Here is a 144,179-nt window from a genome sequence, read left to right on the forward strand (position 1 = left end):
TCTTCTCTTACTTCCTTTGCTTCCTCACTCAGCTGTTCTTCCCTCTCATTTGGCTGTTTTTCCTTCTCACTCGGCTGTTCTTCCTTCTCACTCGGCTGTTCTTCCTTCTCACTCGGCTGTTCTTCCTTCTCACTCTCGTCTTCCTTCTCACTCTCGTCTTCCTTCTCACTCGGCTGTTCTTCCTTCTCACTCTCGTCTTCCTTCTCACTCTCGTCTTCCTTCTCACTCTCATCTTCATCTTGCACATCTCCCCATTCACATTCATGGGTGCAGTAACAAGCGTACTATGGAAAAGAAAAGAAAAAGATTAGTAGACGATCTAACACAGGATTATCACCTTTCAGCTACATCAGAGACAGCCTGTCAGTTTAGGACTTTATGTCATTTATGATAAATGTGTTTCCCCAAAAATGCCAATTGTTAGAAGGCAGTTTTCTCCACAGAGGAGGTTGGCCTGTTAGGTGTCTGAAGATTTGGTGTACAGTATAGGAACCCTTTCTATATGGTCAGCCAGTGTCATGACTAGTACTTTTAGGGACAATACTGGGGACCCTGAATGAAGTTGGAGGGGCCCTTAATGGGACAACCTTACCAGGCTGAATGACCACCATTGAGAGAGCCAGAAAACATTTCCTAATCACTATTCATCCCCCTGTAATAAGTGATGGTAGCAGATTCTGCCATCTCCAATGACCTTCCCCCACCAATTCACTAGGAAAGGAACATTTAGTAAAGCTGTAATTTATCATTGGACAATTTCTTGTTAACTGAAATGATGCCCCCCCCCCCTCCCCATGAGGAAGAATGGTCTCCAGCTATCCAGAGGACTTCATTCTTCCTTCCTCTAGTCCTAAACTACTTGTTTGTGAGAGGCTGCTAGTTATCTATGGAACTACCTAAGAAGTAGAATTTTATATGATACTTACTCTTTTTATCACCTTCCACAGAGGTTCTAAGAGGAAACCCACAATTCGAAGTGGGCTTAAATATTCAAAACGAAAGTTCTGCCAACATCCGCCTGCTGTCCACTCGGTCTCTTCGCCGTTGTCTTTCTCTTCTGTCTTCTCGATGTTTTTGTCCTGGTTTTCCTTTGATTTTGTAGGAGTCCAGAAGAAGTGGACTTTCAACTTATTACGATCACGTTCCTGTTCTCCATTCTCTTCAACTTTTTCTTCCTCTCTCCATGTTTCTTTCTTCTCAGTCTGGTCTACATCTTCTGCTACATTTCTCCATCTTAATTCTTGGGTACATTGGCAGGCGTACTGTGGAAAAGAGAAAAAAAAAAAAAAAAGGATTAGTAGACGGTCTAACAGAGGAGTATCACCTTTCAGCTACATCAGAGACAGCCGGTCACTTCTGCAATATTTATCAGTTTAGGACTTTATGTCATTTATGTTAAATGTGTTTCCCCAAAAATGCCAATTATTAGAAGGTAGTTTTCTCCACAGAGGAGGTCGGCCTGATAGGTGGCTGAAGGATTCGGTGTACTGTATAGGAACCCTTTCTATATGGTCAGCCAGTGCCAGGACTGTACTACTTTTAGGAGTATAAATACTAAAGGGGAGGACATTACTAGGAACCCCGAGGGAAGTTGGAGGGGCCCTTAATGAGACGATCTGGCCAGGCTGAATGACCACTATTGAGAAAGCTAAAAAAACATTTTCTAATCACTATTCATCCCCAGGAATAAGTAATAGTAGCAGATTCTGCCATTGCAAATCACCCCTCCCCCCTACCAATTCACTAGGAAAGGAACATTCATTAAAGCTCAGTAATTTAATACTAGAAAATTTCTTATTAACTGTAATTGTGCCCCCCCCCCCATGAGGAAGAATGGCCTCCAGCTACCCAGAGGGCTTCATTCTTCCTCTAGTCCTAAACTGCTTGTTTGTGAGAGACTTCTAGTTATTTATGGAACCACCTAAGTAGTAGAATTGTATATGATACTTACCCTTTTTAGCAGCTTCCAGAGAGGTTTTAAGAGGAATCTAAGGAGACCAATCACACTTTCAGATGGGTTTAAATATTTCCAATAAGGGCAGCAACTAGAGCAGCAATCACAGCAGTGACAACACTGACAGCTTCTGTCTTCTGTCTGCTCATCACGGTCTGCCGATGAGGCTGGACTCCAATAGCCCCTCATTCTTATGTTATTCCAGTTCTTTCCCTGGTCACCATTCTCTTCTTCAGCTTTTTCTTCTTTTTTGCTGTTTTCTTCCTCTTCACTCGGCCATTCTTCATTCTCACTGTGGTCTTCATGCACATCTCTGCATTTACAGTCACAGGTGTATTGGCAAGCGTACTATGGAAAAGAAAAAAAAAAATTAGTAAACAAAATTAGTAGACGATCTAACACAGGAGTATCCTCTTTCAGCTCCATCAGATACAGCCGGTCACTTCTGCAATATTTATGATTTTAGGACTTTTATGTCAGTTATGATATCTATGTGTTTCCCCAAAAATGCCAATTATTAGAAGGCAGTTTTCTCCACAGAGGAGATCGGCCTGATGGGTAGCCGGTAATTCAGTGTACTGTATAGGAACCCTCATTAAAGGAACATTCATTAAAGCTCTGTAATTTGACAATGGACAATTTCTTATTAACTGTGACCCCCCCCCCATGAGGAAGAATGGCCTCCAGCTACCCAGAGGGCTTCATTCGTCCTCTAGTCCTAAATTGCTTGTTTGTGAGAGACTTCTAGTTTATGTAACTACCTAAGCGGTATAATTTTATATGATACTTACTCTTTTTAGCAGCTTCCACACAGGTACTAAGAGGCAATCAAGGAGACCAACCGCACATTCAACTGGGTTGAAATAAATCCAACACCGACCACATTGGCAACAATCACAGCAGTGACAACCCTGGCAGCATGCGCAGCAGTGACAACCTTGGCAACCCTGGCAGCATCCAGATTCAGGCTCTTCATCATTGTCTGTCTGTGGTCCTGGACTCCAGAGGCATTGGATTCCCATGTGATGCCAATTCTTTTCCTGATGTTGAACTTCTTTATTGCTTTTTTCTCCTCTACTCAATTTCTTGCCTTCGTTTTCTTCCTTCTTATCCTCACTTGGTGATGCTTCCTCTATCTTCCCTGGTGCACTTGGCTGGAAGGTTTCCTCTTCCATTACCTCCTTTTCTGCCTCTCTTTCCATGTCCCCACAGGACCATGTTATGTTGATCTTCCCTCGCTCACGTGTCATGATCTCCAGCTCTCCTTTTGTGTTTTCGGTGATCTATAAGAAAAAAAAAAACAAAAGTTAGATATAAGGACAGATTGTAAAGTGGAACTCTACTCTTTCTTTTAGATTTGGATGGAGTAGGGGAAGGGTTCAGACTTTTCTGAGGTTTTTATTCTCGATGTTGTAACTGGGAAGTTTCCCTTTACTTCATATCATCTCAGGAGAAGCAAGCAGAATCCTCCCATCAGGATTGCAGACAGTAATAAAAATCCAACTGAGGTTCTAACCCTTCCCCCATTCCATCTGAAATCCATGAAATGCCTTGCTTGATGTTCTGCTTTAAAAAATTATTGGATTTTTTAAGGCATGTTTACAAAGAGTTACTAATCATAAATTATTTAAAGAAGTAAAGATGTAAAAGTCCCAAATACAGCAGGGGGGAGAAATTCAGGGGCAGGCCTACTATTTGTGCCAACTCTGCAGCTGCACAAGAGCCCCCTGGGACTTGGGGGCTCATCTATACTATCTATACATAGTACATTAAAGATTGTGCTTGGGAAGCAGCTAAATGGGGTGCAGAGAGCCCACGTCCTGATCACTATTCACCCCCCTGGAATAAGTCCCAGCACCAGATTCTGCCATCACTGCTACGGTTTCCACCTCATCCCTTTACCCGTGTTTTTAATATGTGTTCGGGTTTAAAGGGGTGAGGTGGCAACCTTACTGACCGCTCATCCCCAATTCTCCAGGAACGTAACATTCATTAAAGATCTGTAGGTTAACAATGACCAATTATAATTTTGCTTCCCCCCCCCCCATGAAAAAACATGGCTTCTATTCAGAGGGTTTTGCTCTCCCTTCCTCTGCTGCAATTAGTGAAAGCCTGAACCCTATAGACATGGGATTTACTTCAACCTGGATAACTACAACTATATAATATTACAGGATACTTACCAAGAGGACGTTTAGGGTGAGCTCATTGATTATAGCTGCCAATTCCTGTGGGGTATATGGAGAAGATTCAGCCATCGCTTGACCATTCTCTTCTCCCCCCATAGGCTCTCTTGCCCTCTCGTCTGCTCTCGCCTGCTCTTCTCTTCCTCTTTCTTCTTCTCTCACGCTCTGCTCCTCCTCTCTTTCTGTCTCTGCTTTTAACTCTCTGTACATCTTCCTGGCACTTTCTATTTCTTCAAATGCCGTGATAGACTCTCTTCCCTTGTCCATCTCTCTGATCTCTTCTCTCTCCTTTCTCTGTTCCATTTTTCTTTCCTCGTCTCTCTCTGTAAATGTTCTCTGTACCTCTTCTTCTTTCTTCCTGTACATCTCTGCCTCTCTCTCCTCTCTCTGTCTTAGTGTCTCTCTATCTCTCGCCTGTCTCTTTACTATCTCCTCTCTCTTTCTGTCGTAGCTCATTCTCCTCTCTCTCTCTTCTTTTTCCAATAGTTTTCCTCTCAGATATTTATTGTGATCTATAAAGAAAAAAAAAAATGGTAAGTTTTTAAGTACAAATTTCAAAGTGGGACACCGCTCAAAATGTTTTCATTTATATTTGGATGGATTGGGTAAAGGGTTCAAATGCTTCAAAGGTTTCATTAGCTTCTACATCTTGACTGGGAAAGTTTCTCCTCACTTCCTGTCATCTTAGCAAGAGAGGAAGTGAGCAGAATGCTCCCAGTGGAGTCGCTGACATCAGTAGCCCAACTGAGGTGTTAACCCTTCCCCATTCCATCTCAAAGAGTCTTACTCAGAGTTCCACTTTAATATTACATTATTAAACTTTTTGAAAGCATTTTCTCCTGAACCCTGTTTTCTGTAAATAACGCACTCCAGGAACCCTGCACTCTGTGTGTAATGCGGTTCAGGAACCCTGTGTGTAACGCACTCCAGGAACCCTGCATGTAATGCACTCCAGGAACCCTGCATGTAATGCACTCCAGGAACCCTGCATGTAACGCACTCCAGGAACCCTGCATGTAATGCACTCCAGGAACCCTTCACCCTGCGTGTAATGCGGCTCAGGAACCCTGGGTGTAACGCACTCCAGGAACCCTGCATGTAATGCACTCCAGGAACCCTGCATGTAACACACTCCAGGAACCCTGCATGTAACACACTCTAGGAACCCTACATGTAACGCACTCCAGGAACCCTGCGTGTAACGCACTCCAGGAACCCTGTATGTAATGCACTCCAGGAACCCTACATGTAACGCACTCCAGCAACCCTGCACCCTGCCTGTAACGCACTCCAGGAACTCTGCACCCTGCGTGTAATGCGGCTCAGGAACCCTGCATGTAACGCACTCCAGGAACCCTGCATGTAATGCACTCCAGGAACCCTGCATGTAACGCACTCCAGCAACTCTGCACCCTGCCTGTAACACACTCCAGGAACCCTGCATGTAACGCACTCCAGGAACCCTGCATGTAACGCACTCCAGGAACCCTGCATGTAACACACTCCAGCAACCCTGCATGTAACGCACTCCAGGAACTCTGCACCCTGCGTGTAATGCGGCTCAGGAACCCTGCGTGTATTGCGGCTCAGGAACCCTGCGTGTAATGCGGCTCAGGAACCCTGCGTGCAATGCGGCTCAGGAACCCTGCGTGTAACGCGGCTCAGGAACCCTGCATGTAATGCACTCCAGGAACCCTGCGTGTAATGCACTCCAGGAACCCTGCATTCTGCGTGTAACACACTCCAGGAACCCTGCACTCTGCGTGTAACACTCTCCAGGAACCCTGCACCCTGCGTGTAACGCACTCCTGAACCATGTATTCTCTACATATTGGATGTACCTATTTTCGCTGTATTTGCCTTTTTATCTATCTTAGGGCCGGTTCACACCAGGGCACAGTATGGGAAAGGCACATTTTGTACATGTTTCCCGCACTGCAGGTGACCACCTTGACTATGTGATCTGCATGCAGGTGCAACTGATTGTTAATGGTACCCAAAATGCAGATCACATCACAGAGCGTTTGCAGGCACCAAAACACTTGGTCCTGAAGTACCATGCAGCTTGATGCTGTGCGTTTTTAAAAGTAGTGCTGTGCGTGTGTCTCTTCTTCTGCCCCCAAGCAGGCACACATTGGTAAGCACCAGCTTTGCTTCTGCCCTCCATTTCAATGACAGAGGTCTGTCCACACTCAGAAAACTACCAACAAAGAGGAAGAGGAGGTGCCAGAGGTATAACATTCCCCCCGAGAATGGGTACTGAGAAAAAAACAAACAAACATAAAAATGCAGCTAAATACAGCTAGACTCATTTATAAACCACAACTACCTGCAGGTAATATTTAAACTTTTTCTAATGCAGATCCCAGCATGTAACTAGGGCAGGAGTGGGCAACTGTGGCCCTCCAGCTGTTGTAGAACTACAAGTCCCATGAGGCATTGCAACACTGACAGTTACAAGCATGACTCCCAAAGGCAGAGGCATGATGGGACTTGTAGTTCACCAACAGCTGGAGGGCCACAGTTGCCCACCCCTGAACTAGGGGATAGTCTGTCCTGATGTATGAGGAAATCACAACCTCTCCGCATACATTTTAGGCCTCACAGACAGTTTTGGCGCAGCTCTTACGGGCTTCTGGCGTTTTTTTCTCTCTCTCTAAATGCCCCTCTATGTTAGCTTATGGGGGAGATTTACTAAAACTAGAGCACTCAGAATCTGGCCCGGGGGTGCATGGTAGCCAATCAGCTTCCAACTTCAGCTTGTTCAATCAAGCTTTGACAATAAAACTTGAAAGCTGATTGGTGTCTATGCAGAGCTGCAGCAGATTTTGCACTCTCCAGTTGTAGTAGATCTTCCCCTATGTGTCCATACACACACATTGGTGTTTACAGGAGTTTACAGGCAGAAAAAAAACACTTCCAGCGTGTCCAGGCGCAGCGACATTTTGCAAAAAAAAAGAAAAAAAATCAAAAACCGCTTGACGTGTGTAAAACGCGTCTAAATACGCATTAATGCTAGGTACGTTTAGTGCTTGAGCATTAATGCTTGTCAATGGCCGGAATACATTATTATTGTGGCTAATGAAATGAATTAATGTCCGGTCTTCAGGAGGTTGCAGCTGCTGCCATCATCCCGGTACCATTATTTACAGCAGGCGGTCGGCTTTGTTGTAATAGCAATCAAAGCGGTTAACTAGCTGCTCGATTGCTATTACAAGCAGCAGGAGGGTACGCCCCCCCGGAGATGCCTCCCCCTCCCCTTCCGCCGCTTTCACAGGATCTCCAGTCCCAAAGGAAGTCACAATCGACCAGCCGGTGCTCTGGCTAGTCATGGAGGTGAACATAGACCGGATCGGCTTTACTTGGCTCCATTACATAGTAAAGCGGAAGCGATGACCTGACACCACTTCTGGTTTCCTCCGGATGTTAACAGCGTCATTTAAAAAAAAAAAAAAAAAAACATTCAGCCACAGCGGTCTTGGTGGGATTGAATGCTGTAAAGGGCAGAGGAGGGATTCGGGGTCCTATAGACCGCAGATCCCTCCATAAAGAGGACCTGTCACTGGCCTATTGCTGTCACAAGGGATGTTTACATTTCTTCTGACAGCAATAAAAGTGATCATTTTTGTTTTTGAGAAAATGACAGTGTAAAAAAAATAATAATAATAATAATCCCCCCCCCCCCCCCCATATTTACACGCAAAGGCAAATGCACGCATGCAAACAGCGACTGTCCCACACATGTATCAGAGCGATCGTCAGATCATGGGCAGTAATTTCATCCCCAAACCTCCTCTGGAAATCTAAAGCGGTCACCTGTAAAGGCTTTTAAAGCGTTGCCTATGGATGGTAAAATGTACGCCGTTTGTCGCGGTTCCACGGGCGGGAGCAATTTTAAAGCATCACGCGGTTTGTTTCTATTTCTTCAGCATAATGTCTTTTCTATTCTACCCCCCAAAAAATGTTGGATTGCGTGTTGTGTTTTTGTGCATTAAAAGGGTATTTTCTTGTTTCCCCTAAAAATTGCGTTTAAAAAACCGCTGCACAAATCCGGTGCAAACCGCTGCACAAATCCGGTGTAAACCGCTGCACAAGTCCGCTGCAAACCGCTGCACAAATCCGGTGCAAACCGCTGCACAAATCCGGTGCAAACCGCTGCACAAATCCGGTGCAAACTGCTGCACAAATCCGGTGCAAACCGCTGCACAAATCCGGTGTGAGCTCACGGTGATTGTAGCCGTATTAGTACATTTGTGACAGGAACAATTGAGTCCTGTCCGGGATACTTTTTTTATTTGCACTAACATACAATTTTGAGGACAAGCTTTCGGGGTGTGTCCCCTTCTTCAAGGTCCGAGCAGAGTGTTTAGACCTGAAGAATGGGAAAATTCCCCGAAAGCTTGTCCTCAAAATTGTATGTTAGTGCAAATAAAAAAAGTATCCCGGACAGGACTCAATTGTTCCTGGTGTGAGCTAAAAAATGGGAAAACAAATCCCCAGTTTATTCTCTATGGTCTCTGCTTTACAAATCTATCCTGTCTGGGGGGTTCTAAGACATTTTGTAGCAAATTAAAAAAAAAAAAAAATTGTGAAGAAAAAAAAAAAAAAGTCAGAAAATGTGTGTATGTGTGTGTACATGATGGGGGTGTAAGGGTCATGGTCTCCTATCACATGAATGCCAAAATAGGAGATGTGTGAGGAGAGCTAAAAAATATTTTACCTTGTCACTCAGAAATCTTCTTGGAATGACCGACTGGGCAGACACACTGTGACATCACAGCCTTGGCTCCGCCCACTCCCACTGTGTACTAACAAAAGTAGGCTCCGCCCACTCCCACTGTTAACCAATAGGAGGCTCTGCAAACTCCTACTGTCAACCAACAAAAGGAGGCCCCGCCCACTCCCGTCTACTAATAGGAGGCTCCGCCCACTCCTACTGTGAAACAATGAAAGGAGGCTCCGCACACTCCTACCATGAACCTCAGGGGTTCTCAAACTATGGCCGGCGGTCCGGATATGGCCTGATAAAGTGATTTCAAAACCCGCCGGGCCAGTCGGAAATGTACATTAAAAAAAAAAAAAAATTGTGAAGAAAAAAAAAAAGTCAGAAAATGTGTGTATGTGTGTGTACATGATGGGGGTGTAAGGGTCATGGTCTCCTATCACATGAATGCCAAAATAGGAGATGTGTGAGGAGAGCTAAAAAACATCTTACCTTGTCACTCGGAAATCTTCTTGGAATGATCGACTGGGCAGACAAACTGTGACATCACAGACTTGGCTCCGCCCACTCCCACTGTGTACTAACAAAATCAGGCTCCGCCCACTCCCACTGTTAACCAATAGGAGGCTCCGCAAACTCCTACTGTCAACCAACAAAAGGAGGACCCGCCCACTCCCATCTACCAATAGGAGGCTCCGCCTACTCCTGTCTACCAATAGGAGGCTCTGCCCACTCCTACTGTGAAACAAATAAAGGAGGCTCCGCCCACTCCTATAATGGACCTCAGGGGTTTTCAAACTACGGCCGGCTATGGCCTGATAAAGTTATTTCAAAACCCGCCGGGCCAGCTGGAAATGTAAATTAAAAAAAGAAAGAAAGAAAACCGGGAAAAAGAAAACAAAATCGGACCGGCAAATAGCTAGGCTGCTCACAGGGTCCTCGGTCGCTAGGAGACAGCGAGAGGCAGCCTGGAAGTTCCTGATATCACCTCCTGCAGCCAGAGGAGGAACAGGAGAGCGTACCAGGTACAGTGCATGTGGCGTCCGGGGGCCTGTGCATGTGGCGTTTTGGTGTACGGTGTATGAGGCGTCCAGCGTATGCTGCATGCGGCGTCCAGCGGGTCGGTGTACGCTGCACGCGGCGTCGGGGGGCCTGTGCATGTGGTGTCCTGTGCATTTGGTGTCTGGCGTGTCGGTGTACGGTACATGTGGTGTCCGGCGCGTCGGTGCTCGCTGCATGTGGCGTCCGGTGCGTCGGTGCATGTGGCGTCCGGTGCGTCGGTGCATGTGGCGTCCTGTGCACTTGGTGTCCGGTGCGTCGGTGTACGCTGCACGAGGTGTGCGGTGCGTTGGTGCACGCGGTGTGCGGCGCGTCGGTGTACGCTGCACGCGGTGTGCGGTGTGGCGATGTAAAGTGCATTTTAACCGCTTCCCTGTCTCCCTGTAGCAGATTTACTGCTACAGGGTGGCAGAGGTGCACAAAATCACGTGTATATATTTTGCATTTCTGGCCCCTAGTAAATCACTCCCAGCACACAGTTAACCCTTTGATTGCCCCTCATGTTACCCCCTTCCTGCCCAGTGCCATTAGTACAGTGTCAGTTCTTTTCTATTAGCACTGATCACTGTATTGGTGTCACTGAGGATGTCAGTCCCGCTATAAGTCGCTGATCGCCGCCATTACTAGTAGAAAAAAAAAAACCTCTTATACCGCCATTTGTAGACGATATAACTTTCATGTAAACCAATGAATTTACTCGTATTGGGATTTTTTTTTTTTTTTAGTGAAGACATGGAGCAGAATACATTTTGGCCGAAATTTGATTTTTAAGAACGATGTCCCCAGAATTATTGCTCTCTCTCTGACATTCGCAGCAATACCTCACATGTGTGGCACAGTCTGTAGTTACATACACACGCTCGCACTGCGCTAGTTTTTATGTGGGGTGTGTACAGGGGTGGCAGGAGTGTTGTGTTTTTTTTTTTTTAATAAACCTTTTTAAAATAATTTTTATTCATTTGATTTTTTTTTACACTTCTTTTTTTTTTAATTTTTTTGTTTAACTTTATTGCCATCATAATGGGACTAACAAGTCCCCTGTGTGATTGCATTGGATGGTGACAGGTCCTCTTTATGGAGACATTGGATGTATTAGACCCTCGATGTCTATCATGCCCTCCAATGCAGCTAATCAAACACATATCGTGCTCAAATAGCTGCATCCTCGGCTAAACTGCCTGAGAAATGAAAGCTGTGACCCCAGAAATGACAGAATACATTTCTCTTCTCAGGTTGGTTGCAGGAGGAATCGGTGAACAAATGTTACCTGGGCTCCTCCTGCTTTCGCTGGGGAAGTTGCAAGAACCACCGCAGTTGCTGCCAGTAAGGTACGCAGGCGCTGACATGGACACCACAAGAAGGACCCAAAACCAGGAAGTAAACAAAAGAGGTGGCTTGGGGCCTGGATTACTAAGTAACCATGGAAACCAGTAAGTAAAAGGCTCTCCCCCCTTTGGTGGTGCACATGTGTGTTACGTGGGCAGCGAGAGGTATAACTAATGGCAAAATTATTTTATTTTTTAAGTTTTGGGTGGAGTGGACAGGGGATAGAACCCGTCAGGTTTCTGTTGCTGTTTGTGTCCCCATTAGGGAGAATCACCCTCTCTGGTTCTGGTGATCGTTATCGTATTCATTGAAAGTAAAAAAAAAAAAAAAAAGGGAGCAACATCCCAAATTTTGGGTTGTCACCAGAACAGGGATAGAGGGGGAATCTTCCAACGGGGACTCTAGTTCTGGTGACAAGGGCTTTTCTCTCACTTACTGTTTTGGCTATGGGACAGGAAGTGAAGGAAAATTTCCCCAATGGGACATAGATGACGAAAAAACCTGACGGGTTACAACCCTCCCTTGCTCCATCCAAAATAAATAAAAACAGTTCAATACTTTGTCATCACCCAAAATCCTGGTTCAGGGATGGGGGGGACATTTACTGCCATGACCACCAATGCAGAGGGGTGAGCCCTGTGATGGTGAGGGGTTGGTGTAATTTCACTGCCACTGATCACCTGTGTCATGGTAGTACTGATACCAATGTTGGGGGTTATTATTCATTCCACGGACACCCAAATGCAAAGTCAGTTTCTCCTATACTTAAATCTATATCCTCAGCGCTAAAAGTACATAGGACTAGAAAATAAGGGGGAATACTATCAAAAAATAGGAGTACAAAAATTAAGTAATATTACTCCAAATCAGTATATTAATTAAAACCATACTAAAGTGAAGATTACCTTTACAAATGAAAGTGAGCCATCTAGTGGATGGAATTAATAGAGCATATAAACTAGAATTCCTCATATAAGAACTACTAAACATCCTAAAAATTACTTCTACATAAAACATCTTACAAAATATATTTTTTATTAAAATACTACAATTATTTAAAATTACTCTGACCCACATTTAATAAACCCTAATAAGATAAATGCCATAAAAACTATTAGGGAGGGGACCTATCAGCCATGCAGACACCCATAGCATAGGTTCACAATATAAACACAATCACTAACAATTAATGCTAATATCTACCAGGATACTAAAATATATTGTGTATTTAAAATCCCATATATTACACAAATAAACAAAAATCATTGTCAACCATCACTTAGAAAACAATTCAAGTCGAAATCCATGTTTAAACCCCTCGGGGTTTGCGTTCGCATCTCATAAATAAACTTGGACTCAACTTGGCTAAGGGAACGCACTTTATTGAGTCCCCTCCAGTGACCTTTAAACTTTTTAATACCCCAAAATTTTAATGTGGAGGGATCTTTATTATGATGCATCAAGAAATGCCTAGACACGTTGTGCTTAGGAAAACCTTTTTTTATGTTCTGCACATGTTCACGTAATCGCTTCCAAAGTGGTCTCTTAGTCCTGCCCACATATTGGAGGCCACATGCGCACTCCAGACCATAAATAACTCCCTCCGTCCTACACAAAATAAAGTCACAAATTGGGAATTCACGTCCCATGGACTGGGCTATAAACGAGGATATCCTTTTATTACGCCCTTTGGTCTCTCTACATGCAAAACAATTCCTACAGGGAAAAAAACCTTTCTGGTCTAGGAATGTTACTCCTTTTTTGTTTCCTGGCGGGTCCACCACATTCTTTACCACTTTATTCCTAATCGTAGGTGCCTTCCGATAAATAAAAGCGGGACGTTCCAATAAAATCTTATTTAAAATAGGATCCGCTTACAACACTGGCCAATGTTTTTTAAAAATTCTTTCAACTTTCTTATAATGAATATTAAAATCTAAAATTATGGCTACTTGGTCCTTCATGTTTATATCCTTCACTTTATCAGTCAGCATCAATGATCTATCCATTTCTCCAATGTTCTTTATCGCATTCTTAATATGTATTGATGTGTAACATTTTTTCTCAAACCTTACACCAATTATTTTAACCTGTTCTTCATAATCTGCTTCCAACGTGCAATTTCTCCGTAGACGCACAAACTGGCCCCTAGGGATGTTTAAAAGCCAGGGAGGATAATGGCAGCTATCCAGAGGAATATACCCATTCCGGTCCACCTCCTTGAAAAAGGTTTTAGTAGTAAGTCCCAATTCCTCAATCCTAATATTTATTTATTTATTTTTTTTATGTTCAAATATTTTTATTGAAACACTTTCAAGACAATTACAAACTGTTTAGACATATATGAGCATTCACATAGAGAGATAGCAGAGTATTACATTTGTCATAAGAGGTCTATTCACCCCTCTATAGGGTAATACGTGTGTATATTCCAGAAAAAAAAACGGTAGAAAAAATAGTTAATGAAGGTATCTTACGAGGTATTCTCATTCTATGTGAATCAGTTGATTGAACAAGTAAATTGGAGGGTAGTAGGGTATTGAAAGTATGAGGGGGAGGGGAGGAGGGGAAAGGAAGGAAAATGCCAGTCTCGCTTTGTAAGAATAATGTGGGGTTATCTTGTCAGCAAGATATTGAGCAGTTAGGATTTTTGAGCCATCTGGACCAATGATTTTGAAATTTATAGGGTGAAAAATTTTGGATCGATGTTCTTTTTTCCATCTCTCCGTGCCAGTTAAGTTCAGTGATGAGGTTTGAAAAAGAGGGAGCTGTGGTAGATTTCCATAGTTTGGTGATGTTAGTTTTAGCTATTGTGAGGATATGGATGATAATGGTATGTGAATTGTATGGGAGGCTATCAATTCCTAAATGGAGGAGAGCCAAAGAGGGAACTGGTGTCACTGGGTATTCTGCTATTGTGGATATAAGTTTGAAAACTTTGATCCAATAGGATCTGAGAGATTTGCATGACCATAACACATGAAAAGTGGTACCAAGTTCCCCGCATTGTCTCCAGCATAAGGGAGAGCTTTGGGGGCAATAGAGGGCTAATTTGGTAGGCGTTAAATACCATTGATGTAGTACTTTTAAATATGTCTCCCAATGAGTACTGCATTTGGAAGCTTTATATGTAATAACAAACGTTTTCAACCATGTAGACTGTGATGTAGATTGTTGTAAAATGTTTTCCCAGTTATGAAGAGAGGAAGTAGACGGAGTGAACTGTGAATTGGTAAGGGCCTCATAGAACAGTGAGATTCCTTTTTTAGGATAGGCTTGTTTATCGTAAAAAAGGTATATAGGGATTGGTAGTCTAATCTTCAGAGGGAGTGTTGTCTTTTGCAGAAGGTGTGTAATTCTGATATACAGTCAGGTCCATAAATAATGGGACATCGACACAATTCTAACATTTTTGGCTCTATACACCACCACAATGGATTTGAAATGAAACAAACAAGATGTGGTTTAACTGCAGACTGTCAGCTTTAATTTGAGGGTATTTACATCCAAATCAGGTGAACGGTGTAGGAATTACAACAGTTTGCATATGTGCTTCCCACTTCTTAAGGGACCAAAAGTAATGGGACAATTGGCTTCTTAGCTGTTCCATAGCCAGGTGTGTGTTATTCCCTCATTATCCCAATTACAATGACAAGATAAAAGGTCCAGAGTTCATTTCAAGTGTGCTATTTGCATTTGGAATCTGTTGCTGTCAACTTTCAAGATGAGATCCAAAGAGCTGTCACTATCAGTGAAGCAAGCCATCATCAGGCTGAAAAAACAAAACAAACCCATCAGAGAGATAGCAAAAACATTAGGCGTGGCCAAAACAACTGTTTGGAACATTCTTAAAAAGAAGGAATGCACTGGTGAGCTCAGCAACACCAAAAGACCCGGAAGACCACAGAAAACAACTGTGGTGGATGACCGAAGAATTATTTCCCTGGTGAAGAAAACACCCTTCACAACAGTTGATCAGATCAAGAACACTCTCCAGGAGGTAGGTGTATGTGTGTCAAAGTCAACAATCAAGAGAAGACTTCACCAGAGTGAATACAGAGGGTTGACCACAAGATGGAAACCATTGGTGAGCCTCAAAAACAGGAAGGCCAGATTAGAGTTTGCCAAACGACATCTAAAAAAACCTTCACAGTTCTGGAACAACATCCTATGGACAGATGAGACCGAGATCAACTTGTACCAGAGTGATGGGAAGAGAAGAGTATGGAGAAGGAAAGGAACTGCTCATGATCCTAAGCATACCACCTCATCAGTGAAGCATGGTGGTGGTAGTGTCATGGCGTGGGCATGTATGGCTGCCAATGGAACTGCTTCTCTTGTATTTATTGATGATGTGACTGCTGACAAAAGCAGCAGGATGAATTCTGAAGTGTTTCGGGAATATTATCTGCTCATATTCAGCCAAATGCTTCAGAACTCATTGGACGCTTCACAGTGCAGATGGACAATGACCCAAAGCATACTGCAAAAGCAACCAAAGAGTTTTTTAAGGGAAAGAAGTGGAATGTTATGCAATGGCCAAGTCAATCACCTGACCTGAATCTGATTGAGCATGCATTTCACTTGCTGAAGACAAAACTGAAGGGAAAATGCCCCAAGAACAAGCAGGAACTGAAGACAGTTGCAGTAGAGGCCTGGCAGAGCATCACCAGGGATGAAACCCAGCGTCTGGTGATGTCTATGCGTTCCACACTTCAGGCTGTAATTGACTGCAAAGGATTTGCAACCAAGTATTAAAAAGTGAAAGTTTGATTTATGATTATTATTCTGTCCCATTACTTTTGGTCCCTTAAGATGTGGGAGGCACATATGCAAACTGTTGTAATTCCTACACCGTTCACCTGATTTGGATGTAAATACCCTCAAATTAAAGCTGACAGTCTGCAGTTAAAGCACATCTTGTTCGTTTCATTTCAAATCCATTGTGGTGGTGTATAGAGCCAAAAATGTTAGAATTGTGTCGATTTCCCAATATTTATGGACCTGACTGTAGGTGTATATTTCATTGTCAGGGATAGAGAACTGTCTTTGAAGAGTGGAAAAGTGGTGTAGTGTTAGGTTCGTATATAATTGGTGTATATGTGTGATGTGTTGGTCTGTCCATGGTTTCAGGTTTAAATCAGGGATGAGGAGTTGTAGTATGGAGATAGGTGTAGATATTGTGTTAGTTTCATTGTTGGGGTATTCGTAGGATAGGAGAGTAGACCAGGCTTGTAAAGAAGCTTTAATGCCAGGGTGGTTAGATTCTGTATGTGGTCGGATTTTATTAGGTAAGAAAAGGAACGTGCTAAATGAGTATGGTGGGTGTGTGAGAGTTTCCATGTTGGACCATATTTTTTCGCTCGTGGAATGCCACCAGAAAAAAGTTTGGTCTAGAAGCGTTGCGTGGTAGTAAGATTTTAGGTGTGGGAGGCCTGCTCCTCCTTTAGATGGGGGTCTGATTAGAAGGTTTGTTGTGCATCTTGGTTTTTTGGAGTTCCATGTGAATTTTGTGAATATGGATTGGAGTTTAGAGAGGAAGGAATCAGGAATTGGGATGGGGAGAGTCCGGAATAGGTATAGTATTTTAGGGAGAATGCACATTTTTAACGACGCTATTCTTCCTAGCGTTGATAAGGTGGAGGTACGTAGGTGTTTTAGTTCTTGAGGAATTGATTCCAATAATGGGGTGTAATTAGCTTCAAATAGGTGTGAGGTGGTAGATGTGAGTTTTATGCCTAGGTAAGGAATGTTGTGGTCTTCCCATATAAAGGGGTATTGTTCGGTTATCTTTTTTTTGTTCTGTGGAGATGAATAAAGATTTAAAATGGAGGATTTGTTTGCATTGAGTTTATAGTAGGAGACTTTTGAAAATTCGTTGAGGTGGTTATATATTGTTTGAAGTGATGAAAGAGGGTTAGTGATCATCAGTATGATATCGTCTGCGTAAAGGCTGATTTTGTGTTCTGTACTTAGATGGGTGATCCCAGTAAACCTTTTGTCATCTCTTAGTTTAGATGCTAGGGGTTCTATGGTTAATATAAAGATAATGGGGGATAATGGGCATCCTTGTCTAGTGCCATTAGATATTGAGAAAGGGGGAAGATAATATACCATTAGTTAATACTTTGGCAGAAGGGTTGGAGTATAAGGAAAGAATTGCAGATAATATCCAGCCTGTGATCCCAAATTTTTGGAGGGCTAATTTCATAAATAACCAATGAATGCGGTCGAATGCTTTTTCTGCGTCTAATGAAAGTAGAAGTGATGGCTGTGTATTTAACTTGAGATTATGAAGCAGGGATATTAAGCGTCTTGTTGCGTCTGGTGCTTGTCTATTAGGGACGAAACCTACTTGATCAGGGTTGATCAGTATGGGGATGTATGGTAATAATCTTTGGGCAAGTATTTTAGCATAGAGTTTAATGTCTATATTTAATAGAGAGATTGGTCTATAATTTTGGACCAGCTGAGTGTCTTTTTGTGGTTTAGGTATTGTTGTGATAATTGATTGTAACATTTCATCAGGGAATGATCCTGTTAAGGCAGCCTGGTTGTATATGTTAGATAGATGAGGTGAAAGGCTTGTGGCAAATGTTCTATAAAATTCATTAGTGAAACCGTCCGAGCCTGGTGATTTATTTAACGGAAGTGTTTTAATGGTCTTTTCTATTTCTGTGTGGCAAATTGGCATTGATAATGCAGTAAGTTGAGTTTCATTTAGACGTGGTAAATTAGTAGAGTCTAGAAACTGTTGGATTGTTTCTATTGTGGGTTGTGTAATCTTGGAGTCGTCTTTAAGATTATATAAGGATTGGTAGTATGACGCAAAGGCGTTAGCCATATCTTGTGGGTTTGTAAGGCGTGTGTGTGTGGGTGCTGGAGTGTGGGGATCTTATTTTTGAGTCTTTTTTGTTTAATTGTTTTAGATAGTAGTGAGCTCGCTTTGTTACTAGATGCATAAAATTTGGCTTTTGATCGCTGTAGGTTTAGATCGTAGTGGTGGAGTAAAATTGTACGGAGCTTACCTCTGTCTGATGATATTTTATCGGTTACGGAGGGTGTCGGGTTTTTTTTGTTTATCTCCTCATTTCTTTTGATGGATGTGAGTAGTTGGTCAATTTGTTGTGATCTCTGCTTTTTAATTCGGGAATTTAATTGAATGAGAATACCTCTCATATAAGCTTTGTATGCTAACCAAATTGTGGTCATAGATACATCTGGGGTATTATTGGTGTCAAAAAATACTTTGTGTGCATCTAATAAACATTTTTGGTGTTCTGGGGTCTTTAGTATCATCGAGTTCAGCCACCATATGGGTGGGAGTATCGATCGTTGATTGTCGTCTAGTGATATGGTGACAGGAGCATGGTCAGACCAGGTTATAGTTCCAATACTTGAGAAGGTTACGTGCTGCAGTGACCATTTATCTGTCAGGAAGTAGTCGATCCGAGAGTATGATCGGTGGGCTGGGGAGTAGTATGAGTAGTCCTTTTCCATGCTGTGTTGGCACCGCCATATGTCATAAAGGTCATTGTTGTGTAGAAATTGGTTGAAGGCTGGTTTGAGAGATTTATTGGAAGATGAAGAGTCTAATTTCGGGTTTCCAAGTATATTGAAGTCTCCTCCCATTATGAGTCTTCCTTTCTTTACACAGTTGATGTTCTTTATTATTTTGTTGAAGAAATTAATCTGGCGTTTGTTAGGACCGTATACATTCACCAAGGTGTAGTAAAGGTCATTAAGTTGGCAAACAAGTATGTGGAAACGGCCCAGGGGGTCCACAGATTCTGAGATAAAACAAAATTGGATAGAGTCTTTTATAGCCGTAATTACTCCATTTTTTTTTTTTTTTTGGGTTGGTGGCCATAAAAATATGTGGAAAGTGAGTAAGTTGAAGCTTGGGGGCCTTATTTGTAGTGAAGTGGGATTCTTGAACAAATATGATATCTGGATGAAGTTTTTTGAGTTCTTTGTGGAGCATCGATCGTTTGAATGGAGAGTTCAGACCGTGGGCATTTAAAGATGTAATGTTAATCATGGTGGTAGGTCATTTGGGTTGTCATTCTTGATCTGTGTGATGTTTAAAGTTGTAAAGGTATTTGTAATAGATCCAGGATATATTCTTGAAGCTGTATTAGCAGGCGGAGATTGTTTGTGCTTTGGAGGTTGTTGTATGTCGACTGGTGACATGGAGGAGGAAAGAGGATGTGGGGTGGAAAGGTAAAAAATAGCCTTGCAAGGAAAGCAAGGAACCTGAGTAGCCGGACCGGCTACTGCCGAACTAGAGGACTTATTCAGATTTAGACCGGAACATAGGCCAAACCTGGAGAACGTATGAAAGCACAATCTTCTCATCTATGGTCGAATGCCAGATTATTGAAGAATAGATTCACAACTTAGGTTTGGAGTTGTGATTTGGTGTTTGCTGTGTATTTTGAATATTCATGTTTGTTCCATAGGTTGAGCATGAGTTGGTTGATATTGTTGTGAAACCTCGGGAATTATTTTCCAGCTTTTGAGTAGTTCTAGGCCTTCTTCCATATTTTTAATTGTATGGATTTTGCCATGTTGTCTTACGGTCAGTTTTGTTGGGAATCCCCACTGATACGCTATGCCATGGTTTCTTAGGGCTTTGGTTATATTGATCAATTTTTTGCGATTACAGTGTAAGCTTGGAGAGATCTGCATATAGACGAAGGTTGGCATGAGATGGCGGGAGATTAGACGTGCTCCTGGACTGCATCATGACTTTCTCCTTAACGTGGTAAAAATGTATTCGAGCTAGGACGTCTCGTGGGACCGAGGCGGGTAGAAAGGAGGGTTTGGGGAGTCGGTGTGCTCTGTCAGTAGCCAATTCTCCTTCAGATATTGTGGGTATCGCGATTCTCATATATTGGTGTATATATGGTATTAGTTCCTCATTACTGACGTTTTCGGGAATGCCTCTAAATTTGATATTATTCCGCCTCGAGCGGTCCTCTAGATCAGCGAGTTTCAGTTTAATTTGATCAATTTCTGTGGAATGTTCTGTATGAACGTCAATCAGATCATTATGGGCTGAAATGATATCACTAATATTGGTTTCAATATGTTGTATTCTATTTTCTTGCTGGTGCATTGCAGTGGAAATTTGTGCTAATGAGGATGCCATATCATTATGAAGGGTCTGGCGGAGTGACATTAGCATACTCTTCATGCATAGCTCTGTTAGCGGTTGGTCTGTAGCCGGGAAGGCCTCTATCACAGGCACCTCAGGGCTTATGAAGACCCCTGTTTGTATATGGGTCTGGGAGCTAGGAGACTGGTGGCCTGAGTCTAGCCTAGGCTTAGATTTTGCTGGGCTGCTGGTTGTGGGTGATAGAGGGGGAGATTGCTCACCAGGGTCCCCTGGGTATAAGGGATACTGCAGCCTCGGATCCTTATAAGCCTGTGCTGTCTCCTGTCCCTCTGTGTCTGCTGCTGAGGTACTGCCGCCGGCGCCATCTTGGATCCCTGCATTCACTGCAGGGAAGAAGTGGGTGAGTTTTCCCGGTATTCCCGGGGTTTTGCGACGCCGGGTCATCGTGCTGGAGGATCGGGTGCCCTTCATGAGTACACTGGTACTCTTTGAATCTCCCGGGGTTTGTGTGTGCCGGTGTGTAATCTGGCGGCAGGACGGAGCAGGGCTAGTGCGTATCCGTCACTGAAGCCGGCCGCGCATGCGCCCCTCAATCCTAATATTTAAATCCAAAAAATGTATGGACTCATTACTTGTTTCCCAGGAAAATACAATGTTCCTATCATTATTATTCAATGATTGAAGGAATATCTTTAAGGATTCCTTACTCCCCTTCCATATTACTAACACATCATCAATAAATCTTTTAAACAGTATAAGTTGTTCAGGGTAGTGTTGATAAATTGTTTCTTCCTCCCAGTTCGCCATAAATAAATTTGCCACACTGGGAGCATACCTTGCTCCCATGGCTACTCCCTTTATCTGTTGAAAGAACTCTTTTGCATGCCAGAAATAATTGTGGGACAAACTATAGTCAAGACATTCCATAAGGTACTTCCTTTGTGTCCAGGACAATTCACTATATTCCCTCAAACCCCAGCCTACTGCATTCATAGCATCTTTGTGTCCTATAATCGTATATAGAGACGCAACATCAGCACTTGCCAAGTAAATGCTGGCGTCTCCTTTATTGTTATTCAGCAACTGGATTAGATGCTTAGTGTCCCATGGGTAGGACCTTGTCTTCTTTACCAACGGTTGCAGAAATATATCTATATAATGTCCTAGCCTCGCCAGCACAGATTCAATACCATTTACTATTGGCCTACCCGGGGGATTCACTAAGTCTTTATGTATTTTAGGGATCCTACATGTTTCTGGCACTAAAAATTTAGCCTCCTTCTTGTTAAGTTTTAGTTCCCTTCCCCTTTTAACCAATTTTGTCAGGTCCTTTTTATACTGTAATGTCGGGTCCTTCGGGAGAACTTGATAGGTAGTTGTATCCCCCAATTGAGTTTCAAGTTCTTTTAAATAATAATCTTTGGCCAATACAACAATGCCTCCTCCCTTATCCGCTGGACGAATAACAATATCTTCTCTTTTACTCAATCTCTTAACCTCCCTGGCGGTATGATTATTTCAGATTTTTGGTGCTGAAAGCGGTACCATTATTTTGCATGGAAATATGTAGTTTTTTTATTGTAGGCTGTAATTTTTAGGAATAACTCACTGAAATCTGTCCGAACAAGAGTCTAGTAAACATCCCGGGTATGATAAAATTTGAAACACAAAATCATAAATTATAATTGAATAAATAATCATAAAAAATAATAATATAATAATAATACATTTAATTCAGTAATGTAATCAAACCAAAAACACTGAAATTTGAAATATAGCGCCATAATAAGTTCGCACATTGCTGAGCAAAGTCGCAGAATCGTTTTCAGTGTCTGATAACGAATTTCTCCACAAATCATTATCACTCAATTCTGCAAGTGGTTCTGATTTACTATCGCTGTTCTCTAGCTGACCTAAACCGCTTTTGACCTAAAGGGACACTTTTTGGATGCCATGGACGTTTCTCAGTTTCCAGGCAGAAAGAACAGACAAAATGCAGGCAGGGCGCCGGACAAAGCACTCGGGACAAAATGTATGTGAAATGGGTTGAGACAGCAATGTTTTACTATGGAAAATGCAAAAAAAAAAAAGACATTTTTTAAAATTTTTAAATTTCCCGCCGCCGGCGGCGCCCGTACGTCCCGACGTCACAGGGACAGGACACAGAAGCCAGATGCCGGCATCCGCCGAAGGAGATGGCCGGGGACGCTGCAGGGGACACATCGTGGGAGCGCAGGGTAAGTTAAGTGAAGCACAAATGCCGGAGCAGCGCCGCATGGTATTCCCGAGTGTAGCTCGGGGTTACCGCTCTTGGTACTGAAATGTTACCCCGAGCTACACTCGGGAATACCGCCAAGGAGGTTAATTCCCGCTTGTAGGCCCCTATTGTGATAACCTTTGGGAACAGTCAAGTTTTCAATATCTAAATTTACCATTTTTTTTAAAATCCTCTACATGACAATTATTCAAAATCTGTGGGTTAAAAAGTGATCTGTTCTTTAATTTTGAATGTACAATCTCACTACTAAAAGCATTATCGATAATTTTATTAGCACCTGGTAGACTCATAAAATGTTTTTTGATATTCAATTTACGAATTAACTTCTGGGAGTCTACAAATACATCAAACTTATTTACAGGTTTGGGTGGGGCAAACTTAAGTCCCTTATCCAAGATTGACAATTCTTCTTTGGTTAAATGGGACCCACTCAAGTTAAACACCCCTTCACCTACTGCTCTCTTTTTCTCTTGTAACCTGCGCCCTGCTCTACATCCCCTCCTCTTCTGGAGCTTCTTCCTCCGTTGGGTCCTGGACTCCTGTCCCTCTCTAAAAAATCCCTCTCATATCTCAGGGGTTCAAATCTATTAGCCATCTGGATGGGACTCCTCCCTCCAGCGTGATGGTAATTCCAACCTTCCGGTGGGTAATATCTGGGACTTCTTGCATAATAATGCCTCTGATCCCCTCTGTCATGATAATAGGAAGGTTGTGGAGCATAATAATCTCCAGGGTGGTATGGTGGTCTGAACGATGGATGCTGAGACCTACAATTATTACCTTTCCCCTTTCCTTTTGTCTTTTTGTTATTATGAAACCCCCCTTTATTGTAATTCCCCCCATTTCTCTGCGTATACTGTGTATTGTGTATAATACGTATTGGGGTTCCCATAAGGTGCACCCTGTTGTTTATTAGGTATTCTGGGTGTGGCCACCCTAACCTCCTTCACTGGAGTAGTATTTACTGATCCTATCTCGGTTGCATTGGGTGCCGTTTGCCATTTAAAAATGGCATCTTTCTTAAAGTCATTCAGGTCTCCCTGGTATTTCTTACTTTTCTTGTATTTCATCTCCTGATCTAGTTTCTCTAGATCCTTATTCAATCTCTTAGTCAGTCCTATCATTTCCTGTGATTCTTTAAATGGTTCCAATTTCTCCTTGATCTCACCGATCAAAGACTCAACATTCCTCATTTTTTTCTGCTTTCTTTTTAACAAAAATTTCAGAAATTCTAAACCTTTCTCATTAAAGAAGTTAAACCACTCCTCCGTTGACTCATCGTCAAGAAGGCCATCACAGATTGCTACATCCCACCTTAACCTTCTAGGTACCAACCGGTCCTTCAAGTATTTATCATAGGTGATCATGTCCCACCAAATAGCCATTTTTTTTTCCATGAGGTGCCCAAGCCTTCTGTATTGAGTCTCTAAATCACCATTCGGTCCACTGACTACTGGTTTGATTGTGTTTATATTGTGAACCTATGCTATGGGTGTCTGCATGGCTGATAGGTCCCCTCCCTAATAGTTTTTATGGCATTTATCTTATTAGGGTTTAATAAATGTGGGTCAGAGTAATTTTAAATAATTGTAGTATTTTAATAAAAAATATATTTTGTAAGATGTTTTATGTAGAAGTAATTTTTAGGATGTTTAGTAGTTCTTATATGAGGAATTCTAGTTTATATGCTCTATTAATTCCATCCACTAGATGGCTCACTTTCATTTGTAAAGGTAATCTTCACTTTAGTATGGTTTTAATTAATATACTGATTTGGAGTAATAGTACTTAATTTTTGTACTCCTATTTTTTGATAGTATTCCCCCTAATTTTCTAGTCCTATGTACTTTTAGCGCTGAGGATATAGATTTAAGTATAGGAGAAACTGACTTTGCATTTGGGTGTTGGAGGTATTATTCCTCCTTGTATAGGTCAGTGTCTGCAGACATGGTCGGATGACTGGCTTCTTGAAAATGGCCGCCGGAGATCCGCCTCCGGATGATTATTGGTGCAGACTCTCCTATATAAGGAAGTTCTGTCCTTTATGGGCGTTACCCTGATGAAGTCACGTGTTGGACGTGACGCAACGCGTCGGTACGTGGGGAGGAGCTTCCGGCAAATGTGGTGACGTCATTTCCGGTGTGGGGGCCATATTGGATCACCCTGTGTATTACCCATGCAGTACACCCATAGCATGTGGTAGGAGGCTGGAAAATTTGTCTTTATGTGAGTGGAAATCTATTTTATATACTGGTTGCACTATGGAGGGTCTCTGCTTGTGTCTCACTATGACCCTGGGAGGAGCTGGCTGCTAAAACTGGTGGATGCTGGAGGTGGAAGGTGTTACCTAGAGAGGGATCCATACTGGTAGGATCGTGTGATCCTGAAAGCGCGCTGGCCCCTTGGGGTCTAAGGAAGGAGGTGAGGGGGCATTTTGGCCGTTAAGGATTGGCACGTGTGAATCACGCACATTGCACATTACTTTTGCATGAAGAGTGAAGTGTGAAGTTCATCATTAAGCATTGCATCATCAGTATTACTACTAATTTTGGACTTTTCTTGTATTTGAGTTTTTGTTCATCTTTTTTTGCACTATGTGTGTTGCCACTTTACTATTATTATATATGATATATTTGTGTCACTTTTTGCACCAATTATTCCCCATGAGGGAATACATGCATGACACTTTATATGTATTGAGTACTTTGGATTTTTTTGGAGGGGTGTATTGAGTTTATATTGTATCACGCATTTATCAGATATTTATTTTGATTATTAATTAGCGCTGCACTTTTTATTTTATTTTTGTTTATTCACTTATTTTGGGTATAAGTTTAGTGTCAGCAGCTTATGGTTTTAGGGTAGGAGTCCATGTGAGCGCAGGAGGTTTTTTGAATAATGTTGGTGGTTATTGCGTCCACAGACACCAATGTTGGTGGTTATTGCTTCCACAGACACCAATGTTGGTGGTTATTGCATCCACAGACACCAATGTTGGTGGTTATTGCATCCACAGACACCAATGTTGGTGGTTATTGCATCCACAGACACCAATGTTGGTGGTTATTGCGTCCACAGACACCAATGTTGGTGGTTATTGCGTCCACAGACACCAATGTTGGTGGTTGTTGCGTCCACAGACACCAATGTTGGTGGTTGTTGCGTCCACAGACACCAATGTTGGTGGTTATTGCGTCCACAGACACCAATGTTGGTGGTTATTGCGTCTCCAGAAACCATTGTTGGTGGTTATTGCGTCCCCAGACACCAATGCTGCGGGTAATGTTTGCACTCACTGACACCAATGCTGGGGGTTTTTATTTTTTCACTGACACCAATGCTGGATGTTATTATTGCATCCAATGCTGGAGGTTATTATTTTGTCCAGTTACACCAATGCTTGGGGTTATTTTTGCCCTCAGTGACACCAGTGCAGTGGATTGTTAGTGTCCACTGACACCAATGCTGGGGGTTATTATTGCGTCCACTGACACCAGTGGTGAGGTTTATTATTATCCCTCACTGACACCAGTGGTGAGGTTTATTATTATCAGTGATCACATGATCGGGACCTCGCACAGATGTCCCGCCCGACGGTCGGTGTTCCACTGTGCCCGGAGGACACAGCGGGCAACGTATCGCGGTGCTGCATGCTCCCAGGGAGCGCACACAGTCCAAAAAGGCGGGCAGCGTTTATGAACAGCAACCTGCCCCTGCACTGCCACCATCCGGCCATTTATATACAACGGCTGGACGGGAGGTGGTTAAAGTGGAGACCCTGCAGAATAAAATGGTGGTAGTTGCTGTTCTCTATGTCACACAATATTTCTGCATTTATTTATCAAATGCCTATTTCTAGGAATAATACACTAAAATGAATTTTCGTTCAAACAAACACAATATTAAACAAATGTATAAGATTTTGTTGCATCGAGTAAATAGATGCCAAGCATGTCAAGTCTGAAAATTGTACACAAGAAAGCGCTCCAACCTCGCACATCACCTCAGCGATAAAAATAATTTTATTATAATAGGATGTATACTCACAAACATTGCCGTGTAAAAGCATCAAATGTCCAAGAATGGATGACAAGAGCCAGAGTAGCGTGCAAATCCCAACTGAAGGGAGACTCAATATAATGGCTGACGCATTTCAAAGGGAGATGCCTTCTTCCTCAGAGCTCTTGTCATCCATTCTTGGACATTTGATGCTTTTACACTGCAATGTTTGTGAGTATACATCCTATTATAATGAAACCTTTTTTATCACTGAGGTGATGCGTGAGGTTGGTGCGCTTTTGTTCTCATTTGCAGTACGGTTTAGGCTTCCCCAGCCTTTCTTATGGGCTGCACAACCTTTGATCCTTTGGACGAGTTTTCATGGAGGTTGATGAATCCACCAATTCCTGATCTGGGCCTCTGAGCGCAGGAGATGTCGTCTTGATTCTAAAATTGTGCACACCCGTGGAATTAAAGAAAAACTGTGCACCCGAAATTGTCCTTCAGCAACACTTTAGATGCGTTCACAGGTGATCATTTTAGAATCAACCATGAAATATGGCCTCAGAATTATTGCTCTCTCTCCGACATTCGCAGCAATACCTCACGTGTGCCGCAATCTGTGTTTACATACAGACGCTCGCAGTGCGCTACAGTTTTTATATGGGGTGTGTACAGGGGTGGCGGGAGTGCGTAAAAACATTTTTTTTAAATGATTGTTTTTCATTGTATATGATTTTATTACTTTTTTTTTTTTTCTTTTTTTGTTTAACTTTATTGCCCTGTGTGATTGCATTGAATGATGACAGGTCCTCTTTATGAAGACATTGGGTCTATTAGACCCTTAGGGGTTTATTTACTAAAGCTGGAGAGTGCAAAATCAGACTCACTTCTGCATAGAAACCAATCAGCTTCCAGGTTTCATTGCCAAAGCTTCATTGAACAAGCTGAGGTTAGAAGCTGATTGGTTTCTATGCAGAAGGGAGTCTGATTTTGGACTCTCCAGCTTTAGTAAATAAACCCCTTAATGTCTATCATGCCCTCCAATGCAGCTAATAAACACATATTGTGCTAAAATAGCTGCATCCTTGGCTAAACTGCCTGAGAAATGAAAGCTGTGACCCCAGAAATGACAGAATACATTTCTCTCCTCGGGTTGGTTGCAGGAAGAATCGGGGAACAAATGTTCCATGGACTCCTCCTGGTGTCGCTGGGGAAGCTGCAAGAACCACCACAGCTGCATCCAGTAAGGTATGCAGGCGCTGACATGGACACCAGAAGAAGGACCCAAACCAGGAAGTAAACAAAAGAGGAGGCTTGGGGCCTGGATCACCGAGTAACCATGGAAACCAGTAAGTAAAAGGCTCACCCCTTTTGGCGGTGCACATGTGTGTTACGTGGGCAGCGAGAGGTATAATTAAAGGCACAATTATATATATATATATATATATATATATATATATATATAATATATTATAGTTTTGGGTGGAGTGGAGAGGGAATAGAACCCGTCAGGTTTCTGTTGCTTTCTGTGTCCCCATTAGGGAGATTCAGCCTCTCTGGTTGTCCTGGTGATCGTTATCACCAAGAGTGAATGTAAAAGAAAACAGGGAAAGAAAATCCCAAATTTTGGGTTGTCACAAGAACAGGGATAGAAGGGAAATCTTCCAATGGGGACACTAGTTCTGGTGACGACAAGGGCTTTGCTCACACTTCCTGTTTTGGCTATGGGACAGGAAGTGAAGGGACATCTCCCCAATGGGACACAGATGAGGAAATAAACTGACAGGGGTTTTAGCCCTCCCTTGCTCCATCCAAAATAAATAAAAAAAAGTTTTGCCTTTTTACTTTTATTATGTATTTTCATTATAGTCAAGTTCAATATTTTGTCAGCACCCAAAATCCTGGCTCAGGGATGGGGGAGACTTTTACTGCCATGACCACCAATGCAGAAGGGTGAGCCCTGTGATGGTGAGGGGTTGGTTTAATTTCACTGCCACTGATCACCTGTGTCATGGTAGTACTGATACCAATGTTGGGGGTTATTATTCATTCCACTGACACCAATACTGGGGGTTATTATTGCCCTCACTGACACCAATGTTGGTGGTTATTGCGTCCACAGACACCAATGTTGGTGGTTATTGCGTCCACAGACACCGATGTTGGTGGTTATTGCGTCCACAGACACCAATGCTGCAGGTAATGTTTGCACTCACACCAATGCAAGGGGTTTTTATTTTTTCCAGTGACACCTATGCTGGGTGTTATTGCATCCACTGACACCAATGCTGGAGGTTATTATTTTGTCCAGTTACACCAATGCTTGGGGTTATTTTTGCCCTCAGTGACACCAGTGCAGGGGATTGTTATTGTGTCCACTGACACCAATGCTGGGGGTTATTGTGTCCACTGACACCAGTGCTGGGGGTTTATTATTGTGTCCACTGACACCAGTGCTGGGGGTTTATTATTGTGTCCACTGACACCAGTGCTGGGGGTTTATTATTATCCCTCACTGACACCAGTGGTGAGGGTTATTATTATCCTGAACTGACACCAGTGCTGGGGGTTATTATTGTGTCCACTGACATCAAAGCTGGGGGTTATTTTTGCCCTCCCTGACACCAACACGGGGCTATTATTGCCCTCACTAATACTAATGTTGTGGGTTATTTGCATCTACTGACACCAATGCTGGGTTTCTTTTTTGCCCTCACTGGCACTAATGCTTGGGGTTATTTTTGCACTCACTGACACCAATACTGGGGGTCACTATTTTGTCTGACACCAATGCTGTGTTTTTTTTTGCTTTAACTGACACTAATGCTGGGGTGATTTTTTTTTTTTCCCCCTTTCATCTTTTAGGACAGCACCTTGAGAGACCTCGGCTCCTCCCCACTTGAGGAAACACCTCCACCCAAAATTAAAAGCTCTCCACTCCCCTCCGACCTCAGTTCAGGTGTTTCCTCCGGTGGGGAGACACGTGAGGAAGCTCAAGGTGCTGTCAGGGGACAGTCAGGTCAGGCAGGTCTGAGTCAGGGTCGGAGAGCCGGCTGAGTGACTCAGGGCAGCAGGGAGTGAAGGCCGGAGTGTCCGGCTGCGATCCTCCCCGGGTTTGCTGCCGTTGCAGTGAGCGTGCACCCTGGGAGACAGGGAGCAGCACGTACCTGCTCTTCGCCCCCCTCCGGTGAGTTGCGAGTGTCGGGGCGGCCGCGGTGCGATCTGGTGAGGATCGGGGAGGAGTCCCGCTCCTTCCCATGCCGGCGGTTAGTGGAACTTGACGGACGTCGAGTGACGGTAGTTCCGGCGAAGGGGGTGGGGCTTCTCCCAGGGTTGCGGCTTCCGGCCGCGGCCCTAGACACCGTGGCGCGCGGTTCAAATGGCGGTGCAGAGTGGAACAGCCTGGGGGGCAGTTTACCGCGTCAGGCGACCACCCCCCTGGGAAGATGTCGGGAGCGGATGCACCGGGACCAGGGGTAACCAGCACCAGCCAGTCTCAGGTAAGGTGACTCAGAGGAGTCCTCCCCTACCTGGTGGCCCCCAGCTCCTGGGGTTTCCCGGACCCTTGGGTGGTGAGGGTCTTTTAGGCAGGGGGAGGGTCCTGGCGGGGGGTGTCAGGTCCTGCCGGGGAAGTAGAGGAGGGGGCAGGGGAGTTGGTGGCAATTGGGTGATGGGCTCCCTTTCTGCTCTTTTTGTCTTTCAGGGCAAGGCCCGTGAGAAGCTAAAACATCAGGAGCCTAAACGCAGATGCCCGTCCTGCAAGTCAGTTTTAAGAGAATCATAGAAAAAGGTTCTATGCGGCCCTTGCATCGAAAGGTTAGTGAAGAAGGAGAGGCCAGAACAGGGTGACTTGGTCAGGTCAGTGAAGGAGTTGACCAGTACCTTCGACTCCTTCAAGAATGGAAAGAATGGAAAGGTTGGCCGTTCCCCACACAGCCCCTTGCACCCCCCCCCCCCGGTGTCCTCAGCCAGTCGGAGCAGGGAACCCCTCGTTACAGGGAAGGACGAGGAACCCTCAGTGGATTCCCAGTCGGAAGAGGAGTCAGCAGGGGAGGGTCCCTCAGATGAGGATATGGGGGTCTTGCCAGATTTGTTAGACAGGAGAGCGGAATCCCTCCTTAAAAGGGCTTGGGATTCAACCCTGTCGAATCTGAAACCTGCCATGGCCACAACTGTTGTAGCCAGAAATCTAGATTACTGGTTAACACAGTTACAGGCCCATATTGTGGCCGACTCCCCCAAAGAAAAAATTCTGGCTTCATTTGAAACCTTATTACAAGGTGTGGGGTATATTGCGGATGCTTCCGCAGAGTCGGTGAAGTTGGGGGCCAGGTCAGCTGCCCTAACAAACTCAGCTAAGAGGGCTTTATGGTTGAAAACATGGCAGGGCGATATTACGTCAAAGGTTAAGTTGTGTGGCATCCCTTTTGCAGGGGATTTCCTGTTTGGGCCTGGGTTGGAGGAGGTTTTAGACCGTACAGCAGACAGGAAAAAGTCCTTCCCCCTAAAGAGGAAGCTGCAGGAGGTGGGGACTTGGAGATCGCGCCCGGAAAAAAGACAGAGCCTCAGGTCAGAGGGACAGAGAAGGCCTTGGAGGCAGAGAGGATTTTTCGTCCTCCTGAACAGCCCCAGAAGCCACGATGACTCGATTCCCCCTGTGGGAGGAAGATTGGCAGCCTTTCTCCCACAGTGGGAAGCGGCAGTTTCCAGCCCCTTTATTTTAGATATTGTGAGAAGGGGTTATCAGCTGGAGTTTTCAGAACTGCCACCAGAAAGATTTTTTTGTGACAGCTCTGCCAAGCGGTCCGACAAGGGCCTCCACCTTGATGGACTCGCTGAGGGACTTGGAGGATCAGAGAGTCTTAGCCAAGGTCCCAGAAGCAGAAAGGGGAAGGGAATTCTATTCCCATGTATTCGTGGTTCAAAAGCCGTCGGGAGCCTTCAGGCTGATTCTGAACCTGAAGCCCCTGAACAAATCTGTGCGGTACAACAAATTCCACATGGACTCTATTTTCACAATCCGAGCCCTACTCCCGCCAGTAGCGTTCATGGCCTCTATAGATCTAAAGGACGCGTACCTTCATGTACCCATCGCAGAACCCTCTCAGCGCTTTCTCAGGTTGGCAGGGCAGGGAGGAGCAGGGGTATGCCATTGGCAATTCAGGGCCCTGCCATTCGGACTATTCTCCTCCCCAAGGGTTTTTACCAAAGTACTCAGAGATCCGGCTTCAGCAAAATATTGCGGTAGTGAGGGATCATCTGGAGAATCTGTGGTGGCTCTTGAATTTGGAAAAGTCCTGTCTCGTGCCCTATCAAAGAAGGATTTATCTGGGATGCGTTCTAGATTCTGTGAGACAGAGGACCACAGAGGACCACCTTAACCTTGGAAAAAACTTGCCAAGCTGCACCGAGGGATCAGGTTGTTACAGGGGAGCATGTCAGTAACAATGAGGCAGGCCATGTCGGTGCTGGGGTTGTTAACATCTTCCATCCCAGCGGTGCAGTGGGCAGGCTTGCATTTGCATCCCCTCCAACTATTTGTTTTGAGAGTGTGGGACAGACGGGTACAATCTTTAAAGGACCGGGTCCTTATTCCCCCCAGTGTAAAAAGGTCCCTGTGGTGGTGGAGGAAGTCGGCCAATGTGACCCAGGGTCTGTTGTGTTTTTTGGTAACCAGGGAGGTTACGACGGATGCCAGCGCTCTCTGGTGGGGAGCCCACCTAGAAGACTCAGTGGTTCAGGGGGAGTGGTCCCTAGAGGAGAGGAGAGAATCCTCGAATTGTAAGGAGTTGAGGGCGATATTGGAGGCTCTCTGCTCCTACCAGGACAGGATCAGGGGCCATCATGTGCGGGTCATGACGGACAATGCTACGGCAGTAGCTTATATAAACAAACGGGGAGGGACAAGGAGCAGGGCTCTCAGGTCTCTAGCAGTAGTGGTTTTATCCTGGGCGGAGAGAAACTTGGCTTCCCTGTCTGCACTTCACCTGAAAGGGAAACTGAATCAGAGGGCAGATTTCCTGAGCAGGACTCTGCCTCAGAGAGTCAGAATGGGCCCTAAATGCAGAGGTATTTCAGGCGATCGTAAGGAAGTGGGAGTCCCCGGATATAGATCGTTTTGCCTCAGGGAAAAACAAAAGGGTTCCAAGGTTCTTCTCCCTAAGCCGAGGGGACGGTTTGTCATGGAAATTTTGTATTGTTGGTCGAACTTTAAATGTGTCATGTATTCGTGTTATTCATATGTCTCTCGTGTGGCTTAATTAAAGCTCTGAAGGCTGCAATTGGGCCATGCGCATGTACAATGTATGTATTACAGTACTCGGCTTGGTAATGGATGAGATGGCAGATCTGCGCTTATAGACCGGCGTGTATACCACCACGGCATTCCATGCGAATGCTGCTGTCAGTAGACCGTGGGCCTGTATCCACATATCAGCAGCATGGTACCACGTGGGCTTCATAACGCAATGCGCAAGCGGTGTGAACTCCACGTGTAGGCTTGTGCATATCTTACAACCCATTACTAATCTGAACTGTATCTCGGATGGATGTGTTTTAATAAAGATCGTATCGGGCCCATCCAGGTACAGACTGATATTTTTAGGGAGTGCTTGTGCAGAGAATTTTACATACCAATAGAAGCTAGTAGGACAGGAAATATGACCTCAGATGGCTCATAGGGGGGAAGGGGAGGAAGTCTGCTGACCTCAGAAGGTTCATGGGGGAGGACCAGTGATAGATAATAGCAAAGGCTATGCTCCAATTGGAATGTATATCCTCTGTATAGGTACTCCCCATTGCATTGTTCGGTGGGAGGGATTGACTTTATTCATGTGGGGGGCATGTGTGTATTCTTAATAAAACAGAGAGCTGAGCCTAAAATCAGCCCTTATGTGAGTTGCAACCAGCCTTAGAGTGTCGTGTGATCATTCCAGGGTAACGGAGCTCCATCACCCACAAATTCAACAGAACCAAAGTATTTGGATGGGCAGGAATCGTGTAGTTTGGCTGCAGTCGTGGTAAGCGAGATTCGCACAGCTTTATGGGGGATTTCTGCGCATCCAACTGCGAGTACTCACGGTAAGGAGAAATTCGTTAAAGCGAATTTCCAAGACAGTTTGGCGAGCCTGGTGGATACTAACGCGTATTCTTGCGTAGCTAACCAAGAACGAGGGGGGAATGGCCATCATGAACTAGCAAAAAGTATGCCGGCACATTTCAGGTCTCTCTGCCATTAAGAGGATCGCTTTTTGCGTGTTCGTGTGGCTGATTTCGCTCTCTGTTAGCTAACAAGAAATACCGCTTAACAAGGACCTCATTTTTTGTCCTAAACTCTTGATTTGTGGGTGAAAGACAAGGGTTTGTCTCTGCGGAACGCAGCAGAGGGGGGGGTTTTGGTTGGCTGGATTTGGTCAAGTTTAAAAAATCTTCCAACCAAAAATTAAACGGGTATATGTTTTAGTGGGTAAAAGTTGTTGCATAGTGTTAGGTAAGTATTTGCGGGTTGTAGGTACTGTGGTGATTGCTTTACCCCCCTCCACGTGAGGTAATTATTACAGTGCTGAAAGGCTTAGGTTAATTGTTAACTGTTGTAAGATCTGTGTTATGTGGTCTGTACAATGTTTTGTGGTACCACTGCTCCCAGCAAGCATGCAGCAGGGGGTCCTTTTTGTTACATGTGCATGTTAGTGTGATATGTTGGTGTTTTATGTCCGTTCTGTGATTGTGCCCAAATTGTGTTGTATGTGTACTTCATATTGTTGTGTAATTGTCCAGTGTATGTTCTGTCTAAAAGTCTGTTTTATGTAAGAGGCAATTTTGAGGCTAGAGTCTGCCGTGTGCTCCTCTGTGGGGGGTCATTCTAGTATCTGCCATGTGCTCCTCTGTGGGGGGTCATTTTCTTGACTAAACCACATGGACTCCTTTTGTTTGGTGGCCATTTTGTTGGCTACCAAATGTGCAGTAATCTCTATGCAATGTGCATGAAGTTTCCTATATGCATTTGACCCATATTGTGTTTTTAATCCAAATTTTTTACAGTTTCATTTGTTTGCTTTTAGCTTTAAATTTGCGTATTGCCAGACAATTTAAAGTGTATTAAGCGAGTTTTCCCTTCACGTGTTCCACATTTAATGAGCGCGGTGAAGTCTGGGTTTTTGCACATAGATTTCTTGTATAGTGATTATGTTTTTCTTGTGTTTTTCCTGTTAAAAGTAGTTCCTTATTGTAAAGCGGGTTTGTTTTAAGCTGCTGTGTCGCGTGTTTCACGTCCAGCAGACTTTTTGTGTAAACGGTTCAAGGTGGTTGCAGTAAAGATTGCGTGTATAACGTGGATCGTTTAGCGGTGCTGATAGGAGTGATTTTTGAGTCAGCAACAAGGTTACTTTTGGCGCAGTTTTTCGGTTTACCTCGGTGTAATTGTTTTACTGTGAAACGTCCCGTGTTTTTCATAAGGATCCACTTTGTCCTTTTTAACAGTTTTTCAGGTTGAAAAAGGGTTTTTCTGTGTGCATTAGGAAAGTTTTTTTTTCTTTTTACACAAATTTCCTAAAGGTCAGTTAGCAGGTTTCTGCCCAACCAGTGACCCCTAAGTAACATCCAAGAACCCCTCTTTTTGTTTTGACTTGTGTTAGCTACTGTGTGCAGGGAGAGAAAAGCCACTTTCATCATTGTGCGGTGTGGCCTGCCAAACACAGTGGGTGATGAGAACCACATAAATTACGCTGTGTGAGTGGGCGGTCCAGGGAAATCCTGGTTACCACAAACACTTCGGGTGGTCAGGATCACACAAATTGCGCTGTGGGAGTGGGAGGTGTGCTCTCAGTCTGACCGCCACTTGATGCGCTTCGGGTGATCGATAAGTATCACATAAATTACGCTGTGCTGGGAAAGTGGTGGAATCAGGCCTCTCGGTAGGATCCCACCGAGTGCTCCAGGGGGTAAACAGGTACCCGGACGCGGGATATATACCAGTGACTAGTCACGATGGGCAGTAGTCAGTCCATGAAGAGAGAGGGGGAACCAGCCCTCTTCAGGGTAAGGACAGCTGCACAACTGATGAAGGTGAGTTTGGGGGGGAAGTCTACAGAACCCCTCAAAAGGTGGAATAAATGGTCGAAGGGTACCAGATGGGAAATTCCCCGGGAAGGTACATTTGACGCATGGAGGTGGGAAAAATTCATCTCTGAATTTGAACCACGGATGCAGGCGTCAGAACTAGAGATCGCACAGCTATGGCTTCACAGGTCAATCCGATTAGGGAAGCAGGGCATACATAAACTGGTGTCTGTCCGGAAGAACCAGGTGATGTATACCTGGCCTCCAGAGGGAATAAAACAGGAGGATCCAGTGTCAGAGGTGGAGGAAGCTCTTTCAGGGCTGACTCTACTAAGGCAGGCAGGATCAGGGTCTGCTGGGGTCCCCCAACAACCAACAGTGGCTGAGATAAGTATAACTGCACCTGTCTCTTCTGTTAGTGACGTCACTCTTGACATACCTTCTGTGTCTTCTGTCTCTATGCCTCAGCCTCTGCCTCTACCTCTCCCTTCTCCCTGCTTCACCCCAGCTCCTTCTGTTTCCAACTATGAAGCCTACTCAACAACCGATTTGCAGACTATCTGTGAATCAAGGGGAATAGACACCCGGTTAAAAAACAGGGCGGATTGCATCAAAGCGCTACGAACCACTGATCAGACCCCTGCCCCCCAGCTATACCCTGATCTGAGGGACCTCAAACCTGAAGGTGCAGTAAGCGAGGTGGTTAATCTAAGCCCACCGATGATGCTGGGTCAGCCCTTGCACTCTTCCCGGACCGAGGCCTATCCAGTCAGGGTGCAGCAATTTGAAGGTCCTCCCAATGCACGGGGGGAACGGACTTTAGGGGAACGGGTAGTTTGGCATGTCCCCTTCACCCCGGCAGAGATCCGCACTATTCTGGCTGAGCTCCCGGACTATCGAGTCAATCCGAGAGGATTTGCTCGAATGTTTGGACAAAACCAGTTCAGCTATGGTATGAGCGGGTCAGATTGTGCACAGATCCTACGGGCAAAGGTGGGCATGGAAGTGGCCAGTACAGTGATTGCAGGGTGCTCTATAACCACGCATGAGGAGATGACTTCAGGGGGCAAAGAGTTCTGTACACAGCTAAAGGCAAAGCTTCCAGAAATGTATGGTGCTACCTCTACTACGGACATGATGAAGCTCACCCAGGGTCCTAATGAGGAAAGCGCCTGCTTCTGGCGCCGTCTCAAGCAGGCGGCACTGGATGCGGATCTGGAAGTTGGACCTGATGCTCCAACTGAAGGGGTAAAGGTGACCGCGACGCACATTCTGTTGCGGGCCAAATTTTTGGAAGGCATCAATATTAAAATTCGGGAAAGGCTGGTTCTGGCCCGACCCGAATATAATGAGATGTCTATCCCTGCTATCCTTTCCACTCTTGCGGCAATAGAGAGGGAAATGGATAGAAGAAAACAAGACAAGGCCAAAGTTCTTATGTCCCAGACCCCACACGAAAAACCAAGGGATCTGGGTCACAGGAAGGATAGGCCCCCACCCAGGTGCTTCCAGTGCCACCAAACGGGGCACATGAGGAGGAGCTGTCCCCAATTACCTAAAGGTCGGTGGCAGTTCATTCCTGATGAGTCCCCCGCCCCTATGACCACCATGGTAAGTAACTCCTATGAATCCTCATAGGAAGTTGGCAAATCGGTGTCGGCCCAGATCCATCTTTTTCTCGAGGAATTAAAATATCCCCTCCCTTGCCTCATCGACACCGGTGCAGCCAGAACAGTCTTGCGAAAACAGGACATCCAAGGCAAGGTACCCCTCTCAGGGGCAAACACACCGACGGTAGGTCTCACAGGTCAAACAGTGTCTCTACAGTCCACCAAACCACTCCATTTCAGGTTAGGTCTGCACACTGAGGCTGTCAGGTCAGTGCTGGTCTCAGATGACGTCCCCATCAATCTTTTGGGAGCGGACATCTTGTCAGACATTCAAGCTGTCATTGAGTTCACCCCATCGGGTGTTGTGGTGAGTAGTGCCCTGTCGGAAGAAAGACTGTGCACATTGTTGGCCCTACCTTATCTCACCGAGGCTACATATTGTCTGGAGTTGGACGTATTGGCTGAAGTTGACCCCAAAGTTTGGGCAGCAGATAAATATGATGTGGGTCTCTTGCCGGTACCTCCAACTACAGTCAACATCAGACCAGGAAGCGTGTTACCACAACTACCACAATATCCTTTAAGTGTAGCTCAAATGGACAGCCTAAAAACCCAGATCGACCATTATCTACAGATAAAGGTCCTCACCCCAACCCAGTCGCCATGTAACACACCATTATTCCCAGTAGCAAAAAAGACAGCACCTGGTCAACCGACCACCTACCGGCTGGTACATGACCTGAGAGCGGTAAACAAAATCATCATCAGTGATGCCCCTTTGGTGCCCAATCCACACACCCTGCTGGCAACCGTACCACCCAATGCAAAATTTTTTACCGTCATTGATCTGTCAAACGCGTTTTTCTCGGTACCCCTGGATCCCCAGTGTCAGTACCTTTTTGCCTTCTCCTTCCAGGGCCGACAACTTACCTGGACCCGTCTCCCCCAGGGAGCAGTAACCAGTCCCTCGGAATACAGCTGCAAGCTGAAAATCGTGTTAGATCAGTGGACCCCAATGAATCCAGAGGTGGTGTTGTTACAGTATGTTGATGACTTGCTCCTCTGCTGTCCCACTAAAAAGGATTGTTATCAACATACTGTTTCATTACTCAACCATCTGGCGTCAACGGGCAACAAGGCCAGCAAGGAGAAATTACAACTCTGCCAGGAAAAAGTCATCTTCTTGGGGCATTGTATTTCTCAGGGCACCAGGCACCTAACAACCCAAAGAGTGCAGACATTGCAAGACCTAAAGAGACCCAAAAACCACCGTCAGCTGAGAGCCGTCCTCGGCCTTATCAACTACTGCAGAGATTGGGTCCCCAACATCTCGGACAAACTTGGTCCCCTGTATGAGCTGACATCCAAAACACCATTTCAAATGTCAGATGACGACTGGTCAACTCTTCAAGATTTGACTCAGGAACTCTCAATAGCACCAGCCCTAGGTCTACCCAACTATGACCTACCTTTCTACCTTTTCTGTCATGAAAGTCAGGGCCATGCAACCGGAGTACTAACCCAACTTCACGGAACCAAATACCGCCCCATCATGTACCTATCGACCGCTCTGGACCCAGTCATCAAAGGGTCCCCGGGTTGTGTGAGGGCAGTGGCTGCTTGTGCTGTCCTTGTCCAAAAAGTGGGTGACATCGTTTTGGATTCACCCCTCACACTCTACACTCCACACTCGGTGCAAGAGATCCTAAACCAGGTCCAAACTAAACATCTCTCTGCAGCAAGATTGACCAAATACGAGGTAGCCCTCCTAACTCCTACTAACCTCTCTATCAAACGATGCACTATTCTTAACCCAGCTTCTCTTCTTCCTGTGTTGGAAGACGAGAAAGGGGGGGAGGACAACAACGACGGTGCTGAATTTTGCAACCCGACTAACAATACTAACACCTCTTCTACTAACATGTCTTCTTTGTCCACTACTAACCTCTCTTCCAAAGGACACAACTGCATTTCTTTGATGGAACTGGAGTCAGCGGCGATCAGCCCAGTGAAGGAAACGCCAATACCGGAAGCGAAAAATCTTTTTGTCGATGGGTCCAGGTACTACACCCAAGACGGTAAGCCACACACTGGTTACGCGGTCACGACGGAAAGTGACGTTGTGGAAAAGGGCTCTCTGAACGCACATATGTCAGCTCAGGAAGCTGAGCTGTGGGCACTGGCCAGGGCATGTGAGTTACATGAAGGTCAGAGGATTAATGTTTATACGGATTCGAGGTACGCGTTTGGTATTGCACATGACTTTGGTCCCATCTGGAAAGCGAGGGGATTTCTCACAAGTTCAGGTAAACCGGTGAAGCATGCAGAACTGATTGACAGGTTGTTCATTGCCTTCGGCCTGCCACGGGAGATTGCTGTTCTTAAGGTGAAAGCTCATACCACTGAGACTAGTGTGGAGGCATGTGGAAACGCTTTGGCAGATCGGTCCGCAAAGGCCGGTGCACTGGTTCAGGAAACGGGGGTTCTGATGCTGGCCATCCCTTCAGAGGTTTCATTAGACGAGTTTAAAAAACTGCAATCACAGGCGGGTTTGCAGGAGAAGGCTAGATGGACAGCAGCAGGAGCCTCCCAAGGGTCGAATGACATTTGGTGCCTGAACAAAAGATGGTGTTTGCCAAAGTCCCTTTTCCCCATGATGGCCCACTTGGCTCACTACCCTGGGCACCAATCTAAGACGGCTATGTGTGCGTTGGTAGACGAGCATTGGATTGCACCTGGGTTCAGTACTGCTGCAGCTACCTTTGCAGCTTCTTGCCTAGTCTGTGCCCTACACAACCCTGGCAGAACGGTAGTAATACCCCAAAGGCACTCACCAAAACCTGAACGCCCCTTCCAACGCATCCAGATCGATTACATCTCGTTACCAAAGAGTGGGCCGTACGAATACGCCTTGGTCTGTGTAGATATGTTTTCAGGCTGGCCTGAAGCGTGGCCCGTCACATGTGCCAACGCTAGTACCACGGCGAAGAAAATCCTGTCTGAGGTTGTGTGCCGCTGGGGTCTACCTGAAACCATCGAGTCCGATAGGGGGTCACACTTCACTGGACAGATCTTTGCAGAGGTATGTAAAGCCCTTCACATCAACCAAGGGCTACACACCCCGTATCACCCCGAGAGTAGCGGTAAGGTTGAACGTCTCAACGGAATCCTTAAAAACAGGATCTCCAAAATCATGGCCGATACCAAAAAACCTTGGCCTGAGTGTCTCCCCATTGCCCTCTATTCCATCCGGAATGCCCCTCGGCAACCACATGGGCTGTCACCCTACGAGGTGTTGTTTGGGGGACCTCCCAAAACAGGGTTGTACTTTCCTCAACAGTTGTCGTCTTTGCATTCACAGCTTACAGGTTATGTGCAATCTCTGCAACGGGAGCTGCAGAAGATACACCATCGGGTTCGCGAATCGCTCCCCGATCCAAATACAATAACAGGTGTTCTTTCTATTGAGCCAGGTGATTGGGTCGTCCTAAAGAAACATCAAAGAACCGGACTCGAGCCACGGTTCACCGGACCATACCAAGTCCAGCTGACGACACCTACCTCACTCAAACTCGAGGGACGAGACAACTGGGTGCACGCAAGCCACTGCAAGAAGCTTTTCAGCTACACCAGAGAATGAGGGGTGTCATTTTCCTTTTTCTTTTTGTTTGTATGTCATACATGTGTGTGAACGGAGGAAAAGACGGCAGATACCCCAACCTTTTATTTAAAATGCACCTGCGTTTAGCCAGAACCGCCAACAAAACCAACTGTTGGGTATGCTCAAAGCCCCCACCCAGTCATCACATGTCCGCAATGGCCGCTGTTCATGCCCTATATGACATCCGCGTCGGCATGAAAAAGCAAGGGACCCCTGGTCAGCCCCCACGTAGACATTTGTCGGTAGAACTTAATGACACATTTTTAGCAGGTAACATCAGTTTCAGCACCAATATTAGCTCTAGCTCCTGTAGGGCCCTCACCAGTCCATTATGGGTAACTGGGCAGCTAGGCAGCCCTCAGGTGTGCTTTAACATCAGCTTTGGCACAGGTAACAAGTTTGTTGGGATTACCACCTGCGAGGGAGGTATAACTGTCAATCTGACTAACCAGACTTCCTTTCTGAGTAACCACACTGACCGACCAGACCACGTGTGTTGGAAGGACGGATGTGATGTGCAGACTGAGGGAGCAATCCCCCAGTCTGTGCAACTGTTGCTCAGTACCAGAGGCCGAACGAGGAACTCTTCCTGCTCTGCTCTGACAGGTCCATACTATTTTCTGTGTGGTTCGGCAGCCTATAGAACATTTCCCCAGAACGCGAAAGGTTCGTGTGCCCTCATAAAGCTAGTCCCCGCATCCTATGTAGTGATGGACCATGAAGAGTTGATGGTCCACAAGAAGGTAAGGATGGCAGGGAGAGTTCGCAGGGAACTGTTCTCTGAGGGCGACCAGGCATGGGCTTGGTTCCCCTCATGGACAGGATGGGGAATAGAACTTATGAAGCGCCTGAACAATTTTTCTGTCATCGTGGATAGTATGTTTAACGAGACCGTAGAGGCTGTCAGAGAAATTGCCCAAGAACAACGGCAGATGGGAATTTTAGTGCTTCAGGAGAAGATGGCCCTCGATTATCTTTTAGCCGCCAAAGGGGGGTTCTGTGAGTTCATCGGAGAGGATTGTTGTACTTGGATAGAAGACACCGATGACAAGGTCCAGGCCCATATGGACAAAGTTAGTGAACTACAGGGAAAAGCTAGAGCTATAGCTAGTGAGGGTTGGAATCCGTTCAAGGGTTTGGGAGGATTGGGAGATTTCCTGTTCTCCATCGGATCTTGGTTGAAGGAAGTGGGAGTGTATATCCTGATGCTTCTCTTTTTCATCTGCCTTTTATATGCCGCGGTGAGATGTTCCTGTTGCCTCATCGACCGTGTAAGCCAAGCTCGGGCAGACGACCACATCTCCATGCCCGCTCCGGGGATCCCACTCCAACCACTGATCGGAGGAAGACCTCACCAACCAACCACCTTCTCTACAGATTACGTCCTGGCTTCCCTCTAATTTATCTCTCTGAAGACCACATTCTCCAAGACCTTCAAGCAAGCTTCAAGCCTCATCATGGTTTGTGTCTGCGATTTGGAAAACTGTCTGGGTCGAGACCAGCCTTGTGTGGCCCCGTCTGCAGGGGCAATTTGAGAATCTGTTGCTGGATCTCCCCAGACCACCGTGGGATCACAAGCTTTATTCATACCACAAGTCTGTTTGTGGTTTTTGCAAGAGCCTTCCTGTAGTGAAGGTTCCAACGCTCTTGAGGATCATCGCTTCAATCAAGCCTGTTTGCGTCGAGTCTGCGTCGGGTCTTGTTGTTTCAGGTACCCCGTGGAGCTTTATTCTCAGGGACAACTACAGGAACTCTTTGAAGTTTGAGACTACACCCATCAAGCTGAAGAAGATCAAGAAGGGACACGAGGAGAATATGATAAAACAGGAGGGAATGTCATGGAAATTTTGTATTGTTGGTCGAACTTTAAATGTGTCATGTATTCGTGTTATTCATATGTCTCTCGTGTGGCTTAATTAAAGCTCTGAAGGCTGCAATTGGGCCATGCGCATGTACAATGTATGTATTACAGTACTCGGCTTGGTAATGGATGAGATGGCAGATCTGCGCTTATAGACCGGCGTGTATACCACCACGGCATTCCATGCGAATGCTGCTGTCAGTAGACCGTGGGCCTGTATCCACATATCAGCAGCATGGTACCACGTGGGCTTCATAACGCAATGCGCAAGCGGTACGAACTCCACGTGTAGGCTTGTGCATATCTTACAACCCATTACTAATCTGAACTGTATCTCGGATGGATGTGTTTTAATAAAGATCGTATCGGGCCCATCCAGGTACAGACTGATATTTTTAGGGAGTGCTTGTGCAGAGAATTTTACATACCAATAGAAGCTAGTAGGACAGGAAATATGACCTCAGATGGCTCATAGGGGGGAAGGGGAGGAAGTCTGCTGACCTCAGAAGGTTCATGGGGGAGGACCAGTGATAGATAATAGCAAAGGCTATGCTCCAATTGGAATGTATATCCTCTGTATAGGTACTCCCCATTGCATTGTTCGGTGGGAGGGATTGACTTTATTCATGTGGGGGGCATGTGTGTATTCTTAATAAAACAGAGAGCTGAGCCTAAAATCAGCCCTTATGTGAGTTGCAACCAGCCTTAGAGTGTCGTGTGATCATTCCAGGGTAACGGAGCTCCATCACCCACAAATTCAACAGAACCAAAGTATTTGGATGGGCAGGAATCGTGTAGTTTGGCTGCAGTCGTGGTAAGCGAGATTCGCACAGCTTTATGGGGGATTTCTGCGCATCCAACTGCGAGTACTCACGGTAAGGAGAAATTCGTTAAAGCGAATTTCCAAGACAGGTTCAAAAGCTGTAGATGCGTTGGGACAGAGTTGGGATTTCCCTCTGTGCTACGCTTTCCCCCCCGGTCCCCCTACTTCCCCTAGTATTCAGAAAATTCAGGTCAGAGAGGACCTCGCTTATCCTGATCACCCCATTCTGGCCACGAAGAGCATGGTTTGCGACTCTAAGAAACTTAGCCACATGACCGCCCTGGGAGTTGCCGCCCAGAAGGGATTTGCTGGCACAGGGACCGGTCCTATGTCCCAGGGTAGAGAGACTAAGGTTGACAGCCTTGTTTCTGAACAACAGCTCCTTTTGACCAGACTGGTAGCGACACTGCTGGCGAGCAGGAAGGAGGAGACCCAAACCATTTATAGCAGAGTGTGGGGTTGCTTTAGGGCCTGGTGCGAGGAAGCGTCGGTACCATAGTGTGGTATCTGTTTTAGAGTTTCTGCAATCTGGGGCCGATAAGGGGCTTTTTATCAGCACGCTCAAAAGCCATGTTTCAGCTCTCAGCATGTTTTTGGAGACGCCCTCAGCCAGGGAGGCACTGGTTGGGAGATTTTTTTAAGGCCCTGACAAGGCAAAGACCTCCAGGGCCCAGGCCTTTCCCAATGTGGGACTTAACAAAAGTGCTTGGGGTGCTGATGAAGGCCCCATTCGAGCCCTTAGATTCCTGTCCGATAGGAGATCTTACAATTAAGACAGCCTTCTTAGTGGCGATTACCACAGCGAGGAGGGTGTGCGAGCTAGAAGCCCTATCGGTCAGAGCCCCCTATCTACAGATTTTTTCGGATAGAGTGGTATTTAGGACGGACCCATCCTTCATTTCAAAGGTGGCCCATAGGTTCCAGAGGGAGCAGGATATAGTGCTACCCTCATTTTTTCTGACCTGGTTGGGGAAGTTCAGGAGGAACTACATTTATTGGATGTCAGAAGGTGCGTGCTGCTGTACCTTTGAAAAGACAAAAGGATTTAGGAGCTCAGAATCTTTTTTTGTTTCTTTCGCGGGGACTAGGAAGGGCAAGAAAGCTTCTAGGAGGACACTGACCAGATGGTTAAAGTTGGCGATTGCAGGGGCATACCGAGCAGAGGGCCTTGAGGTCCCGGAGGGAATCGGCACATTCCACCTGAGAAGTAGAAACTACCCAGGCTGAGCTGGCAGGGGCTTCCCCAGGACGAATCTGCAGGGCAGCAACCTGGTCCAGTTACGATACGTTTGTAAAGCATTACAGACTCGACCTGGTCTTGGTGCAGGAGCAGGCCTTTGGACGTAAGGTACTGCAAGCAGTCAGCCCGCCCGAGGGGTGCGTACTCGCTTATCCTCTCAAGGTGCTGTTCTGAAAGACGAAAGGGGAAAAATCAAGTTACACTTACGGTAACGTCTTTTCCAGTAGTCTTTCAGGACAGCACCAATTACCCACCCAGTATTTGTATTTGGTTATCCTAGAATGTCTTATTATGGTCATGTTGTCTCATGTTGTGTCTCCCCAGGTGACCGGAGGTACGATTTAAGAACTGAGGTCGGAGGGGAGTGGAGAGCTTTTAATTTTGGGTGGAGGTGTTTCCTCAAGTGGGGAGGAGCCGAGGTCTCTCAAGGTGCTGTCCTGAAAGAGTACTGGAAAAGACGTTACCGTAAGTGTAACTTGATTCCCCCCCCCCCCCTTACTGACACCAATGCTGTTTTTTTTTCCCTTCACTGTCACCAATGCTGAAGGTTATTATTGTGTCCACTGACACCAATTCCGGGGGTTATTTTTGCACTCATTGACACCAATGCTGGAGGTTATTATTTTGTCCAATGACACCAATGCTAGGGGTTATTATTGCGTCCAGTGACACCAGAGTTGGGGGATATTATTGCGTTCACTGACAGCGCTACTGGGGTTTGTTTTGGCGTCCACTGACACCAATGCTGGAGTTTATTTTTGCATCCACTGACACCAATGCTGGAGTTTATTTTTGCATCCACTGACACCAATGCTGGAGTTTATTTTTGCATCCACTGACACCAATGCTGGAGTTTATTTTTTAATCCAATGACACCAATTCTGGAGGTTATTATTTTGTGCACTGACACTAATGCTGTTTTTTTTCCCTCACTGACACAAATGGTGGGTGTTATTTTCACGTCCACTGATACCAATGCAGGGGGTTATTTTTGTGTCCACTGACAGCAATGCTGGGGGTTATTTTTGTGTCCACTGACAGCAATGCTGGGGGTTATTTTTGTGTCCACTGACAGCAATGCTGGGGGTTATTTTTGTGTCCACTGACACCAATGCTGGGGGTTATTTTTGTGTCCACTGACACCAATGCTGGGGTTTATTTTTGAGTCCAGTGAGACCAATGACTGTAAATCCCCAGAAAGTATATATTTCCTTAAAGTGGAGACCCTGGAGAATAAAATGGTGGTAGTTGCTGTTCTCTATCACACATGCATTTGATAAATAAATGCACAAATATTATTTCCAGAAATAATACACTAAAATTAATTTTCCTTCAAACAAACACCATATTATACAAATATAAAAGATTTTGTTGCGTCGAGTAAATAGATGCCAAGCATGTCAAGTCTGAAAATTGTACACAAGAAAGCGCTCCAACCTCGCACATCACCTCAGTGATAAAAATGGTTTTATTATAATAGGATGTATACTCACAAACATTGCCGTGTAAAAGCATCAAATGTCCAAGAATGGATGACAAGAGCCAGAGTAGCGTGCAAATCCCAACTGAAGGGAGACTCAATGTGATGGCTGACGCATTTCAAAGGGAGATGCCTTCTTCCTCAGAGCTCTTGTCATCCATTCTTGGACATTTGATGCTTTTACACTGCAATGTTTGTGAGTATACATCCTATTATAATGAAACCTTTTTTATCACTGAGGTGATGCGTGAGGTTGGTGCGCTTTTGTTCTCATTTGCAGTACTGTTTAGGCTTCCCCAGCCTTTCTTATGGACTGCACAACCTTTGATCCTTTGGATGAGTTTTCATGGAGGTCGATGAATCCACCAATTCCTGATCTGGGTCTCTGAGCGCAGGAGATGTCATCTTGATTCTAAAATTGTGCACACCGGTGGAATTAAAGAAAATCTGTGGCACCCACAATTGTCCTTCGGCAACACTTTAGATGCCTTCACAGGTGATCATTTTAGAATCAACCATGAAATATGGCCCCAAAATTATTGCTCTCTCTCCGACATTCGCAGCAATACCTCACGTGTGTGGTGCAATCTGTGTTTACATACAGACACTCGCAGTGCACTACAGTTTTTATATGGGGTGTGTACAGGGGCGGCGGGAGTGCGTAAAAACATTTTTTTTTTTTTCATTTTACATGATTTTTTTTTTTTTTTGGTTTAACTTTATTGCCCTGTGTGATTGCATTGGATGGTGATCCTCTTTATGGAGACATTTATTTATTTCAGGTACTCCTAGATTGTAAGCTCTGAGGAGCAGGGCCCTCCTATCCCTCTTGGATTGAACTGTATTGTTGCTGTATTGTCTCCCGTTATATTGTACAGCGCTGAGAAAACTGTTGGCGCCATAAATCCTGTATAATAATAATAATAATAATAATAATAATAATACTTATGTAGTGCCGTCAGTTTACATAGCGCTTTACATACATATTGTACATTCACATCAGTCCCTAACCCTCAAGGGGCGTACAATCTAAGGGCCCTAACTACATTCATACATACACATACTAGGGCCAATTTAGACAGGAGCCAATTAACCTACCAGCATGTCTTTGGAGTGTGGGAGGAAACCAGAGTACCCGGAGGAAACCCACACAGGGAGAACATGCAAACTCCAGGCATTTGGTGCTGTGGCTGGGATTTGAACCAATGACCCGAGTACTGCCAGGCGGAAGTGCTAACCATTTAGCCACTGTGCTGCCCATAGACATTGGGTCTATTAGACCCTCGATGTCTATCATGCCCTGCAATGCAGCTGTTCAAACACATATTGTGCTCAAATAGCTGCATCCTCGGCTAAACTGCCTGATAAATGAAAGCTGTGACCCCAGAAATGACAGAATACATTTCTCTTCTCGGGTTGGTTGCAGGAGGAATCGGGACTTTGGGACTTTTACTGACATGACCACTAATGCAGGAAGGGGGGGGGGGGGGGTTACACAGTTAGTCTGGCTGAAAAAAGACAAGTCCATCTAGTTAAAAAGCAAAAAAAAGTTGTAATCCTACACCCACAGTTGATCTAGAGGAAGCCAAAAAACCCAGCAAAGCACAATCCAAATTGCTCCTGCAGGGTAAAAATTTCCTTCCTGATCCCCTGAGAGGCAATCGGATATTCCCTGGATCAACTTTCCCTATAAATGTTATATCCAGTTATATTCTGTGTATCCAAGAAAGAATCCAGGACTTTCCTACAGCAATCCACTGAGGTGGCCACAACCAACTCTTGAGGGAGTCTATTCTACATTCTCACAGCTCTCACTGTGAAGAAACCTTTCCGTGTTTGGAGATTTAAATTTATTTTCCTCCAGACGTAAAGAGTGCCCCCTTGTCCTCTGTGATGACCTCAGGGGGAATAACTACACCGAGTTCACTATATGAACCACTGATGTATTTATACATGGAGATCATATCCCCCCTTATGTATTATACATGGAGATCATATCCCCCCTTATGTATTATACATGGAGATCATATCCCCCCTTATGTATTATACATGGAGATCATATCCCCCCCTTATGTATTATACATGGAGATCATATCCCCCCTTATGTATTATACATGGTGATCATATCCCCCCTTATGTATTATACATGGAGATCATATCCCCCTTATGTATTATACATGGAGATCATATCCCCCCCTTATGTATTATACATGGAGATCATATCCCCCCTTATGTATTTTACATAGAGATCATATCCCCCCTTATGTATTTTACATAGAGATCATATCCCCCCTTATGTATTATACATGGAGATCATATCTCCCTTATGTATTATACATGGAGATCATATCCCCCCCTTATGTATTATACATGGAGATCATATCCCCCCCTTATGTATTATACATGGAGATCATATCCCCCCTTATGTATTATACATGGAGATCATATCCCCCCCCTTATGTATTATACATGGGGATCATATCCCCCCTTATGTATTATACATGGAGATCATACCCTCCCTTAATCTCCTTTTCTCAAGAGAGAATAAATTCAGTTCCTCTAATCTTTCCTCATAGTTGAGCTCCTCCATGCCTCTTATCAGTTTGTTTGCCCTTCTCTGCTCTTTCTCCAGTTCCCCAATGTTCTTTTTGGATGGAGGGTCAATTTATTAATTTGCCCTCTGACACCAATGCTGGGGAATATTGCTGCATGCCCTGACACCAATGCAAGAGTCTATTATTGCATCTACTGACACCAGTGCTGGTGGTTATTCTTGTTTTCAAATTGCATTGGTGTCAGTGGACGCAGTAATAACCCTCAGCATTGGTGTCAGTGGACATACTAATAACCCCCAGCATTGGTGTCAGTGGACATAGTAATAACCCCCTGCATTGGTGTCAGTGGACATAGTAATAACCCCCTGCATTGGTGTCAGTGGACATAGTAATAACTCCCTGCATTGGTGTCAGTGGACATAGTATGTAATATGTATTTTTTTTTTTATTGTAGGCCTGTAATTCTTAGGAATAGCTCACTGAAATCTGTCAGAACAAGAGTCTAGTAAACATCCCGGGTATGATAAAATTTGAAACACAAGTTTAATAAATAATCATAAAAATAATAATATAATAATTTTAATTCAATAATATAATCAAACCAAAAACACTGAAATTTGAAATAGAGCGCCAAGTTCACACATCACTGAGCAAAGTCACAAAATCGTTTTCAGTGTCTGATGATGAATTTCCCCCACGAATCATTATCACTCAATTCTGCAAGTGGTTCTGATTTACTATCGCTGTTCTCTAGCTGGTCTAAAACTCCTTTTGACCTAAATGGACACTTTTTGGACGCCATGGACGTTTCTCAGTTTCCAGGCTAAAAGAACAGTAAAGATGCAGGCAGGGCGCCGGACAAAGCACTCGGGACAAAATGTATGTGAAATGGTTTGATACAGTAATGTTATTCTATGATTTTAGTGAATGTCACTTTTACAATTTTCAAATTTCCCGCCAGTTCTGCCCCCCATACGTCCCGACGTCGCAGGGAACGTAACCCGAAAGACAGATGCCAGCATCGGCCGGAGGAGATGGCTGGGGACACTGTAGGGTGGACATTGCGGGAGCGCAGGACAAGGTAGGTGAAGAAGGGATCCTGGAGCAACGCTGTAGGGTATTCCCGAGTGTAGCTCGGGGTTACCGCTTGTGATGCTGAAACTTTACCCCGAGCTACACTCAGGAATACCGCCAGGCAGGTTAATATCTGTGAGCATAGAGTCATTAAGGTGCCAGGAATAGGGAGTGGGTGCAAGACCTATGAAAGTGATAGACTATGCCATTATATTATGATCCGACCTGGGACTTAAGTGAATACATGTCTTCCTAGAGTTGGCTAGCAGAATATGGGAGCCATAGATATCATCTAATCTAGCATAAGAGTCATGTGGGTGGGAGTAAAATGAGTCATCTCTGGCTCCTACATTCTGTGCCCTCCAGGAGTCTACCAGTTGAAGTGTTTCTAGTTTTTTGGGAAGGCCTGGGAAGATGGTGAAGACGAACATCTGTTCAAAATGGGGTTAGCTAAGAGATTAAAATCCCCTCCCACCAGTAAATGAGGGGATAAAAACCTATCAAGAACTGTGAAGAAGTGAGAAAAGAAGGAAGCTTGCACCACATTTGGTGCATAAACATTTGTGATCGTGAGTTCACGACTGAAAGTGTGCCTTTACCTACTAGCCTACAGGGCACTTCTACCCCCTTCCTGCCTACAGGGCACTTCTACCCCCTTCCTGCCTACAGGGCACTTATACCCCCTTCCTGTCTACAGTGCACTTATACCCCCTTCCTGCCTACAGGACACTTCTACCCCCTTCCTGCCTACAGGGCACTTATACCCCCTTCCTGCCTACAGGACACTTCTACCCCCTTCCTGCCCAGGCCAATTTCCAGCTTTCAGCACTGTCACACTTTGAATGACAATTGTGCGGTCATGCAACACTGTACCCATATGAAATTTTTATAATTTTTTTGTGACAGCTTTCTTTTGGTGGTATTTAATCACCTCTGGATTTTTTATTTGTTCGTAAACAAAAAAACACTGAAAATTTTGAAAAAAAAAATTTTCTCCTTCACTGATGTGCGCTAATGAGGCTGTAGTGATGGGCACTGATAGGCTGCACTGATGGACACTGATAGGTGGCACTGATGAGGCACTGGTAGGTGGTACTGATGGCACTGAAAGGCAGCACTCATATGGCACTGTTAGATGACACTGACTGGCACTGTTAGATGGCACTGACTGGCAGCACTGATGGGTGACACTGAAAGGCAGCTCAGATGGGCACTGATATGTGGCATTGATGTGCACTGATGGGCACTGGCAGGTGGCATGGATGAGCACTGACAGCTGGCACTGATGGACACTGACAGGTGGCACTGCTGGGGCTACACAAATCATCAGGGCACACTGATCATCGGTGCTCTGATGATCAGTGTAGATGTCCCCTCTGGGGAGTGCTGATTACCGGCTCCCCTCTCCTCTCGAGCGGCCAGCGTGACAGCTCGTGAGGAGAGAAATGCCGATAACTGGCATTTCCCTATTTACATGCGATCAGATGTGATTGAACACAGCTGATCACATGACCAAGCCAACATCTTTGGCTCTTTCCGTGGATCGGTGATCCGCTGTGTCCGAGGGGCACAGCGCACCACTGATCACCGCACTGAAAATGGGAGGACGTCATATGATGTCCTCCCAGAACGAGAGAACCGCCTTTCGCCCATCATTGTACTATATGGCGGGCGGGAGGTGGTTAATAATGATAAATCTGCTCTCAGGATCACGATGGACATGTTGAATATCGAAGGGGAATGAGTTATGCAAAATAATTGCCATGCCTCTGCTTTTAGTAGAGTGTAAGGTGTAAAACTCCTGTCTGTAAGATCTATGAAAATATGTCGGGTGTTTAGCGACTGCAAAATGAGTTTCCTGTAATAGAATAATTTTTGCCCCTAGGCGTTTCTACTGGTGGAAGGCCGTTGTACGCTTATTTGGAGAGTTGAAACCCTGGACATTGTGTGAGATGCAATGGATAACCATGGTTAAAAAATAGTGTCAGTCAGCATTATTGTACCCAGCTGAAAAGTATCAACAATAGCTTGTCTAGTTAGTGGAACATCTGGAAACACATCATAGAAGGTGAAATCTGGCAATGTCAATTTATGGAGTGTCCAAGTCCCAATATGGCTGCCGGGACGTCCACAAATTCGTGTATGAGTAACATCATGTACCAAAATTGTCAAAAAAACATAAAGCAGGGGAGTGCGCATGTGCGGCCGGCGGGACGGACGTGGAGAGCTAGAGCTCTGTCTCCCCGTCGGATGTAGAGGCAATCCGCCTACGGATCCCGGCCGACACGGCACTTACTGAGGTAGCCACCTCCACTGTGATATCCCCCAGATCCGATCCAGCCCGGTAAAAACAGCCGACGATCAGCGGAGTATATATAAGGAGCCGCGGCTCCGTCCCCCCTATAAGCCTCACGGAGGCCCGCCCACAACGAGGCAAATTATATAGCCTCGCACAGACCAGGGGGGGCCATAATCTGAGGGGCACACTCACCTGACGGCACCATGGTGAAAGGGGCACCCCGCCACCAGGCTGCACCACAGATGAAGCCCATTAAGGAGGCATTAGCAAGGGCCTCATCCAAACTGGCCACAGCTGCATCACAAAGCAGCAAGCAGGCTGCAGGATCCTTTGCAGCTCTGAGGGACACACTGCCCGGCCACCCCAGCGCATCCGAGGGTGAGTCAGATGTTGATCCAGACACCCCTACATATGCCCTGACACCTGACCTTCCACCCCCTGATCTCCTAGCACGATTTGAAAAGATGCTGCATAAAGCCCTGAAACAAACCTCCGACCGCATCACCGCTACGCTGTCCAGAGAAATCCGCGAACTAGGACAACGCATGGCGGCCCTGGAACAGAAAGTAGACTATATTGACGCCTCACTTCAGACACATGCGGACGATCTCGACCTCTTGCGTGATGAAAACACAACGTTACTAGCACGCCTAGAGGACTTTGAAAATCGGGCAAGGCGTTCAAACCTGCGTATCTGTGGCCTCCCTGAGTCGATCGTCGATGTCCAGTCTACTGTAACGGCGCTGTTTCAGGAGCTCACCCCATCCATTTCAATGGACTGTTTAGAAATCGACAGGGTCCACAGGGCATTAACCCCGCGGCGCCCTGATGGCCCACCACGCAATATCATAGCCAAGCTCCATTTCTTTCGTACTAAAGAGCAACTCCTGCAGGCAGCCCGCAACATGGAATCCCTACAATTCCAAGGCCACACCTACCAGTTGTTCCAGGATCTCTGCCCAACAACCATCGCTAAACGTAGAGCCATGAAACCGCATCTGCAAGCGCTTCAACACAATGCAATACCATATAAATGGAGCTTCCCCTTCGCAGTACGTTTCCGATATCAAACCCGGGACTACTCTTGCAAAACCCCTGAAGACCTGCTGGATTCCCTACAGAACCTCCAACTACATTCCCCCTCGAGCCAGTCAGAAGGCACCAAACGCAGATCTACATCCTGCTCACCGCGGAAATCCTATCCTCCACGCTCGGCCGACGGTCAACTCAGTGTCCACAAACGTGGGCGCTTCTCATCACCGGGCCCACCCCCACAGGATACCATGGATTGAACTGCATCCTTCACCTCTTTTCTTGACACCCGTTTTGGACCAACCACCACTAGATCAGCGGCGAGGTTACCACCTATGGTTCCTATTTTTCCTGCTTCACGCTTCAATGCAGACGTTGTGTAACCTCATACTAGCCATCGGGGCCTGTTTGGCCCTCCTACTTTCTTTCCTTTTTGAAGGCTGCCTTTTGTTTTGTAGAAAAACTCTTATCAGGGTTTTTTTCTTGCATGTTGATGGTTATCTCTTTGCCTCCCATGTATCCCTTGGAGCCTGTTGCTCATTGAAAGTTACTGTTGACATCACTACCCCTTAATCGTGTCTTAGATTGTTTATAGGGGCCTCAGCTCCGGCGGCCTAGGAGGATACTTCTCATTCTTCTTGTTCAGTTTTCGCGCTAGAATTCGCCTGAGCTCGGGACCTCTTTAGCTGCTTGAATACTGATTTGTCTATTCTTTTCCGGGATCTCCTTATCATACATTTTTTTTTTTCCTCTTTTTGACAAACCTCTATCATCCCCACGGTCCACGCACCTGCACACTCCCCTTTAGCCCCTGCGCTGTTGCTTACTTAATAGCGCTTGGGCTACTACAGCTCCCCGAACCACCCTGTTTTTAGGCGGTTCTGGGGACCGCCACTTGGGCCTGGCATGGCCCCGCACCACCTCTCCCTGGTCTCTATCCCTTATTTTATCCCCTTACTTTTCACCTCATATGACTCCACAACCCCATCTAGTTTCTTATACACTCAGACTATCTTACATAGTGGTTCCCAGCCTCGTACATGGCTGACAATACTCTCTCAACTGACGCACCATAAACGCTCTTTATGGGCCCATTAAACATTCTCACCCTGAACGTTCAGGGCCTCAACACACCACAGAAACGCAACAAAGCCTTCCGCTCTTTTGCATCACTTAAAGCCCATGTAGTTTGCCTGCAAGAAACGCACTACACCCCTAACTCTACCCCCAAGTTTTTTGGCCCCCGTTACCCGCAGGTCTACACAGCCTCTGCCACAGCAAAATGCAGGGGAGTACTCTATCGTACAACCACCTTTACGCTAAGCAATGAAGTTAAGGATCCTGAAGGCCGTTACCTCCTACTAATAGGGCAACTCCTAGATGTAGACGTAACCATAGCCACATAGTATGCACCGAATCAAAGGCCCTTACCATTTGTTTCCCACCTACTAACGGTTATAGACCATCATGCGCGAGGTACTTTGCTTGTCTGTGGAGACTCTAACTGCACTTTATATCCTTTTCTTCACAAATCTCCCCAACCTACCCAGCTCCCTACTTCTAAGCACACTTTCCAAGCCGTATTGAAACTTCATTCCATGATAGGCACCTGGAGGGAACTTAATCCAACTAAGCTTCAATACACTTTTTATTCACACCCTCTTAAGTCCTTCTCTAGGATAGATCCCATTTTTGTAACCGCTGGCTCTTCATCCCAGCTCCTGGCCTGTGACATACTTCCTATCCCCTGGTCAGACCATAGCGCTGCATTGACCTCCATGACCTCCCTAGCCCCATCCCCGTCTGACCCCTCCTGGATCATTAATGACAATCTATTAGCAAATCCATCTCACTGCCAAGAAATTGAGGCAGCTCTCAAAGATTATTTAACTTTCAACCAAACACCCAATATATCCCCTCTCCTTCTCTGTGAAGCACATAAACCAGTCCTACGGGGATTTTGCATTAGTAAAGCATCCTACTTAAATAAAGCGAAACGACAGAGGCGCCTCTCCCTTGAGCGAACATACAACCAATCCCATCAAGCCTTCCAAGCAACTCCTACACCAGCCAACAGTGAAGCTCTTGAGCGAGCCCGATTAGCTCTTGACCTATTCCTCACGGACCAGGCGGAGCTCTCACGCCGAAGAGACAGACACAAATAATATACAAAAGCAAATAAACCCAACACCTTTCTAGCCCTTTTGCTTCGTAGGCTTGACCAGATAACTAGACCTATTCGAATACGTACCTCTTCTGGCAACCTCACCAATAACCCGGAACGCATCCTGCAAACCTTTCACAAGCATCTCTCATGACTCTACTCTTCCTCCACACCCTTTGAGCTCACCCAGGCCGATGCTCTTCTGGCGCCCATCTCCTTCCTGACACTCTCTGAGCACCACCTAGCAGCCTTAGAACAACCCATCACTCCAACTGAAACCTTAAGCGCAGTTAAAAATTTAAAGCTTCGTAAACGTCCAGGGCCAGATGGGTTTTCCGCCACATATTACAAAAAATTTGCCCACCTTCTAACGCCCATCCTTACCAGTGCTTTTAACGCCATACTACTGGGCCATACCTTTAATTCAGAATCAGTGCAAGCTACCATCTCAATGATCCCAAAACCTAATTCGGACGATATGCAATGGTCCAATTACAGGCCGATCTCCCTCCTCAATATAGACATTAAACTACTTGCCAAAATTCTTGCCACGCGCCTTAATATGTGTATAGGTTCCTTAATCCATAATGACCAGGTGGGATTCATTCCATCTCGGCAGGCCGGAGACAACGTCAGACGCGCAACTCTTCTGGCGCATATTGCTAAATCCCGTGATATTCCTACCTGTTTGCTGTCCCTGGACATAAGGAAGGCATTTGACACGGTTTCATGGCCCTATTTATGCTACATTCTGAACCGCTGGGGTTTTGGCCCACATTTTTTAACCTGGGTTTTCTCTTTGTACCGAGAGCCATCGGCTAACATTAGATACCCGGGGCATAGATCTGCTCACTTTCCAATCTCCCAGGGCACAAGGCAAGGTTGCCCTCTCTCCCCTTTACTCTTTGCTTTGGCCATAGAACCGCTTGCCCTCCTAATCAGAGCTAATCCGGATGTCCGAGGACTTGAAATAGGTGGCTCACACCATAAATTATGCCTCTTTGCGGATGACGTTCTGCTTTTTCTCACTTCTCCCTTGACCTCCTCACCTCCCCTCCTCCGGCTTCTCGAGAGGTTCGGAGCACTCTCTGGCCTTATATAAAACCCCCACAAATCCACGGCACTTAATATTTCCCTCCCTGCTAAGGAGCTGGCACATTTGAAGCAACTACTTCCATTTCCCTGGTCTCGGAGTCATATTCCTTTCTTGGGAATCAAACTAACCCCTACTTTATCAGACCTTTATAAAGCTAATTATACTCCTATGTTAACACATCTCACCACTCTTATGACTAAGTGGTCCTCCTTTCCTCTCGCATGGCTTGGCAGAATAATGGTCATAAAGATGTCAATACTTCCAAACATTTTGTATCTTTTCAGAGTTCTCCCAATCCCAGTACCTCTCCACTATCTTAGCGTTCTACAGCGTCGCATTTCATCCTATGTGTGGGGCACTATCCGCCCCCGCGTACCCCGCTCCACCCTTTATCGCTCCAAACTTAACGGAGGTCTTGGTCTACCAAACATTGGTAAATATTATCAGGCGGCACACCTGGCTCAGTTGCCAAAATACCATGCGCCCTATGAAATACCTCAGTGGGTTGCTCTTGAATCTATAGATTGTGATCCCCTTTCTACGGCTAACTTACTTTGGCTCAGACCAAGTGACCGCCGCTCGATAACAAACCCCATTACCTCTCACTTTCTATCGTTATGGGACACATTCAGGACTCGCTACCTTCTCCAATCCTTGCATAACCCATTATTCTCACATCTAAAGAATTCAGCTTTTCCCCCGGCCTGGTCTTCGCCACTCTCATTTAAGTTATGCACCTCAGCTAACCTACTCTGCACTCATCACTTCTTGCAGAGAAATAAATTCAAATCCTTTGCCTCACTACAGGAGGCGTATAGTCTCCCAGCCTCTGAAATATTCCGGTATCTACAGCTGCAACACTTTTATGGCCCCTATACTAAAATACCCAACCAAACTAATACCATGTCTCCCTTTGAACGAGTTTGCTATAAAGACCCCCATAGGCGCGGCCTCATTTCCTATCTATACTCCCTCATTGCAACTTCGGCCACCGCATCCTTCCCTTCATATACCCGTAAGTGGGAAACAGACTTGGATAGGCATTTAAATCAATCTTACTGGGATCACATATGGGCCAATACGAAATCCTCTTTACAGAACGTTGCGGCCTTGGAAACCAACCATAAAGTTTTGACCCGTTGGTACATGGTTCCAGCGAGAATCGCAAAATATACTCCTAGCTACTCCCCCAACTGTTTTAGAGGCTGTGTAGACCCGGGAACATACTACCACATCTGGTGGGATTATCCGGTAGCCAAGTCTTTTTGGACAGATGTCTTCACTATGATATCTAGACTTAGTACAAACATACTCCAACCCACCCCGACAACAGCTCTTCTCAACCTACGCCCTCCCAATGTGACGTCGTCACAATTCAAACTTATCATGCAAGTTACCACAGCAGCCAAGCAGGTCATAGTGGAATCTTGGAAAGCCCCCGCCTTAAGCATTGCTGCTGTTAAAACCAGAGTAACATAAGCTATGATACACACAAAGGTTGAAGCCACAATTCTTGATACAATTCCTAAGTTCTTGAATGTCTGGACTCCCTGGGTCGAAAATTTCCTTCCGCAAAACTTTGACAAATCCCTCCTTCTTCCTTGATCCAAATTAGATTAAATATTTTTTTTTTCTACACAATGCTGGTACCACTTCTAACCGGTCTCACGTATTATGTATATTCCTTCTCACTGGTCCTGGAGTCATTCCTGCCACCTCCCCCCCCCCCCCCACTCTTCCTTGGTCCCCCTCGGCCTCTCCCCAACTCCTTAAGTATCTCTGGAGAGTCTCTATCCCCAATGAACAAACTCATTGTTACCTTTTCCTAAAATAATCTCTGTATGCCTAGAGTCACAAGCTTGTTTGCATTGCACTGTGTTTGAAGTTTTCTCTCCCTATTTGTTTAAAGACATGTCTGCTGTGTACATTTTTTCTCTGTATTTCACAGCATGTACAATGTCTAATGCCAATTGTCTATGCCTTTCCCCCTATGTTTCAAAATTAATAAAATGTTTGAACAAGAAAAAAACATAAAGCAATAGAATTGGGGCCTTAAGAGCCCCTACAACTAAAGAAATCACAATAAACTGTGGATCAGGTAGGCTAGCTGCCTTCCCTGAAAAGACAGAAAAACTTATCATCAAAGGGCCAAACCGGCCCAAACTCCGCCACCTTAAAAAAGCACGGGATCACGTGTCAAAGAGTCCTATGAGCATACGGGCAGCAAAGTGAGGGTCTGAAGACCCATGCTGGGGTTTTGCACTTCCAAGTAGCTAAAGAATAGATCAAAAGTAATAGATATATGAACATGTAACATTTTGCAGCATCCTACAAAAGGCCATCAGAACAGTGTATAATATGCAAATGAGCAAAGTCTTTTCATCCCGGTTCTTGTCTGACTCTCCTCCTATCCCTTCGTGAAGATGGAGTATGCCAAATGGGAGATACTTGAGGGGTGGAAGGTGGACATTGAGGTGATGGAGCGTCCGCCAGGTCCAATTTGGACAGGATTTCTCAGCCTTTGGGAAGGGATGTGGCTATGTATGTGCTCCCATTATGTGGAACTATCAGCTTAAAGGGAAAGCCCCATTTGTGGCGGATACGAGCTGAGAAAAGGGCAGTTATGGTTTCCTTCATTTTTCTGCGTTTCTCCAACGTAGCCGGAGAAACATCCGGAAATATTTGCAAAACTGAACATTCAAAGGTGATCGTTGGGGTATTGCGAGCAGCTCTGAGTATGTCTTCTTTGGTTAGGAAATCCTCCATACACAGAACAATGTTCCTAGGCGGTTTATCATTAGGAGGTTTTGGAGGCAGGGCTCTATGGATGTGGTCACAAGCAAAGGACCTAGGGTCGTGGTCCGGAAGGAGAGACTTGAATAGCTTGGTTATGGCTTGTGAAAGGTCAGTCAGACTCTGGGACTCCCCGAACTCGCAAAATATTCCTGTGGTTACGATTGTCAAGATCCTCAACCTGTGCCTGCAACTGTGATCTCTGGAAAGCTTGCCATAAGCTAGGCTGAGTTCATCATGTTTGGTTTCTAAGCGGTCAGTTCTAGAGCCCAACGCGGCTATTTCCTGAGAGAGAACATTTGTGCTCTCGTGGAGTTCTGATTGGAATTTAGCGGCCAGCTTGGTGTACATAGTTTCCAAGCAGAATTCCAAGTCCCCCTTTGTAAGTTGCTGTGCATATTCCCTGACCTGAGCTAATGGATGAGCTGCGGTATCCTGCGTGGGGCCGGATTGGGGATGCTCGTTCTGTATTATCTTGAGACATGCTGCAAATCTCATGTGTTGTAGCCTCCCTAGCGGTCTGATTATGTCCATATTTCTGTGCTCAAAGCGGTACATTTTTTTTGCATGGAAATGTGTACTTTCTTTTTCTTGTTCAAACATTTTATTAACAATAAAGCAATGTAACGGGTAGAGAGACATCTCCAGTATACATTAGGCATTATACTGACAACAAAACGTTGAGATTAGACAACACAGTTGCAATGTCCTTTTGGTAAGGATGAAAGAGAGTATCACAAAACAATGCAAAGTTACTTATGATAGCAAATGATTGGGAGTTGTCAGCGATGGAATCGTAAATTCGATCAATTGGGATAATGACTCACTGGAACATTTTGAAAGATTGAGGGGATTTAGAGGAGGATCGGAGAGGGGGTGGAAGAGAACAAGGGGGAGGGGGGAGAAAAAGAGTAACAGCCATGACTCCATGAGTGGTAGAGAGGAGCATGGTGACACTCATGCACCACGTGAGGTGGGTTATGGGCAGTGTCCAAGGTGTGCCATATAAGAATCAAGGAAGAAGAAGGGATTTGTCAAAGTTAGGTGGGAGGAAACAATCTACCCAGGGGCTCCAAACATTTAAGAATTTAGGGATCGTGTCAAGAATCGTGGCTTTTACCTTTGCGTGTATCAGGGCTTGTGTTATTCTGGATTTAACAGCTGTAATGTTTAAGGAGGGGGATTTCCAGGATTTCACTATGACCTGCTTGGCTGCCGTAGTGACTTGCAGAAGGAGTTTGAATTCTGAATTGGAAATACCAGGAGGGCGTTGATTGAGTAGGGCTGTAGCTGGATTGGGTTGTAACGTGGTGGCGCTGAGTGTGGATAATATATTGAAGATTTCAATCCAGAAGGTTTGAGCGACTGGACAATCCCACCATATGTGGAAATGCGTTCCCGGGTCTGTACAGCCTCTAAAGCAATTGGGCGAGTAATTAGGGGTGTATTTTGTGATTCTCGTTGGGACCAAACACCATCGCGTTAAAACTTTATAATTGGTTTCTAGAGCAACAATGTTCTGAGGTGACAATTTTGTATTGGCCCAGATACGATCTCACTCAGATGAGTCTAATTGCCGATCTAAATCTGTTTCTCATCTATGGGTGTATGAAGGGGGGGGGTGACCGAAGTTGTGAGGAGGGAGTATAGGCATGAGATGAGGCCACGTCTGTTTGGGTCTTTGCAACATGCCCGTTCAAAGAGAGACATGGTGTTAGGTTGGCTTGTTGTTGCGTAGGGGGCGTAGAAATGATGTAGCTGTAAGTATCTAAATATTTCGGAAGCAGGGAGGCTATAGGTTTCCCATAGTGAGGCAAAGGATTTAAACGTATTTCTCTGTAGGAAGTGGTGTGTACGGATCAAGTTAGCAGAGGTCCATGCTTTAAATGAGAGGGGTGCCTGCCAAGCCGGGGGAAAGGCTGGGTTTCAAAGGAACGAGAGCAAGGGGTTGTGAGGAGATCGGAGGAGATAGCGGGTTTTCAGTTTATCCCATAATGATAGGAAGTGGGAGGTGATGGGGTTTGTTATTGAGTCTACTGGCCTTAACCAAAGTAAGTTAGCTGTAGAAAGGGGATCACTCTCTACCGATTCAAGGACCACCCATTGGGGAATTTCGAGAGTCGCATGATATTTTGGCAGCTGTGCTAGGTGTGCTGCTTAGTAATATTTACCAATATCGGGGAGGCCTAGACCTCCATTGAGCTTGGAGCGATAGAAGGTAAGCCGGGGTATACGAGGACGGACCTTGCCCCAAACGTAGGAGAAAATGTGGCGCTGCAGTGTGCGAAGGTAGTGGGAGGGTACTGGGATTGGGAGGACTCTGAAAAGGGATACAGTTTTTGGGAGGATTGACATCTTTATAACTGCAATTCTACCTAACCATGCGAGGGGTAGGGAGGACCACTTGGTCAAAAGAGCAGAGAAGTGAGTTGGCATCGGAGTGTAGTTAGCTGCATAAAGATTGGACAGATTGGCGATCAATTTGATTCCCAGGAACGGGATATGGTGCTGCGACCAGGGAAATGGTAGAATCTGTTTCAGGTGGGACAGTTCTTTATGGGGGAGGGAGATGTTGAGTGCCATTGATTTGTTGGGATTTACTAAGGCCAGAAAGTGAGCCAAACGCCTCGAGAAGCCGGAGTAGGGAAGGAGAGGAAGTCAAGGGAGATGTGAGAGAGAGTAAAACGTCATCCGCAAGGAGACATAACTTATGATGCGTGCCACCCAACTCAAGTCCCCGGACATCCGGGTTAGCTCTTATTAGAAGGGCCAAAGGTTCTATGGCCAAGGCAAAGAGTAAAGGGGACAGAGGACAACCCTGTCTCGTGCCTCGGGAGATTGGAAACCGGGCCGACCTGTGTCCCAGATATGAGGGCTCTCGATAAAGCAAGAAGATCCAGGTTAAAAAGTGTGGGCCTAAACCCCAGCGATGGAAAATGTAGTATAGGTATGGCCATGAGACTGTGTCAAATGCTTTCCGAATGTCCAAGGACAAGAAGCAGGCAGGAATGTTGCGGGATTTGGCTATGTTTGCCAGGAGAGATGCACGTCTGACGTTATCTCCGGCCTGTCGAATCGGAATAAAGCCCACTTGGTCGTTATGAATTAGAGACCCTATACACGAATTAAGGCGCGTGGAGAGGATTTTTGCTAACCGTTTGATGTCAATGTTGAGGAGAGAGATTGGCCTATAATTGGAACATGTATTTTTTTTTTTTTATTGTAGGCCTGTAATTTTAGGAATAACTCACTGAAATCTGTCCGGACAAGAGTCTAATAAACATCCCGGGTATGTTAAAATTTGAAACCCAAAATCATAAATTAAAAATCATTTGAACTTAAATTTATTATTATTATATTATTTTTTATGATTATTAAATTATATTGAAAGTATTTTCAATAGGCATGTTAACATAGAATAAAAAAAAAAAAAAAGGTAAGAAAGAGAAGAACAGGTTCCACAATCAACTGAAACACATGGTAAATCAACATAAATGAGAGGAGACACGACCCCACCAATTGGCCGGGGACACTATAATATAACCACGGATACTTGAGAGGTATACTCGAATCATTGTGAACCCTAGTTGGTTAGGGATGCGATAAACAGAGGTGGGAAGGGGGAAGAGGGGGGGTAGCGGCACCAGTCAAGTGCATTGGTCATAATGTGATATTATTGTGTTATAATTGTCATTTAACGGAGCAGTTAGGGTTTTGGAGCCACCTAGACCATTGCATTTGGAATTTGTGATATGAGGAGTTGTGGATTGCTGCTTTCTTTTCCATCTCGCAGTGGATATTGAGTTCCGCAATAAGGGTCGAAAAGGAGGGGGTTGTGGTAGACTTCCATAGCTTAGTAATATTACTTTTTGTTACTGCAAAGATATGTACTATAATGGTACGTGAGTCTATGGGGAAAATGTCTATTCCTATGTGAAGGAGGGCTAAGGCTGAATTTGGAATTGTTAGGACTCCAGATGTGGAGGAGATTAGTTGAAAGACTTTATTCCAATACGACTTGAGGGATTTACACGCCCAGAGTATATGGAGGATTGTTCCCATTCCTCTGCGTTGTCTCCAGTACCTGGGTGAATGTTGGGGGTTATAGAGGGCAAGTTTAACAGGCGTTCAATACCATTGATATAAGATTTTCATGTATGACTCCGAGTAGGAGCTACATTTAGAAGCTCCATAGGTAATGCTAAAGGTTTTCGCCCAAGCGTGTGGAGACACCTGTTGGAGAAGGGTTTTTTCCCAGTTTGTTAGGGAAGCGGTGTGTATGTCAAACTGAGTTTTATTTATTATCGTATAGAAGGTCAAGATTCCTTTCTTGGGGTATTGTGTTCTATGGAAGAAGAGGTATGCAGTGGAAGGGATTCTTAGTTCGAGGGGCAAGTTTATTGTGCGTAGGGAGTGAACTATTCTTATGTACGTGAAGTTTTCATTGTCGGGAGGTGGAATTGTTTTTGGAGATTAGAGAAGGACTCTATTCTGTGATCTGTATATAAGTCACAAATATGTGATATTCCTCGATTTTCCCATTGTATTAATGAGGGGATGATGAAGCGTAGAGTGGAGATAGGAGTGGGGATCTTCTTTGTTTCATTTTCTGGGTGTTTAGAGGATAGAAGGTCAAACCATGCCTGTAAGGGGGCTTTTATACACGGATGACTTGGTATTAGTGGAGAATGGGTGTTTAGAGGGATAAACAATAGCTTATCAGGTGTATACGGCAGTTGTGGAGGAGTTTCCATGTAGGTCCATGTTTTGTCTTTAGTGGGATGCCACCAAAAGAAGAGCTGGTCTAGGAGTGTGGCATTGTAATAAGATTTTAAATGTGGGAGACCTGCTCCTCCTCTAGAGGAAGATCTTATTAGCAGATTTGTGGTGTACCTGGGTTTTTTCGAGTTCCATGTGAATTTGTTTAGACTTGCTTGGAGTTTGGAGAAGCAGTTGGGGACCGGAATTTGGAGAGTCCGGAATATATAGAGTATTTTAGGTAAAATACACATTTTTAGGGCTGCTATTCTACCTAGAGTCAATAGGGTTGATGCATGTAATTGTGTAAGTTGCTGTGGGATAGATTCAAGGAGCCTTTTGTGATTGGCTTCATATAGTTGGTTAGTTGTGGTAGTGAGTTTGATTCCCAAATAAGGGATGCTTTGACATTCCCATGTGAAAGGGAACTGTTTGGTCAGCATATTTTGGACCTTAAGAGGAGTATACAGATTTAAAATGGAGGATTTTGGTTTGTTGAGCTTATAATGTGAGACTTCTGAATTATAGAATTTGAGAGAATATTTGAGTCATGGGGAAATGGTAGACACGGAATGGCAAAAATACACAAGATACTAATGGAACTTGATACCGACACAAAATTAATGCACATAGAGAAATGGGAAAGAGATATGGGAAGAAAAATATAGGATGAGGAGCAGAGGAAAATGTTCACATTAATTCACAAAAATATTAGTGTGCGGGAAGTAGAAATTAATTATAAGTGTTTGAATAGATTGCATATTACCCCCAATGTAGAGCACAAGATGAACACAGAAATTTCACGGATGTGTTGGAGAGGTTGTGGGGAAGTGGGCACGTGGTATCATATGTGGTGGGAGTGGCCAGAAATACAGGTGTTCTGGCGGAGGATAGTTTATTTGACAGGGAAAATTACCAAAATCAATATAGGATTAGATCCAGAACTATGTCTCCTCCATATCTCAGAACTCTCAGTGAAAGCATATAAGAGTTTGGGGATATGGCATTACTTGACCGCAGCAAAGCGCCTGATACCCAGGTTCTGGAAGAAAAGAGAGGTGCCAACTGAGGAGGATTGGATGGGTAGAGTAAATCAGATTTCAGGGACAGAAAGATTGTACTACACGCATAAGGACAAGTTGGAGATGCATAATAAAAAATGGAAAGGCTGGGAAGAATATAGAGAAAAGGTTAAATATATGAAGAGATAATATCCCTGGAAGTAGGTTTAGAATTGGGTTTAGGAATAACAGAATAATATGGATTTAATCAGAGAAGAGAAAATGTAGAGCGAGGGGAGGAGGGGAGGGGGTAGGGGGATAGAGGTGGGGGGTATGGGAGGGGGGGATGGTAAGAAAAGAAAGTTATATATAAATAAATTATATAAGGAGAAAATATGGTTTTGATAACTATTTTAATAGAAATGTTGAAATGATTTGTATATGATATGAAAAATTAATAAATATTTAAAAAAAAAAAAAAAAAATGTGAGACTTCTGAGTAGTTGTGGAGATGAGTGCGTATCGATTGGAGAAATGTATAGGGGTTGGTAACCATTAGGAGAATATTGTCCACGAAGAGGATTATTTTATGTTCTGTATTAAGATGAGTAATACCTGTGAATGTTGGGTCATCTCTGAGTTTGGATGCCAGGGGTTCGATTAATAAGGTAAAACTTATGGGGGAAAGGGGACAGCCTTGTCTGGTGCCGTTCAATATCTGGAAGGGTTGTGAAAGTGTACCGTTAGTTAAAACTGTGGCAGAAGGATTGGAATAAAGGGAGAGGATTGCAGATAACATCCAATCTGTAATGCCAAATTTCTGGAGAGCAAGTTTCTTAAAAAGCCAATGGATACGATCAAATGCTTTTTCAGCAGCTAGGGATAGGAATAGTGAGGGTTGTTTAGTGGATTCAAGTTTGTAGAGGAGGGATATTAGTCTTCTAGATGCGTCTGGTGCTTGTCGCCCAGGGATAAATCCCACTTGGTCTGGGTGAATTAGTGTGGGGAGGTAGGGAAGCAGTCTTTTAGGCGATCAGTTTGGCGTATAATTGTATGTCTGTGTTTAATAAAGAGATCGGTCTATAGTTTTGAACCAGTTGGGGGTCCTTGTTTGGATTAGGGATGGTTGTGATTACTGATTGTAGCATCTCAGAGGGGAACGTACCTGCAGAGGCCACATGATTAAATAAGTCAGATAAGTGTGGTGTGAGGTTGGGTGCAAATGTTTTGTAGAATTCATTTTTAAAGCCGTCATTTCCTGGAGATTTATTTAGGGGTAACTGTCAAGGATTCGTTAAACGATCACCCTGTCACGTGTCCACCACACGCCACGCCCACAGCGACTAGCTAACCATGACGCACGCGTGTGGCTGCGACAGGGTGGTAAAGAGGCGATAATAAAGGGATTTACACTTAAATATCTCAAACTGTATATAAGATCAGCCGTGATACCTTTTCACAGCCCGCACTACCTCTGGTCACCACCAGATGGAGACTCCAATCCAGCTGGTCGACCACACACTGGCAGATACGATCTTGCATACAACCTGGTGCCCTGATTAGAGTTGAGGACCAGCTTAGTAATCACACACCCTTCTAAAGGTCCCTTCAGCTATCCTAGCTTGAACCCTGGTGTTGATAACCCTTCCACTGTCCACACACCCCCACACCAGACGCACCACAAAGGTAGCCTGCCACCACCCAACAGTTTATCCACAGAACTGTCTGTTGAGACACCACACACACACAGATCTCCGTCTGGCAGATCTGTTACCTTTGCAATCTGCGTGCAATCTGCCCACTCACAATGCAGTTGCATACAGATTGGCAATGAGCTTAACCGAGCGTTTTAAAGGCACTAAAATACAATACAATATGACCCAATCTAATCTCTCCGATCTAGTCTCTCCGAAGATATGAGCACGTGCTTAAATACACAGAAGTTCACTAATTAATTTTAAGATTTAATTTCCCAAAGTGGGCAGTGCATAAAATATGTACAAAAGATAAAAAGTTACAGAAATACAAAAGATATAAGACACACAAAGTACTAATTACTATAAAATAAAAGGGAATAAAAAGACAGAATAACACTTTACCCTGCGGCTGGAGCAAGCCAGAAACTTAGCAATCCATTGGTCAATCGAACCAGCTCCGTACGAATCACCCTGTCCAAATGTCCATGCGTTCAATTTATGGCGATTTGGACATGGGCGGGACATTAGTCTTTGGCCAATTGACTCTGGGGGAGGTGGTCCTGACCTGCCCACAAGAGGTACTGTGTATGGACCTGCCCAAGTTCAATTGGGCTGAGACTGGCCTGAACACCAAGTCGGGGATTGGATTTCTGACACCAGCGCATCAGCCCGATCGCAACAGTACCAAACACCATCCGACTGTCGCACCCCCACGTCATCTAATCATTCCATGCATTTCCCTGGCTTCCTCCCCAAGCCACAAATATGATTCTTATATGTAAATGTAGCGCACAGAATGGTCTGCACAAAGGAAGCTTGTCCATATCTCTGCAACTGATATTTTGGCTTTTATAAGAGATTAAACATACTTCTTTGATGTGAATATTACTTATAGAGCTTTCCACATAAGGCAGACAGTCTGTCTGCTGTCACTGGCTTTCCCAGAAGGTGATAACCTGATTGACACACAAAAGGTGTCACCTCCAGGAACCTGGCTTTAGACTAATTAATGCTAAATGATGATTGGGTCTGTAAGGCCTATTGAGGAATTGTGTATACATACACATCTGATCCCAGACCATTTGTTTGTACCTTCTATTCATTTCCCTACTGCCCAGGGGCTCAGTGTACATCCTTAATTACCAGACTGTTCCTGCACACACCTCTGCAATGAAAGGGCCTGACATAATCTAATCTACTCACCTGTTATGGCTAGGATTCCATATTTACACTCAAATCTTACATGTCCGTTACAATAACTTTTACATGTCCGTTACAGTAACGTTTTTATGTTACGATCTATATCTGCGGGAGAAATTGGTGCAGAAAGGGATGCAAGTTGAGACGATGTGAGTCTGGGTAGGGTAGTAGTGTCTAGGAAATTTTGAATGCTAGTAGTGGTGGGTTGGGTTGTGTCAGGATCGTCTTTGATATTATATAATTTTTGGTAATATGTTGCGAAGGCATTGGATATGTATTGTGGGTTTGTGAGGAGTGCATGTGTGATTGGGTGTTGTTGTATGAGGACACCTCTCATGTAAGCCTTGTATGTGGGGCAAATTATGGTTATAGGCATGTTAGGAGTGGAATTGGTTTCAAAAAATAGTTTATGAGCTTCTAATAAATGTTTTGGTGTTCTGGGTTCTTCAAAATTGTAGAGTTTAATCTCTAGATCGGCAGGATTGCTGGGCGTTGATTGTTGTCTACTGAGATGTGGACTGGAGCATGATCGGACCATGTAATTGTACCAATTTTGGACGATAAAATATGCTGTAGTGTCCATTTGTCCATGAGGAAAAAATTGATTCTGGAGTATGAAAGGTGAGAGGGGGAATATTAGGTGTAGTCTCTTTTGTTGCTGTGCTGGCGTCTCCATATGTCGTAGAGGTTGTGATTGTGTATGAAATGGTTGAAGGTCTGTTTGCGTGGTCTGTTGTTGGACGAGTCTAAATGCGGATTGCTGATAATATTGAAGTCTCCTCCAATAAGGATCCTGCATTGTTTTAGAGATGAGATGATGTTGTATAGCTTGTTGTAGAATTTCATCTGGCTTTTGTTGGGACCATAGACATTCACTAAGGTGTAGAGAATGTTGGTTGGCAGATTAGGATGTGATAGTGACCTTGAAGGTCAACGGTTTCTGAGATGAATCGGAACTGAATAGAGTCCTTTATAGCTGTAATGATCCTTTTTTTCGGGGGGGGGGGGGGGGTTGGTAGCCATAAAGCTATGTGGCAAGCGGTTGAGGTGGAGTTTGGGAGTTTTGTTTGTAGCAAAGTGGGATTCTTGTATAAAGAGGATATCGGTCTGGAACGATTTTGTTCTAGTTTGTTTTTGGAGAATCGATCTTTTAAATGGGGAATTTAAGCCCCGAACGTTAAGAGATGTGATGCTGATCATGAGATTGGTCTTTCAGTGCTGCGCATAGTAATTGAGGTGAGGATGTGACATTGTGCGAGTATATTTGTGAGAGGGAAAATTCCATCATTGTTACTGAAATAGTTTAGGTTTAGTTGCTGGGTTAAGCTGAGAGTTTCACGAAGATTCGTCAAAGTCAAGTATATATTGAGGCTAGGTTGAACGACTGGTGGTGCCGAGGAAGGGGGTGGTAAGGAAGGTGAAAGGAGGTACAAAAATGACTTGCGTAAAAAGCAAGTGGTCTGAGTAGCTTGACTTGCTACTACAGATACGGGGGTTTCAAACAGGCTTTGACCGTTAAGAAGGTCATGCCAAACATTTCTTTGTAACTTAAGAGAAACAAAACAAAACAAAAAAACTTTTTTGAGTATGGCCGATCGCCAGAGATTGGTGAGGAGGGGTGACAACTTTGAGGTAGTACGTTGGTATTATAGTGGAGGTGAGTCTTAAAAGGCTTATTCATTCTCCATATCCTGGATGTTGGTAGATGTGGATTGTTGTGCATCCCCAGGGATTATTTTCCAAGTTTTGAGCAGGTCTGGGCCCGCTTCAAGGTTTTTGATGGTAAAGATTTTACCGTGTTGTTTTACGGTTAGTTTAGTGGGGAAACCCCACTGATATGCTATGCCGTGATTACGTAAGGCTGCGGTAATTTGTAATGATTTTTTTTGCGGTTAAGTAGCGTGGTCTTGGATAGGTCTGCAAATAGCCGAATATTTGCATGTGATGCTGGAAGTGTAGCTGTATTTCTAGCCGCCGACATAATTCTTTCCTTTATGTGATAGAAGTGGATCCGGGCTAGAACATCTCTTGGGATGGATGCTGACAGGAATGATGGTTTAGGTAGTCGGTGGGCTCGGTCTATTGCGTATTCTATGTCGGAAATAGACGGAATGAGAAGTTTTATATACTGTTGTATAAAGGGTAGTTGTGCTTCATTAGTGACGCTTTCAGGGATGCCCCTGAACTTGATATTGTTACGTCTTGATCGATCTTCTAGGTCAGCTAGTTTCAGATTGATTTGTTTGATGTCCGACGTATGATCTGTATGTGTGTCAATCAAATCATTGTGTGCTGAAATGATGTCGCCCATTTTGGGTTCAATATGTTGTAATCTATTCTATTGTTTGACCACGGTGGTGATTTGTATTAAAGATGATGAAAATCGTTATGCATGGTTTGCCGGAGTGATAACAGTATATTCTTCATGCATAGTTCCGTTATAGGTTGGTCTGTGGCCGGGAATGTGTCTATGGCAGGGAGGTCTGTATGTGCCTGAGGTGTTGGATGGCTGAGGGCCTGGTATGCGGGCTGCTGTTCAGTGTCTAGTCTGGGTCTAGACTCGGCCGGACTGCTTGTGGTGGGGGACAGAGGGGGAGACAACTCACCAGTGTCCCCTGGGTACAGCGGGTATTGCAGCCTGTGATCCGTCTGCTGGGCTGGGTAGTACCCCTCCTGTTTTCCTTCTGCGGGGAATAGCTGGATAGGTTGGGACACCTCTGATGCAGAACACTGTGGGGTTTAAAATCCCTGGGGTTGAGTTGTGCTGCTCTGGCAGATGGACGGAGCTGTGCTCACTGCACATCCATTCGGGAGCCGGCCGCGCATGCGCCCCCTCATAATAATACATTTAATTCAATAATATAATCAAACCAAAACACTGAAATGTGAAATAGAGCGCCAAGTTCGCACATCACTGAGCAAAGTCGCAGAATCACTTTTGGTGTCTGATGACAAATTTCCTCCACAAATCATTATCACTCAATTCTGCAAGTGGTTCTAATTTACTATCGCTGTTCTCTAGCCGGTCTAAAACCGCTTTTGACCTAAAGGGACACTTTTTGGACGCCATGGACGTTTCTCAGTTTCCAGGCAGAAAGAGCAGTAAAAATGCAGGCAGGGCGCCGGACAAAGCACTCGGGACAAAATGTATGTGAAATGGTTTGATACAGTAATGCTTTACTATGTGATTTTAGTGAATGTCACTTTTAAAATGTTGAAATTTCCCACCAGTTCCATCCCCCGTACGTCACGACGCTCGCAGGGAACGGAACCCGAAAGGCAGATGCCGGCATCGGCCGGAGGACATTGCAGGACAAGGTAAGTGCAGAATAGATCCCGGAGCAACGCTGCAGGGTATTCCCGAGTGTAGCTCGTGGTTACCGCTTGTGGTGCTGAAACTTTATTTACCCCGAGCTACACTCAGGAATACCTCCAGGGAGGTTAAGTAAATTATGTCGTAAGGGATTTTTGAGCATTTCCCCTACTTTTTTTTTTTTTTTTTTTTTTTCTTGGTGGACAGCTTACAGGAAGTCTCCTTGGGGTGATCGACTGAAATTTTGTATAGCCAAGGATGATGATAGCCCCAGGGGACCGATAACACCCGGTACAGGTGTAAGGTTATAGTTACATAGATGCAATCAGGCGTCTCAGCGCAATCTCTAGATTGTAAAAATGATGATCAACATGTGGAGAGGCAGAGTGGATAGAAGCTGTGGTAGGTATTATTAGTAAAGACCAGAGACCCAGATGCAGGCTCCAACTTGTGTTATGGGATCTGATAGGATAGAAGGGCTTGTGTGGCACAGAATTCCCTGTGTGATGGCTCTAGGGCCCACCAGAACGGGTGTAGGGAGCCCAGGTGCTTCACTGCCCGCAGTGTGTAGGCTACAGCAGGCCTCCAGGCCCAGTGGGAGCCGTGTTTGTAGAGGGAGGGGCCTCCGGGCTTAAAAATGTGAGCTAAGTCCCCGAAGCACTGGAGGGGGACCCTAATGTACTCACTGTGTGGCCTGGCTGCAATGGAGCCGGGTGGGGTAGGCCGCGGACATCCATTGTCGCGGAGAGGGGCAATATAGCACAGCACCCCTCTCCCGGATGCAGGGAAAGTTGGAGGTGCCTCCGGTGCCCAACAAGGGTCCACTGCTGCCCGGATGGCAGCGGATTACATCCCGAGGCGCCGGAGCTCTGGATTATGCGGCCGCTCCAGTCACCATCTTGGACACGCCCAACAACCCCCCCCCCCCCCACATTTTTTTATTTTTTTTTTTACCAAAATCATATTTAAATCGGAGGTGATTTTAAGAATGTCTGGGGCTTTTAAAAACAAAAGGAGCTTTATGGTGACTTAAACCTGTAATATTTTTAACATTGCGCTGTATATCTCCTCCACTCCCTGCCTCTCTCCAGCACCGCACCCGGGGACTAGCAGGGAGGGGAGAGACCTTGCAGTGTGATGCAGCGATTGGCTGCTCCTCAGGAAAGGGTGGGGCAGGGCTCATACTTTATCCCTTTCACTGCCAGAGCCTTTTTGCGTTTTTTGCACACATTTAAAAAAATAATTTTAGGCCTGAAGATTACATAAAACCCCCAAACAGGATTTATTTTCTGAAAGCAGAGACCCTAGAGAATAAAATAGTGGTAGTTCCACTTTTTTATTTTGCATGATTTTACCACAAACTTTTAGTAAGAAATGCAAGTAAGTTAATTTTTGGTCTCAACAGCAATAAATTTCCCTATTTTTGTAAAATATAGAAGATGAGGTTGCAGCGAGTAAATAGATATCCAACTTGTAAAACCTTAAATTTGTGCGTTCTCGTGAAATGGCGACGAGCTTCAGTGCCCTATATTTTCTATAGGTTGACACTTTTAAAGCTCCTTCTAGGCCATTAGTTTCTGGTGCTGGAATTATCGCTGTCATCCTGGCGTGCGCGGTGATATGTGACGTGTATCGCAATTGACGGTTTCATGCGTAAGCGCCCCAGCGTGTGCTTTTACGTTTGTACGTGCGTATATTTGGGAGTGGGCGCCTCAATATTTTTTTTGTAGGGGATGGTATGTGCTTGGGTGTAACTTTCAGTTTTTGTTTTTTGTTGACTTTTTTTGGTGACCGGTTCTAAAAGACCCTGGATGTCTCCCCTCTGCTCCACTGACTGTAATGTGGGGCACATCTGCGCCATACTCCATTAATTCCCGGGGATTGTATTACAATCTCTCAACAGGGACACAGAAGTGACATTGTAACGTCACTTCCGGGTCAGCACAAGAAGGGGAGGGGAGCGGACCTGTCCGATCTTCTTCCTCCTCTCTAGCCAACGGTGAGCCGGGCCCGCAGATGGGCAAGCGGAACCTGGTAAACCTCATGCCCAGGGCGCGAAGAGGCTGGCACTGTGTGAAAGCAATCGGAGGCAGAGCTGCCGCCGATTGCTTCACCTGACAGGTGAACCCGCTGCTTTCCTGCAGCAGGGCTAAAGGAAGGGAAAAACTACCTACCCGGCACCCGAAACTACATGTCCCGGGCGTCGGGCGATAGGAATCCAACATCCCTGTTAATGCTTTCTCCAGTGCTTTTTGCAGTTTGTTTTGCTTTTTCCTACATGCGTTTTTACCTCATTTTGCATTTTGTTCTGCTCCTTCTTTTGTTAAAGTGAATTTTTTTTGTTCCTGGGCAGAATAAAAATGCAAAACGCACATACACTTATACACTCATATACTTCAGCAGCTTCTCTATTGAACTCTATTGTAGCAAAAATGCTGTTTTTTGCTTTTAAAAAAAGTCCCTGAAACTTTCCAAAAATGCAGCAGCTTAAAAAAGCTTAACAAAGATGTGAACATGTTTAATAGGGAACCATGTTAAACGGGCTGTAGTGCGTTTCTGCAAAAAGGACTAAAAGAATGCATTGGTGTGAACGGAGCCTTCCGGTACTTTGTGTCCAGCACAACACAGAGCAAAACAACTGTTAGGACTCGACTCGCACTGATACAGATATTGGTATCAGTGACAATACTGAGCATGTGCAGAAATGCTGGTACTTGTGCAAATGCTCCAATACCTATCCACTTCAGCTCCGGAAGATTTACCCCCCCACGTTCCTGACTAGGCCATTTTTTGTGAATATGGTGCTGCGTTACTTTAACTGACAATTGCGCGGTCATGCAACGCTGTAGCCAAATGAAATTTATGCCCTTTTTATTTTTTCACAAATAGAGCTTTCTATTGATGGATCACCTCTGCGTTTTTTCACCTTTGGCATTTTAAACAAATAAAGAATGAAAATTCTGAAAAAAAAAACTATTTTTTTTTCTACTATAAAACAAACATATCCAATAAAAACATTTTAAAAATCAAATTTCTTCATAAATGTAGGCCAGAATGTATTCTGCTACATATTTTTGGTAAAAAAAATCCCAATAAGCATATATGAATTAGTTTGCACAAAAGTTATAGCATCTTCAAACTATGGGACGTGTTCTGGAGTTTACAAAAAACAGTTTTCTATACTAGTAATGGCGGCGATCAGCGACTTATAGAGGGACTGTGATATTGTGGCGGACATTTTTGCATGAACTGACACTTTGTGGGAACCAGTGACACTAATACAGTGATCAGTACTAAAAATATACACTGATCACTGTACTAATGACACTGGTTGGGAAGGGGTTAACATCTAGAGTGATCAAAGGGTTAAGTGTGTGCCCCTAGGTATGTGCTTGGTGTACACTAGGTGGTGCTGGTACATTGGGAAGTGATAGATTGTGTCCCCAGCTCTGCTCTGACACATGATGGATCACTCCCCCCTGTCAGCACAGAGCTCTGCCTATGTAAACATGGGCAGAGCTCTGTTGTTCCTCCCTGCCTGACAATCTGTGGGAGTCGGCCAACATGTGTTCACTGAGACTCTGAGATCGGCTTCTGCTGTGCAGCCCCCTGTGGCGGAAGTGCAAAATCACTGGTATATACCTGTGATATACCTGGAGGAGCTCCCTGTAGCAGTAAAGCTGTAACAGGGCATTCTTCAAGTGGCTAAGCCTTGGTTCACATTGAATGCGGCTTTGAAATCGCGCTACTTCTGCTGAAGTGGCGCAGTTTCAAATCTGCCGGTCAGTGCAATTTCATGTGCGGTTTGCCAACATCTGTGCAACTTCATGCACAGATGTCAATGCAAGTCGCACATGAAATCGCCAAAAATAGCACAGGAACTTTTTCAAAATGGGTGCAAGTCAGGGTCACACCGATTTTGAACGGTTCCATGGGCACAAATAGGGTGTGACTTGTCATGTAATTATAAACTGTTGAATCGCATTCTGTCTTCTGCCTGTGGTGCACACAGCTTCCACACAGCACAAAGCCACAATCATCTGCATTACAGGTACCTGCAGAGCTAAGTCTTGGCTAAGGATGAGCTAAGGTTCAGGCTCAACCGATGGGAATCGGTCACATGATAGCAGGGCAACAGGCCAATTGGCTGCGGCCGAGAAATTCCCTTCCGGGAGCCATGTGGGTATATTCGGTCAGTGATGTCACCAACATCCTCGTCTTTGTTACATGGCCAAGGAATTTCACAGCAGCAGCTGATTGGGTCGGCAGCCTGCTATCATGTGACAGTTTCCCATGGGTTCAACACAAACTGGATTTTTGCCCAAACCTTAGTTCATCCTTAGTCAAGTGTTGGCTGTCATGTGACAATTCCCCAAAGGTTCGGACAAGCCTAGGATCGACCCAAACTATAGCTCCTCCCTAGTGCAGACCCCTTTATATCACAGTGCCCTTTACAGTGCAGTCCCCTTCATATCATGTGGCCCTTTACAGTGCAGTCCCCTTTATATCATGTGGCCCTTTACAGTGCAGTCCCCTTCATATCACAGTGGCCCTTTACAGTGCAGTCCCCTTTATATCATGTGGCCCTTTACAGTGCAGTCCCCTTTATATCATGTGGCCCTTTACAGTGCAGTCCCCTTTATATTACAGTGGCCCTTTACAGTGCAGTCCCCTTTATATTACAGTGCAGTCCCCTTTATATTACAGTGCTGTCCCCTTTATATCATGTGGCCCTTTACAGTGCAGTCCCCTTTATATTACAGTGGCCCTTTACAGTGCAGTCCCCTTCATATCACAGTGGCCCTTTACAGTGCAGTCCCCTTCATATCACAGTGGCCCTTTACAGTGCAGTCCCCTTCATATCACAGTGGCCCTTTACAGTGCAGTCCCCTTCATATCACAGTGGCCCTTTACAGTGCAGTCCCCTTCATATCACAGTGGCCCTTTACAGTGCAGTCCCCTTCATATCACAGTGGCCCTTTACAGTGCAGTCCCCTTTATATCACAGTGCCCTTTACAGTGCAGTCCCCTTCATATCACAGTGGCCCTTTTACAGTGTGGTCACTTTTATATCAGTGTTGCTAGCAAATCACAGCCCCCCCATCACAGTGCCCCTTGCAGTGATCCTCCCACCTTTCCTCTCTTACATCACTGTCCCCTTTCAATCTCTGCCTCCCTGCACAGTCCTTCCTTTGGCAGGGTGGAGGCATTTATCAGCCTGTTTCCTTTCCCGGGTCTCCCGAGCTGCAGATGTGGACGGAGGGCGGGAGCTGGCCAACTTATGTTAACAAGAGGGTGATTACCTGCCTATTAATATTAAAGGACTCCTGCTCTCCAGAACTGCCGCTCCTCCCGCCCCCTGCCCTGCAGATGGGATGACATCAGTGGCTGGGAGAGGACATACAGGTTGCCCGTTGTCATAATGCAAAGCACTGTCACCTCTCACCTCCTGCTGTGCGGCCTGGTTCCTAACACCCCAGAGTCCAGCGCTGGTCCACAACGTGTAACCTCTTTAATAAACTTATATATATATATTTTTTTTTTTTTAAAAGTCTATGTAAAGCACACATTTTTCTTTTGAATTTTGGATGGAGTCAGAAGAGATCATTTTAAATAATTTTAGAGTAAAAAAAGTATTATTAAAACACAACTTCTTTATTGCTGTTGATCTCAAAGCATCCCACCATATTGTATACATAATAAAAAAGTACAAACTCCCGGTCCGTCCCAAGCAATATTCTTTGTGTTATAGGAGGTGTAACTTAGTCTGCATTTCCTTCATATGGAGCCCCAAGGATGGAGTAGCATGGAACAGATTAATATCATAGCTAGAGGATTACATCTTGGAACTTTTTATTATATGTTATGTGGATTGCTGTGTATGTGGTTCAACATCAAACAATGTACACTTAGGCTGTATTACATGAACACCTCCTTTCTCAGCCTTTTTTCATGGAGGAACCCTTGAAATAACTTTCCAGTCTCAGGGAACCCCTACAAAGAATTACTATAGCTGTAGCTCACAATACACTAGTGTGATAGCCACTGGGAAGAATCATCAATTGGGGGTCAGTGGGAAGAATGCTTCTTGCATTTGTAGTCAGTGAGAAGAATGCTTCTTGCATTGGTGGTCAGTGGGAAGAATGCTCCTTCAATTGGTTGTCAGTGGGAAGAATGCTCCTTCAATTGGTTGTCAGTGGGAAGAATGCTCCTTGCATTGGGGGTCAGTAGGAAGAATGTCCCTTATCTTGTACAAGTGCAGTATGACAAACTGTGGGAACTCCCAGTTTAGTCACCAGACTACCCTGAAGGTAATGACGATGTTGCCTTCTCAGGGGGCATCTGGGCTGCCCTGGCTATAGCACCAACCTGTTTTGCCAATAGGGCACCCTATCTTGAGGTCACTTGTCTACCCGGGCTATTTTTGATATTTTTCACACACAAGTGAAAATTGCCATTTTTTTTTTTTGCAGGAATGTGCCTTAAATTCTTAAACATGTCAAGCCTTAACATTACCCTCCTACAGTACCCCAAATTTTCCCTAGGCAAAGCTTTTTGACCTTTTCAGGTTATCAATATGGAGCTAACTGTGATTGATGGTCCTAGAATTTTCGCTAGAAAGGACTGTTTTCTCAGCAGGTGCAAATTGGATCATGCTTTGATGGGTATTTTGGCCTTCCTCTGGATCAACTGTGGGTATAGGATTATAACTTTTTTTTTCTATGGTTGAACTGGATGGACTTTTGTCTTTTTTCAGCCAGACTAACTATGTAACTATGTAGAACTATTGCTCTCACTCTGCGTCACATGTCAGAAAATGTTGCGATCAATCACTGTTTACAAAAACAGGTACACCCTATGCATTTGTTTGCCTTTGCACGGGCAGGAGTGCTTTCAATTTTTTTTTAAATAACTTTTCCTATTTTTTCAATACATTTTTTGACACTTTTTCCTTTCCTTTATTGCTAGCAAAAGTGAGCTAACAAACACTATGTGATAGTATGGGCATGTGACAGGTTCTCTGTATGGTACAAATCTTGAATGACCCCACTGCACACTGCCATACACCCGTTCTAGCAAACTTTATATAAAAATAGGGTGTTTGGGTTAACATGCGATGCATTACGTTTAAGCCGGCCAACTGCGTCAAAGTAATCTCTCTGGTCAGTCCTTACACTACTATTCAAAATGAAAGATACTTCCTTGCCCGTAGCATACATCAGTGGATACAGTACCAATATAAGGCATATGTAGTAGAGCTACAGGTTCAGGTCCGGTCACTGGGCTGCACTGTAATAATAATAAGATGTACATGTGCTCTAATCCAAATAGCTTATACATATACAGTTGTGCTCAAACGTTTACATACCCTGGCAAAAATTGTGAAATGTTGGCATTGATATTGGAAATATGACCGATCATGCCAAAAATGCTCTTTTATTGAAGGATAATGATCATATGAAGTCATCTATTATCAAATAGTTGTTTGGCTCATTTTTAAATCATAATGATAACAAAAATAACCCAAATGGTTATGATCAAAAGTTTACATACCCTGGAATGTTTGGCCTTGGTACAGACACACAAGGTGACACACACACGGGCTAAAATACCAAGTAGAGGTTAATGTCCCACATCTGTGGCTTTTTAAACTGCAATTAGTGTCAGTGTATAAATAGTCAATGAGTTTGTTAGCTCTTATGTGGAAGCACTGACTAGGCTAGATACTGAGCCATGGGGATCAGAAAAGAGCTGTCAAAAGTCCTGCGTAACAAGGTAATGGAACTTTATAAAGATGGAAAACGACATAATGTCCAAAGCCTTGAATATGCCAATCGCTACTGGTAAATCGCCTATTGGCGCATGCGCGGCCAGGGACGATGGCGGCTGCACCTTAAGTGAGCTCCGCTCATCCCCGGCCTGTAAAGACTCACCCGACAGTCGCTTCCGCTCCTCTTCAGCTGCGGGTGAGTCATCTGTACTCCGCACCCGACCCGGCACCTGAGAGGAGGCTTGATGGGGAAGATTGCCCCCCTCCCCGCAATCACGTGACCCGCAGCCCTCGCCGCTCTGGAGGTTTCTCTCCAGGCTGCAATCCCCGGTCTCCAGTATGGCCGGGAGCCAAGGGAGGGATCGCGGCCCCCCGGTGGTTGCGGAGGGTACTGCACCCACAGACACTCCAGCCTCTGCCCTGACTCAATCCCTGCTGGAGGACTATGAGCTCCAGCATGCTACTTGGGGGGCTGCGGAGCACTCTGCCTCAGGGAAGCATTCTCCCTTCACCCAGACATCTCAACAGGCCACCCAGTCACCTTCCCTCACATTGTCAGCGTTGGATGACAAGCTACAAATTTTTTTGTGCAACATTACCACGTCCATATCGCTGAGGTTGGAAAGCTGGCCTTGGATCTCAGAGGGGAAATTGCCCAGATTGGAGACCGCACGGACAGATTGGAAAATGAGTTTGAGGATCTGGTACAATACGTCCACGTGCTGGAAGAGGATAACGCTTATCTGAAGCACTCCATGTCCCAAATGCAGCTCCATCAAGAGGATCTGGAAAACAGGGAACGGCGCCAAAATATCCGTATCCGCGGTATGTCCGAGTCTGTTGCAGATGCACAGTTGCACCGTCATCTTCTGTCCTTCTTTACCACGACTGCCCCCTTGGTTCCAGAAGCAGATTGGCGTATGGATAGGGCTCACCGCTCCTTGGGCCCAAAACCTGCTGAAGGAACCAGACCTCGCGACGTTATTGTTCGCTTTCATTTTTTTCAAAGCAAAGAAGCTCTACTTTCTGCTGTTCGCCACAAATCATCTCTGGAATTTCAGGGGGACAGACTCCAACTCTTCTGCGACCTGTCCCCGATTACACTGGCTAAGCGACGAGACCTGAAACCGATCACCACACACTTTCAACAACACCGTGTCCCTTACCGCTGGGGGTTTCCCTTCCGGCTGGTCGTAAATAGGGACAATACCCAAGTTGTGCTCCGTGATCTTCATGAGGCGGACTCCTTAAAACGCCTGGGACTTCCACCTCTTTCAGAAGATGTGTCCCCACTGCCACCAACTCCGTCTTGTCCATCCGTCACCCCCAACAAGATCTGGACCCCAGTTTGCAGAGGTCGGAAGAGACTTTCCCATACCCCACAACGTCCGCGTCTTCCTCAGTCAACTGATCCACTTGCTTGACGATTCTCTGGGGCGCCCTTCTGAATCCGGCGATGAACCTTCCTTCCTGGGTTTTTGGTTCTTTTTCTTTTTGTCTCTACATAATTTTCCCACAGGTTTCCCTTATCTGTCCGGCCAAACTGTCGGGTGTTTTTTTAATTTTTGATTGTTTTTTCTTTTCTGGCCGGACTTGATGACCTTTCCAATGTCCTGGTTGTCGTGCTGCTCCTGACTTTGTCTAGCCATAGGCCTAGACGACTTGGGTCACATTGTTGCCCCCGAGTTTATATCCTTGCGGATACTTACTAGTGTTAGTTCTCTGTTTTTTGTTTTTTATACTATTACCTTGCACTGTACTGTGTTATTCAACTGTCTTATGTTTTTTGTTTTTCACTATATTACATCGATGGTATTCCATTCATTTTTCATGCTATTACATGTAGGTCAGTTGTCGTTGTTTCATAATGGCGTTGAGGTTTCTGTCATATAATGTCAAGGGCCTCAACTCCATTCAAAAACAGTGGATGGCTTTGAAGGAATTCCGATCCTCAGGAGCAGACATTATTTTTGTCCAAGAAACCCATTTCAAATCGACTGGCTCCTTTCGTTTTACCTCAAGATTTTTTTCCCAAGCCTACTCGGCCTTTAATCCTTCTGGGAAGGCCGGGGTGGCAATCCTTATTGGGTCACACTGCTCCGTTTGGGTTGTTTCCTCCAAGGTTGACCGTCAGGGTCGTTATATTATTTTAGAGTGTATGCATGGCGAGACTCCCCTTGTTCTGTTGAATTTATATGCTCCCAATACAGGTCAACTGCAATTCCTATCCCAAACGCTCGCTAATCTAGACTCTATTACTACCTCACAGGTGATTGTAGGGGGAGATTTTAATCTGATTGTTTCCCCCCATAAAGACAGGAAAATGCTTTTTGAGTCCACCCCCTTGAAGCGGCAATGCTCCTCTTCAAAATCTTTTTGTAAATTGATTAGGGAGCATCGTCTCTTTGACGCTTGGCGGATTAAACACCCTCTTCATAAACAATTTACATTTTACTCCAACCCTCACCGTAGTTATTCCCGCCTAGATCATTTTTTCATCTCTGCCTCTTTGCTCCCACTTCTGGTTTCCTCTGAAATCAATCCCATCACTTGGTCTGACCATGCCTCTTTGACCTTAAATCTTTTTTTTCCCCCTGCTATGCCCAAACCGTGTCACTGGCGCCTTAATGAGACATTTCTTTCCACAGATCATCTTAGGGATGAATTGTCACGGGGACTCGATTCATACTTCACTCTTAATGTCGGTTCCGTAACTTCTTCCTCATCTCTGTGGGAGGCCCACAAGGCGGTTTTTCGTGGACTTTGTATTTCCATGGGTTCCCGTTTAAAAAAGTCCTCGGCGAGTGCTAGGGCCTCTCTCATACAACAGCTCTCGTTGGCGAAACGTTGGTTACTGAATAAGCCATCTATTTCAGGGCTTCAGAGGGTAACATTTCTACGTGACCGAATTAAAGCCCTTGACTCCAGTAAGACTGCACAGTCCCTCCTTTGCGTTAAACAGAAATTTTACAAATTTTCTAACAAGCCACACCGTATGTTAGTCAACCGTCTCAAAGCCCAGTCCCCTTCTACGATGCCCGACCTTATAATACAGCCACATGGAAGCCCTACTTATGATCCTCGGGCCATGGCAACCCTTTTCGGCTCATTCTATGGGAAATTGTATAACTGTTTGACCCCGGACCTTCACCCGTCTCTCACACAGTCATCATTTGACAATTTTTTGACCCCTTGTCACTTCTGAGAGTATCATCCTTAGACATTGACGTTCTTAATGCGGACATTACGCTAGAGGAATTATTGGATACAATTAAACACCTCCCTTCTCGTAAAGCCCCGGGACCGGACAGACTGCCTTACTCCTACTATAAATCTTTTATTGGTATTCTGGCCCCTCATCTCCTCTCCCTTTACCGAGATCTATTTAAGGGAATCATACCCCAGACTGACTTCTCCCATGCATATATCTTGGTTATTCCTGAGCCTGATAAGGATCACTCTGTCGTAGATAACTATTGCCCTACTTAATTCCGATTATAAGATTTTTACTAAAATCTTGGCCAATCGACTATCCGGTATTATTTCCAAGCTCATACACAGAGATCAGGTGGGCTTTGTACCTGCCAGACAGGCTGCAGATAACACCAGGAGATCTATTGATCTGGTTGATCTGGTCAACCGTTCCTCTACCCCTGCTGTGTTATTGAGCTTGGATGCCCAAAAAGCCTTTGACCGTTTAAGTTGGCCTTACATGTTCATGGTTTTGGAGAGATTTGGTTTTAGAGGTTCATTTGTAGCAGCTTTGAAGGCCCTTTATTCATCCCCTTTCTCACAGGTCAGATTAGCTTCCTTTCTCTCACCCCCCTTTCAGATGTCAAATGGCACTCGTCAGGGCTGTCCACTCTCTCCCCTGCTGTTCATTCTCTGCCTGGAGCCATTGGCTATTGCCATCAGGTCGAATCCGGATATCCGGGGGATACAATCCCATTCTCATGAGTACAAATTATCGTTATTTGCAGATGACATCCTCCTCACACTTACGAGTCCACATACCTCTTTACCGATTTTGCACAAAACTTTGAAACAATTTGGGGCTTTATCAGGCTAAAAGGTCAACACGTCCAAAACTGAGGCACTTCCAATACATGTTTCTCCTGTCGTTCTTTTCTCCCTTCAGGCAGCCTTTCCCTACCGGTGGTGCACCCACTCTTTAAAATATTTAGGCACCAACCTTACTTCCTCTTACCAATCCATATACGAGGCCAATTTTCCCCTAATTTCTCGCTCCCTGAAACACTGGGATGCCTTGCCTATCTCTTTCCTCGGTCTTATTAATGTCTTAAAAATGACCGTGCTACCCACACTTTTATATTTGTTTGCAACCTTCCCCGTACCCATTCCTATGTCCAAGCTTCACTCCCTTCAGAAATCTTTCTTACATTTTATTTGGCACAACAGGCGGCACAGGATTGTTTTTTCTGTTCTGCTTTCCCCACGTTCTAGGGGAGGCTTGGGAGCACCGGATATAATAACATACTATTTTGCAACCCACCTTCGCTTTCTCATGTCATGGTCCACCCACTGCCCTCCCAATACATGGACTGAGATTGAGTCTTTACAATTGTCCCCAGTTCATCTGTGTTCCCTTCTCTGGTCGACCTCAGCAGTGGATGTCCTTTCTTTTTGCCACTTATTCCTAGGCCCCATGCTTTTTTCATTGACTGTTTGGCAGAAATGTAAGGCTAAATTCACATTGGCCTCTCAATGCTCCCCACTGACAAATATCCTTCATAACCCTAATCTTCCAGACAATATGGCCATGTCCCGGATGTCTCTTTGGGTAGTATCTAACCTTTTTCAACTATGTCACTTGGTGCACCCGATGACTCGTAAGTTACATTAATTCTCGGATCTCCAGAGGAAAGCCTCTCTACCCTCTCGTCATCTATATATATATATATATATACCTTCAAATACGACACTTTTTCTCTACTCTATCACCCTCATTGAGCTTGTGGAAACCTACCCCCTTCGAACGTCTATGTATGGAAGGTCCCCATCAAAGGGGTATTGTCTCTAGCACCTATAAACTTCTTATGGAGGCCCCCCCTTTGTACAATGACGCTCACCTTTATATGCGTAGGTGGTCTCAATTTATACAACGTGATATCGACTTATTAACGTGGAAGAAAATATGGAATGATGCATACAAATCCTCTATTTGTGTGGTTTTTAAGGAAAATATATACAAGATTATGATGTTGTGGTACAAAACCCCGGAAGTTCTTCATGTTTATAATCCGAGTGCTTCTCCTGCCTGCTGGCGCTGTAGTAGAGCTTCTGGCTCTCTTTATCATATTTTTTGGACCTGCAGCTCCATTGCTCCTTTTTGGGAAGAGGTCCGCTCCTTGTTGCAATCATTGTTGCAAGTTTCTCTCCCATTTGACCCTCTGCACTTTTTGCTGGGCTTGCCATTCCCGTGTCTATCTAAACTAGCCAGAAAACTTGCTGCACATGTGCTAACCACGGCCAGGAGAAGTATTCCTATGTGTTGGTTATCCTCTACCCCACCTTCATTGCCAACTTTGTATAAACTTATTACCGATGTAAGACAGATGGAGTGCTTGACTGCTTCGCATAGTGGTTCGTTTGCTGTATTTGAGATGATTTGGCTCCCGTGGGATACCTTCTCTTCCTCTATGCCAGCCCAAATTGTAAGACCCTGATTTTTCTCGCACTGTTACTATATGACTCCACTGGTCTTGACCAAATGTAATCTTAGCCATCGATGTACCTCTTTGTTTTGCTTGGTTTTTTTTCTCTTTGTTTTCTGTAACACATGATTTACTTGAAAACCAATAAAAATTGTTAATATAAAAACAAATCACCTATTAAGAAGTGGACAGTTCAGGGATCTCTTGATACCAAGCCAAGGTCTGGAAAGACTACAGCTACAACAGCCAGAATTGTTTGGGATTCAAAGAAAAACCCGCAGGCAACCTCAAAAGAAAAACAGGCTGCTCTGAAAAAAGATGGCGTGGTTGATTTTAAGGAGTACAATACGGTGATACTTGAACAAAAATGAGCAGTTTGGTTGAGGTGCCAGAAAGAAGCTTTTACTGCACCAATGCCACTAAAAATCCCGGTTACAATATGCCTGACAACACCTTGACATGCCTAACCGGGCCTTCTTGTGTCATTGGTGCAGTAAAGGCTTCTTTCTGGCACGTCGACTATGCAGCTCATTTTTGTTGAAGTGTCATCATATTGTGCTCCTTCAAAACAACCACACTGTCTCTTTCCAGAGCAGCCAGGATTTTTCTTGAGGTTGCCTGTGGGTTTCCCTTTGTATCCCAAACAATTCTTCTGGCAGTTGTGGCTGCAATCTTTCTTGGTCTACCTGACCTTGGCTTGGTATCGAGATCCCCAAAGTTTCCACTTCTTAATAGGTGATTTAACAGTACTGATTGGCATATTGAAGGCTTTGGACATCTTTTTATGTCTTTTTCCAGGATGTTGGAAGAGCTTTCGTTTTGAATATTTAAGCCCACTTCGAATTGTGGGTTTCCTCGTAGAACCTCTGTGGAAGGTGATAAAAAGAGTAAGTATCATATACAATTCTACTGCTTAAGTAGTTCCATAAATAACTAGCAGTCTCTCACAAACAAGCAGTTTAGGACTAGAGGAAGAATGAAGCCCTCTGGATAGCTTGAGATCATTCTTCCTCATGGGGGGGGCATCATTTCAGTTAACAAGAAATTGTCCAATGATAAATTACTGAAAGTAATAAGCTTTACTGAATGTTCCTTTCCTAGTGAATTGGTGGGGGAGGTCATTGAAGATGGCAGAATCTGCTACCATCACTTATTCCAGGGGATGAATAGTGATTTGGAAATGTTTTCTAGCTTTCTCAATGGTGGTCATTCAGCCTGGTAAGGTCATCCCATTAAGGGCCCCTCCAACTTCATTCAGGGTCCCCAGTATTGTCCCTAAAAGTACTAGTCATGACACTGGCTGACCATATAGAAAGGGTTCCTATACTGTACACCAAATCTTCAGACACCTAACAGGCCGACCTCCTCTGTGGAGAAAATTACCTTCTAACAATTGGCATTTTTGGGGAAACACATTTATCATAAACGACATAAAGTTCTAAACTGACAGGCTGTCTCTGATGTAGCTGAAAGGTGATAATCCTGTGTTAGATTGTCTACTAAATACTTTTCTTTTATTTTCCACAGTGCACTTGTCACTGCACCCATAAATTCAAATGGAGAGATGTGCAAGATGAAGACGAGAGTGAGGAGGAAGAGCTGAGTGAGGAAGAAAAGAAAGCAAGAGAGAGAGACTTGGAGAGAGAAAATAGGACAAGAGAAGCCCGGGAAAAAGAAATGGAGGCAAGAAATGAGAAGAAGGCAACAGAAGACCAGTAGAGAGAAAGAAGGATAACCGCAGAGGAAAAGATAAGGATAGAGAGGCTGAAAGCAAAGAGGGAAGGGAAAGCCACGGAGAAAGAAAACAGTGAGAGAGAGACAGAAAGAAGGGCAAGAGCAGAGGAGAAGGCAACGGAAGAGGGTGAGAGCAAGGAGGGTACAAGAAGAGCGGGAAAAACAAGAAAGGGCGATAGAGAGGAAAAGGAGAGATATGGAGATAGAAGAGAGGGGAAGAAAAGAGGAGAAGCAAGGGAAGAGAGGGTGAGAGCAAAGAGGGCGATGGTAGAAAAAAACTAAAACATAACATATTATATAAGATACGTAAAGATGGTATAGAGTAGGATAGACTAGACTAGAATATAAAATAAAAAAACAACAGACTAAAGTAATGTTTTTCTACTGGGTTGCCACAGCTGCGTGCAAGGAGGGGGGGTCTGGGGGGATTAAGATGGCAATTTGTGCTAGGAGGGGGGATTTGGGGAGCTTGGGAGTGGGGAGGTGTGCAGGGGCGGACTGACAACTCATGGGGCCCTCGGGCAATAGGGGATCATGGGGCCCCTGTGTCCTTACCAAAACTCAAAAAAGCCTATGAAAAAGGTACCAGGAGCATCTCATGGAGCCCCTTACTGACCCCAGGCCCTCAATAGGGGATCATGGGGCCCCTGTGTCCTTGCCCAAGCTCAAAAAAGCCTATGGATAAGGTACCAGGGGCATCTCATGGGGCCCCCTACTGACCCCGGGTCCTCGGGCAGTGCCCGAGTTTCCAAATGGTCAGTCCACCCCTGGAGGTGTGTAGGGAGTGGGAATTTGGGGGGGGGGGATGTGCTAGGGGGGGGGAGTTGGGGGGTTGTGTTCGTAGGGGTGAATTGGGGGGTTGTGCTAGGAGGGGAGGTTGGGAGAGGGGTTGGGAGGGTGTGCAGGGAGTGGGAATTTTGGGGGGGAAGGATGCGCTAGGAGGGGGAAGTTGGGGAGGGAAAAGTTGGGGGGTTGTGTTTGTAGGGGTGATTTGGAGGGGGGACTTGGGAATGAGGGGGTTGAGATGGGGAGTTGTGCTAGGAATTGGGATTTGGGGGCTTGTGCTAGGAGGGGGGTTTGAGAAGGTTTGCAGGGAGTGGGGATTTGGGTTGGGGAGGGGTTTGTGCCAGAAAAAGGGATTTGGGGGGTTGAGCTAGGAGTGGAATGGGGATCAGGGGGTTGTTCTAGGAAAGCGGAACTGAGGGGTCTGGATGCAGGGAGGGGGTGTGCAGGGAGATGGGGGAGAAGATTTGCAACTAGATATGTGCTATTCGTTTCAGTCTGAATCTAAATTCAGATGAATTATTGGTTATTCTAAGATTCAAACTTCCGAATAACAATAGTAATAAATTTCATTAAAATGCATTTTGTTTAGTTACGTTTATTTGCTGCATATGGGGGCTGTCTCTTGCTGGATATGGGCTGGAAGAGTCTCTGAGCTTACTTTAAGTGCTGGATATTTCTAATGTTTTGTACATTTTTCTACATTGCTTTTAATTAAATTCCATATAAATTACTTATACTTGGCTCTCTAAAGGGGGCGGTGCTAGAAGGTGTGTAGAAGTGGAGACAAGGGGCGGTCCTAGGGGGTGGGAGCAGGCATGGCCGAGGGAGGGAGGGGGGTGAGTTCCTGCACCTTTTCTTTGAGGAAAAAAAAAAAAATAAATATATATATATACAGGTGAAACTCCAAAAAATAGATTATTGTGCAAAAGTTCATTTATTTCAGTAATGCAACTTAAAAGCTGAAACTAATATATGATATAGACTCATTACATGCAAAGCAAGATAGTTCAAGCCGTGATTTGTCATCATTGTGATGATTATGGCTTACAGCTCATGAAAACCCAAATCCACAATCTCAGAAAATTAGAATATTGTGAAAAGGTGCAATATTCTCGGCTCAAAGTGTCCCACCCTAATCAGCTAATTAAGCCATAACACCTGCAACGGGTTCCTGAGCCTTTAAATGGTCTCTCAGTCTGGTTCAGCAGGAATCAATCATCACAAGCATATCAAGGTTCTGGAGTGGCCTAGCCAGTTTCCAGACCGGCGGTTCTCAACCTGTGGGTCGCGACCCCTTTGGGGGTCTAACGACCATTTCACAGGGGTTGCCTAAGACCATCGGAAAACACATATTTCCGATGGTCTTAGGAACCGAGACCCCGCTCCTCTATCCGTCTCCAGGCGATGTGTGGGCAGGATGACATGCTGCCCCTGTCATCTGGCCACACCCCCGGAATCACTCAACAGCTCTGCCTCCTCGCCGGTGATTGGCCGCTGTAACTGTAGCTCAGGAGAGGCACACAGGTGGCCAATCACCGGCGAGAAGGCAGAGCTTGGAGAGGAGGAGCTGAGCGGCAGATCGAGTGACGGAGCTGCTGGAGCGAGTGAAGAGGAGAGCGGCCGGAGAAGGAAGACAGCTGACAGGTAAGTGTCTGTACCGTGCAGATGTTGCTGCTTCAGCCAGGTATGTTGGCTGTAGATGGGAGAGGGAGGGAGCGAGCGCAGGCTGGAGCAGGGGGCAGCAAGGTAAGTATCATTGATGTCAGTGGGAGGAATAGTGCCCCATCTTTGTTGTCACTAATACCAATGATGGGGCACAATTCCCCCCCCTCACTGACACCAACGATGGGACACTACCCCCCCCCCACTGACACCAAGGATGGGACACTACCCCCCCCCCCCACACTGACATCAACAATGGGACACTATCCCCCCCCACACTGAAACCAACGATGGGGCACTATTCCTCCCCCCCCACTGAAACCAACAATGGGGCACTATTCCCCCCCCCCCCACTGACACCAACGATGGAGCACTATCCCCCCCCCACTGAAACCAACGATGGGGCACTATTCCCCCCCCCCCCACTGACACCAACGATGGAGCACTATCCCCCCCCCCCACTGAAACCAACGATGGGTCACTATTCCCCCCCCACACTGACACCAACAATGGGACACTATACCCCCCAATGACACCAACGATGGGGCACTATTCCTCCCCCCACTGACACCCACAATGGGGCACTATTCCTCCCCCCACCGACACCAAGAATGGGGCACTATTCCTCCCCCCACCGACACCAACGATGGGACACTATTCCCCCCCCCCCCGACACCAATGATGGGGCACTATTCCTCCCACTGACACCAATGATGGGGCACTATTCCTCCAAAACTGACACCAACAATGGGGCACTATCCCCCCCACTGACATCAACGATGGGTCACTATTCCCACCCACACTGACACCAACAATGGGACACTATACCCCCCCAATGACACCAACGATGGGGCACTATTCCTCCCCCCACTGACACCAACGATGGGGCACTATCCCCCCCACTGACACCAACGATGGGGCACTATTCCTCCCCCCACTGACACCAACGATGGGGCACTATCCCCCCCACTGACACCAACGATGGGGCACTATTCCCCCCCCACACTGAAACCAACGATGGGGCACTATCCCCCCCCCCACTGACACCAACGATGGGGCACTATTCCCCCCCACACTGACACCAACGATGGGGCACTACCCCCCCCCCACACACACACACACTGACACCAATGATGTGGCACTATCCCCCCCCCCCCCCCACTGACACCAACAATGGGGCACTACTCCTCCCACTGCAAAATTTAAATTATTTTCGTTGCTACTTCATAACTGTATGGTTGGGGGTCACCCCAACATGAGGAACTGTATTAAAGGTTGCGGTTCCTTTTCCCCATAAATTGATACTAACCCCCCCCCCCCACTGTTCAATTTGCGTTATCCCTTCTCTTTCTGCATATGGATGGCGGCAACGCCAACGCTTTTGGGATACAGAGTACAAATAAGTAATATCAATGAACGGTTTAAAGATTGAGTCATAACAGCTTTGCTAACATTGTGATCACATGATCACCGGGTCCTGATTACCGGGATCGCACAGCGTCCCCTTGTGTTGGTACAGTCACATCGGCATACCGGTACATTGCTGTACAAGACAGGCGGGAGGATGTTTTTATTTTCATTCCTTTAACCACTTCTCAAACTAAAACATATTTAATTTTTAATTAATACAATAATTTATAAAATAGAAAAAAAAATCAGGAAGATAATTAAATGGAGAAAGATAACAATGAGTTAACTAGGATCGATTACAGTAAGTTAAGGGTTAATAAGGGGTTAAAAAGAGGAAAATGTAATTAAAAAAAAAATACATATTTGACAGGTCGCTTTTAACTGACTTCAGCTGCAGATTGAAGTTCATCCCTTTGATCTGTAGATGAATAAACAGAAAGATACAAAATTAAACAATGTCTCTTATCTTTCTGTTTTAGGGCTGAGCAATGCCGATTATAAACATCGTTAGGCAGTTTTGTTTTGTTTTCTATAGAGTTGAAGGATTAACGTTTTGGGCGGAAGAAAACGAACAGAATGATTTATCACAAATCTTCCTGATCAGATAATTTCCTCCCAAACTATTTGGGTGTTTTATATAAATGAAAAGCGTACAACTGTCATTGCTTAATAAATTCCAATTTCCCGCCGGAGTTCTATGGAACGTTAGACAATCCGCCCTCTTTACCTCAGAAATCAAAACGGAAAATCGATCGATCAATCCTTCCAGGTTCTGCAATCACCGACAAATAACAGCATTGCAAATGTTTTTTTGTACACAAAATCCGACAAGATGAAGTTCTCAGTTTGTTGAACTTCCTGCACTTTAAATAGATTCCGATTACTGAATCACGTAAAACATTTCTATAACAAATCGTACATTTCTAGATCAGATCTGTGTAAGAACGATGTATTTTAGACTTGTATCTGTTACAGATATCATGACACTGCCAGATAAATGTGTAACAGACATGTCATTTATTCTCGATTTATTGCACAAAGAGGAAACCGATTTGGTTCTTCAAAGTTTCTAAATAAGTGATATTCGGATAGCGGGTTCCATCACCCCCCAATTACTGGAATGAGCGGCAATCCTTGTACCCCCAGGAGGAGCAGATAGAACCCTGGAGATCATCAATCAATAGCCCTTTGTATGAGAAGGTGGGCGGCCCTGAGAAGGGCCTTTGTGACGATGAAGGGGGGGGGGGTGTTGTGAGGATTTATCCCCCGAATCCGTAGAGGGTGCGTCCCTGCCGTTTGAGAGCATAGACGACATCCATGGCGGTGACGGTCTTCCTCTTGGCGTGCTCGGTGTAGGTGACGGCATCGCGGATGACATTCTCCAGGAAGACTTTCAGCACTCCGCGGGTCTCCTCATAGATGAGGCCGGAGATGCGCTTGACTCCCCCTCTGCGGGCCAAACGTCGGATGGCGGGTTTGGTGATGCCCTGGATGTTGTCCCGGAGCACCTTCCTGTGGCGCTTGGCGCCGCCTTTCCCCAGACCCTTCCCTCCTTTACCGCGACCAGACATGACGATTCTTCTCTGCTGCAAACACCGACTGAGGTCTGGGCTGAGCCCGCCTTCCTTTTATACAACCTGAGCGGACCTGATGGGAACCTGCCTGGGAAGAGGCGGAGTCACACCCATTCATTACACACAATACAATTGGAGTCATTTCTCCACGTTCCGCCCTTTTCAGATCCTTTAATGACAATAGAAATCCATCTCCAGGAGAGAAATCTCTTCATTCTTCTCAATGGTTTTCTATTTCTTCCTCGGAGATTACACAGAAACATTCATCTTTCACATTTCAGAACACAAACCATCATCACCAGTTACTATTGTTTATAAAAATGTCAAATGTATAACATATTACTTTAAAAAGGAAAATATATATACACTGAAGAGCCAAGTTTCTGTTTATAAGTCCCAGCGAACCTGATGGGAGACTTGAGGCAAGGGGCGGGGTCAAAGCAATGCAGACAATTTCACTTACTAACTTCTAAACATGTTGCTGATTTCTAGGTACAAAGAGGAAACCGATTTGGTTCTTCAGACATGTCAGATTTTCTCTACCGATTCATTGTACATATTTATCTGGCGGTGTCATGATCACTTCTTATTTCTACCAGTCATTTCGTATTATCAATATTCTGAATGTGATATATGGGGATGGGGGGGGGGTGGGGGGCAGTGACTGCTACATGGCTAAAAGAGAGAGAAGCACACATCGGTCATTGTGACATGATCGTATACAGATCTGATAGTGAAATGTACAATGTTTTATAGAAATGTTTCACACGATTCAGTAATCATCAGAGTCCATTTGTAGACATTCCTGACTAATCGATAAATCTGCTTGGAATGAAAGTGTTGGTGATTGTTCGCCAATAAATGTCTCATCTGATGATCTCCTTTGTTCTCCGGCTCGGATTTGGCGGTATAATCGGGCGGAATATTTCTCTGGAACGATCTACACAATTCCGGCGGGGAGAGTTTGGAATCTGAGCCAATCACAGCTGTGGGCGTTGTCTCCATCAGCCAGTAATGTTTGTTTTACGAGAAGTCCATAGAAATGTATCCGGAGATCTCGGTGTCGATGTTTCTAGTGCAGGAAGTGTTTTCTTGTTCTGTAGACTTTTCATTGATCTCTTCTCTACAACTAAATCAACAGACTAATAACTAGATTTTGTCGGGTTTTGTATTCTGAGGGATTGGAGGGAAAATAAAACATTTCATATTAATATTCGTAATGCTTCTATAATGATTTTTGGCTGATCGCAGAGCCTGGAATGAATGGAAGGATTGATCGATCTTCCCAGATAAAACGGTAAATGGATGCGGTCGGTTCTCGGTATCGGATTTGGCAGTAAGAGGGCGGATTGTCTGTGACGTCACATAGAATTCCGGCGGGAGATTGGAATGTAATTAGACAGTTGAAGCAATGACAATTATACTTTTCTTTCAGATAACAATACGTTTCTATTCATTTTGGGAAGAAATGATCTGTTTATCAACAATCTTCATTATCCACTTTGTAATAATCATTTCCCCAGAATCTCACCCTGAAAGCCTTTCTATTGTTTTTACCTTTAAGAATTGTTATTACTAACACGTGACAGCTTCCCGTCATCACGTGTTCTTCCTCCCAAACCGTCACTCCTTCCTCTCCATCCATCTCCTAGAAGTAGAAAGTGGAGCCAACAGACAGTTCTGGGCGATTCCTTCAGATAAAACATTTGTTTCTTCTCGGAGTTTGATGAGATCTGTTCCCTCAGTCGGGAGGATCGTTGTTCGGTATATATTGAACGATCTCTGATCTTCAGGAGAAACTCCTCACAAGTGAAAGGTGGAGATCAGTCCCCGGACTCCGATGTCCATTTCCTGGAATCTCACACTGAAATCATTTGTATTAATTGTATGAACCTTCATAATTGTCATCGTAATGAAATGTAACATTTATAATGTCCTCTACATATATGGAGGGATGAGGATTGTCAAATCACGTGATGTCAGGACATTAGACTTGAGGGGGTCATCCCTCCCCAGGACTTGGTGTCCTATCACCTCCCCGGGAGAGGAGTGTGGGATTGGTGTCCATAGAAGCCGTATGGCCGCCCTTTGTATGGAGATGTGGGGGGCTCTGAGAAGAGCCGTTGTGTTGGCGGATAGAAGGGAATCCTGTGGGGGGATTACTTGCTCTTGGCGGCCTTGTGGCTCTCGGTCTTCTTGGGCAGCAGCACGGCCTGGATGTTGGGCAGGACTCCTCCCTGGGCGATGGTGACGCCGCCCAGCAGCTTGTTGAGCTCCTCGTCGTTGCGGACAGCCAGCTGGAGGTGTCGGGGGATGATGCGGGTCTTCTTGTTGTCTCGGGCGGCGTTACCGGCCAGCTCCAGGATCTCAGCCGTCAGATACTCCAGGACGGCCGCCAGATAGACGGGAGCTCCGGCCCCGACCCGCTCGGCATAGTTGCCCTTCCGGAGCAGACGGTGAACACGACCGACGGGGAACTGCAGACCGGCCCGGGACGATCGGGTCTTGGCCTTAGCCCGAGCCTTGCCTCCTTGTTTGCCGCGACCAGACATGATTGGATGACTGACGAATCACACACAGATAGGTCCCAGCAGCCGCTTCCTCTCCTTTATACACTCCATGCTCTGACGTCACACGCTGGGATTGGTTGCTTTAGAATTCAGCCAATAGTGGTCAGACTTGTTTCTACACCAATCTGTACACGAGGAATGGAAGAAAGACGTCCCTCTCCATCACCTGACCGAGTTCTCCAATAGAACAGTGAGGAGGGATGAGGCTCCTTTGCATTGGCCGCCTATAAAAGCAGCACATGAGGGCGGCTCCAGCACACTTTCCCCGCAGCCAGCCAAGCAGTGGTGAACCCTGATCATGCCTGAACCAGCCAAGTCTGCGCCGGCGGCCAAGAAGGGCTCCAAGAAAGCCGTGACTAAGACCCAGAAGAAGGACGGCAAGAAGCGGAGGAAGACTAGGAAGGAGAGTTATGCCATCTACGTGTACAAGGTGCTCAAGCAGGTCCACCCCGACACCGGCATCTCGTCCAAGGCCATGAGCATCATGAACTCCTTCGTCAATGACATCTTCGAGCGCATCGCCGGCGAAGCTTCCCGCCTGGCTCATTACAACAAGCGCTCCACCATCACCTCCCGGGAGATCCAGACCGCCGTCCGCCTCCTCCTGCCCGGAGAGCTGGCCAAGCACGCCGTCTCCGAGGGCACCAAGGCCGTCACCAAGTACACCAGCGCCAAGTAATCCCCCCGCCCCCCGGGGCCCCATCATCCCAACAAGGACACAAAGGCTCTTCTAAGAGCCGCCCACCATTCCAATCACTGAGCTGTCATCACATTGTATTGCCGCTAGAGGTCCCCCACACGTCACACTTACACTGGACATTCGTTCTAGGGACGGACTAACCTGCACATTGGGGGGATGGGAGGATTGGCTGCAATGCTCAACACTCCCATTAGGTGTCACTATATTACACACATAGACGGGAAGGATTTTCTTGTTTCTCTTTTCTGCTCTGCTTGATACATTGTTACACGTAGTAGAGGCGAATGTTTAACTCTTCACTGACTGATATATGTGCGGCTGTAACATGGCATCATAGGAAATTATACAGAAATCATGGAGACATTACTCCATATATTACTAGGAACAGATTTACTGATTTCATATAGTACGAGATGTGGAAAACATTACATTGCAACGGTTTTATTAGGAACCATTAAAAATCACAAATACTAAGCAAAAAAATGAATGCATTTCTGATAATGTGGTTATTATGGGGATTATGGGAGGAATAAAATGGTTACACATCCCATACACATTACATTTCACCTTTTTAAATAAATATATGGGTAACATTGTTTTATGGGGGAATATCATGGTAACTCTTAACCTATATCGGATAAGTAAATGTATATAATTATTTTTTACATGAGATTTATGGGTGCATGTGTGTGGATACACATGCCAAGGATCATATTTCATCTATGTCTGAAAAGATTATGGGTATAGTTATTTTTCAGCATGGGGAATATGGATGGAATGTCATGGTTAAACATGCCTAGGAACACATTTGACCCCATTCTGATATGATAATAGTATTTTTATAACATCGGGATTATGGGTGGATGATTGCAGATGCACATTTCAAAGACCATATTTGAATGGTTTCTCCAAAGAATATGGGTAGTTATTTTTTTTTTTACAAATATTTTTTATTCATAGAGAGCAGAACATATAAACATCAATGAACTACAAAAAAAGATTTGCATGTTATGAAGTCATGTAGTACACAGTAACAAATGCTGGCCTCTGGAAAAAACTCGATAGTGCAATCAGATCATTGGTCTACATTCACGGATTAAAATGTTTATAAATTGAAAGTACAAACATCAAATCTGACATAACGTGCATGAATAGAGGAAGGAGATTTAGTAGAGAAAGAAAGAGAACAGAAGTCGTAAGAACAGATCTAATTCCGCAAGCAGAGTCAAGTATCCACCAGCATGATACGCACATTGAAAAGTAGAAAAGTTTTCATCGCCCATCAGCCCTTAATATGTTTCTGAGAACGTGAAAGCATATCAAATCGACCATAGTTTATGGAATCTGGCAACCATGTCATCGGTCATAGTCAATATCCTTTCCAACTCCTGAATGACGTTAACCTCTCTTATCCAGTCTTGAATCGAGGGGGCCTGAGAGGTCTTCCAATGCCTGGGGATTAGGGACTTGGCCACATTCAAAAGGTTCCCTACCAATGATTGCTTGTACGACTTCAAAGAGCACTCAGAGATATGGAGGAGACAACATTCAGGGGTTAAGGGTAATGCAGTCTCAGTAATAGAGTATAACAACCGCGAGCTTTGTCCCACAATGGCATAAGTCTTGGGCATTGCCACCAAATATATTACAGGGAGCCCTCGGCAGATTCACAGCACCATCATAGGTTTCTTGAGTCCTAATGAGGATTGAGCATTTGTGAGCAAAAATACAGGCTTTTCTCCATTGCTCATCAGGGAACTCTACCTGAAGGTTTGATTTCCAACCCATCCAAAAGTTGTCAGGGGGTTCAGAGAGAGTGTTTTGAAGCCATGAAAAGGCCAAACAGGTGGTTTTGTTGATGGCTTTCCCCTTTAAGCAGAGCGTTTCCAGAGTTATGAGGGGCCTAGAAAAAGTTGCCTTCCATCTGTGGTTAGTTAAATAATTGTGTATTTGAAAATAAGTCCAGGAGGCCACTCTATTTGGCGTATGAACACACCTATCATTAGTCAACTGGAGTATCAGGAACAGATGAAATCAGAAATTGAGGCGTACTATGCTACCATCCTAGGTTCTGTCTCTAACCCCGCTATCTTATGAAATGCTCATAAGTCTATCATAAGGGGCTTATGTATTAAACTTGGTGCCCAGGAGAAGCAGAAACGGGAAATGACTATTAATACCCATCTAGCCCAAATTTGCTCACTCGAGGCCCGTAACAAACTTACCCCCACTGACTCTCTCATGACTGAACTGCGCTCTGTCCATACCTCCCTTATTTCATACCTTCGCACTGGCTTTGATTGTTATGTCCAACGCCTTCGCCTTACACTCAAGGTAAAAAGCCTGGCAAATTTCTGGCACAATAGTATAAGCGTAGAGCTGCCCAAACTAAAATCACGTATCTGGTGTATTTCACCTGGAAAAGACAGGCCAATCCCAAAGATATAGCCAACGTATTTCCATCCTTCTATTCAAAACTATATAACCCTAACTCTTCCCCTTCTAGCCCTCAACCCACCACTAGAGCAATCAGGACTTTCCTAGATCTCTCAACCCTTTACTGAGCCGGAACTTAGAGCTGCCATTAAATCCCTACCTAACAACAAAACCCCAGGGCCGGATGGGTATTGTAATTAATATTACCGAACCTACCCTGACCAACTAGTACCTCACTTAATAAACTCTCTTAATAAATTTCTATTTACAAGTGACTTCCCATCCAAATCCCTAGAAGCCATTATTGTCACCATCCCTAAACCGGTTAAGTTCCCTCACGACTCAGCACACTACCGCCCAATGTCACTTCTCAATACAGATCTAAAAATCTACGCTAAATTACTTGCCTCCCGATTTGCTTCTCATATATCACAGCTTATTCATCCTGACCTAGTGGGCTTTATACCCAACAGACAGTCCTCGGTTGGCACCAGACGATACCTCAACCTCATCCAATGGGCCAAGCGCCATCACTTGCCTTCTCTACTTATCTCCCTAGATGCGGAGAAGGCATTTGATCACTTTCACTGGCAATATCTAGAGGCAGTACTCCTAAAATTTGGCATTTCTGGTACTCTCCTCCGGGCGATCATGGGGCTGTACTCAAACCCTGGCGCCAAAGTCTGGACATCAGGTTTATTATCAGACCCCTTCCCGATAACAAATAACACACGCCAGGGATGTCCTCTCTCACCCTTGATCTTTGCCATGGTGATTTAACCCTTAGTACAGGCCATGCGTACCCACCCACAGGTCACAGGAATACAAGTTGGTCACACTTCACGTAAAATAGGCCTCTATGTTGACGATATTATTATATCTTTGACAGATCTGGAACATTCCTTGCCCCACCTATGCTCACTCCTTGATCAATTCTCTAAAATATCCCTCTATAAACTCAACTACACCAAATCTGCTATGTTAGGAGCAGGGGTGGACTGACAACTCATGGGACCCCCGGGCAATAGGGGATCATGGGGCCCCAGTGTCCTTGCCCACACATAAAGCAAACCCAAAAAAAGCCTATAAAAAGGTACCAGGAGCATTTCATGGTTCCCACTACTAACCCCCGGGCCCTCGGGCAATGCCTGAGTGCTCGAATGGTCAGTCCACCCCTGGTTAGGAGTCTCGCCTACCAACAGATATTAAAGAGGCCATAACCAAGATTTCCCCCTTTTCCTGGGCACCAAACTCCTTCATGACATACCTGGGTATCCAACTCAGTGTTCACTTTTCTAATCTCCTATGAACTAATCTATCTGTGTTAGTCACTAAACTTGAAAATCTCAGTAAAGACCTCAACACCATCAAAAGCTTCATTGGCAGGGTGTATAGCACTCAACCAAATGTTTCTACTACCCCACCTCCTCTACTTTTTCAGAACTTTGCCCATTACTATTTTAGTATCTGATCCACAAAAGCTACAGTCCGTTATCAACCACTTTTTTTGGGTGGGCAAAAAAACAAGATTAAAAGCCTCTAAACTATGTATTCCTAAAACTCTCAATGGATTGGGAGCTCCAGATGTCAAGAAATACTACAAGGCTACTATTCTAAACCAAACTAAAAATTTGTGGACCTTAAACCATCAAATTCCCTGACTCTAAATTGAAACAACTACAATACTTACCTGACTGCATTGTGCCAAGTGTAACGTTTGGTGGAGGGGGGATTATGGTGTGGGGTTATTTTTCAGGCTTGGCCCCATAGTTCCAGTAAAGGGAACTCTTAAGGTGTCAGCATACCAAGATATTTTGGACAATTTCATGCTCCCAACTTTGTGGGAAGAGTTTGGGGATGGCCCCTTCCTGTTCTAACATGACTGCACACCAGTGCACAAAGCAAGGTCCATAAAGACATGGAGGAGCAAGTTTGTTATGGAGGAAATTGACTGTCCTGCACAGAGTCCTGACCTCAACCCCATAGAACACCTTTGGCTGTTATAGCTGCAAAGGGCGGGGCCAACTCAATATTGAACCCTACTGACTAAGACTGGGATGTCATTAAAGTTCATGTACATGCAAAGACAGGCGACCCAGTACTTTTGGCAAGACAGTGTATATGAATTTATCTATTTACTTCCTATATTTTTCATTAGAGCATTCAGTGAATTTCAGATGCATCAGATTAATACACAGAATGGAAGATTGATGTTATAAATTGTAATAAGGTTATCATAAATCAGTAGTGGGGGGGGGGGGGGGGGGGGTAGGTGTAGATGCATTGGGCCGATTTATTTCCCTCCCTCTTTGTCATCTAATTTACTGAATTATGGACAGAAATAGTCCTCTCTCGGAGTTTACAATTCTTACATTGTTGAGAAGTTCTAATCTTGAATTATAAACATCTTTCATATCAATGTTTTCCCAACTGGTAGTAAAGAGACCTCCCAGAGAGATCGGGATATTAACCAAGATAACCTGCAGATTTTGGCGGGAATTTAGAAAAAATATTCCGATCAGATGAAAATATAAGACATATTAATAAAATAATGTTTGTTACAAATAAACTCGTAAATGTAAAATGAATGGGATGAATTGCTGCAGACTAGATGTCCGCCTCCTCACATCCTCAGCGATAGATTGTCATTGTGCCATCAAAGTCCACACTGTCATCGCCGGGATCGGATTGTCCTTGGAAGTGGGATTCGGAGAGAAAAGGCAGAAATCACATTGTATCTCCTCCCAGATCCGCACACAAGTCATGTCTCTTGTCATCTCGCTCTTCTATAGACAATACATTGCAGCCCTTCTGACTGTCCCTGTTAGTCCACAATTGTGCTGGATGGACCGAGATGGGCGACAAACGTTCTGCTTCTTAGTCCCGAACAGAGGAATCATCGGATCCGTGAGATCGGAGGAGGATCTTCTGTCATCCCATTCACAGTATTATGGAGGAATCCAGTCCGATGTCAGTGGATGTAATTGTTACATTGTACAGGGAGTCTCTGATCTCTGATTATTAGCAGATCTCTGATTAATCTTCTCTTCTTTGGTAGTAAGGAGAGCTCCGAGCATTGTATGATGTGGAGGAACTCCCCTCCCCCACCCCTGACACAGCGGGCTTCTCTACCTACAGAGATAACGTGCAGATCCTGGCGGGCATTTTGAAAATCCCGCTCTTTTTAAGTAACCCAATCATTAAAAGGGGCGTGGCGTAGTTCTCCAATCAGAGGGCAGGGATGTGTATAAATAACTGCAGAGCGGAGGGATATTACATTCGCAGTTCCCGGCAAGAGAGGAGTAGAGATGGCTCGTACCAAGCAGACCGCCCGCAAGTCCACCGGAGGGAAAGCTCCCCGCAAGCAGCTGGCCACCAAAGCCGCCCGCAAGAGCGCCCCGGCCACCGGCGGAGTGAAGAAGCCTCACCGCTACAGGCCCGGCACCGTGGCTCTCCGAGAGATCCGCCGCTACCAGAAATCCACCGAGCTGCTCATCCGCAAGCTGCCCTTCCAGCGCCTCGTCCGAGAGATCGCCCAGGACTTCAAGACCGACCTGCGCTTCCAGAGCTCCGCCGTCATGGCTCTGCAGGAGGCCGCAGAGGCTTATCTCGTCGGACTCTTCGAGGACACCAACCTCTGCGCCATCCACGCCAAGAGGGTCACCATCATGCCCAAAGACATCCAGCTGGCACGCCGCATCCGCGGAGAGAGGGCCTAGACCCCCCCGCAACAGACATTCCACACAACCCGCCAACCAACGGCTCTTCTCAGAGCCACAACCTCCCCCCACACAGAGCTCTACACTACCGGACTACAATGAATAGGATAGACAGGAATCTATAATACAAGTTATCGGGCAATTCCTCCTCTCGGAGCCCCGGGACCGCCATTCCTTTACTGGTTTTATTTCTATATCACTCGTAACTAATGGAATGTGAGACATACAATGAGATCCATCCGAATGGGCCTCTTCCACACGGAGATGTCACTATTGGGGGTCAGTCATGTCCTCTATTACCTCCTCCGATACTACATCGGGCTCATCACAGATCACATCGCTCTGCCGGGGCGGCACACGCGGACACACCGGGAGGATTCTTCCTTCTGCTCTCCGTGTGCCGCCCCGGCCCGTGTTCTATAGATAATACAATTCATCATTCTGGAGAATCTGGAAACTCCCCGAAACCTTTTTTGTCTCACGATTCCCTATCGATCATCTGGGGGGTAATCATTGCTGCAACTAGAACAGGTGACATTTTGGCGGGACATTTAAAAATATTCCTCTCCACCAATCAGCAGCCGACGTTTTATCTGTCAGCCAATAGCAGACTGTAGCGTATCTTCCCCGAAGATCGGTTGTTTTCCTCCAAATGGCACCTGGAAAGCCGCTCCCCGTGTTGTATTGTGTTGTAGAGGCGATCCATCCATAGGAAGGAGTCCATTGTCCGCACAACACGATGTTCTCGGTGCGATCATTAGATCCCGTCCAGAGGATGATGTGTCCCCGATCATTACATGGCGTTTCCGTACAACTTCCACAATGGCCGCAATAATAATGAAGGCTGGGAATTCCTTGTAGAAGGATCGGGAAATGTTCATTGTTACCCCTCCCCCCCATCCCACAGACAGTGTGCGGGAAATGTTCATTGTTACCCCCCCCCCCCCCCCCATCCCACAGTGTGCGGGAAATGACAGATCTCCAATCCGCATATGACAGATGTCGGTGTGTGTGGAGGGGGGTCGGGCCTGTGAAAAGTATCGGGACGGATCTCTCTTTTGGCCAATCAGTAATCATCTGTAGGATTGGAGGAATCATTGGATGACCTATAAGGGACAAGTGTACAATGTGAGGAGGATGGAGACTGGAGGAGGGAGAATGCGGCTCGTGGTCGGTGTATGTATGGAGAGCTCTGTTGGGGGGAGGTGGGGGGCTCTGAGAAGAGCCTTTGGGGGGTGGAGATGAAGGAGGTCGCCGCCCATTATTTCTTCTTCGGAGCGGCCTTCTTGGGCTTAGCCGCCTTCTTAGCTGCCGGCTTGGCCTTAGCGGGACTCTTGGCGCCTTTTTTCGGCTTGGCTGCAGCTTTGCTCTTCTTGGGGCTCTTGGTCACCTTCTTGGCGGCAGCTGCAGCCTTTGCCGGTCTCTTGGCGGCCGGCTTCTTCTTGGGGCTCTTTGCTGCGGTGGGGGCTTTGCTGGCCGCCTTCTTCTTGGGGGACTTGGTGGCCGGTTTCTTGGGCTTGGCCGCAGCCGATGGCTTCTTGTTGCTCTTTTTAGCGGCCGGTTTCTTGGCCTTTGCCTTGTCCTTGGCGCCGTCAAGCTGCTTCTTGTTGATCTTGAACGATCCGGAGGCTCCATGGCCTTTGACCTGGACGAGGCTCCCCTTAGTCACCAGCGCCTTGAGGGCGATCTTCAGGCGGCTCTTGTTCTTGTCCACATCGTATCCCCCGGCGGACAGGACCTTCTTCAGGGCGGCCAGGGACACCCCGCTGCGCTCCTTGGAAGCGGACACGGCTTGGACGAGGAGCTCGGACACGGCGGGACCGGACGCCTTCTTGATGCCTTTCTTGGCTCCTCCGGCTGACGCCTTCTTAGCCGGCTTCTTCTTGGCGGCGGCCTCCGCTGGAGGAGCGGCGGCTGGGGCGCTCTCAGTCTCCGTCATGACTCGGGAAATGTTTCCACAATAGTTCATTACAAATCACACGGCGCTCCGCCTTATATACAGACCTTCTAACACTGCGATTGGTTGACACACAACTCCACTCTGTCCTGCTATTGGTTACACCTCAGACACGCCCACTTTCTGTCATTCCAGCGTTGGAGTATATTCTCTCCCTTCTTGTGTTTCCCGGTAGATATAAAACCGATTTTATTCCGAAAGGGAACGATGTCCGATGTGCACCGGGGAGCCGATCTGCTCCCTGGACTGTCACTTATCGGGGGTCACTTCCAGCTGTCAGGAGCTGCTCACGAGGCTGAACACAGAGGCTGCAAACACAACCATCCTCCGGAGTGGGGGGCCCATTCTGCCCTCTACCTGCTTGGGGGGACACATTCTACCCACAAAACAATCTGCTCCCATCCCCCACTACAATCCGCTTCACATTACACGAGGGAAGAGGGGAGATCACCAAACATTTCCCTCTAATACACAACTCGGCTCATCTCTAGCTGACTACAAGGAGCCGGGAACAAAAACATCGGCCGATCACAGGAGATCCTTGTGTCCTGTCATGGCAGACATTGGGAGACATACAAAGGGCTCCGCCCATTACAGGGTGTCACGTGTCATGGCCTAGGTGTCATTATTGGATCATCATCACAAATGGACATTGAGAGCCAAATCCTGCCAATGACTTGATTGCCGCATTTCACTCCACAGCTCCATAGACTGCTCAGGGGGGAGGTTTGCTCGGAATCCTCGGATCTACAATAGGATTTGATGCTTTCAGTGATGGAAGTCAATCCATCACATTTGGATTCCCTGAGAGATCATTTCAGGAATAGGAAGTTTGCTGCAAATCCCATTCTTGTCTATCATGTGGGGAATGTGGAGAGGAAATGTCGGCTATTTGGAGGGGAATGAGCGGTGGGGTTCCTCTAAGACCAACACATGTCTACTGACCCTGACACTTCTCTTCTTTGTACTAACATGTAAAAGCCTCCAGGGTGTTCCCTTCTCCTCAGTCCAAGGAGGAAGAATTGCACCGACAAGAAGGGAATACACCAAACGATGGACCTGAAAACAACAAAGTATCGCCGACAGGATTCACTTGTTACAATGATTCTAATCGGATACAATCCCCTCCCCAGATAAGCCATGGCCTAGGGCCCTAGAAGTCACAGGGAAGACGTGTACCCATCCCCCCTCGCCAATATCTAAAATACCCTTTCTCCTCATCAGCAACAACAAAAAAGTAAACAGTTTTTCCTGCTCCCTGTGTCCCATTAGATAGATTCACCTTCTCTTTTTTCCCTGTTTACTGTTATCAGGTAGAGTGAAAGTGAAGGAATTTGCCCAGTTTTGGGTTGTCACCAGAATCCTGGGAGACTCACGCCTTCTGAATATGTCAGATCTCATCTGCATCACAGCTTCTCTGTGTCACATTTAAGCCTTATGCAGTGTGTTGCTTGACACAACCAAAGACAGAGGGAAGAATACTCTCCCTGAAAAAAAAGAAAAAGCAAATGGGGTCCCTCCTAAATTCTGACTGGACCCTTGATCCGAGCACAGGCCTGGCAGGGCATGAAATGGGGGGGGGGGGGGGATAATTGGGTGACCACTCCTGCACCTTACCAGGCCATGTGCCATCAGCTTTGGGGGGGACAAGGGCCTCTTCCACATAATCCTGGCCAGGTGGTTATGGGGGTTTGCTGGCAGACAGGCTCATTAGCATCTTTAATTGAACACAAAACAACAGTTTTTGACAAATCTTTTAATACCCACCGCCGTATAGCAGATATACTGCTACATGGCGGTACAGGTGCACAAAATTATGTAAATATACTTTTTTTGCATTTCCGGGAGGGGGGGCGCATGAGGCGTGTGATCGCAGCCCCGGGCGTCAATCACCTGGTCCCGGCCAGTGATTACCTGCTAGTGCCCAGTGATTGCCGAGAATCACCGATGGGGAGGAGGGCTGCTTTGTTTACCAACATCCCTCCTCCCTGTCAGCTTGGGCACACTTCACTGGATGGCTGAGCAGAGCCATCCAGAGAAGTGTGCTTTTAGAGTTAAGCACCCCCCTCCCCGCCTCCTAGAAAAAAAAAAAAAATCACCTAGCACACAATTAACCCTTTGATTTCCCCCAAATGTTAACCCCTTCCTGTCCAGTGCCATTAGTACAGTGTCAGTGGGTTTTTTTTTTTTTAGCACTGATCACTGTATTGGTGTCATTGGGGATGTCATTGACACCAAGTCAGTTCCCCCCCAGTGTTAGAATGTCCACCGTAGTACCGCTATATGTCGCTGATCACCGACATTATTATTAAATCAAAAAACAAAAAAATTCCAGTATCTATACCGCCATTTGTAAACGCTATAAATTTCACGTAAAACAATTAATTTACATGTATTGGGATTTTTTTTTAGCAAAGACATGTCACAGAATACATTTTGGCCTAAATTTATGACAAAATGTTATTTTCTATTTATTTATTTTTTTTACTGGACATGTTGAATCGCTTCTTAACCACCCTATAGTAGAAATACCTCATAAATCACCTTAACCAAAAATGTGTAGATGTCTATAATCCCCAGCAAAACATCTGCATTGATGAGTCCCTCATTAATTTTTCTGTCCGCCTTGCATTCAAACAATTTCTCCCCACCAAGCGTGCCAGATATGGGGTCAAGATGTAGAAGACCTGTGAGAGAGCAACAGGCTATACCTATAAGTTTTAGATTTATGAGGGAAAGATCACCCCTTATGCCCAGACTACATGGAGAGCAGTGGCAAGATAGTTTGGGACTTGGTGTCATCCTTTTTCCATGTGGGGAACCACTTATACGTGGACAATTTTTATTCAAACATGCCACTATTTAGACATTTGTACAATCTTGGACCAGCAACGTACTGGTACATCCCTGGACTTTGAATGGTTATACCAGGATGATGCCTGCAGCTGCATGAAATTGTCCAAAATGGGGGAGGGGGAGAGTGCGCATGCGCGGCCGGCGGGACGAACATGTCCTGATGAGGCTCTGTCTCCCTGTCAGGTGACAGCTCCAAGGAGCAGCGGGTCTCGGCCTGCAATACAGCCTGGGGGGATCCGATCCCCGAGGCAACCCTCCCAGGGTCTGATCCATCCTGGTCTACGGCGGATCCTCCGCAGAAGGTCAGAGAAATCCGACAGGGGACTCTGTCCCCATTGTGAGCTGTACACAGGCCCGCCCACCGCTGTCTACACAGCACGGAGGCTGAGGAGAGAGAGCAGGGGGGCTGAGATCAGCATAACAGCCCCCCCCCCCCCCCCACAAGCAGCAAAATGGTTAAGGGGGCACCCCGGCACCAGGTCCCCCCTTCAACCAGAACAATCAAAGAGGCCCTGGCAAAGGCCTCCACAAAGATGGCGGCAGGGGCATATGCAGCCCTGCAGGATCCGCAGCCCAGCCATCCCTGCACGTCTGAGGGTGAGTCTGACACTGAAACCGATGTCCCTGCACAAGCCCTGATGCCTGACCTTACACCCCCTGACCTATTATCACGCTTTGAAAAAATGCTATACAAAGCTTTGAAGCAAACCTCGGACTGCATCACTGCCACGCTATCTAGGGAAATTTGTGAACTAGGACAACGCACTGCGGACCTAGAACAGAGGGTAGATGGTCTTGACGCCTCGCTTCAGACGCATACGGATGACCTTGATCTCCTGTGTGACGAAAACGCAACATTATTAACACGACTGGAGGATTTTGAAAACTGAGCATGGCTCTCAAACCTACATATCCGTGGCCTTCCGGAAACGATCGTCGATGTCCAATCAACGTTAACAGCTCTGTTCCAAGAGCTTGCCCCAGCTATCCCAGTCGAAAGATTAGAATTGGATAGAGTTCAAAGGGCGTTAGCACCACGACGCACGGACGGTCCACCACGCAACATTATAGCCAAGCTTCACTTTTTCTGTACCAGGGAGCAACTCCTACAAGCTGCCCGTAATGCAGAATCTCTACAGTTCCAGGGTCATACCTATCAATTATTCCAAGATCCAGCGACGCCTTCAGAAAGCGGCAAGTGGAGGTCCACATCCTGCTCGCCGCGGAAGTCCTTCCCCACACGTACAACTTTGCAAGATACCATGGACTGAACTATGTCCCACGCTTATCTTTTTTTTTTCCTTTTTTTGCCACACACACCAAACGGTGTACTCTTTTGACTATCATTGCGGTTAACACCATTGATATCCTTTCTCCCTCTACCTGTTAAATTTTGGTTGCCCCCAACCTGGGGATTGTTCTGCACCCCCCTTCCTGGGCTCCGTTTTAGTTTATATTTGGGAGCCTAGGCTTTGGCGGCCACACCCCTACACCCAAGATGTCTCACTAGTACTGTTAATGCCGTCTGAGTCTGGGACACCCTGATTTTCTCAGATTTTTTTTTTTTTTTTATACCTGTTTTTTCTACCAGGACCCCGCCACCATTTATTAATCACATTGCTGTCATCCTCACGGTCCGCATACCTGCACACTCCACCCTAGCCCCTGTGTTATTGGTTATTTAATAACACTTGGGCTACTATTTCTCCCTAGCCCACCCTTATCCAGGGTGTCCTTGGGAACCCACCTTTTAGGCCTTAAATGGCCTCCTACACCCCTTCTTTCATGTTACCTCTCTCATACCGTACCCCTCCTCCCCCCAACATGACTCCATGACTTTGTGCAACATACTCCGCAACGCTCTCATCCCCCACAGTAATTGTCAGGCTCCATCCCGGGCGGAAGTGCCATGCTATCCAAACCACTATGCACTTTCCCCATGGGCTCGTTAAATATCCTCACCCTGAATGTACAGGGCCTCAATATTCCACAGAAACGTACTAAGGCTTTCCGAACCTTTGCTACACTTAAAGCTCACGTGGTCTGTCTACAGGAAACACACTTCACTCCCAACTCCACCCCTAAATTTTTTGGCCCTCAATATCCTCAGGTCTATACAGCCTCTGCCACCACCAAACGCAGGGGGGTACTGATTGCCTTCCATCGCACAACACCTTTCACGCTATGCACCGAAATCAAAGACGCGGAGGGTCGTTACCTCCTGCTAGTAGGGCAACTCCTAGACGTAGATGTTACCATTGTTGCATACTATGCCCCAAACCAAGACCCTTTACCGTTCCTTTCCCACATACTCTCGGTTATAGACCACCATAAGAGCGGAACTTTAATTGTTAGCGGAGACTCTAACAGTGTAATATATCCCTTTCTCAACAAATCTCCTCAACAATCACCTGTCCCTGCCTCTAAACAAACCTTCCAAGCCATACTACAACATTATTCTTTGATAGATACATGGCAGGAACTCAACCCGACTAAACGCCAATACACCTTCTATTCTCACCCCCACCAGTCATTCTCCAGGATAGATCATATTTTCATCACCACCGCCTCTTCCCCCCGGCTCCTGACTTCTGAAATAATTCCAATCCCTTGGTCTGACCATTGCACCGTATTCACGGCTATGACCTCGTTAGCCCCATCCCCCGCTGAACCCTCTTGGATTATTAACGATAACCTGCTTGCAAATCCAGCTCACTGTCTAGAAATCGAAGCAGCCCTTAAAGATTATTTTTCTCTTAGCCAATCGCCTGATATATCCCCTCTCCTGTTATGGGAAGCGCATAAACCGGTATTGCAAGGGTTCTGCATTAGCAAAGCATCCTTCTTAAATAAAACCAAACAACAACAACGTCTCTCACTGGAGCAAACCTATGATTGTTCCCATCAAGCCTTACAGGCGGCTCCTACGCCTACCAACCGTGAGGCCCTGGAGCAATCTAGATTGGCTCTAGATCTCTTTCTCACAGATCAAGCGGAACTCTCACTCCGTAGATCTAGGCACAAATACTATACTAGGTCAAATAAACCCAATACATTCCTGGCCCTCTCACTTCGCAGGCTCGACCAGCTCACTAGAACTATCCTGATACGTAGCTCTTTTGGCAACCTCACTAGTAACCCAGAACACATTCTACAGACTTTCCATAAACACCTGTCACAGCTTTATTCTTCTTCCACAACTTTTGACCCCACACAAGCTGATACCCTTCTAACTTCCATTTCTTTCCCGAAACTCTCAGAGTGCCAGTTAGTGACAATTGAGCGGCCCATCTCACCAACCGAAACCTTAGACACTATTAAAAGTCTAAAACTACGTAAACGCCCAGGACCAGATGGCTTCTCAGCCATTTACTATAAAAAATGTGCTCATCTCCTTACAGCTATCCTCACTAATGCTTTTAACACTTTACTATCTGGCCAAACCTTCAACCATGAAACAGTGCAAGCAAACATTTCAATGATCCCAAAGCTGAATTCTGATGACACGCAGTGGTCCAATTATAGGCCAATCTCTCTCCTTAACATTGACATCAAACTGCTAGCAAAAATACTCTTTTCACGTCTTAACCTGTGTATTGGCTCTCTAATTCATAATGACCAAGTGGGCTTTATTCCAACTAGGCAAACGGGAGACAACATCAGGCGTGCATCTCTTTTGGCAAATTTAGCCAGGTCTCGCAATATTCCCTCCTGTTTCCTGTCCTTAGATATCCGGAAAGCATTCAATACAGTCTCATGGCCATACCTCAACTATATTTTGCACCGTTTGGGGTTTTGGCCCACACTTTTTAACCTGGATCTTCTCGCTGTATCGAGAGCCCTCGGTCAGAATTAGGTATCTGGGGCATAGGTCAGCTCAGTTTCCGATCTCTAGAGGCACGAGACAGGGCTGTCCTCTGTCCCCCTTGCTCTTTGCCCTGGCTATAGAGCCTCTGGCCCTCTTAATCAGAGCTAACCCGGATGTCAGGGGACTCGAGATAGGGGGCACACATCATAAGTTATGTCTCTTTGTGGATGACGTCTTACTCTTTCTCACATCTCCATTGACTTCCTCTCCTTCCCTACTCCGGCTTCTCGAGGCATTTGGCTCACTCTCTGGTCTAATAATAAACCCCAATAAATCAACAGCACTCAACATTTCTCTCCCCCCTATAGAGCTGACACATCTGAAGCAGGTTTTACCATTCCCTTGGTCGCACTGTCATATCCCCTTCTTAGGAATCAAACTGACTCTTAAGTTATCAGACCTTTACACAGCTAACTATCTTCCAATGCTAAACCATCTTTCTGCTCTTCTGACCAAATGGTCTTCCCTCCCCCTCGCATGGCTAGGCAGAATAGCAGTTATCAAGATGTCAATCCTCCCAAAAGTTCTATATCTGTTTAGAGTCCTCCCAGTCCCAGTCCCCCCTCACTACCTCCGCACACTGCAGCGTCACATCTTTTCCTATGTATGGGGCAATACTTGTCCTCGTATACCTCGCTCCACCTTATATCGCCCTAAGCTCAATGGAGGTCTAGGCTTACCCGACATCAGCAAATACTATCAAGCAGCGCATTTAGCCCAGTTACCTAAATATCATGCAACCTTTGAAATCCCTCAATGGGTTGCCCTTGAATCAATAGAATGTGACCCCTTATCTACAGCTAACTTACTCTGGTTGAGTCCAATAGACTGCCGTTCTATAACCAACCCCATCACTTCTCACTTTCTATCCTTATGGGATAAACTGAAAACCCGTTATCTCCTCCAATCACTACATAATCCTATGCTCTCGTTCCTGCGAAACCCAGATTTTCCCCCGGCCTGGCAGACGTCCCTTTTATTCAAAGCCTGGTCCTCTGCTAATTTGCTCCGTACACATCATTTCCTACAGAGGAATAAGTTTAAATCTTTTGCCTTGCTGCGGGAAACACATGGCCTCCCAGCTTCCGAGATATTCAGATACTTACAGCTACAACACTTCTACGCCCCCTACGCTACAATAACCAATCGACCAGACGCCATGTCTCTCTTTGAATGAGTGTGTTGCAAAGACCCTCATAGACGTGGGGTGGGCTTATCTCTTGCTTATACTCACTCTTCACTACTTCGATTACCATGTCCCCCCCTCTGTATACCCATAGGTGGGAAGTGTATTTAGGTAAGAGATTCCACCCATCTGATTAGGACCACATTTGGGCCAACACAAAATCATCTTCGCAGAACATTGTAGCATTGGAAACAAATTATAAAGTGTTAACCCGCTGGTACTTGGTCCCAGCTAGAATCGCAAAATTTACCCCTAATTACTCGTCCAACTGTTTTAGAGGCTGTACAGACCCAGGAACACACTACCATATGTGGTGGGACTGCCCAGTAGCCCAAATCTTTTGGGATGAAATTTTCACCATGATATCTACACTTAGCACTATCACTCTACCACCCAATCCAACAACAGCCCTACTCAATCAATGCCCCCCTGGCATCTCCAATTCGCAATTCAAGCTCCTTATGCAAGTTACGACGGCAGCTAAGCAGGTTATAGCAATTTCCTGGAAATCCCCCACCCTAAATGTTGCAGCCGTCAAAAACAGAATAACACAAGTCATGATACATGCAAAGGTGGAAGCCACAATTCTTGACATGATCCCTAAATTTTTGCACATATGGAGCCCCTGGGTAGAGCGTTTCCTCCCGCCTAACTTTGACGAATCACTCCTTCTCCCTTGATTTGTGTACTGTACGACAAGGGTATTGTCAATAGCCCTTCGTACGCAGCACGTAGGGGCTGTTGTAAACTTGATGAATACTCATGGAGTCATCGTTGTTGTTCCTCTTCCCCTTCCCCCCCTTCCACCCCTGTCTGACCCCCCTCCAAACTTCCCCCTATTTCTTTAATGCCCTTGTGAGACATTACTCTGATTGGCTGAAACAATAACGTCATTTGCTATCAACTCTTAACTACCTGTTTCCGTCAGAAATGTATAGACATTTGTACTGTGACCTTCATTCATTTTTTTATGTCCTACTGCCACTTCAATGTCCAGTGTACATTGGCAATGTCTCCTTGTTTGTGTCATTCTGGTTTATTGTTAATAAAATTGTTTGAACAAGAAATTGTCCAAAATGTCTTGGTATGCTGACGCCTTAAAAGTTCCCTTCACTGGAACTAGGGGGCCAGGCCCAACCCCTGAAAAACAACCCCACACCATATTACTCCTCCACCAAACATTAAACTTGGCACAATACAGTCAGGAAAGTACTGTTCTCCTGGCTACTTCCAAACCCAGAGACGTCTATCAGATTACCACACAGAGAAGCATGATTGGTCACTCCAGAGAACACATCTCCACTGCTCTAGAGTCCAGTGGCGGCGTGCTTTACACCACTGCATCTGACATTTTGCATTGCACTTGGTGATGGAAGGCTTGGATGCAGCTGCTCGGCCATGGAAACCCCTTCCATGAAGTTCTCAATGCACTGTTCTTGTGCTAATCTGAAGGCCACAAAAAGTTTGGAGGTCTTTAGCTATTGACTTTGCAGACAGTTGGCGACTTCTGTGCACTGTACACTTCAGCATGCGCTGACCCCGCTCTGTCATGTGACGTGGCCTACCACTTGGTGGCTGAGTTGCTGTTGTTCCCAGTTGCTTCCACTTTGTTATAATCCCACTAACAGTTGAGCGTGGAATATTTAGTAGCCAGGAAATGTCACGGATGGACTTATTGCACAGGTGGCCACCTATCACAGGACCACGCTTGAACTGAATTCACTGAGCTCCTTAGTGTGACCCGTTCTTTCACAAATCTCTTAGATTGTAAGCTCCAAGGAGCAGGGCCCTGCTAACCCTAATGTATTGATCTCTATCATTGCTGTATTGCCTCCCTTTATATTGTAAAGCGCTAAGGAAACTTTCTGTGCTATATAAATCCTGTATAATAATAATTTGCAAATGTTTGTAGAAGCAGTCTGCATGCCTAGGTGTTTGATTTTATACACTGGTGGCCATAGATTGAATCCAATGATTTGGAGGGGTGTTCCAATTATTTTGGCAATATAGTGTGTGTGTGTGTGTGTGTATAATTATATACAGTCATGGCCGAAATTGTTGGCACCCTTGATATTTCTCCAGGAAATCATGTATTTCTCACGAAACGTATTGCATTAACACATGTTTTGCTATACACATGTTTATTCCCTTTGTGTGTATTGGGACAAAACAAAAAAAGGGAGGAAAGAAAGCAAATTCGACATAATGTCACACAAACCTCCAAAAATGGGCTGGACAAAAGTATTGGCACCCTTTCACAACTGCGGATAAATAAGAATGTTACAAGCATGTGATGCTCCTGTAAACTCACCTGGGGCAAGTAACAGGTGTGGGCAATATAGAAATCACACCTGAAAGCAGATAAAAAGGAGAGACGTTCACTTAACCTTTGCATTGTGTGTCTGTCTGTGCCACACTAAGCATGGACAACAGAAAGAGGAGACGAGAACTGTCTGAGGACCTGAGAACCAAAATTGTGGCAAAATATCAACAATCTCAAGGTTACAAGTCCATCTCCAGAGAACTAGATTTGCCTTTGTCCACAGTGCGCAACATTATCAAGAAGTTTGCAACCCATGGCACTGTAGCTAATCTCCCTGGTCGTGGACGGATGAGGAAAATTGATGAAAGATTGCAACGCAGAATAGTCCGGATGGTGGATAAGCAGCCCCAAACATGTTCCAAAGACATTCAAGCTGTCCTGCAGGCTCAGGGAGCATCAGTGTCAGCGCGAACTATCCGTCGACATTTAAATGAAATGAAACGCTATGGCAGGAGACCCAGGAGGACCCCACTGCTGACACAGAGACATAAAAAAGCAAGACTACAGTTTGCCAAAATGTACTTGAGTAAGCCAAAAGCCTTCTGGGAAAACGTCTTGTGGACAGATGAGACCAAGATAGAGCTTTTCGGTAAAGCACATCATTCTACTGTTTACCGAAAACGGAATGAGGCCTACAAAGAACAAAACACAGTACCTACGGTAAAATATGGTGGAGGTTCAATGATGTTTTGGGGTTGTTTTGCTGCCTCTGGCACTGGGTGCCTTGACTGTGTGCAAGGCATCATGAAATCTGAGGATTACCAAAGGATTTTGGGTCGCACTGTAGGGCCCAGTGTCAGAAAGCTGGGTTTGCGTCCAAGATCCTGGGTCTTCCAGCAGGACAATGACCCCAAACATACGTCAAAAAGCACTCAGAAATGGATGGCAAAGAAGCGCTGGAGAGTTCTGAAGTGGCCAGCAATGAGCCCAGATCTAAATCCCATTGAACACCTGTGGAGAGATCTTAAAATTGCTGTTGGGAAAAGGTGTCCTTCCAATAAGAGAGACCTGGAGCTGTTTGCAAAGGAAGAGTGGTCCAAAATTCCGGGTGAGAGGTGTCAGAAGCTTATTGATGGTTATAGGAAGCGACTGATTTCAGTTATGTTTTCCAAAGGGTGTGCAACCAAATATTAAGTTAAGGGTGCCAATACTTTTGTCCAGCCCATTTTTGGGGTTTTGTGTGACATTATGTCATATTTGCTTTTCTGCCTCTGTTTTATATTTGTTCCAATACATACAAAGGGAATAAACATGTGTATAGCAAAACATGTGTTAATGCAATACCTTTTTTGTGTGAAATACTTGATTTTCAGGAAAAATATCAAGGGTGCCAACAATTTCGGCCATGACTGTATACTGCTCAAAACAAGGAAAACATTTTTTAAACAGAGTATAGCCTCAAGTCATTTAAACTCCTGGGATATTGATCTGGTCAGTTAAGTAGCTGAGGGGGTTGTTGTTAATTTCATTATCACAAAAGCAGCTGAAACTTAACAGGTGCACTAGATGGGCAACAATGAGACGACCCCCAAAACAGAAATGGTTTTACAGATGGAGGCTACTGACATCTTTTCTGACTGTTTGTCACTAGTTTTGCATTTGGCTAGAGTCAGTGTCACTTCTGACATGAGGACATGGCCTGAAGCGATACCTGGACCCTACAGAGGTTGCACAGGCAGTCCAACTGCTCCAGGATGGCAGATCAATACGTGCCAATGAAGAAAAGCCTGCACTTTTTCTTAAAAATGCTCCATCAGCACTAGGACTCCAGAAACCTCCTTCAAATTGTTAACAAAATGGTATGCTACACCGGGTAGGTTAAAGAGGTGGTTCCCCCAGATGTCAGGCCTATGTTGGTGCTGTGAATCAGCCAAGGGCTCCCTGTTAGATATTTGGTGGCAATGCCCAAGGCTTATGCCATTGTGGGACAACATTCTCGGTTGATATGCTCTATTACTGAGACTGAATTAAACTTAACCCCAAATGTTGTCTTCTCCATATCTCTGAGTGTTCTTTGAAGTCGTACAACCAATCTTTGGTATGGCACCTTTTGAATGTGGCCAAGAACCTAATCCCCAGGCATTAGAAGACCTTTCATGTCCCCTCAATTCTGACTGGATAAGAGAGGTTAACCTCATTCAGGAGTTGGAAAGGACATTGACTATGACCGATGACATGGTTGCCAGATTCCACAAACTATGGTCCAATTGGTATGCTTTCACTTTCTCAGAAACATATAGAGGGCTAATGGGTGATTAACACTTTTCTACTTTTCAATGTGCGTATCATGCTGGTGGATATTTGACTACACTTGCGGAATTAGATCTGTTCTTATGACTGCTGTTCTCTTTCTTTCTCTGCCAAATCTCCTCCCTCTATTCGTGCACTTTGTCAGATTTGATGTTTGAACTTGCAATTTATAAACGTTTAAATCTGTGAATTCCTCAGGTAGAACAATGATCTGATTGTATCCACAATACACCCATAATCCCCAAGTAGAAAAAAAACTCCTCATATTTTTGATCAGAAATAGATCAAATATGTCCCTAGGAATGTTAAAAAAAACAATATTCCACCCATAATCCCCATGTTGAAAAAAAAGCTATTCTCATATTCTTATCAGAACGGGGTCAAATGTGTTCCTAAATGTGTTACACCCATAATCCTAACATAGAAAAATAACTATACCCATATTCTTAGGAGAAAATTCAAATATGGTCCTTGAAGGGTGTATCTGCAATCATTCATCCATGATACCCATGTTGAAAAAAAAATAGTATTCTCATTATGAAAAAGGTCAAATGTGTTCCTAGGCATGTTTACCATGATATCCCCCCATAATCCCAGATATAAAAGCAATGTTACCCATATATGTATTTAAAAAAGGTGAAATGTAATGTGTATGTGATGTGTAACCTTTATATTCCTCCCATAATCCCCATGCGGATCCATAATAACCACATTATCAGAAATACATTAATTTTTTGCTTGGCGTTTGTACTTTGTAATCTTTAGATATAGAACAGTTTTAGTAAAACCGTTGAAATGTAATGCTTTCCACATCTCGTACTATATGAAATCAGTAAATCTATTCCTAGTAATATATGGAGTAATGTCTCCATGATTTCTGTATAATTTCCTATGATGCCATGTTACAGCCGCACATATATCAGTCAGTGAAGAGTTAAACATTCGCCTCTACTACGTGTAACAATGTATCAAGCAGAGCAGAAAAGAGAAACAAGAAAATCCTTCCCGTCTATGTGTGTAATATAGTGACACCTAATGGGAGTGTTGAGCATTGCAGCCAATCCTCCCATCCCCCCAATGTGCAGGTTAGTCCGTCCCTAGAACGAATGTCCAGTGTAAGTGTGACGTGTGGGGGACCTCTAGCGGCAATACAATGTGATGACAGCTCAGTGATTGGAACGGTGGGCGGCTCTTAGAAGAGCCTTTGTGTCCTTGTTGGGATGATGGGGCCCCAGCGGGGGGATTACTTGGCGCTGGTGTACTTGGTGACGGCCTTGGTGCCCTCGGAGACGGCGTGCTTGGCCAGCTCTCCGGGCAGGAGGAGGCGGACGGCGGTCTGGATCTCCCGGGAGGTGATGGTGGAGCGCTTGTTGTAATGAGCCAGGCGGGAAGCTTCGCCGGCGATGCGCTCGAAGATGTCATTGACGAAGGAGTTCATGATGCTCATGGCCTTGGACGAGATGCCGGTGTCGGGGTGGACCTGCTTGAGCACCTTGTACACGTAGATGGCATAACTCTCCTTCCTAGTCTTCCTCCGCTTCTTGCCGTCCTTCTTCTGGGTCTTAGTCACGGCTTTCTTGGAGCCCTTCTTGGGCGCCGGCGCAGACTTGGCTGGTTCAGGCATGATCAGGGTTCACCACTGCTTGGCTGGCTGCGGGGAAAGTGTGCTGGAGCCGCCCTCATGTGCTGCTTTTATAGGCGGCCTATGCAAAGGAGCTTCGTACTGCCTCACACTTCCTATTGGAGGACGTCGACATGTGATGGAAAGTGACGTCATGCTGTCTATCCTCGTGCCCTGATTGGTGTAGAAACAAGTCTGACCGCTATTGGCTGAATTCAAAACCAACCAATCCCAGCGTGTGACGTCAGAACATGGAGTGTATAAAGGAGAGGAAGCGGCTGCTGGGGCCTATCTGTGTGTGATTCGTCAGTCATCCAATCATGTCTGGTCGCGGCAAACAAGGAGGCAAGACTCGGGCTAAGGCCAAGACCCGATCGTCCCGGGCCGGTCTGCAGTTCCCCGTCGGTCGTGTTCACCGTCTGCTCCGGAAGGGCAACTATGCCGAGCGGGTCGGGGCCGGAGCTCCCGTCTATCTGGCCGCCGTCCTGGAGTATCTGACGGCTGAGATCCTGGAGCTGGCCGGCAACGCCGCCCGAGACAACAAGAAGACCCGCATCATCCCCCGACACCTGCAGCTGGCTGTCCGCAACGACGAGGAGCTCAACAAGCTGCTGGGCGGCGTCACCATCGCCCAGGGAGGAGTCCTGCCCAACATCCAGGCCGTGCTGCTGCCCAAGAAGACCGAGAGCCACAAGGCCGCCAAGAGCAAGTAATCCCCCCACAGGATTCCCTTCTATCCGCCAACACAACGGCTCTTCTCAGAGCCCCCCACATCTCCATACAAAGGGCGGACATACGGCTTCTATGGACACGAATCCTACACTCCTCTCCATCTCCCGGGGAGGTGATAGGACACCAAGTCCTGGGGAGGGATGACCCCCTCAAGTCTAATGTCCTGACATCACGTGATTTGACAATCCTCCATCCCTCCATATATGTAGAGGACATTATAAACGTTACATTTCATTGCGATGACAATTTTTTTGATTGAAAATATACTTTTATTACAGAAGCATCAAAAACAACATGATACATGTAATCGGGGTACATCTCACCCTGTACTGCGACGCAGCGCACCACATAGCAATACAGTTCAAGCATACAATAAATACATTCAGAAATAAATACATTCGCTCAGCGGTATGATGCCTGACGTGATGTGCTGAGGATGAATCCCCAGATCGCCACGTCATGCATGACGCCGCTTACCCCAAAAACCATAGCATCCTGATACACAGTACTAAGTCATGCAATAAACGAAAGCGAAAAAACCGAAAATCACAGTTTACAATAGACATGGGGTGTGTGGGGGGAAGGGGGAAACACAGGCCCGAAGCTTTATTGAAAGACAAAGACACGCAAGGGGGAGTAGGGGGAAGGGGAAATCTTCAGACGTCCTCTTCCTCCTTAAAGTCCATCAAGGAATAGTCTCTGAGCAGACTGAGGATCAGTCTGCGGCAGTCCTAAATGGACATCCTCTCCCGCTGGTGGATGAGGCGCTTTCTGGCGCACCATAAAGCGTCCTTAAAACAGCACAGCACCCGCCAGGCGCCGTCAATGTCCTCCAGAGAAAAGGTTCCACAGAACAGTCCATTCAACACCCTGAAGTGAGTGATGTCTGTCTGTGGCACAAAGTCCTTGAGTTCAGGTTCCAGGGCCCCCAACAGGGCCTGAGCAAATGAGCACTCCCAGAAAACATGGTAAGACGTTTCCTCGTGGATGATGCAGAAGGGGCAGTGTCTGTATCTGCTCAGGTTCCTGGCATGCATAAATGTCCTGAGAGGCAGTCCCCCCTGGATAGCCATCCATGCCAGGTCTTTGTGCCTGTTGGTGAGGATGTTGGAAGAAACATTCCTCCAGACCACCTTACAGGTGTCTGAAGGCAGGCCTGGAACCGACTCCAAAATGTCGCTGGCTCGGATGAGCTTGTAGATAGTCTTTGGCTTCCACAAGTCAGGCTTGACTCCCTGCAGCCCTTGCTCCCTGATGAACTTGAAGGTGTCCACGTAGTACCAAGGAGTGTCCCAGTTGTAGGGGATGGAACTATCCCAAGTGTCCCACCCCAGGGACCTCCAGAGAGGCAACAGGAAGAAGCGAGACATTTAGTTCCCGCCAGAGTCCATAATCCGTCTTGGCAAAGTTCTGCGGATGCAGTTGCAAGCAAAGAACACCCTCAGCTGGGTGGCGATGTCGGGCACGCCCTTACCGCCCTTGAGGGGTTCCTTGAACATGACTGCCCGCTTCACTCTGTCCATCTTGGAGCCCCAGATGAAGTGAAACACCGCCCTGGTGATGGCCTTGCAGGTGTTGACCCGAGGGGGCCAGGCCTGGGCGAGGTACTGCAACACAGGGAGAATCTCGCTGCGGAGTACCAGTGTCTTCCCTTCGATGGTGAGGTCTCTGAGGCTCCAGAGTCCAAACTTTTGGCGCATCTTGGCCAGTCTCTCCTCCCAAGACTTCAGGGCTGCGCCCTCGGCACCAAACCAAACTCCCAAAATCTTCATGAAGTCTGTCTTGACAATTATGAAGGTTCATACAATTAATACAAATTATTTCAGTGTGAGATTCCAGGAAATGGACATCGGAGTCCGGGGACTGATCTCCACCTTTCACTTGAGGAGTTTCTCCTGAAGATCAGAGATCGTTCAATATATACCGAACAACGATCCTCCCGACTGAGGGAAGAGATCTCATCAAACTCCGAGAAGAAACAAATGTTTTATTATCTGAAGGAATCGCCCAGAACTGTCCGTTGGCTCCACTTTCTACTTCTAGGAGATGGATGGAGAGGAAGGAGTGACGGTTTAGGAGGAAGAACACGTGATGACGGGAAGCTGTCACGTGTTAATAATGACAATTCTAAAAGGTAAAAACAATAGAAAGGCTTTCAGTGTGAGATTCTGGTTAAATGATCATTAGAAAGTGGATAATGAAGATTGTTGATAATGAGATTTCTTCCCAAAAAGAATAGAAACATATTGTTATCTGAAAGAAAAGTATAACTGTCATTGCTTCAACTGTCTAATTACATTCCAATCTCCCGCTGGAATTCTATGTGACGTCACAGACAATCCGCCCTCTTACCGCCAAATCCGATACGGAGAACCGACCGCATCCATTTACCGTTTTATCTGGGAACATCGATCAACCCTTCCATTCATTCCAGGCTCTGCGATCAGCTAAAAATCATTATAGAAGCATTACGAATATTAATATGAAATGTTTTATTTTCCCTCCAATCCTTCATAATACAAAACCCGACAAAATGGAGTTTTTTAGTTTGTTGATTTAGTTGTAGAGAAGAGATCAATGAAAAGTCTATATATTCAATATATACCGAACAATGATCCTCCCAACTGAGGGAACAGATCTCATCAAACTCCCAAGTAGAAAAAAGTTTTATCTGAATGAATCGCCCAGAACTGTCCGTTGGCTCCACTTTCTATTTCAGCTTTCCCTCCGGAATTCTATGGACCGTTACACACAATCTGCATCCATTGACCGTTTTATCCGGGAAGATCGATCAATCCTTCCAATGTTTATTGCTAGAGATGAGCGAAGTATTCAAAAATTCGATTCGACTGATTCGGCGAATTCGTGGAAAATATTTGATTCGAGTCGAATATATTCGCTGTGAATTTAACTTAAAAAAGGGTGTTTCTAGGCTTCAGAGAGACTTAATATTAGTGCAGAACACTGTACCTTTAATTTAAATGCCCTTGGAGTCTGCTGGGGAAGAGAAATAATACTGTCAGTCAGTATGACATGCAGATGAGTGCCGTCGATCTTAGAATCACCACACACTTCACTCATTTGGCCAGTCACGGGGCCAAAACCAGTGTTTGGAGCCACAGTGTGGCGGTGGAGGCAGCAGCAATGGGAGGCCAAACAGCAACCTATGACAAAATGGAAACCAGCAGGAGTGTGAGGAGACCTCAAAGTGGCACATGGCAGAGTGGGAGCAATGGGAGGCGGTACAGGGACCCATGTCACACTGTGGACCCAGCAGCAGCGTGACGAGGCGGTACGGGGGACCATGGCAGATTTGGGGCCTGGCAGCACCTATGGGAGGCCTGTAATCTGCCAGCAACCTATGACAAAATGGAAACCAGCAGGAGTGTGAGGAGACCTGAAAGTGGCACATGGCAGAGTGTGGCGATGGAGACAGCAGCAATGGGAGGCCGTACAGGGACCCATGACAGACTCTGGACCTGGCAGCAGCATGAGGAGGCGGTATAGGGGCCGATGGCAGATTAGGGGCCTGGCAGCAGCTATGGGAGGCCCGTAATCTGCCAGCACCCAATGTCAAAAAATTCAACACACCAGCAGTGTGTGAGGAGACCTGAAAGTGGCACATGGCAGAGTGTGGCGATGGAGACAGCAGCAATGGGAGGCCGTACAGGGACCCATGACAGACTCTGTACTTGGCAGCAGCATGAGGAGGCGGTATAGGGGCCCATGGCAGATTAGGGGCCTGGCAGCAGCTATGGGAGGCCCGTAATCTGCCAGCACCCTATGTCAAAAAATTCAACACACCAGCAGTGTGTGAGGAGACCTGAAAGTGGCACATGGCAGAGTGTGGCGATGGAGACAGCAGCAATGGGAGGCCGTACAGGGACCCATGAGAGACTCTGGACCTGGCAGCAGCATGAGGAGGCGGTATATAGGGGCCCATGGCAGATTAGGGGCCTGGCAGCAGCTATGGGAGGCCCGTAATCTGCCAGCACCCTATGACAAAAAATGGAATACACCAGCAGTGTGAGGAGACCTGAAAGTGGCACATGGCAGAGTGTGGCGGTGGAGACAGCAGCAATGGGAGGCCGTACAGGGACCCATGAGAGACTCTGGACCTGGCAGCAGCATGAGGAGGCGGTATATAGGGGCCCATGGCAGATTAGGGGCCTGGCAGCAGCTATGGGAGGCCCGTAATCTGCCAGCACCCTATGTCAAAAAATTCAACACACCAGCAGTGTGAGGAGACCTGAAAGTGGCACATGGCAGAGTGTGGCGATGGAGACAGCAGCAATGGGAGGCCGTACAGGGACCCATGACAGACTCTGGACTTGGCAGCAGCATGAGGAGGCGGTATAGGGGCCCATGGCAGATTAGGGGCCTGGCAGCAGCTATGGGAGGCCCGTAATCTGCCAGCACCCTATGTCAAAAAATTCAACACACCAGCAGTGTGAGGAGACCTGAAAGTGGCACATGTTTGGGGCATGATTCATGGCGGATTTAGTCAGTTGTGCCAGGAACTGGTGGTTTGAAATCCAGACTAATCCACGCCTGATTCATTTTCACAAACGTGAGTCTATCCACACTTTGGGTGGACAGTCGTGTCCTCCGCGGAGTTACAATACCTCCTGCCGCACTAAACACGCGCTCCGATGCCACGCTACTGGCCGGGCATGACAGCCTTTCAAGGGCAAATTCAGCTAGTTGGGGCCAAAGGTCAAGTTTTGTTGCCCAGTAGTCAAGGGGATTGTCTACCTCGGTTGGCAGGGTGCTGTCCAAGTAGGCCCAAGCCTGTTGTTTGAGGTCCTGCTCCAGGTCCACCTGATGCTGCTGCGGCTGGTTAGTAGTTTCCTCACTGCGCTGGTGAAGAAAGCTACTCATCATCGACTGCAGACTGAGGCAGCCGCTGCTGGTGGAGCTACCACTGCTCCTACCACCCCACCCCTCCCCTGCTGCCATGGCAGCATAACGCGAGCGCACAGGGCCCACAGTGTCTGAGGATGGACGTTGACGCACAAAGGCAGAGACCAACTGACTACATAGGTGGTTTTTATAGTAGGTTATTTTGGCCTCCCTCTCAGCAGGTGTGAAAAAGGCCACCATTTTTGAATGGTAGCGAGGGTCCAACAAGGTGGACAGCCAAAAGTCATCCCTCTGTCTGATGGTTATTATTCGGCTGTCGCTACGCAAGCAACCGAGCATGCTATGGGCCATTTGTGCCAAGGAATGTGAGGGACTCCCTGCCTCCATCTCCACAGCATACTGCCACGGTGCGTCTGGGTCCTCTGTCTCCTCCTCCTCCTCTACCACATGCTCCTGCTCCTCCACTCCTGTCCGCTGAGTGGAAAAAACACCCATTTCACTCAATAATTCCTGAGCACCAATGTCCTCCTCTATCTCCTCCTCTTCTTCTTGTCCTGCCCCCACAGGGGTCATGTGGCGTTGAGATCTGTGCGCCATGTCTAGCGCACCCTGACCAGCCATTGTTAACAGCATTTGTTCCAGGACGTGCAACAGAGGAATGATGTCGTTCATCCCATAGTCCTGCCGACTCACGAATAGCGTGGCCTCCTCAAAGGGCCTGAGCAAGCGGCAGGTGTCACGCATGAGCTGCCAATGGCTGACATCAAAGTTACACAGGGGAGTACCTTTATCCGCTTGTAACATCAGGAAATCGGTGATGGCCTTTCGCTGTTCGTAAAGGCGGTCTAACATGTGTAGGGTTGAATTCCACCTTGTTGCAACGTCGCAGATCAGGCGATGCTGTGGAATTCCGTTCTGCCGCTGCAGCTCAAGGAGGGTGTGCTTTGCGGTGTAGGAATGGCTGAAATGCATGCAAAGTTTACGTGACATTTTAAGGATGTCTTGCAGTGGGTTGGTGGATTTTAGGAACCGCTTGACAACCAGATTGAAGACGTGAGCCATGCATGGCGCATGGCACAACCTTCCTTGACGCAGAGCAGACACCATGTTCTTTCCGTTGTCGGTCAACATGATTTCGATTTTCAGTTTGCGCGGAGACAGCCATCTGTCGATTTCTCTGTTCATTACACTGAGAAGTTCCTCCCCTGTGTGACTACGTTCACCAAGGCATACCAGGTGCAGCACAGCGTGACAACGTTGCGCCCTGCACATGTGATATGCCGGTCGGGTAATGGGACTTGGCACGGGGGTGGCGGCTGAGGACACGGCGGAAGAAGAGGTGGTAGAGGCGGACATCTTTTGTGGACCAAGGACGTGCAAACGTGGATGCAAAAGCGGCGTGACCTGTCCAAGTTGCTGGTGCGGCTGTGCCGGCACCACGTTCACCCAGTGGGCCGTAAATGACATGTACTGTCCCTGACCGTAGTTACAGCTCCACACGTCGGCGCTGCCGTGCACTTTGGCAGAGACCGACATGCTCAAAGACTGGCCCACCATCTCTTCTACATGTGAATGCAGGGCTGGCACTGCCTTTTTGGCGAAGAAATGCCGGCTTGGCACTCTCCACCGCTGCTCGGCACAAGCCATCATTTCTCGGAAAGGTGCTGAGTCCACCACTTGGAAAGGGAGGGACTGAAGCACCAGCAACTTGGACAGGAGGACGTTCAGCTTTTGCACCGTCGGGTGCGTGCTCGCAAACTGTTGTCTCTTGGAAACGGATTCCAAGAAAGACTGCTGACGGAATCCGTGAAGAGGAGTAGCAGGAGAAGGAGCATCTGAACGAGCGGAAGATGCCAACGAGCGACAACTCCCCTCAGCAGAGGTGTTGGAGCCTTGACTGGCTGATAGAGGGTGATTGACGTTGGGTGACGGAGCAAGTAACGGAGAGGGTGATGGAGCGGGGGCTGGGGCGGGCAGAACCGCCGTATCTTTATCACGGTTTTCCCAGGCCACCAAATAGCGACGCTGCATATGCTGCCGCAAAGCTGTAGTCCCAACATGGGCCCCCTGGCCACGCTTGACTTTCTGGCCACATAGTCGACATACGGCTACGTTTACTTCCTCGGGCGGCTTGACAAAAAATTGCCACACCGCCGAGTAGGAAACTTTGCCCCCGATAATCCTCACTGGCTGACTGCTGCTTCCTCCGTGCACACCGGCACCACTACTGGCCGTGGTGGTAGGCTGCAGTGGAGCTGGTGCTCTACTCCGTGGCCGTTTGGCTCCACTGACACTGCTGCGACCCTGCTGCTGTCTCCTGGGCAACCCACCGACTGTTTCGCTCGCTGCCAAGCTGCCACCCTCTTCTCCTGATGATGCGGAAGAAATTGCCTGATGACGACGAGGCTGCCAAGTGCGATCAACCTCCTCATCATCAAGTAGGGTCTCCGCCTCACTACTAGCCCCCTCGGCTGCGTCTGGGTCAGGAGACAGACCTGTCTCTAGACCGGCTACCGAGCCACTCTCCTCGCCAGTACTTCTTCGCCTGGCTGCTGAAAAGACGGATGTCTCCCCCCGTTCCTGACCGCCCTCTGTTAGCTCTTCCTCACTGTACAGTGGGGCTGAGCCCACAGCATGCGATACTTCGCTTGGTGAGGGAACACCAAAGGACAGGGGCAGGTAGAGGACACGTGATTTCAGTGGGCTTGGTCCCGGGCCATGCCAACTAACGGTTGTGTCTGACGTACCCACCGACCGTTGGCTGTAGGTGTCAGAGGTGACCTGGGAAGAGGAAGACGACCGAGCCAACCAATCAATGACGGCAGGGTTGTCGGTGGAGACACGACCGCTGGATGACACCGGGAGCACTGGCCTCTGGCTGCGAATAGTGCTGCCTCGACCCCTTCCTATGCTGCCACGTCTGCTCGCTCCTAAAACATTGCCTCCTCTGCCACTCCTCTGCATGTTGTCTGACATACTCTTTAATTCAACGATTCTGTGTCCCTGAGTAACAATTCTGTGTCCCTGAGTAACAATTCTGTGGCCCTAAGTAACGGTTCTGTGGCCCTCAGTAACAATTCTGTGTCCCTGAGTAACAATTATGTGGCCCTAAGTAACGGTTCTGTGGCCCTCAGTAACGGTTCTGTGTCCCTGAGTAACGTTTCTGTGGCCCTAAGTAACGGTTCTGTGTCCCTCAGTAACAATTCTGTGTCTGTCCCTGAGTAACAATTATGTGGCCCTAAGTAACGGTTCTGTGGCCCTCAGTAACAATTCTGTGTCCCTGAGTAACGTTTCTGTGGCCCTAAGTAACGGTTCTGTGGCCCTCAGTAACAATTCTGTGGCCCTCAGTAACAATTCTGTGGCCCTAACTAACGTGTCTGTGGCCCTAAGTAACAGTTCTGTGGCCCTCAGTAACAATTCTGTGTCCCTGAGTAACGTTTCTGTGGCCCTAAGTACCGTTTCTGTGGCCCTCAGTAACAATTCTGTGTCTGTCCCTGAGTAACAATTCTGTGGCCCTAACTAACGTTTCTGTGGCCCTAAGTAACAGTTCTGTGGCCCTCAGTAACAATTCTGTGTCCCTGAGTAACGTTTCTGTGGCCCTCAGTAACAATTCTGTGGCCCTGAGTAACGTTTCTGTGGCCCTAAGTACCGTTTCTGTGGCCCTCAGTAACAATTCTGTGTCTGTCCCTGAGTAACAATTCTGTGGCCCTAACTAACGTTTCTGTGGCCCTAAGTAACGATTCTGTGTCCCTGAGTAATGTTTCTCTGTCCCTAAGTAACGTTTATCTGTCCCTAAGTAACGTTTCTCTGTCCTTAAGTAACGTTTCTGTGGCCCTAACTCTGTCCCTAATACAGAGTGGTCTGCCTCTCTTGAATGACTGGAGGCAAATGGAGAATTCTAAAATGGCCGCCATTTATAGCTCGACCATTACACAGTGCTGGCTGGCTGGCTGCTGATTGGCTAATGCGATCACATGTCATTAATGAATGCATTATGGGTCAGCGCGCCTTGTCTGCGCGCCTTCCCAGACATCCCCGCTCCATCGCCGCACATGTCGCCGCCATTTTAGGAAAAATTTTGATTCGCGCATCCGAAGTATGATAATTTTCGGATTCGGCGCAAATCGAAAATTTTACAATATTCGAAACGAATTCCACTTCGCCTACTTCGATTCGCTCATCTCTATTTATTGCAATGTTTTCTTTACCTCTCATAATACAAAATCCGGATACATTTCTAGGGATTCCTCTTAAAGAAAACATTACTGGCTGATGAAGGAACCGCCCACAGCTGTGATTGGCTCAGAGTTCAAATGGTTGTCATCACGTTCTTCCCGCGTAATTGTGTAGATCGTTACAAATATTCCGCCCGATTATACCGCCAAATCCGAGCCGGAGAACAAAGGAGATCATCAGATGAGACATCCGAGAAGTATTATCATCGCTTTCATCCCAAGTAGATGTATTGATGAGTCTGGAGATGGATTTCCATATTTTCCGAATCACGTAACACATTGTGAATACAAGTATTGTAGATTTCATGATCACATCTGTATACGATCATGTCACTGACCGATATTTATGTGTCCCTCCTTCACACATGTAGCAGTTACAGATCCCCCTCCCCCCCCCATATCACATCCAGAATATTCATACAAACAAATGTGAAATGACTGGTAGAAATAAGGAGACTGCCAGAGAAATCCAGACAATGTATCCAGAGAGAACATATGACATGTCTGAGGAACCAAATCGGTTTCCTCCTCCAAATCAGTCACTAAAAATCATCCAAATGTTCACAAGGGTGAACTTCTCTGCAGAGGAATGAATCGCTGTGACCCCGCCCCTTTCCATCAGTCTCCCTTCAGGTCCGCTCGGAATTATAACCAGGAACGTGGGGCATCGGTATAAATGTTTGTGTTTATTTCCAAGTCATATTTCTCAATATTAAATTGCTGTTAACAATAGTAACTGGTGATGATGGTTTGTGTTCTGAAATGTGAAAGATGAATGTTTCTGTGTAATCTCCGAGGAAGAAATAGAAAACCATTGAGAAGAATGAAGAGATTTCTCTCCTGGAGATGGATTTCTATTGTCATTAAGGGATCTTAAAAGGGCGGAACGTGGAGAAAGCTTCCAAATGAATCCAATTGTATTGTGTATAAAGAATGGGTGTGACTCCGCCTCTTCCCAGGAAGGTTCCCATCAGGTCCGCTCAGGCTGTATAAAAGGAAGGCGGGCCCAGCCCAGAGCTCAGTCGGTGTTTGCAGCAGAGAAGAATCGTCATGTCTGGTCGCGGTAAAGGAGGGAAGGGTCTGGGGAAAGGCGGCGCCAAGCGCCACAGGAAGGTGCTCCGGGACAACATCCAGGGCATCACCAAACCCGCCATTCGACGTTTGGCCCGCAGAGGGGGAGTCAAGCGCATCTCCGGCCTCATCTATGAGGAGACCCGCGGAGTGCTGAAAGTCTTCCTGGAGAATGTCATCCGCGATGCCGTCACCTACACCGAGCACGCCAAGAGGAAGACCGTCACCGCCATGGATGTCGTCTATGCTCTCAAACGACAGGGACGCACTCTCTACGGATTCGGAGGATAAATCCTCACAACTGCTCCCCCTTCATCGTCACAAAGGCCCTTCTCAGGGCCGCCCACCTTCTCATACAAAGGGCTATTGATTGATCATCTCCAGGGTTCTGTCTGTGCTCTTCCTGGGGGAGAAGGATTGCCGCTCATTCCAGTAATGGGGGGGTGATGGAACCCGCTAACCGAATATCACTTATTTAGAATCTTACAAAGAGGAAACCGGTTTGGGTCTTCAGACATGTCATGTTTTCTCGATTCATTGTACATATGTATCTGGCAGTGTTATATCTGTAACAGCTACGAATCTACAATATATCGTTCTTACAGATCTGATCTAGAAATGTACAATTTCTTATAGAAATGTTTTACGTGATTCAGTAATCAGAATCTATTAGTGGATATTGCTGACTAATCGATAAATCTGCTTTGAATGAAAGGCGTTGTCTCCATCAGCCAGTAATGCTTTTCTTGCGAGTAAAACAGTTTGTAGGCGATCTCTATTCATAGTGCAGGAAGTTCAACAAACTCAAACTGAGAACTCCATCTTGTCGGATTTTGTGTGCAAAAAACCATTTCATATGAACATTTGCAATGCTTTTATGATTTGTCGGTGATTGCAGAGCCTGGAAGGATTGATCGATCGATTTTCCGTATCGGATTCTGAGGTAAAGAGGGCGGATTGTCTAAAGTTCCATAGAACTCCGGCGGGAAATTGGAATTTATTAAGCAATGACCGTTGTATGCTTTTCATTCATATAAAACACCCAAATAAATATTTGGGAGGAAATTATCTGATCAGGAAGATTTTTGATAAATCATTCTATTAGTTTTCTTCCGCCCAAAACGTTCATCCTTCAGCTCTATAAAAAAAAAATAAACTGCCTAACGAGGTTTATAATCAGCATTGCTCAGCCCTAAATCAGAAAGATAAGAAACATTGTTTCATTTTTTATCTTTCTGTTTATTCATCTACAGATCAAAGGGATGAACTTCAATCTGCAGTTGGAGTCAGTTAAAAGCGACCTGTCAAATATGTAATTTTTAATGTACTGTTCCTCTGTTTAACTCATTAACTCTTAATTTACTGTAACAGGTCCTAGTTAACTCCTTTTTATCTTTCTCGATTTAATTTTCTTCCTGATTTTTTTTTTCTATTTTATAAATTATTGTATTAAAAATTATATATTTTTTTTAGTTTGCTTTGTTTTCAGTCCTTTAAGCACTTCTCATCCTCCCGCCTGTCTTGTACAGCAATGTACCGGTATGCTGATGTGACTGTACCAACACAAGGGGACGCTGTGCGATACCGGTAATCAGGACCCGGTGATCATGTGATCACAATTAGAGATGAGCGAATCGAAGTAGGCGAAGTGGAATTCGTTTTGAATATTGGAAAATTTTCGCGCCGAATCCGAAAATTATCATACTTCGGATGCGCGAATCAAAATTTTTCCTAAAATGGCGGCGACATGTGCGGAGACGGAGCGGGGATGTCTGGGAAGGCGCGCAGACAAGGCGCGCTGACCCATAATGCATTCATTAATGACATGTGATCGCATTAGCCAATCAGCAGCCAGCCAGCACTGTGTAATGGTCGAGCTATAAATGGTGGCCATTTTAGAATTCTCCATTTGCCTCCAGTCATTCAAGAGAGGCAGACCGCTCTGTATTAGGGACAGAGTTAGGGCCACAGAAATGTTACTTGGGGACAGAGAAACGTTACTTAGGGACAGAGAAACATTACTCAGGGACACAGAATATTTACTGAGGGCCACAGAATCGTTACTTAGGGCCACAGAAACGTTAGGGCCACAGAATTGTTACTCAGGGACAGACAGAATTGTTACTGAGGGCCACATAATTGTTACTCAGGGACACAGAATTGTTACTGAGGGCAACAGAACTGTTACTTAGGGCCACAGAAACGTTAGGGCCACAGAATTGTTACTCAGGGACAAACAGAATTGTTACTGAGGGCCATAGAAACGGTACTTAGTAACATTTCTGTGTCCCTGAGCAACATTTCTGTGGCCCTCAGTAACAATTCTGTGTCTGTCCCTGAGTAACAATTCTGTGGCCCTAACTAATGTTTCTGTGGCCCTAAGTAACAGTTCTGTGGCCCTCAGTAACAATTCTGTGTCCCTGAGTAACGTTTCTGTGGCCCTGAGGGCCACAGAACTGTTACTTAGGGCCACAGAAACGTTAGTTAGGGCCACAGAATTGTTACTCAGGGACAGACACAGAATTGTTACTGAGGGCCACAGAATTGTTACTGAGGGCCACAGAACCGTTACTTAGGGCCACAGAAACGTTACTCAGGGACACAAAATTGTTACTCAGGGCCACAAAACCGTTACTTAGGGCCACAGAATTGTTACTCAGGGACAGACACAGAATTGTTACTGAGGGCCACAGAATTGTTACTGAGGGCAACAGAACCGTTACTTAGGGCCACAGAAACGTTACTCAGGGACACAGAATTGTTACTGAGGGACACAGAACCGTTACTTAGGGCCACAGAAATGTTACTCAGGGACACAAAATTGTTACTGAGGGCAACAGAACCGTTACTTAGGGCCACAGAATTGTTACTCAGGGACAGACACATAATTGTTACTGAGGGACACATAATTGTTACTGAGGGCCACAGAACCGTTACTTAGGGCAACAGAATTGTTACTCAGGGACAGAATTGTTACTGAGGGCCACAGAACCGTTACTTAGGGCCACAGAATTGTTACTCAGGGACAGACACAGAATTGTTACTGAGGGCCACAGAATTGTTACTCAGGGCCACAGAACCGTTACTTAGGGCCACAGAATTGTTACTCAGGGACACAGAATTGTTACTGAGGGCCACAGAACCGTTACTTAGGGCCACAGAATTGTTACTCAGGGACAGACACATAATTGTTACTGAGGGCCACAGAACCGTTACTTAGGGCAACAGAATTGTTACTCAGGGACACAGAATTGTTACTGAGGGCCACAGAACCGTTACTTAGGGCCACAGAATTGTTACTCAGGGACAGACACAGAATTGTTACTGAGGGCCACAGAATTGTTACTCAGGGCCACAGAACCGTTACTTAGGGCCACAGAATTGTTACTCAGGGACACAGAATTGTTACTGAGGGCCACAGAACCATTACTTAGGGCCACAGAATTGTTACTCAGGAACAGACACAGAATTGTTACTGAGGGCCACATAATTGTTACTGAGGGCCACAGAAACGTTACTTAGGGCCACATAATTGTTACTCAGGGACACAGAATTGTTACTGAGGGCCACAGAACCGTTACTTAGGGCCACAGAATTGTTACTCAGGGACAGACACAAAATTGTTACTGAGGGCCACAGAATTGTTACTGAGGGCCACAGAACCGTTACTTAGGGCCACAGAAACGTTACTCAGGGACACAGAATTGTTACTGAGGGCCACAGAACTGTTACTTAGGGCCACAGAATTGTTACTCAGGGACAGACACAGAATTGTTACTGAGGGCAACATAATTGTTACTGAGGGCCACAGAACCGTTACTTAGGGACACAAAATTGTTACTCAGGGACAGACACACAATTGTTACTGAGGGACACAGAATTGTTACTGAGGGCCACAGAACCGTTACTTAGGGCCACAGAATTGTTACTCAGGGACAGACACATAATTGTTACTGAGGGACACAGAATTGTTACTTAGGGCCAAAGAATTGTTACTCAGGGACAGACACATAATTGTTACTGAGGGACACAGGATTGTTACTGAGGGCCACATAATTGTTACTCAGGGACACAGAATTGTTACTGAGGGCCACAGAACCGTTACTTAGGGCCACATAATTGTTACTCAGGGACAGACACAGAATTGTTACAGAGGGACACAGAATTGTTACTCAGGGTCACAGAATTGTTACTCAGGGACAGACACAAAATTGTTACTCAGGGACACAGAATTGTTACTCAGGGACACAGAATCGTTGAATTAAAGAGTATGTCAGACAACATGCAGAGGAGTGGCAGAGGAGGCAATGTTTTAGGAGCGAGCAGACGTGGCAGCATAGGAAGGGGTCGAGGCAGCACTATTCGCAGCCAGAGGCCAGTTCTCCCGGTGTCATCCAGCGGTCGTGTCTCCACCGACAACCCTGCCGTCATCGATTTGTTGGCTCGGTCGTCTTCCTCTTCCCAGGTCACCTCTGACACCTACAGCCAACAGTCGGTGGGTACGTCAGACACAACCGTTAGTTGGCATGGCCCGGGACCAAGCCCACTGAAATCACGTGTCCTCTACCTGCCCCTGTCCTTTGGTGTTCCCTCACCAAGCGAAGTATCGCATGCTGTGGGCTCAGCCCCACTGTACAGTGAGGAAGAGCTAACAGAGGGCGGTCAGGAACGGGGGGAGACATCTGCCTTTTCAGCAGCCAGGCGAAGAAGTACTGGCGAGGAGAGTGGCTCGGTAGCCGGTCTAGAGACAGGTCTGTCTCCTGACCCAGACGCAGCCGAGGGGGCTAGTAGTGAGGCGGAGACCCTACTTGATGATGAGGAGGTTGATCGCACTTGGCAGCCTCGTCGTCATCAGGCAATTTCTTCCGCATCATCAGGAGAAGAGGGTGGCAGCTTGGCAGTGAGCGAAACAGTCGGTGGGTTGCCCAGGAGACAGCAGCAGGGTCGCAGCAGTGTCAGTGGAAGCAGTGTCAGTGGAGCCAAACGGCCACGGAGTAGAGCACCAGCTCCACTGCAGCCTACCACCACGGCCAGTAGTGGTGCCGGTGTGCACGGAGGAAGTAGCAGTCAGCCAGTGAGGAGTAGCGGGGGCAAAGCTTCCTACTCGGCGGTGTGGCAATTTTTCGTCAAGCCTCCCGAGGAAGTAAACGTAGCCGTATGTCGACTATGTGGCCAGAAAGTCAAGCGTGGCCAGGGGGCCCATGTTGGGACTACAGCATTGCGGCAGCATATGCAGCGTCGCCATTTGGTGGCCTGGGAAAACCGTGATAAAGATACGGCGGTTCTGCCCGCCCCAGCCCCCGCTCCATCACCCGCTCCGTTACTTTCTCCGTCACCCGACGTCAATCGCCCTCCATCAGCCAGTCAAGGCTCCAACACCTCTGCTGAGGGGAGTTGTCGCTCATTGGCATCTTCCGCTCAGTCAGATGCTCCTTCTCCTGCTACTCCTCTTCACGGATTCCGTCAGCAGTCTTTCTTGGAATCCGTTTCCAAGAGACAACAGTTTGCGAGCACGCACCCGACGGTGCAAAAGCTGAACGTCCTCCTGTCCAAGTTGCTGGTGCTGCAGTCCATCGCTTTCCAAGTGGTGGACTCAGCACCTTTCCGAGAAATGATAGCTTGTGCCGCGCCGCGGTGGAGAGTGCCAAGCCGGCATTTCTTTGCCAAAAAGGCAGTGCCAGCCCTGCATTCACATGTAGAAGAGATGGTGGGCCAGTCTTTGAGCATGTCGGTCTCTGCCAAAGTGCACGGCAGCGCCGACGTGTGGAGCTGTAACTACGGTCAGGGACAGTACATGTCATTTACGGCCCACTGGGTGAACGTGGTGCCGGCACAGCCGCACCAGCAACTTGGACAGGTCACGCCGCTTTTGCATCCACGTTTGCACGTCCTTGGTCCACAAAAGATGTCCGCCTCTACCACCTCTTCTTCCGCCGTGTCCTCAGCCGCCACCCCCGTGCCAAGTCCCATTACCCGACCGGCATATCACATGTGCAGGGCGCAACGGTGTCACGCTGTGCTGCACCTGGTATGCCTTGGCGAACGTATTCACACAGGGGAGGAACTTCTCAGTGTAATGAACAGAGAAATCGACAGATGGCTGTCTCCGCGCAAACTGAAAATCGGAACCATGTTGACCGACAACGGAAAGAACATGGTGTCTGCTCTGCGTCAAGGAAGGTTGTGCCATGCGCCATGCATGGCTCACGTCTTCAATCTGGTTGTCAAGCGGTTCCTAAAATCCACCATCCCACTGCAAGACATCCTTAAAATGTCACGTAAACTTTGCATGCATTTCAGCCATTCCTACACCGCAAAGCACACCCTCCTTGAGCTGCAGCGGCAGAACGGAATTCCACAGCATCGCCTGATCTGCAACGTTGCAACAAGGTGGAATTCCACACTACAAATGTTAGACCGCCTTTACGAACAGCGAAAGGCCATCACCGATTTCCTGATGTTACAAGCGGATAAAGGTACTCCCCTGTGTAACTTCGATGTCAGCCATTGGCAGCTCATGCGTGACACCTGCTGCTTGCTCAGGCCCTTTGAGGAGGCCACGCTATTCGTGAGTCGGCAGGACTATGGGTTGAACGACGTCATTCCTCTGTTGCACGTCCTGGAACAAATGCTGTTAACAATGGCTGGTCAGGGTGCGGTAGACGTGGCGCACAGATCTCAACGCCACATGACCCCTGTGGGGGCAGGACAGGAAGAAGAGGAGGAGATAGAGGAGGACATTGGTGCTCAGGAATTATTGAGTGAAATGGGTGGTTTTTCCACTCAGCGGACAGGAGTGGAGGAGCAGGAGCATGTGGTAGAGGAGGAGGAGGAGGAGACAGAGGACCCAGACACACCGTGGCAGTATGCTGTGGAGATGGAGGCAGGGAGTCCCTCGCATTCCTTGGCACAAATGGCCCATAGCATGCTCGGTTGCTTGCGTAGCGACAGCCGAATAATAACCATCAGACAGAGGGATGACTTTTGGCTGTCCACCTTGTTGGACCCTCGCTACCGTTCAAAAATGGTGGCCTTTTTCACACCTGCTGAGAGGGAGGCCAAAATAACGTACTATAAAAACCACCTATGTAGTCAGTTGGTCTCTGCCTTTGTGCGTCAACGTCCATCCTCAGACACTGTGGGCCCTGTGCGCTCGCGTTCCGCTACCATGGCAGCAGGGGAGGGGTGGGGTGGTAGGAGCAGTGGCAGCTCCACCAGCAGCGGCTGCCTCAGTCTGCAGTCGATGATGAGTAGCTTTCTTCACCAGCGCAGTGAGGAAACTACTAACCAGCCGCAGCAGCATCAGGTGGACCTGGAGCAGGACCTCAAACAACAGGCTTGGGCCTACTTGGACAGCACTCTGCCAACCGAGGTAGACAATCCCCTTGACTACTGGGCAACGAAACTTGACCTTTGGCCCCAACTAGCTGAATTTGCCCTTGAAAGGCTGTCATGCCCGGCCAGTAGCGTGGCATCGGAGCGCGTGTTTAGTGCGGCAGGAGGTATTGTAACTCTGCAGAGGACACGACTGTCCACCCAAAGTGTGGAGAGACTCACGTTTGTGAAAATGAATCAGGCGTGGATTAGTCTGGATTTCAAACCACCAGTTCCTGACACAACTGACTAAATCCGCCATGAATCATGCCCCAAACATGTGCCACTTTCAGGTCTCCTCACACTGCTGGTGTGTTGAATTTTTTGACATAGGGTGCTGGCAGATTACGGGCCTCCCATAGCTGCTGCCAGGCCCCTAATCTGCCATGGGCCCCTATATACCGCCTCCTCATGCTGCTGCCAAGTCCAGAGTCTCTCATGGGTCCCTGTACGGCCTCCCATTGCTGCTGTCTCCATCGCCACACTCTGCCATGTGCCACTTTCAGGTCTCCTCACACACTGCTGGTGTGTTCAATTTTTTGACATAGGGTGCTGGCAGATTACGGGCCTCCCATAGCTGCTGCCAGGCCCCTAATCTGCCATGGGCCCCTATACCGCCTCCTCATACTGCTGCCAAGTCCAGAGTCTCTCATGGGTCCCTGTACGGCCTCCCATTGCTGCTGTCTCCATCGCCACACTCTGCCATGTGCCACTTTCAGGTCTCCTCACACACTGCTGGTGTGTTCAATTTTTTGACATAGGGTGCTGGCAGATAACGGGCCTCCCATTGCTGCTGCCAGGCCCCTAATCTGCCATGGGCCCCTATACCGACTCCTCATGCTGTGACGTTGCAACAAGGTGGAATTCAACCCTACATATGTTAGACCGCCTTTACGAACAGCAAAAGGCCATCACAGATTTCCTGATGTTAAAAGCGGATAAAGGTACTCCCTGTGTAACTTAGATGTCAGCCATTGGCAGCTCATGCGTGACACCTGCTGCTTGCTCAGGCCCTTTGAGGAGGCCACGCTATTCGTGAGTCGGCAGGACTATGGGTTGAACGACGTCATTCCTCTGTTGCACGTCCTGGAACAAATGCTGTTAACAATGGCTGGTCAGGGTGCGGTAGACGTGGCGCACAGATCTCAACGCCACATGACCCCTGTGGGGGCAGGACAGGAAGAAGAGGAGGAGATAGAGGAGGACATTGGTGCTCAGGAATTATTGAGTGAAATGGGTGGTTTTTCCACTCAGCGGACAGGAGTGGAGGAGCAGGAGCATGTGGTAGAGGAGGAGGAGGAGGAGACAGAGGACCCAGACACACCGTGGCAGTATGCTGTGGAGATGGAGGCAGGGAGTCCCTCGCATTCCTTGGCACAAATGGCCCATAGCATGCTCGGTTGCTTGCGTAGCGACAGCCGAATAATAACCATCAGACAGAGGGATGACTTTTGGCTGTCCACCTTGTTGGACCCTCGCTACCGTTCAAAAATGGTGGCCTTTTTCACACCTGCTGAGAGGGAGGCCAAAATAACGTACTATAAAAACCACCTATGTAGTCAGTTGGTCTCTGCCTTTGTGCGTCAACGTCCATCCTCAGACACTGTGGGCCCTGTGCGCTCGCGTTCCGCTACCATGGCAGCAGGGGAGGGGTGGGGTGGTAGGAGCAGTGGCAGCTCCACCAGCAGCGGCTGCCTCAGTCTGCAGTCGATGATGAGTAGCTTTCTTCACCAGCGCAGTGAGGAAACTACTAACCAGCCGCAGCAGCATCAGGTGGACCTGGAGCAGGACCTCAAACAACAGGCTTGGGCCTACTTGGACAGCACCCTGCCAACCGAGGTAGACAATCCCCTTGACTACTGGGCAACGAAACTTGACCTTTGGCCCCAACTAGCTGAATTTGCCCTTGAAAGGCTGTCATGCCCGGCCAGTAGCGTGGCATCGGAGCGCGTGTTTAGTGCGGCAGGAGGTATTGTAACTCCGCGGAGGACACGACTGTCCACCCAAAGTGTGGAGAGACTCACGTTTGTGAAAATGAATCAGGCGTGGATTAGTCTGGATTTCAAACCACCAGTTCCTGACACAACTGACTAAATCCGCCATGAATCATGCCCCAAACATGTGCCACTTTCAGGTCTCCTCACACTGCTGGTGTGTTGAATTTTTTGACATAGGGTGCTGGCAGATTACAGGCCTCCCATAGCTGCTGCCAGGCCCCTAATCTGCCATGGGCCCCTATACCGCCTCCTCATGCTGCTGCCAAGTCCAGAGTCTCTCATGGGTCCCTGTACGGCCTCCCATTGCTGCTGTCTCCATCGCCACACTCTGCCATGTGCCACTTTCAGGTCTCCTCACACACTGCTGGTGTGTTCAATTTTTTGACATAGGGTGCTGGCAGATTACGGGCCTCCCATAGCTGCTGCCAGGCCCCTAATCTGCCATGGGCCCCTATACCGCCTCCTCATACTGCTGCCAAGTCCAGAGTCTCTCATGGGTCCCTGTACGGCCTCCCATTGCTGCTGTCTCCATCGCCACACTCTGCCATGGGCCCCTATACCGACTCCTCATGCTGTGACGTTGCAACAAGGTGGAATTCAACCCTACATATGTTAGACCGCCTTTACGAACAGCAAAAGGCCATCACAGATTTCCTGATGTTAAAAGCGGATAAAGGTACTCCCTGTGTAACTTAGATGTCAGCCATTGGCAGCTCATGCGTGACACCTGCGCTTGCTCAGGCCCTTTGAGGAGGCCACGCTATTCGTGAGTCGGCAGGACTATGGGATGAACGACGTCATTCCTCTGTTGCACGTCCTGGAACAAATGCTGTTAATAATGGCTGGTCAGGGTGCGGTAGACGTGGCGCACAGATCTCAACGCCACATGACCCCTGTGGGGGCAGGACAGGAAGAAGAGGAGGAGGTAGAGGAGGACATTGGTGCTCAGGAATTATTGAGTGAAATGGGTGGTTTTTCCACTCAGCAGACAGGAGTGGAGGAGCAGGAGCATCTGGTAGAGGAGGAGGAAGAGGAGACAGAGGACCCAGACGCACCGTGGCAGTATGCTGTGGAGATGGAGGCAGGGAGTCCCTCGCATTCCTTGGCACAAATGGCCCATAGCATGCTCGCTTGCTTTCGTACCGACAGCCGAATAATAACCATCAGACAGAGGGATGACTTTTGGCTGTCCACCTTGTTGGACCCTCGCTACCGTTCAAAAATGGTGGCCTTTTTCACACCTGCTGAGAAGGAGGCCAAAATAACGTACTATAAAAACCACCTATGTAGTCAGCTGGTCTCTGCCTGTCTGCGCCAACGTCCATCCTCAGACACTGTGGGCCCTGTGCGCTCGCGTTCCGCTGCCATAGCAGCAGGGGAGGGGTGGGGTGGTAGGAGCAGTGGAAGCTCCACCAGCAGCAGCTGCCTCAGTCTGCAGTCGATGATGAGTAGCTTTCTTCACCAGCGCAGTGAGGAAACTAATAACCAGCCGCAGCAGCAGCAGCATCAGGTGGACCTGGAGCAGGACCTCAAACAACAGGCTTAGGCCTACTTGGACAGCACCCTGCCAACCGAGGTAGACAATCCCCTTGACTACTGGGCAACGAAACTTGACCTTTGGCCCCAACTAGCTGAATTTGCCCTTGAAAGGCTGTCATACCCGGCCAGTAGCGTGGCATCGGAGCGCGTGTTTAGTGCGGCAGGAGGTATTGCAACTCCGCGGAGGACACGACTGTCCACCCAAAGTGTGGAGAGACTCACGTTTGTGAAAATGAATCAGGCGTGGATTAGTCTGGATTTCAAACCACCAGTTCCTGACACAACTGACTAAATCCGCCATGAATCATGCCCCAAACATGTGCCACTTTCAGGTCTCCTCACACTGCTGGTGTGTTCAATTTTTTGTCATAGGGTGCTGGCAGATTACGGGCCTCCCATAGCTGCTGCCAGGCCCCTAATCTGCCATGGGCCCCTATACCGCCTCCTCATGCTGCTGCCAGGTCCACAGTCTCTCATGGGTCCCTGTACGGCCTCCCATTGCTGCTGTCTCCATAGCCACACTCTGCCATGTGCCACTTTCAGGTCTCCTCACACACTGCTGGTGTGTTCCATTTTTTGTCATAGGGTGCTGGCAGATTACGGGCCTCCCATTGCTGCTGCCAGGCCTGTAATCTGCCATGGGCCCCCGTACCGCCTGGTCACGCTGCTGCTGGGTCCACAGTGTGACATGGGTCCCTGTACCGCCTCCCATTGCTCCCACTCTGCCATGTGCCACTTTCAGGTCTCCTCACACTCCTGCTGGTTTCCATTTTGTCATAGGTTGCTGGCAGATTACAGGCCTCCCATAGGTGCTGACAGGCCCCAAATCTGCCATGGGCCCCGTACCGCCTCGTCACGCTGCTGCTGGGTCCACAGTGTGACATGGGTCCCTGTACCGCCTCCCATTGCTCCCACTCTGCCATGTGCCACTTTGAGGTCTCCTCACACTCCTGCTGGTTTCCACTTTGTCATAGGTTGCTGTATGGCCTCCCATTGCTGCTGCCTCCACCGCCACACTGTGGCTCCACACTCTGGTTTTGGCCCCGTGACTGGCCAAATGAGTGAAGTGTGCGGTGATTCTAAGATCGACGGCACTCATCTGCATGTCATACTGACTGACAGTATTATTTCTCTTCCCCAGCAGACTCCAAGGGCATTTAAATTAAAGGTACAATGTTCTGCACTAATATTAAGTCTCTCTGAAGCCTAGAAACACCCTTTTTTAAGTTAAATTCACAGCAAATATATTCGACTCGAATGAAATATTTTCCACAAATTCGCCGAATCAGTCGAATCGAATTTTTGAATACTTCGCTGATCTCTAATCACAATGTTAGCAAAGCTGTTATGACTCAATCTTAAAACCGTTTATTGATATTAATTATTTATTTGTACTCTGTATCCCAAAAGCGTTGGCGTTGCCGCCATCCATATGATAAAGAGAAGGAATAATGTGAATTGAACAGTGGGGGGGGTTAGTATTACTTTACCGGGAAAGGAATGATATCAACACATCTGCCAACTGTGTAACAGTTTCCAAAGCATATGTTGGGAAGCAGCTTTCCCTGATCTGACTAAACCATCCGGGGTCTATATATGACATCATGGATACAATTGTAATTTGTTGAGAATTGTTTTTTAAAAAATGATTGTTGTCTTATCAAAGGTGACCGGCCCGGACATGAGCTTCCAGCGTGTCCACACTCCCATACTCTACCTCAACAGCAACATCTTCCCCAGGAGGAGCCTTGACTGATTGCAGATTCCTCCATTTTTGGGCAAAAACCCAAACATCTCAAAACAATCTCCTTTATTGGGCTCATTTTCAAACCTTAATACACTGGTGGAAAGCAAAATACGGGATAATTCATGACAGCTGAGGGAATGCTTGAGACACACAGCCTATGAGCCTACTTATAGTAAATGTGCTGTGAGAATGTCTCAGACATTTGTTCAGCTGTCATAAATAAACACATGTTGGTCTAATTCATTTATTTCCTATAATCATCAGCTCCATCTAGTGGCCATAAAGCAGTATTTTCCCGAATTACATCTATCAAGAAAATACCACATTATGGCCACTAGATAGGGCTGACACAGGAAATAAACATATGTAAAATATTGGAAAATTCATGACAACTGAGTATATATGACGTGCGATAGTCTCAAGCATTTAAATAAAGAGACTCCTTTGTTAATGGGAAGGCTAGAAGAATAACTCAGAGAAAAAGAGATTCAGTCCAGCAGGAAGGTTGGGATTTTAAGAGCCCTATAAAGGTTTCCATTTGATGTTGATCCTTATATTCATATTTCTATTTGGAAGGGATGGTGGGAGATTTCATCAAAAGGTTTAGAAAGACATAACCCAACCGGTTATGATAAGGTGGGCAAAAAGGAACAAAAAGCCCCCAACTGGACCGATGCATGGCACAATAGAGTCTTTGTAGAACACGAGGTATTCACAATGTCCCATTCAATGCCAAGAACAAGGCAGAATCTTTGCTAGAATCTGGTGGTTCTGGATGCAGAGCGGGACAGAGGATACAGTGAAGGGAATAAGTATTTGCTCCCCGGCTGATGTTGAATGTTCGCCCCTCACAAAGAAATGATCGGTCTAAAAATCGAATGTTATGTGTATTGTAACACTGAGACAGAATAGCAACACAGAATTGTTGCAATGATAGGTGTATTATTCAGTAAACATGTTGCTGACTTCTAGGTACAAAGAGGAAACCGATTTGGTTCTTCAGACATGTCAGATTTTCTCTACCGATTCATTGTACATATTTATCTGGCGGTGTCATGATCACTTCTTATTTCTACCAGTCATTTCGTATTATCAATATTCTGAATGTGATATATGGGGGGGGGGGGGGTCAGTGACTGCTACATGGCTAAAAAAGAGAGAAGCACACATTGTGACATGATCGTATACAGATCTGATAGTGAAATATACAATGTTTTATAGAAATGTTTCACACGATTCAGTAATCATCAGAGTCCATTTGTAGACATTCCTGATTAATCGATAAATCTGCTGTGAAAGTGTTGGTGATTGTTCGCCGATAAATGTCTCATCTGATGATCTCCTTTGTTCTCCGTGTCGGATTTGGCGGTCAGAGGGCGGATTGTCTGTGACGTCACATAAAATTCCGGTGGGAGATTAGAATGTAATTACAGATGAAGCAATGACAGTTATACTTTTCTTTCAGATAAAATAAATATTTTTGTATTTTTTTGGGAAGAAATGATCTGATCATCAGAAAGTGGATGATAAAGATTGTAGATAATCATTTCCCCAGAATCTCACCCTGAAAGCCTTTCTATTGTTTCTACCTTTTAGAATTGTCATTACAAACACGTGATAGCATTGTCCCGTTTTATCCCCTCCCCCTCCTTCATGTAATTTACTGAATTATGGACAGAATAGTCCACTCTCGGAGCTTCTAATTCTTTCATCAATAAGGAATTGTAATCTTTCATTAGAAACATAATTCTTATCGATGTTTCCTCATTTGGTGGTGAGGAGATCCCAGAGACCCATGGCCGATCTAACAAAGATATTGTGCCTGTCTGGGCGGAGATTGTAAAAGCTGCCGCTTTTGAAGTAAACCAATCAGAGGCGTGTGTTCACTGTCCAATCAGAGGGCAGAGATGTGTATAAATTTCTCTGCAGAGCGGAGGCGCATTACATTCGCAGTTGCAGACAAGAGAGGAGTAGAGATGGCTCGTACCAAGCAGACCGCCCGTAAGTCCACCGGAGGGAAAGCTCCCCGCAAGCAGCTGGCCACCAAAGCCGCCCGCAAGAGCGCCCCGGCCACCGGCGGAGTGAAGAAGCCTCACCGCTACAGGCCCGGCACCGTGGCTCTCCGAGAGATCCGCCGCTACCAGAAATCCACCGAGCTGCTCATCCGCAAGCTGCCCTTCCAGCGCCTCGTCCGAGAGATCGCCCAGGACTTCAAGACCGACCTGCGCTTCCAGAGCTCCGCCGTCATGGCTCTGCAGGAGGCCGCAGAGGCTTATCTCGTCGGACTCTTCGAGGACACCAACCTCTGCGCCATCCACGCCAAGAGGGTCACCATCATGCCCAAAGACATCCAGCTGGCACGCCGCATCCGCGGAGAGAGGGCCTAGACCCCCCCCGCAACACATTCCACACAACCCGCCAACCAACGGCTCTTCTCAGAGCCACCACCTCCCCCCACACAGAGCTCTGTACCGGGACTTCTCCGCCTTTCCTCATGGCGCCTTTTACAATTCAGCGCAATCTGGAGGCGCCCATTACAACATGTAAGGAACCAAACCGGTTTACACAACGCAGCGCCGTCTGTACATGGGGGGCGCCCGATGGGGGAGGGGACTTGAGGCTGAGCACTAGAAGGATCTTCAATTCGTCTCTAACAATTGATTCTCCTGAGCGACACATTTCCTCTTGTAGATCTATTCCATAACTCCCTACAATGTATCATCCGCCGATGAACACATCTTCCACACACACACGATTATTTATCGGATCGTTTAGATACATAACTGTTACCCCAAGCACTCAGATAATCTCATCTTTGATAAATCATTAGGAAGAGATCTGAGGATCGATCACCTGATTAGAATATATGGGGGGGGGGGTAAGCCTTCCACACGGAGATGTCACTATTGGGGGGTCAGTCATGTCCTCTATTCCCTCCTCCGGTATTACATTTATTCTTCGAGGGAGAACTCTAATGATTTCGGAAGATGAGAAGAACCCACATGGGGGGGGGGGGGGGGGGGGATTATGGCGCCGACAGTATGCTGAGCGCTGTACAATATAACGGGAGACAATACAAGAGGGATAGGAGGGCCGGCTGCTTGGAGTTCACAATGTAGGAGGAAATGGGGACATTTAGTGCCCCCCCCCCAGAGATCAG

The 144,179-nt window shown here is 46.3% G+C and overlaps 9 protein-coding genes, 1 long non-coding RNA gene and 1 pseudogene across 10 annotated transcripts in view; 6 read left to right on the top strand and 5 right to left on the bottom strand.

Moving 5' to 3' along the window:
• Positions 1 to 4,212, bottom strand: part of LOC149442302 (uncharacterized) — a 4,692-nt gene extending 480 nt beyond the window's left edge. Inside the window, exons 1-4 of the mRNA XM_089656289.1 lie at positions 4,138 to 4,212; positions 3,133 to 3,237; positions 927 to 1,262; positions 1 to 284 (exon numbers count right to left, since the gene is read on the bottom strand). The exon at positions 1 to 284 is cut by the window's left edge and continues 480 nt beyond it. Of these exons, the coding sequence (XP_089512415.1) occupies positions 1 to 284; positions 927 to 1,262; positions 3,133 to 3,237; positions 4,138 to 4,212 (800 nt within the window). The remainder of the gene's footprint in view (positions 285 to 926; positions 1,263 to 3,132; positions 3,238 to 4,137) is intronic.
• A 5,430-nt stretch (positions 4,213 to 9,642) lies between these two features.
• Positions 9,643 to 86,949, top strand: LOC149442303 (uncharacterized). The gene is made up of 4 exons (XR_016307202.1): positions 9,643 to 9,888; positions 11,155 to 11,352; positions 49,898 to 50,017; positions 86,337 to 86,949. It is a non-coding gene; the product is annotated as an uncharacterized LOC149442303 (long non-coding RNA).
• Positions 86,950 to 91,660: 4,711 nt separating this feature from the next.
• Positions 91,661 to 91,972, bottom strand: LOC149442304 (histone H4). Its single transcript, XM_089656290.1, has one exon. It carries the CDS (start codon positions 91,970 to 91,972, stop codon positions 91,661 to 91,663), a length of 312 nt encoding a protein of 103 aa, XP_089512416.1.
• Positions 91,973 to 94,076: 2,104 nt separating this feature from the next.
• Positions 94,077 to 94,550, bottom strand: LOC149442305 (histone H2A type 2-B). The gene has a single exon (XM_089656254.1). The coding sequence runs from the start codon at positions 94,525 to 94,527 to the stop codon at positions 94,135 to 94,137; it is 393 nt and encodes a 130-aa protein (XP_089512380.1). The 5' UTR covers positions 94,528 to 94,550; the 3' UTR covers positions 94,077 to 94,134.
• A 267-nt stretch (positions 94,551 to 94,817) lies between these two features.
• Positions 94,818 to 95,289, top strand: LOC149442306 (histone H2B 1.1-like). Its single transcript, XM_089656255.1, has one exon. It carries the CDS (start codon positions 94,844 to 94,846, stop codon positions 95,222 to 95,224), a length of 381 nt encoding a protein of 126 aa, XP_089512381.1. The 5' UTR covers positions 94,818 to 94,843; the 3' UTR covers positions 95,225 to 95,289.
• Positions 95,290 to 100,989: 5,700 nt separating this feature from the next.
• On the top strand, positions 100,990 to 101,400 carry LOC149442307 (histone H3). The gene has a single exon (XM_089656291.1). The coding sequence runs from the start codon at positions 100,990 to 100,992 to the stop codon at positions 101,398 to 101,400; it is 411 nt and encodes a 136-aa protein (XP_089512417.1).
• A 1,206-nt stretch (positions 101,401 to 102,606) lies between these two features.
• Positions 102,607 to 103,346, bottom strand: LOC149442308 (histone H1 pseudogene; annotated as a pseudogene).
• A 13,735-nt stretch (positions 103,347 to 117,081) lies between these two features.
• Positions 117,082 to 117,538, bottom strand: LOC149442309 (histone H2B 1.1). The gene has a single exon (XM_089656256.1). It carries the CDS (start codon positions 117,462 to 117,464, stop codon positions 117,084 to 117,086), a length of 381 nt encoding a protein of 126 aa, XP_089512382.1. The 5' UTR covers positions 117,465 to 117,538; the 3' UTR covers positions 117,082 to 117,083.
• Positions 117,539 to 117,758: 220 nt separating this feature from the next.
• On the top strand, positions 117,759 to 118,232 carry LOC149442310 (histone H2A type 1). The gene has a single exon (XM_089656257.1). It carries the CDS (start codon positions 117,782 to 117,784, stop codon positions 118,172 to 118,174), a length of 393 nt encoding a protein of 130 aa, XP_089512383.1. The 5' UTR covers positions 117,759 to 117,781; the 3' UTR covers positions 118,175 to 118,232.
• A 10,109-nt stretch (positions 118,233 to 128,341) lies between these two features.
• LOC149442311 (histone H4) lies at positions 128,342 to 128,653 on the top strand. The gene has a single exon (XM_089656292.1). It carries the CDS (start codon positions 128,342 to 128,344, stop codon positions 128,651 to 128,653), a length of 312 nt encoding a protein of 103 aa, XP_089512418.1.
• A 14,327-nt stretch (positions 128,654 to 142,980) lies between these two features.
• LOC149442312 (histone H3) lies at positions 142,981 to 143,408 on the top strand. Its single transcript, XM_089656258.1, has one exon. The coding sequence runs from the start codon at positions 142,996 to 142,998 to the stop codon at positions 143,404 to 143,406; it is 411 nt and encodes a 136-aa protein (XP_089512384.1). The 5' UTR covers positions 142,981 to 142,995; the 3' UTR covers positions 143,407 to 143,408.
• Positions 143,409 to 144,179: the final 771 nt, after the last annotated feature.

This window comes from Staurois parvus, unplaced genomic scaffold (genome assembly GCF_062004578.1).
Source record: "Staurois parvus isolate SC_StPar_1 unplaced genomic scaffold, SC_StPar_1.0 ptg000897l, whole genome shotgun sequence".
In the NCBI taxonomy this organism is placed as follows: Eukaryota; Metazoa; Chordata; class Amphibia; order Anura; family Ranidae; genus Staurois; species Staurois parvus.

Excerpts from the sequence above, each read along its gene's own strand:
- LOC149442306 (XM_089656255.1), top strand. The coding sequence starts at position 94,844 with ATGCCTGAACCAGCCAAGTCTGCGCCGGCGGCCAAGAAGGGCTCCAAG.
- LOC149442312 (XM_089656258.1), top strand. The coding sequence starts at position 142,996 with ATGGCTCGTACCAAGCAGACCGCCCGTAAGTCCACCGGAGGGAAAGCT.
- LOC149442304 (XM_089656290.1), bottom strand. The coding sequence starts at position 91,972 with ATGTCTGGTCGCGGTAAAGGAGGGAAGGGTCTGGGGAAAGGCGGCGCC.
- LOC149442307 (XM_089656291.1), top strand. The coding sequence starts at position 100,990 with ATGGCTCGTACCAAGCAGACCGCCCGCAAGTCCACCGGAGGGAAAGCT.
- LOC149442311 (XM_089656292.1), top strand. The coding sequence starts at position 128,342 with ATGTCTGGTCGCGGTAAAGGAGGGAAGGGTCTGGGGAAAGGCGGCGCC.
- LOC149442305 (XM_089656254.1), bottom strand. The coding sequence starts at position 94,527 with ATGTCTGGTCGCGGCAAACAAGGAGGCAAGGCTCGGGCTAAGGCCAAG.
- LOC149442310 (XM_089656257.1), top strand. The coding sequence starts at position 117,782 with ATGTCTGGTCGCGGCAAACAAGGAGGCAAGACTCGGGCTAAGGCCAAG.
- LOC149442309 (XM_089656256.1), bottom strand. The coding sequence starts at position 117,464 with ATGCCTGAACCAGCCAAGTCTGCGCCGGCGCCCAAGAAGGGCTCCAAG.